This window comes from Ixodes scapularis, unplaced genomic scaffold (assembly GCF_016920785.2).
Source record: "Ixodes scapularis isolate PalLabHiFi unplaced genomic scaffold, ASM1692078v2 PGA_scaffold5__190_contigs__length_132052651, whole genome shotgun sequence".
NCBI lineage: Eukaryota > Metazoa > Arthropoda > Arachnida > Ixodida > Ixodidae > Ixodes > Ixodes scapularis.
This window is the reverse complement of record NW_024609880.1, coordinates 125,327,092-125,448,987: the sequence shown is the minus strand read 5'-3', so window position 1 is coordinate 125,448,987 and position 121,896 is coordinate 125,327,092. Positions and strand designations below refer to the sequence as shown.

The window sequence follows — 121,896 nt, the reverse complement described above, 5'->3', positions numbered from 1 at the left end:
GTTTTCTGGTTTAAGAAGTTTTAAGGAACCCAGGTTTAAGAGGTCGCAAGCAGTCGCAAGAGTGTGAACGGGCCTTTAGAACCAAGTGCCTTGAGACCTCTTAATATTTCTTACCACAAGAGGACACACTGGCGCCATCTTTTGGGTAGCAGTGTAAACTTGGCGGTCCAGCATATTTTCTATTTCTCTCGCGCATTATCCTTTCTTTCTTGGCTCGAGAAACTTTTGTCAACGTTATAAACAAGCCTTTCTCATAAGTATTATGCACATTTGATCTCGGAAATTCCGCAAAACCTTCGCTCTTGTGAAATGCAGTTCCAGGGTAACCACATAGATGGCACCAGTATGTTCTCTCATCCTAAGAAATTTTAAGAGGTTTGAACAAGTCTCGTCTCTCTCGGTGTCAAGTGTGTGAACGGGCCTTTAGCAACGTCCGCGACCAAGAGCGTAGCTGTGGTCGTAATTGGCGATTGCCCAAACCCCTCTCTTCTCTCTCTCTCGCAGCTAGCCCACTACCTTGCCTTTGGGGGTATTGCAACTCTGTGCAATGAAGGCAGCTTTGGCAACCAGCTCACAATTCCTTTCGTGTTGTTCAGAGTGTGTAGGTGCCTAGAAAACATGCCCTTCACTCGGCACTCTATACTTGGTTTCAATTTCAGAGCACAGTCAGAGGCTAGAAGGTATGCAACACATTCACACACGGACCCAGAAAGCACTTTTTATGTCTGGTTGGATTTGGAGCCTCGCAGAAAATGACGGTGACCTTGTGCTTTCAGCTGTATGATATATAGTAGCCGGTTTTGGTCAGCTGAAAAGACTCTGTTGCCACTCGCACTGCTCAGCTTTTCAAACAGCAGTTTAACATGACGGAACGGAGAAGCTGTAGCTCAGTCATTTTCTGCTCCAGGGAGAATATGACACTGCAGAAAACCACTTGTACTCTGGATTGCGTGCCAAATCTCTTGGCTGTGCTTTATTTTCTGCATGTACAGCGCCCTGGGAATGAGATGGGAGTTTGCTACTTTGAGTGGGTTTCTGAATCTCTCCCCAATCCCCCCCCCCCCCTCCCCTTCGAGATCACTCTCTTCATTGGCACGTCTCAAGCACGCTAAACTCCCCTGCGCAAAAGAACCTCCAACGAGACTGCCGTTGAATGCAAGTTTCCGCCCCTCATTGTAAGGGAACGTTTATTTTGTCGCTTTTTGCGTCATCTAGGTATGCTATATTTTCACATATCTTTTAATCATGGCGCTTGCTCGGTACTCTGCAGTGGCTTCATAAGTCATTGTTGGCATTCCCTTTTTAACAGGAAAAATCTGGTGCTAGTCAATAAATATAGCCTTTTTGTACAAACTGAACCTTAGAAATAAGTGACCATGCTTTCTTGTGGTTCTTAATACTCGCACTGGCCTCCAAAATTCTCAAACTGCCGTGGGAAAAAGTGCAACTCAAGATACTCGTTTCAAGTAGAAATGTCCTCCGCTCGAGTTGGGGCCACTGCATACTCTCCAAGTTGCTCTCCGGATCACGCTGCGATGCTTCCTTACAACACTGATATTAGATACCTCTCGGAAGAAAGCACGCACGGACCATGCTCGCACTTGTTTCCCACCACTAGCATGGTTGCCTCGCAGTCTCCAGAGTTTGGTAATTCAACCCGGCCATGCTAGAAAGCACGGCCCGGAGAATATGCAGTGACCTTGCCCATTTTTCAACCTTGAATTGTAAAATAAAAAGGAAGCTGACTCGAGGAGAAGTGCCCGTACACTGTCCAAAAGGCACAAAGTAAATGTAACGCAATTTCTGGGGTGGCACGATTTAAAAAGTAACTGCGGTGCCAGCCTCGTTCAAAGCAACAGCTACAAAGATAATTTACAACAAAGGTGCGAGTATTTTAGACAGAGATTTCGACGAGAAACGAAGACTTGGCGAATTCTAAAGAGGAAAAAAAGTCCACCGAGAATTGCCCATTTGTTTGGGGTTCGGAAAATTGTGCCCTCGACGGAGATAGTCTTGGCACGCCCCGCCACGCTGGTGGACAACAGCCACCTGGGCCATCGGATATGTCTGCATCGACGACGAAGGAAAGGCACCTTGGCTCCAGCTGCGCACAGCCGAAAGAGCGTATCACAAGGTTGGTTTAAACCCCAACAGCGACTCCCCTCGTGGTGTACGCAGTTTCAACCAGTGGCAGGAGGCATTCGATGCTCGAGAGAGCGTACGAGATTTTGCTTCGACGACAGTTGCCCTCGCCCAAAATGTCACTCCACAGTTTCAAAGAGCGTCGCACGTGGGCACAAAGAGTCCCGCACCATTCTTAATGGAGCGTCTGCACGACCGCGGCTGCAGTAGCCGTGGACGAACTGCCGTCTCTTGCCACGGGACCGCCGAGCTGGCCCGGTGTCTGGGTCGGTGGGGTGTCGCACCGGCCACCCCTGGGTGCGGCCCCCGGCAGCGTGGTCACGTTGTGTTGGAGTTGTCGCTGCCCGTGGCGGCTCCGCTGCCCGGGGCCGCGTCGCTGCCGCTGCTGTCGCCCACCCTTAGCTTCTTCATGTAGGTCTTGAAGGCCTGCCTCTTGTTGCAGAACCACACGCGCACCACCTCGCGGTCGTAGTTGAGCTCCTCCGCGAGCTCCGTCATCTCCGTGCCTGCGAGGAGAGAGCATCGAGACCCGGCCGTCTTGGGTCGAGCTCTACGCACCAACGTATGAGACCAAAAACTGCGTCCAAGTGGTGTCTGTCAACCAAAACATTCATGGAACTGTACTCGGCGTCAACTCTTCCGCGCGTTGTTGTCGAGGTGAGCGAGGTTCTGCACTCCTGCGCCGTCGAAGCTACTTGCGCGAGCGTGTGGCTTCGTTGGAAGTCTCCTTTGTGCACGTGAGTGAGGTGCAAGACAAAGCCACGTGTTCTCGTAGCAGAGTGGGCTGTAACGCCGTGGAAACTACGCTGGTCTTGACAACCTAGAGCAAAGAAGTTGACGCCGAGTACAAACGCATTGGAAACTAGGGTGCCCTAACTTGCTGCATTAATTGGTCGGTGCTCGACCGACTTTTTAGAATTTTATGGACTGTTACCCAATTTAACTTACCCGTAGGATGGTGCTCATTAGACATCTATCAAATGTGCCTGGTAAAGTAAACAGTAGCAAGCTTCCAATAGTCGGTGGATGCAAAGGTTGTATCTCGCAAGGGCAACGTCGTGCGCAAAGAGTACCCAGGAGTCGAATCCCTATTTTTCTCGACCGAGAACCAAGCAATGGCCTTGATGCAATAAAGCAGCTCAAAAGAATAATGAAGAGACCAGGGAGTGGCTCATAGTTACACATCAATGGGATCAATGGGTGGCTTAGAGAGTAGTCCTTAGGACTTTACTCGGGCAGGAACAGTTGAGAAAATCTGGGAACCCCAAGGTGCTCTGGGAAAACTGTGTTCCTAGGAATTCAGTTTTGAGAGCCCAAGGTTATCGGCACTCAATTCTGCTATTTTCTCCTAGGCCGGTGCTTGGTGGAAAGCTTGCACAACCGGCTATAGTTACGACGAGAAAATGCAGTGTCGTTTCTCTCCGTCGGGGACGCTTTTGTAGGACGGCAAAGCAATTTGAAACGAAGCTTGGAACAACTGGAGTAGGTGTTTACCCGAGGGGTGCCTGCTGGTCTCGAAGAAGCGGTTAAGCACCTCCAGGGCGGCCGGAGTGAAGGAGGTGCGCTGCTTGCGCTTCTTGCTTGGCTCGATGCCCACCAGGTCAGAGGCGCAGCGCTCGCCGTTGCGATAGCGCTCCTCGGCCTCCCGCATCCAGCGCTCCAGCACAGGCTTGATCTTCTGGGCGCTCTTGGGCGTGATGTCTAGCTTCTCGAACCTGCCAAAGAGGGCATTGTCTAAGGACCTCTAGCACACCAGACGTCGGGCGGGGGCCAGCACGACTTTTTTAGTTAGTGAAAACTGGCAGCATGCACGAACCACAGGGGGCATGAGGATGATGCGCGAGCTACAGGAAGTGCCCTGTAGCTCACGCTTCATCCTCATTGTTTGCGAAGTCACTGGTAGGACACACTGCGCAGGTCTTGGATCCCTTGGCTCGTCAGCTCGCTTCATGGACCGTTTGGGTAATGCACAGTAATGCCTGTTTCACACTTGTTCATTTGGTGAAGTAATATTTGTAGTAGGACATTTCACCAAAGCTTGAAAACGCGGCATGCATAGTCGTGCTAACAAACGCTTTTGGCACTGGTGTCGAAGCGCTAGGATGGTGGTGTGCTGTTCTCTACCCCAGTACAAAAAGCTGGATAATAGAAGAGGAATACCCAGCACTTTACCTCACTACAACATCTACCATGGCGAATAAGGCGTATATTTTATTATGACTCTGAGAAAGGAATATCTCATTAAACTGAAAAAAGGAAAGCGAAATTCGAGAACCTCACGCACGTGTAGTAACACTTCAGTGAAAGCGACTTTGTGTATCCTGTTGGTTCCAATGTGTTCTGCGAGTGCTGGTCTCTTATTAGTTCCAAGTTCATTCCAAAGAATCATGAATTTGTAAACAAATCTTGGTAAAAATTGGGTAGAACAAATGAATCAATTGCCTGTATTTTCCAGGCCATGGCTGACAATTTAAGAAGTTACGAAAATTTCTGCTTTTCTTTTGAGCAGAAGTTGCGATGTGACAGCCTTCTTTGCCACATATTCAAGGTGAAAGGAGCTAAGTGTCGCTTGTTGACGAGCATTTGTTCGTCAGCAACTGTAGAGTCATGCTTGGATAGAAGCGTCGGTATCGGCAAGCTCAATGTAACTAAAACAAGTATGTGGCGCTTTGCAACACCACTGTGCGTGCGTGCACAGTTAAGATGACAGCACGTCATATACTCTCATGAATGCAAAAACCTTTTTCTACAGGATCCCCCACAGATCAGGAAAAACGAAAATCAGAGAGACTGTGAATACCCCTGATGTGTGCTGCGCAAGCTGTAATGTGAAGCTCCTGGCTTGTCTTTGAACATACTGTATTAAAGTTTTTTAATGTTAAAAGCGAGCTGCTGTAATTTATTAGAAAGATCTCTCACAGGAACGTTTTACACATTCTTTAATAAATAAACCGCTTTTAATTGGCATAAATTCAAACTAACATAGCAACTCTGTGCTGCCACAGAGCACATCGTCTGTTCGCATCCTACCTGCTCCATCACAGGAGAGCGCCCGCAAGGTGGCGCCACAAAAAGAACTCGTCGCCAATAGGCGTACCATATCAATTTGAAACTTTATGAGAGCTACATTCTTGAAGTGAAATGCCTGAAGACAGGAGAAAGTAGGTGCTAACAGGACACGGCATACTTTCAACGGAATTTTTATTTTGAGAACACGAGTGAAACTGTCGCCTAACGCACGACTTGCTCATTGCGGATATACGGAAACTCCTTGTCGGAGTGACATCCTTGCCATGCAATTTGGTAATTTCATAAATTTCACAAGCGATTTTTGTTTTGAATTTGCTCACCACTTTAGTTCCTTTAAAAGCTGGTTTGCATTCACAGCGGCCACAGTGTATTGCCAAGTGACCAGATGGGGACTGTCTAGTAGCTGCAAAGTGCTCTCTTATTCTGTCATTGATGCACCTGTTTGTCCCAGTCTTTAAGCGTTTCACATAAAAAATGTACAACCAACTGCTCCAACTTGCCATCCTATACCGAGAGCTATGTTGCAAACCACTAAATCTGAACTGCAGACCGATTTTGTGCACATGCTTTATTTTTCTGGGTCCCGAAAAGGCACTCAACTTCAATGTGCTCACGCAATTTTTTGTTTTATATATCTGCATTTCTTTCTTGTTTTTGAAAAGCTACCATCTGCGCCTGTAGCAGAAGTGGTAACTTTAATGCACCACTGCACTTCCCATGAACTCCCGAGTTTTTCTAAAAGTGACCTATTTAGTAGTTTTTGACGATGCTCAGCAAGTTTGTAATTGGAACCAGGTGTTTATTTTCACTAATTTAAAAGTGACTTGAAAACTTCTAGTTAAATAACAGACTTATCCTGATGATTAGTCCCATATATTATGTAGCCCTGGCCGTGTAATTCTCCTGCATAAAACACGTGTAGCTTTTGCAACTTTTTTAGAAAAATCTGTAAAGCCTATAAAACAGCTTGTATATATCCATTGGTTGCTACGTTGCACGGTACTAGTATTATTCTCCACCTATAGGCAGAAAATTAATGACAGCCTCGTTTGGGAGCTCCGCTTTGAACTTGCGCATAGCCCCTCGACCGGTAAAAAGTTAATCTGCCCCAAAATAAGAGTTTCTCCACCCCAGGGGGGCCAGCCGGCCAGCTCTTTCAACAAGTGGCGGCGACCGGAAGGCGGCAAGTCGCAGCGTGTCGGGTGCTCACCGGCAGATGGCGCTCTGGCTGTAGGAGGGCCCTTCGCTGGAGCTGAGGGCCAGCCCCACCTGGGTCTGGGTGAGCCCCAGGGAAAGGCGGCGCAGCTTGAAGGCTTTGGCAAAGTTCTTGATCTCCTCCAGGTTGATGCCGTCCACTATGTTGGCATCCGTGTGGCTGATGGTCACTGCGTGCAGGCAGGGGCCCGCTCACAGCTGTGCCACGCACGCCTCGGCCATGCCACTTTGGCGCACTCGTCTAATTCTATGGCCTAACATAAAATACTGAGTGTGCACCCACGTCACAATCCAACCCACTACTCTTGAAACGCTTGAAAGTGTTAGCGAATGAGACATCAAGTGCCCACCCCAGACTTCCGAGCCCACCTAAGCTAACCGAGATGCTCTTCCGCGTGAGGCACCTCTCCGACAAGCGTGCTGGCAGTTGCACCGGTGCAAAGCAGCCAAGACTAGCCTATTGTGCGCCTCTTCTTTAATATTGCTTTCGGGCCTATTGAGCACCCATCCTCCAGATTTTCAAAATTATCTCCAAATTTTAGATGGGCACTTGCTCAGTGTTCAACGCTGGCTGCTTGGCAGCTACAAAATCACTTACAATAGATCAAGCTAAATTTCCAATTCATAATGTTTGCTTGATTTTGATCTTGATCAGAGTAACCCAGATTTCAAGATAGAAGTTCAGGTACGCTTCACATATCTGCAAAAATTTTAGTGACTCCAACTGTAAAATAAGCTAACGGAGCCACAAGAATTCCTGGCAAATTGATGTCACTACAGATGGATTTGCTGTCTTGCATGCAGAATTGTCCGAATCCCCGTGGGACCTTTGTGCTCCCGGGCGGGGGGGGGCCGCCTTACCGGGTGACGTGGGACCGCTCGTCTGCGCACCAGGCTCCGCCGCCATCACCAGATCTGCAAGAGGGCAGCAGCATTCTGCTCGTTACACAATGGCACAAACCGGCGCCTCCAAGAAGCTCCTCGCAAAGCACCCGCTCCTAGCTTCCCTCCGATGTTTTGCAACTGCCACCGAGAAATCGTGTCCCCATTCACTCCCCTGTCCACAGCAAAATGTAAAATATATATCACATTACAGACATGGCAAAGACTCCAAGCGTAAAGCTGGACGCACGCTCGAGTCGTCCCAATATCGAATCGAAAGTCAACACTGCCTTTGGCAGTAAAGGTGCGAGACGGAGACCGCACGAGCAGATTAACAGGGGACATCCTGCCAGAATGAGGGACCCCCGCAAGGAGATGTTGCTGCCTAGAGTTGCCCTCGCGCGATATCCACACTCTGCTCAAATGCACGCGTCAAGGTGCAAGGCATCCTGGAACCTGCGCTTGCCAACATGTTGCACCAGGTCGGGCTCTAGCTGCTTTCTCCCAAAAAGAGACTGGGAGACAAACCGACAATTCCTTCCCCTCTGCCTCTGATGCAATCCGAGCCCATTTGCCGAAGAAACTCCCGCAGATGGAACAAAAAGGAATGGGCAAAACGAATGGCCAAATACCAAAGTGCCAGTATTTCTTGAGAAATAAAATGCGTTTGCTGTTGGAGAAGGCACACGCTACTCGGCTCTATGAGTTCTGCCGTATCGCATCACACATTGCGGGTTCAGCCTCCCTGCATCTTGGGACTAACGTGGAACGATTGAGACGGGGAGACCACCTGTAGAGGGGGAGGGACTCGCTCTACCTAGTCAGCCTCTCCGGTGGCTGGATTGCCGCTCAGTCCGGCGGCCCGGCAAGGGGCCACGTGGGGCTGAATCCACCTAGAAGACCAGCAGATCCCGACCCACCCCGATCACCCTGAAGCTAGCAAGAATCAAAATGACACGTCCTTCTTGGCGTAGCACTCGTGAGACGCTGCAAAACACGCTGGCAGTGATGCTGACACGAGCCACGCAGCACTGTGGGGATCCACTAGTAAGGACTTTTGGGAGGGCCTCGTCTCGTAGGTGGCCAGACTGGCCGCGTGCTCACCTTTGGGAGGTCTGGGGGGAGAGGGCGCCAACAGCCCCCTGACCGCCAGCTGCCCCGTCTGGGTCGGGGCCGACACGGTGTCCACCTTGCACTGGGACAGCGACAGCTGCGCCACACGCGCGGCACGCTGTAGCACATGTTTACGTTCTCGAGTGATTTGTATCAAACGTACATAGTGCACTTGGGCTGTCTGTGTTCGGTGCCCAAATGTGGGTACAAGCCAAATATGTAAGGCGCGGAAATTATTTTATGCGCATTTCGTAGAGAGGGAGCGTCATTCCTGGAATACCTGATAAATGATTGCCTTAGCAGAATTGCAGACTTTGTGCCCTAGAACTGCAATTCCTGTTCAATCCCGAGGCAGACGCTTCAACCGCTCGTTGTCTTCCAGCTCTTCCAACAGGTCCAGGTCTAAAGTAGCAACAAAAAAAAAGCACGGTACTTTCCAATTTTAGAATGAAAATCAGTGCTGGAAGGTCTCATAATTATTAAAAAAATTTTGCTCTTTAAAGTATCCGTTGCCCACGGCACAGGTCCAGTGCAGAATGGCGCACCCTTGCATTCTGCCGCACTGGCACTAAGCACCGTCGGTCTTGCTCACATGAGTTGCCGTATCCTATGGGGCTGTGCTCTCTCTCACGATGCCACTTGCTCCGGCAATGCCGAGCAACCACTGCCTTTGCCCTCTGCCTTCACTTTTTTGTCCCGTCTCTAGCATTAAAAAAAAAAAAGGCTCTCGTTCGCTAGATGCATTGAAATTGAAGAACATGTAAAGATATATGGAAAGAATGCTTATCCGAAAACAGGGACTGTGAAAAGTTTGCAGGAGAGGTATCTGTAACAGACGACCCATGTGTAGCGAGAACGGAGCTCTCGCATACTTTTTGAGCGCCCTCGAGCACATCCAGATGCGACGGCATTCACTGCTTGCCAGCACAATTTCTGCTGCTCAAGTCACTGTTTGTTCGAGATTTCAAAACTGTTTTAAGCTTAAAAACTAATCGGCATGTTTTTATAAAGCATACCGTATTTTCCGCCGCACCCGGTGTATGGTCCGCAGGGGGAAATTTGGGGTCAAAAATAAAAGATTTTGCTTAGATAGCTTGCACCCGGTGCATAGCCCACACCCGGTGCATAGTCCGCACCTGGTGCTTAGTCGACACGAAAATCTTCTCATAGACGGCACACGTTTACAAATGTCTGCTTTTTAGCTCACAATAAAGCCTATAATGTGCATTAATCATCATTAACATACACTTTCGTGCACAAAATTCGCCACGTCTCGTCATAATAAACAATCTTGAAAAACAAAATTCCTGTATAGTCCGCACGCATAGATAGTCCGCACAGCCAGAAATTTCAACTTTTAAACATGTATAGTCCGCGGACTATAGCCCGGAAAATACGGTACATACAATGTTAAAAGCAGTTTTTATACCATACATTTCCCAGTAAGCAAGCTGGTTTTCTTCCATTCTCCATGGACTTGTGAATGGGGTTAAAACTGCAGTGGCATTTGTGACTAGCTACCAAGAGATAGTGCTCAGGTTAGAGCTACTGCAGCTGGCTACTGCTCTCTGTGAGAGCACATACAGTGGCTCTAATGACGTCGCTTTGACTCTGTCCTTTGGAGCAGACCACTACTGATGCACATATGCCTCGAGGATTGAAAAAAACAACCTTGTTTAAAAAAACATTGCAATTTTATTACACTCCCTATTGTGTAAAATGGAAGGAAATACTTTGCCACCCTAATGAACTACACCTGTCAAGAGTCCTCATTCCTTCGTAAAAATTGCACGCAATGAAACCCAAGCACAGCATATTTATCTCACACTTTGTCAAGTTTTGTGATAGCTGCACAACATTATGTTTCTCAAGTTTTACGTGTAATATCTTCCACAGCCTCTATGTGCCGAATAAATGAGGATGCAGTAAGTAAAATTGAATTGACACAACCGCCAAACCCATACAATTTACTGCGCATGATTTTCTCAATCAAAAATAGTCTTGGAGATTTTAGCGGTATACTTTGTTACGTTTCCCGGTCATACTCCAAACAAGTCATAGGCTTCGCTCCACTCTTTATTCTCCCAGCCCAAACAAACTCCTCCGTGCACGCCCTGCCATTCACACACTCTCCCACCCCGCTCTCCCTCTGGTGCTTGCCTTTCCCCCATTCCTTGTTTTCTCGGGGAACCTGGTATTCAGCGCACAGCTTTTGCAGCTGCGAGGGTTCGAAACATGGTTTTCAAACCTGACAAGAAAAGAAGCGGTAGCACTAGGAACACGTGCGGACATTCTATCACTTGGGAGAAGTGTGCTTCGGCGTCTCGCCACAGCGGGGTGCCCGTTACATGACTCTCCCTCATCTGTTGTCTGCCACCCTACCTTTTCACTTTCGGCGGCCGCATCTCATGGCGATCTGCCAGGCTATGGCACTGCCTATGTCCTGGCCGCCGAGAGACTGGCGGACGGTGGCTCTCGGGTAGGAGGGTGGAGTTACCTGTGCAGCCTGCAACTGGTGCAGGGGTTCCTTGCAGGCGATCGGCATGGCCATGAGGAAGTGGGGGGGCAGCTGCTCCTCTTCCTCGTCCAGGGGCTGCAGCTCTTCCGCACCCCCGAGGCCCAAGATGTTCGAGTCCTGCGAGCAATCGTTGTGGGTCAGACGCCTTCCCAAGCCTTCGGTGCCACGGCCACTAACAAGCTGAAAACTTCGAGCTTGGGTCCTCCCGCCTACAGCACCTTCGACGACGCTCCTCGAGCGCGTGCTGGAGGATGGGCGTTCTAAAGACCTCAGTGACTAGAATGCCTTCACTGCATCTGGTCAACCTTCGACGTGTCTGCGTCTTACGAGTGGCGTCAAATGTACCAATACACGAGGCCCGTGCCTCATGCAGCCGTCGGAAGCAAACGGTAGCACAGCACTCGCTCATGGCACGTGTTTCAAGTGACAATGGGCACGTTAAGTCCGTGCTCCGGAGCCCGAGAGTTTGGTGCTCCATTCACGAAACGGCCAGGAGCGCCACCAGAGACCGACATTTAAGTGCGCTCTTTGTGCACAGAGTTTTTCTCGGAGCGCAAGTGACGTTCACAACAAGATGGTTGAACTGAAAGAAACGTCGTCGAGACGAAGGGTTGGACCGCTACTCTCTTCCAGTTAAATAGTGCTTAATCCTGTGGGTAAAATCTATTTGATTTGAAAGCCAAGACAGCAATTAGCGTTCAGGACAAGGTTTGTTCGTGCATCTTGCACGGAAACCAATCAACGTGCTATCGACTGAATGGTGGTAAGCCAGTAGCATATTGCTGGATTCCGTCTCGCGCTGCAAGACGGAACCACGGAACACCTCTGACAAGTTTGAGTTTCCTGCGTCGAAAACCAAGTTCAAGAATGTTGTCTTTCCTTTAAATTGGAGTAGGATGCATGTTCAATAAACAGATTGGTCAAGCTAACTTTCCACATATCTGCTCGAAGCGAGTCTACCATACTCTTCGGGAATATAAAACATTCGAAGAAACTTCGTAACTTACCTTCGAAATAATTTTGGCTTCTGCCACCTGTATCTACGATATGCCGGGTTTGTATCATATTTGCATAGCTGTACGGTCAGAAGTGATTCTTGCGGTTCGTCGACGGTTTCGGTGTGTCGCGTTCCTGTACGCTATGCTCCGTTTAATTGCTGTACTCGGAGTATGAAACTCGCGAGCGTCGGAGTAGGAGTACAGGACTGCGATTTTAACGCGCTTTTAAGGAATGTAAAGCGTGGATTTTGTCGAGGCACTTTAGGTGAACCGCTCGACTCGGGGGCTGCGAGAGCCTACGACAACCGTCCGGGCACACCCGAGGGGCACATTGCCTGTCTGCCAGGCCACAAGATGCCGGGAGAGAGACGGGGCCTCACCTCATCCCTGGGTGACTGCACGGTGTAGGGGGGCAACGACCCTTCGTCCACGGCCTCTGGGGCATACTCTTCGTCCTCCTCTTGCCCCTCTTCCTCCTCCTCTTCTGCCTCCTTTGGAGCCTCCTCCTGCCCCTCCTCGTGTTGTTCCTGCTGCTCGTGTTGCTCCTGCTGCTCTTGCTCTTCTTGTTCGTCCTCGTGTTGTTCACGCTGCTGCTCTAGCTGCTGCTGTTGTTGCTGCTGTTGTTGCTGCTGCTGCTGTTGCTGCTGCTGGTGCTGCTGTTGCTGCTGCTGGTGCTGCTGCTGCTGCTGCTGCTGTTGCTGTTGTTGTTGTTGTTGCTGTTGTTGCTGCTGCTGCTGCTGTTGTTGTTGTTGTTGTTGTTGCTGGTGCTGCTGCTGTTGTCGCTGCAACTGCTGTTGAAGTTGCTGCTGCTGGAGCTGCTGCAGTTGTTGAAACTGCTGCAGTTGCTGCAGGTGTTGAAGGTGAGACTGAGTCTGTGGTTGGCTCAGCATGGAGACAGATGCCAAATTGGACTGCAGCTGCAATTGCTGCTGCTGTTGAACCTGGCTGTGTGGCTGCATCTGATGCTGGAGCTGAGGGTGCTGACTGTGATGCTGGACCACCTGGACCATACCTGCTGTTGGCTGGGCTCCTGCCTGTATCAGGGGTTGGGCTATGATCTGCATACAAGTCATCCACAACTTGGTTAGGGGCTTTAGTTAAACTAGTTGGTACATATTGGTGATGGGTCAGCTGAACTTACAAAAACAGACATAGAAAGAACGGGAAAAAACGACTGTTTTGTCTTTTCCTTTCTACATCTGTTTCTGCAAGTTCAAGCTGAACCCATCACATATCCACAACTTGTTTTTGTGCAGATATGATAACACTAAAGAGCCAACCCAAATTAAAGTCTGAATCATCCGGTGAAAGAGTAAAAAAAACTTGGGACACAGTAGCTTGTCATTGTTATTGGAAGAAGGTAGGAATTCAAGCTATTCAGGGCCGTAACCAGGGGGGGGGGGTTAGGGGGTTCTGACCCCCCCCGAAATTTTTTTCTGGGTACGGCCCTGGTCAGTGCACTTGCAGCCAGCCGATTTTAATCTCCACCTCTGCGCACGCGCAGTGGCACCGGTCGGCTACCGGGTACCAAACCGGGACCGGTTCTTCGGTTTGCTATAACTCTCCATTATATGCCACCGATGCACATGATTCATAGGCGAAAATAAGACAAAATGGCCGCCGTTGTCCTCGAAAACCCCCCCCCGAAATTTTTTTCTGGGTACGGCCCTGAAGCTATTATTGAGGTGCCAACCTTCCATGGTCGCCACGGTGGCCTGGCCAAAATTTATGCACTCTGTGCATTGTAATCTATGATCAGCAACACAAAAACTCGACTGGTGAGAAAAAAGTGAAAGCCGTTTACAACTCCCTGTAACGCCGAATTAGAGCGCAGCTCTTGAGGAGGAGGAGGGAAGGGTACTGGGGGGGTCAAGTGACCTTGGGTGGGTGTCACGTGACCCGAGTCACGTTACCTTGGGGTGACCTTGGAAAGTCTCGTGACCCTTGGGGTGACCTTGGGGGTCAAGTGACCTTAATTACGCCGACGCCGCTCAAGCCGGGAACGGGCCCCTAAGAGCTGCGCTCTAAAGCTCGCACAGATGTTTGTTCCCATTTGGGCTCAGCTGAGTAAATGGGTTTGGTTTTGAAATGAAACGCCCTCCCCTGAGATATCGCCTATCCCATTCTTTTGGCTAAATATTATGTAACATAAAAATTCTGAAACATCCCCTCCCCCCGATTCCCGTCGAACATCAAGCAATGTCCGACAGGAACCGCATGAACCGCGCTATCTGCAGTAGTACGCATGACAAGCGAGTTTGCAGTGGGTTCTTGCGTTTTTGTTTGCAATTTGTGCACACTATATCGGTTCCCGTGGCATCCGTTCCTGTGACCCGCGGGTTTGTAGTGGGTTCCGCATTTTTTGTCTGCAATTTGCATGCGCAATATGGCAATATATATGCAAATTTGTACTAGTTTCCCGCATGTTTATCGCACCGCGAATCTGCCGTGTCCCCAAGCTGCAGTATCCTTTCCCATGACACGGGAGTTCATAGCAAATTCCCGTTTATCGTGGCGTACCCGCAATCTGTGGTATCACTGCTCGTGGTTCGTAGCAGATGTCCCGGTGTTCATCAAAAGTTTTTTTATAAAGTTTTGCTGTCTCATTGCCAAAGATAGCCCACCTCACGTTTCTACGGTTTCTTAACAAAGCCAAATATTTTTTAGCTATATTACTGATAAAGCTCGACTGCGCGTAAACTTCACAACTGTCCTCTGGATCAGTTAGGCTACTCAATCGTCTAAGGTGGGGGTTCTTAAAATCTATCATCTCGGGGAACACAGCCATCAGTCTCAAGGACGGAGGAACCACTCTCCACCTCTTGACCTCGTTGCAGAGAAGCGATTGAGAACAAGCCTGCAGACTTTGTCCACAATAACGTGCACATTGTAGAACATATCTCGGCTGAAAGTAGCGCTTAAATTGGAAGCAGTATAAATGGGGAGAACTTGGGCATTCGAAGCATCGCCTTAGTGCGATGCTTCCAGGGCCTAAGGCGACACGACTACAATCGGTTAGCTAGGCTGGTACATAGAAACACCTTATTTTCGTCCAACTAGTGCTTGTAAAAATACTCATTACAGCGGATGGTGTGGATTGTGGATTAATTAATATAAGTGGATTAATCCACTTATAACGATAATGAGAAAACCCGAAAATTCAATCGTTATAACCGATTATCGGTGGATCTGGACTAGACTGAGCGTTTCTAGTCTAAAATGTCTCGTTATATGTGGTATCGTTATAAGTGGATTACACTGTAATGGGCATAACTGCTGGCATTCCGAAGACCGTGGCTCCAAAGAGAGGTAGCCGAGGCACTGGCCAACCGCGGACCCCGACACACCTGTGAGGACACAGCGACCAGCTGCCCGTTGATGTTGGCGTACAGCTGGGGCATGGACGCCAGCTGGTTGCCTGCCAGGGTGGCGTAGTTGCCCGCAAACAGCTGCTGCGCCGTCAGGGCCGTGCTCACTGCAACCCAGAGAATTCACCTTGGCAGACATTCTGCATTGCCAGCACGGTATAGCCAGTGGTCTGAATGGCTGAGGAATGTCCCGGTCTTGGCAGTGATGCACTAATGCAGTAAATGAGCCTACAACGATGTAAATGATAACGAGCATACTGAGGGAGCTTTTGTATCTGCTAAAATAGCGCTTTAGTAAAACACACCCTGCTTAGGAGCAGGGATGGCCAAGAAAATTTGGGAGCTTAAGAGGGGGATCCCTGTGTTTTTAAGAAGTTAGTCTGAGAATCTAGGACTTAGTAAAGAGGACAATGTCATGTATTTTTACTCCCATCACTTATTGCCTACACTGGGCCAAAACAGCCTCCTTGCTTCCTGAGGGCAAATTGTGCAGGGACAACGACCTGTTGTTGCGCTCATTACATCTTGGCACACCATTTGCTGCTGCAAGTTCGTTCTACAGTGCCGAGTGTAATGATACCGTTTATGTCCTCTACCATCAAACAGACGTCTTTTGCAAACCGGTTGCAAACCGGCCAAACACAATCTCCTCCAACCGGTCGTGACCGTCGACAGTCAATGCTCCCCGTGTAATTGCATGTGCACACAGAGATTTGGTGACGAGAACACAGGCTGTAAGCGGGCATCTGAAACAGCCCCTTACCGTGACCATTGTGTTGATGCTGCAGCTGCAACTGCGGCTGGAACTGGGCCTGTAGCAACTGCTGCTGCTGCTGCTGATGATGCTGTTGTTGCTGCTGCTGATGTTGGTGTTGCTGCTGATGTTGGTGTTGCTGTGGCTGATGTTGCTGTTGCTGTTGAGAGGCAGGAGCAAGTGCCGCGGCCAGAGAGAGCTGCTGCGAGAGTGCAGGCAAATTGGCCAGGGTGGTGGTGAGGATAGCGCCGTTGGCTGCCACCACCTGCACCACCTGGTTGGTGCTGCCCGCCGCCAGGGGAAGCCCTAACACCTGGCCACCACCACCTGCGATGCACCCCGTGCGGAACACAGGTCGGGTGAGCCAGAGCTTGTGGCATAGTTTATGACAAGGGCCGCTTGCCATTATGTAGAGCGGTAACACGAAGCCGCCCGCCAGCCATTGCTGCTCTTTGGGCACCTTGCTTAGCATCAAGGGCAGCCACAAACAATGCCCGAACATTCAACAACTGGCCCTCACTGAGGCACACACTGAATTCATAAATGAGCATTTGCTCCAAGCACAGAGGTACAGAATTTTAGAATTAAAAAAGGGGGCTAAAAGTCAGAGTGTCTGCACTAATTTGCCATGCCCTGTCACATGCTTTATGGAAGCCCAAAACAATAATGTTGACTGGCCCTGCCCAATAAATTTCTTGAATTCTGTGATAATGTTACGGTCTTTCAAAACATTGTTGAGATGACTGGCAAGAATGAGCTCAGTCAGCTTATACTGCTACGCGCGTCGGCGAGCAAGTGCATGCGTGCGTGGCCGAGTGGTTACCGTGCTTGACCTTTGCGCGGAAACCAGAGGTCGATTCCCGGGAGTTACGTGTCTTTTATTTATTCTTTCAGTTTAATGTTCTAAAATTCGAGAACCCTGTTGCTTGTTCGAGGTCCGAATGTTCTAGTCGCCGAACCTTCTACGCCGATTGTTTGAGAAGCCAACGCGTGTACATAAGGGGCTCCGCATGGCAAGCCACAGTCAGTCTTGCCTCAGCGTTCGATCCTGCTGTTACGCCGACTTAGACGCCCGCGACGCTCAGTTGTTATCGTCTGTTCACTTTTTGTTTTGGGCACAAGTTTGCTCCATTAAATGTTTCAATTTCCTTAGTTATTCTTTGTTTTGTCAGCTCGTCATTTGTGACAAAATGGGACAGATATGAGAGATATAGGAATGTAGTCTATAACACACAAACGATCGACAGCAGTACAATGGGTGCTGAAAGCCAATCTAAAGAAAGGAAGCTGGTAGAAAGTGAAGCTCAAAAGCTTCACTTTCTATAAACTTTGATAACTCTACATGACGCAGGAAGAGGACCTTTGGTATCTTATCATGACCACTAAATGACATTGGTTATAGGATGAGTATCATGATACTCAACCTAAACTTTCAAGGACATGAAATGAAATTCTTATCTAAACAAGAATTTGTGAAAACAGATTGTGGAGCTGAATGAAAATATTTGTCAAAATATTGTGCAGTAGACCCTTTTTGAAATTATGAAATGATGCATAGATTATGCGCAGCCGCCATTAGTTGGTCTCATCGCTTCTGGCATGAAGCCTGTGACTGGTTCAGAGTTTGCACCGCAACGCAGCACTCGTGTGGAATGCGTTCCGATCCAAGTACACTCTGAATGCTGACGAAGCGCTCGTGTTCAATACATGATCACAGTGCATGACCAACTAATGGTGGCCGCACATAATCTATGCATCATTTAGAAATGAGTCTATTCCACTACCATACACAATTATGAAACCATCCATTTAAAGGGCAACTCCGCTTCATTTTTGATATTTAGAAAACTATGTAGCCCTCTTCAGTATCATGTAGGAAGACCCCATGTCAAATATTACGATCTAATTCCGTTTATATATTTAATAAACTGGCCAGCAAACCTTCAAGCGAGCCAAGTCGCCGAAATCTGCCAACTCTATACTCTGTTTCATACTTAGTGTGCAACGCTGTGAAAGCTACTGGCGCGAGCGTGGTGCTTCATCTCGTGGATCATTTGCACGCGTCCTCGCGCAAACAAAACCATAGATGAAGCCACGCGCTCGCGCCAGTAGCTTTGACAGCGTTGCACACTAAGTATGAAACAGAGTATAGCGTGCGGCGCGAGGCGCAATCATCAGCGCAGTCAATGCCACGGAGTTGGAGCGGCCAACGTTGAGCCACTACGTCAGAGGCATGTCTACGTCATTCTCACGTTTTGTTTGTTTTTACTTCTCAGAGCGAAATTGAACGATGACGTCATGAGTTTCTCCTCCCGGTGTTGGCTGAACGGCGTCCACGTGATCACACACGGATGCGCTAGTTTGCGCTGCCCTGCGCGCTTATCGGTCTGTTTCTCCGCTCCCCTTCTCCTCTTTCGTCTTCTCCCCTTCTTCCTCTCCCCCGGGCCATCACCGTCCACGCCATGCAAAGCAACCTGCCCGGGTCCAAAAAAAGAAAAAAAAAAAAGACCTGCTTGCGTTGCGTGTCCTGTTTCTCGCTTCCTCCAGAACGTCACAAGAGCACGTGGTTCGACGTGACGTGGCCATGACTCTGACGACCCGAGACCAATGTTGCCTGATGCAACCGAAGTTTCGGTATCTGCCAATGTTTAAATTAGGATTACACAAATAATATTCCACATTTCGCGAATCCGAAGACATAGAGCTGTTTAGTAGTGCTTTGTGAATTTGAATCACATGGAAGCCTAAATTTTTCGGAATTGGGCGGAGTTGCCCTTTAACAGATCTTTTATGGTCAGCAAGATACTAAAGAAACTTAGAGGTTTGTTTCCTATACAGCTGGATAGTGTATTAGATAAGGTAAATTCCCTGCCTGCACACATCCAAGCTGTAAGCTCCTGCTATGCTTCTTTTAGACTGGCATCATCACAAGGCTACCTTCTCTTCAATCTATTGAGCCTGCATTGATCTGTCAGTTTACCCATGGATTTGGCCTTTCAGTGAGTATGATTGTCAGCAACAAATTAATTTGCGAAGTAATAAACAATATATTTAAACCTAATTCAAAGATCATTAACACCGGATTCTGCAAAATAGTCAAGCTGAACATCTAAGTAATCAAGGGTGCTTTCAACCTTGGTCACTTGCTTTGCGAATATCCCACTAAACCCACTCAGTGTCTTTCTAAAAACGAGCAGAGGGCTTTTGTACTAATTGGAGACTGAAATAGAAATTCCCACGAAAAATAAGTCTGACCGGTGGATGATGAAAACAACAGAGTACACTCAGCTTGCCCAAAGTGCCCTTTCTCGCTTTATCGTGCAACTTTTGCGCAGCTACATCTCGCGAAAACCGCCTTAGTCCCCATTACAATGGCACGGCAGTTCCGCTGCGACTAAACATGGACACTCATTAAACAAGTTTTTCTCCTCGCCACCAAGAATCACTAAGTTTCGGTCCACCTAGCCTGTCGATCAGACCAAACGAGTCAGATTGCCCGGGGACTGTAACCAAAGTTTGAAATGCTGCGGAAAGTTGCTCCAAGTACAGACGAGGCTGCCCGCTCGCTTACCTAGCAAGAGCAGAATGTCGCTCCCTGCTGTTCCTTGGAGCCAATAGACCATTGTTTTCCGACACCCATTAGTGCGACAGATTTCAAGTGGCGGAGGTACTCTTCTTCATTTCACCTTACGATGGACGGTAGCGGACACTACGAGCCATCCGAGCTAATCCAGTCCCGCGTGCGTGTTACGTGACCCTTAAGAGTGGCGTGTTGTTGCACAATGCTTTGGCAGCGCTGGATTGGCTGGGATGGCGTGCGGTGTCGGTTCGTCATAAAGTGAAATGGAGGTGCTAGGAGAAATGGGCACTCGGACTAAAGCGTGAGCCTCGCTCCCGAGACATACCAGTAGGCATAGGCACCTAAGCAGAAGTTCGCATTGCCGCATTTCTTGCGTCAGCAGACTGGGCAGAAGCACCAACGTTTGGCACCGTGTCCTCGCCGCTTCAACGCAAGTTTCATTCGAAAACCGACGCAGCTATCAACCTGTGCCCTACTCTGGCCCGTGGTTTTTAAGAGGAGATGGAGGTGAAAAGGGGGGCGGGGGGTGAGGCTGAAAAGGGGCTACCTGCGGCAGAGTTGAGGAGGATGGGTGTCCCCTGCTGCTGGGCCTGTCCCGAGGTGGCAAGGAAGATCTGCTGCGAGGCAGAGTTCACCTGGGCCGTGGCTCCCAGCCCATGGGGCGCGTTCACCAGCTGCTGCAGGATGACAAGGGGGCGGGTTTTCTTGCACCACTACTTTGCCACTATCCGAGCTCTTTGTTCGGGCCGGTCTGAGAGCTAGATATTCTGTAGGTGCCACAAATACAGTAAACTTTTGTGAATTCGACCTCGACGGGACCTTAAATTCGGTCGAATTATCCGAATGACTGAATTAAAAAAAGCACAGAAAAACGGTTAAAATTAAACTTCCTGTTATTGTCCAAAGTACTCACGGATGGTCTGCTGCCGTCTGCGCTTAAAACTCGTGCCCAAAAGCACGCTCTAGAGCAGCATAACTAAACGTCATGTCCCCGAAAATCGCGCAAGATAAACCGCACACAATGCTACAGAAAAGCGCTTTGAGAGCGCAGCACGCACCGCGCGCTGTCTCCGCGCAGCTCCACTTCAGATTGGTTGGACTGGCTCGAGTCATTTGCTACGGTCCATCTCAACGTCGTAGAGGAGCAGGCGCATATTTGCGCACGTTCGGCTTTGCAGCAAAGGGCCCGTATTTCGCCGTACATTGGTGGTTTTTCAGCCATTGTGCCGTGCAATGTGAGTCCGCACGCATTCGCTCGGGACGAATTATCTGATGAGGAGTCTTCCCGAGTTCGAACTATCAAACTTTTCCTCTCATAGAAATGTATGGGCACTCGCCGGGTCTTTTGAACACGAATCGAATTAAACGAAAAGTCGAATTAACCGAGGGCGGACTAATGAAAGTTTACTGTATAGAGTTTTTCAAGCTTTCTTAACTCTATCCCGGGAAAAGAAAAAGGGTTGTCCCGAGATGTGCCAATAGTGCCAGTGGTGTAGCAGGTAAGCTTTTTTAGAGCGCAGCTCTTAGGGGCCCGTTCCCAACTTGAGCGCCGTCGGCGTAACCAAGGTCATCCCAAGGTCACGTGGCCCCCCAAAGGTCATCTCAAGGTCACGTGACCCCCAGAGGTCACGTGACCCCTCCCCCAGGGTCACGTGACACCCAAAGTCACGTGACCCCCCTGAAGTCACGTGACCCCCCGAGGTCACGTGACCCCCCCCCCCCCGAAGTCACGTGACACCCCCAGGTCACGTGACCCCTGCCGAGGTCACGTGACCTCCCCGATGACGTCACCGGCATCGTCATCGTCATCATCACTGATGACGTCATCAGTGACGTCACTGATGACGTCATAAGTGATGATGACGATGACGATGCGGATGCCGGTGAGGTCATCAGTGACGTCACTGATGACGTCATCAGTGATAATGACGATGACGATGCGGATGCCGGTGACGTCATCAGTGATGATGGCGATGACGATGCGGATGCCGGTGAGGTCATCAGTGACGTCACTGATGACGTCATCAGTGATGATGACGATGACGATGCGGATGCCGGTGACGTCATCAGTGACGTTGACGTCATCGGGGAGGTCACGTGACCCTGAGGGTGGTCACGTGACCTGGGGGTGTCACGTGACTTCGGGGGGGGGCATCCGCATCGTCATCGGCATCATCACAGATGACGTCATCAGTGACGTCACTGATGACGTCACCGACATCCGCATCGTCATCATCGCTGATGACGTCATCGGAGTCCGCATCGTCATCGTCACTGATGACGTCATCAGTGATGTCACTGATGACATCATGGGCATCGTCACGTGACCCCCCAAGGTCACGCCACCCCCCCCCCCCCCCCAGGTCACTTCACCCCACCAGTACCCTTCCCTCCTCCTCCTCAAGAGCTGCGCTCTAATTCGGTGTTACAGGGAGTTGTAAACGGCTTTCACTTTTTTAAAGGGCAGCTCCGGCAAAATATCTATAATCATCATCATAAATTTCTTTTAGAGCGCAGCTCTTAGGCGCCCGTTTCCGGCTTGAGCGGCGTCGCCGTTGGCGTAACCGCGCGGTGCATTATGGGTAAATTTCCCCGCTAAATCTAGCGGAAAATTTTCCCGCTAAATCTAGCGGAAAATTTCCCCGCTAAATCTAGCAGAAAAATTTCCCCGCTAAATCTAGCGGAAAAATTTCCCCGCTAAATCTAGCGGAAAAAATTTCCCCGCTAAATCTAGCGGAAAAAATTTCTCCGCTAAATCTAGCGGAAAAATTTCCCCGCTAAATCTAGCGGAAAAAATTTCCCCGCTAAATCTAGCGGAAAAAATTTCCCCGCTAAATCTAGCGGAAAACTTTCCCCGCTAAATCTAGCAGAAAACATTTCCCCGCTAAATCTAGCGGAAAAAATTTCCCCGCTAAATCTAGCGGAAAAAATTTCTCCGCTAAATTATATTTTATTTTGGTCACGTGACCCGGGGGGTCACGTGACCTGGGGAGTCACGTGACACGCCGAGGTCACGTGACCCCCTCCCGAGGTCACGTGACCTCCGAGGGGGCACGTGTTTGCCCCCACGTGACCCCACCAAGGTCACGTGCCCTCAGGGGGGGGGGGGGGGGGGGGGTCACGTGACCCCCCCCCGAGAACACGTCGCCCTCAGTACCCTCCCCTCCTCCTCCTCAAGAGCTGCGCTCCAGTTCGGCGTTACAGGGAGTTGTAAACGGCTTTCACTTTTTTATAAAACTTTCATCCCTGGATATGTCTACAAAATATCTCATCAAAATATTCAGTTCCAAATCCACGGCTGCAGCTCTACCGGCAACACTGAGCAGCGGTGGCGTTGCGATAGATCATGACGTCAAATGTTGTATCCAAGAGCAGACACTCCCCCTCTACGGCGTTTTGCGCTCTAGTGAGCGTCTGGTTTTGCAGGTTTACTTTAAGCTATCAGTGGCTTGTGATGGTGGGTGGGCAGAACTGGTGCTGTGCTGTGGGGTGCAATAACACCACGAAGAGATGCAGACATCTCACTGGTTTCCGAACGAGATATCTCTGCAATGGAACTTGATTCGAGCAGTTCGACGCCAACACTGACAGCCTGCATTCGTGTCGTGCTAGCACACAAAATTACCCAAACAAAACTGCTTCTGAAGCGGCACCTGGATCCATAAGTCAGAAGATCGCAAATGTAGCCGTTACGGATGGTCCCCTAGATCGGAGGCGATGGCGGCGGATCAAATGCAAGCGGCAAACCCCCTGAAGCCTCTCACTGAAAATCTTCAAACTTGACCTGGTCATTGCTTGTTAAACAAGCTCAATGAATCATAGTCCATTTTTTTTCCCATGGACAATTGCGACGGCTTTCAGATGGTTCCCAACACTGGGCAAAACAGGCTGAAGCTGCCGATATGTTGATATGTATACATCTGACGTCATGGCAAGATGGCAGACTAGTAAAGCTGCGAGTTAGTTTCGAATTTGGTTCCAACATATTTCTGCACTTAAACATTATTTGAAGAGTTTAAGTGAAATTTATTTGCTGCTCTAGACTCAGTTTTTTGTTATCTTTTGGGAAATATGTTTATTTGAAAACATACAAATTGATGCTGGAGCTCCTCTGCGACTTGGGAACACGTAGGCGGGGGTTGATGCAAGGTCAGAAAGGTCGTAAGAAAAATGGCGGTGGCTTAGCTCGGCTATGCCAGGATATACGTAGCGTGAGCTTATACGCACAAAGTGAGAGGCGCTATCAAACGGCTCCGGTGCAGCATTAGACTTGGCTACTGTGCAACGGAGGCGCACAGCTGGGCATGCGGCGGCACCAGTGTGTCTGCCGCGGCTATGACGTCACTCCTCTGGAATGCGCAGACCGGCGAGGCGGGTGCGACGGCGGCAGAGCTTGCGGCTTCGCGTGGCTCTCATAATGAGCCGTGCTCATTATGCGGAAAGCGCAGCGCCGTGCTCATTATTCGAAGCTCCGCTGCCACGCGCTCCGCATAATGGACATGGCTCGCATAATGAGCACAGCTCATTATGAGGGCCACGCGAAACTGCTCAATCTCGGCCAGTGTAGCTAACGCTATAAAATCTGTTGCCCAATGCCACTACGTGTGACAGTCTGCATACCATTTATTCCCTCTTCTGCCTAGAGGTGCACCAATATAAATCTTGTTGCTGCAAATCGAATGTCGTAAATATTAAATTTAAGAAGAGACCCAAAACTGTCGCACCAATTGCCTCTTTACAGCGATAATCCCCACGAGTCACAGCGCAGTCTTACTGGTTTCAAGTTGCGAGTATGTTTTTACTACAGACTTTCAGATATGTGCTGGCATTTTAGCTTCGCACAGCAAGACTGCTTTGTCTGAGCTTGTACGCAAACGTCAGCCAATAAACGTGATTTATATTCGACCAGATCAACGACTTCCACTTCCTCTGATTCGTGGCTACGTAATTAAGTTACTCAATGTATGTGACACTTTGTCGTCGCATAAACATATTCGAAGGAAGTCTGCCCATGACCCCTATGCATATGAGGGGATTTGCATTCTGCGTTGGAGCAAGGATGGAGCACCGTGGGCGGTGAGCGACGATGACTCTCGCCACGGCGGTGCTGGGGCGTTCCGCTCACCGCGTGAGTTCCTCTGGAGGTGACCAGCAGTCCCAGGGGCCCCCCCTGGTTCTGGACAAAGGAGGGGCCCTGCCCGGCCTGCACCAGCTGCGTGCCCGGCCCCAACTGACCCAGCAAGTTGAGGGCTGCCATGGGCTGCAGCCCCGCAAAGCCCACCAAGCCGGCCTGCTGCAGGGGGCCCAGGGACTGGCCGGGGCTCACCAGGGTGGCCATGCCGCCGCCAGCCCCGGCCTTCATCAGCTGCACCCCGTTGGCCGCTGCTGCACGAGACACCCAGCCGTGAGCGAGCAGGGGACCGACGCACTGGGCGAGGACTGACCGGACGGCAGCCCAAGTATGCTGGAGACGCTGGCACTAAACTTCACCATTTACGTTAGTGCCCCGAAAGAGGACTTTCTGCCACACCGGCAGTTTTTATGGCAACCGTTGAATTCTAGGAAAAACGAAGGAAATTGCTCGTTCATGCTAATTGTGCCGCACTCTAGGCAGCCTCCCACTGGCAGAAAGACTACGCTTCCAAAGTGTCTCGTCCAAGGCCTGGCATATTTTGGCCCGGTGGAATCGGGACTATTTCGACCTTTGATCACCCAGCTCATACGCGAGCCTATTATTTGTATGGTGCGTCCGCCATCTTTTTATTTTATTCAGCAGTTGGCTAAAGGCTGTAGAAACCAGAAGAACTATCCAGAGACCTTGAGGACATAGTGCTAAGAGAACACTGCAGTTGTAATTTCATTGCTGGTTATGTCTGTGAGCATTTCGTTGCCGTTAAATACGTTCGGCACAGACTGGCGCCACCCAGACTGGCTAGTTCCCTTGCAGTGATGCAAACCTTGAATCTTGGCGCCTAGTAGAAACCTCTACAACGGCAATCTATTTCACACTTCTGCTTGACATGCCAGCGTGTACCGAGCGCGAGATCCATTTGCACCTGGACCAACTGGTCCGCAGCGTTTTATAAATAAGAAGTGGAAGACAACCTCCATCTATAGCCGGAGTTTTGAGAGAACGCAGCTTTCTACGAAAGCATCCACAGCCTTGCCACCACCTGATTCTGAGCCAAAATGAGGCCACTCGACACAACCGATGCGGTGGCAGCCGATTACGAATTGACAAAGGGTAATCGAAGAACACGGCAAGTCAAACGAGGAGCGTGGCTAGTCTGCTGCACGCCGGGGACTGTCACTGCTGGCCTAAAAGCGTAAGATGCGAGTGGTGCCAGACCACCAAGAGAGGGGCTACCTCAATTGTTCCCACTGTTGGAAGTATAACTATTAAAAGGCTTAACCCCAATGTTTTGCATGTTGGGTTAACTGTCAAAAATAAAAAAAAAACACCGGCTAGGTGGCGCAAGTTGCAGCCCAATCAAAAAGCTTCAGCCGAGCGCATTCATCCGCCTAGTCCGGATGCAGACCCACCAGTGCTGGCGGCAGCCTTGGCGTCGTCCTGCAGTGGGGGGGGCGCCGCCTGCACCGCCATGAGCACGTGGGGCGGTCCGGCGGCCATGCCGCTCACGGGGGCGGCAGCGGGGGCCGCCCGGGGCACCCCGCAGGGGGCGCCCGGCTGCTCCTCGGCCATGGGCACGCCCTCACGCCTGCCGCCCACGGGCACCCATGGCCAAGCATCCTGCACGCACGCCGCCACACTTGGTTATAGGTAGGATTCAGAGTTTTCGGAGTTTATTTTTCGCCAAAAATTCATAGTTTGTTGGAGATTATTTTTGTTTGATTCCCAATTCTCCAAAATTCTGAGTTTAATTTTGCAGTATTTCTTATTAAAAATAAATAAATAAATAATATCTGTGTCTAAACATATGCTAGGTAAAAAAATAAAATGCTTTTGTATCAATTAATATTTCTTCATCTGGATTTGGCATTGGTGCCATTGCCATATTGGCAATACTAATTTTTCCCAGGACAAAAGTTGCACACAAGTGTTTCTTCGATAAATGTTGATACCTTAAAATCAATAAACTCATAGTCGCTGGAAAGCTTGTATTCATCCCATCCTATTCCCTCAACATACCCCGCAGTGGAGTGGTAAACGATGTAATAGAAAAGTTACAACTGCCCCTCTTCCCCTTTTCATGCAATCTATATGGTCCATAGCTTTCACTGTTACAAAAACACAACCTCAATTTCATCTTAAAAAAACATCGAAAAAAATTTTTTTTTTTTTTGCAATGCAAAATTTTTTTTAGAGCAATATTGACGGCGCGAGACGCAATTTAGTTGGTAGTCACATCCCTTTCTACTTGTTTTCTTTCTCGGCATTTCGGGCACGTGAAGGAGAAGTGGATCGGCTTCGCCTTCACGTTGAGGTGGAGAGAGTGTATCAGCATCTTGTTGAGGTGGAAAGAGGTTATGACCATTATGGTGACGTCACGGACGTCGTGCACCAGAATTTCAAATAAATCTTGCGCCGTCAATGTTGCTCTAAAAAGATTTTTTTTTTTTTTTTTCGCGTAAGATTTTGATTTTTGATGCCCGTGTCCCAACCAGACTGTTTAAAAAAAACTTTGGTTGGGGCTAGTAGGTTTATATCGATTAAAAGGTGCAAACAAACAGGACGAAAAAAGAGACACGTACGACACGGACAGGCGCCTGTCCGTGTCGTACGTGTTTCTTTTTTCGTCCTGTTTGAACCTTTTAATCAATGTTTAAAAAAAAAATTTTTTTCAGTGTTTTTAATTAAAGCACAAATAGCATGGCCCAAACTGGAAACCAAAACAGTAGCTTTGGTCATGACCCAGGAGTGCAATGACCTGTTGTCCTGAATGAACCTTGACCAGATAAGCGGTAAGACCCCTTTTGATAATGCTCCAAGATTCGAACGATAAAGGGGTGTCCAAACAGGACACTACAAAACGCACGACTCCGACAAATCGCGAAAATTGAAGCGGACGTGAAAATTGAAGCAGATAGCGTCCGCTTCAATTTTCACGATTTGTCGGAGTCGTGCGTTTTGTAGTGTCCTGTTTGGACACCCCTTGACTGTGGTGGCATTTCCCCAGGACCATCGACCCTGTAAGCTGATCAAACTTAATTGAAAAATAGTTTTCTTCGTGTGTGTTTGTGCATGTGTGTGGTGGGGGGAGGGGGCATTAGCACACCACAATTCACAGAGTTTATCGCATAAATCCGAATTGACCAAAATTTTAGCGGCAGGTGATCTGTACGCAAACACGGAACCCTGGTTACAGGCGGAGCGGGGGGGGGGGCACCTCCCGTTTTCCAGGTGGATGGCCCCCCATTCCCCCAACTCCCGTCTTTCCTCCTCCACGCTGGCGTTCTTGTGCAACAAACCCCTCGCCAATTCTTGTTGCCAAGAATTTTACTGTTGGCAGGCGCGTTTGCGGTGCAGTGGTGTTAAGACACGGAGGAAGGGCCACCCTCCTGGAAATGGGAAGCCCATTCACACCAACAGCATGGTCATGCTGAAAGGCTCAATGTGAAGTGTCTCAGCACCAATGTGCACAACTTAGTGCTTGCACATTGATGCTCCAAGGAACACTGCAGAGAAGTTGTATCTGGGAAAAGGGGGAAACTGATGACTGAGGTAAAGCTAACTTTGGAGATGAACCTTACGAGCACCAATGAGCATGTAGCACTAAGGGCAATCATGGGCAGAGTGCTCATTAGTGCCCTTAGAAACATTGCAGAGAACCTGAAATTCCAGGAAAGGTGTCTCTTTTACTGCAGGTGAAGGCAATTTCGGCGAGATCTCAGACTTTGAAATGATGACACTTTGTACCAATAATGTGCAGATTGAGTGGACTTCCTGGAGATTTGGTGTAGATCACTTTAATCCTGATACAAAATTACCGAAGAATTTGGTTTAAACCTTTGATGCCCACTGTGTATGAAAGGGGAAGTTTTAAATGGGGTAAAATTATTTTTGTTAACGGTCAACACATGCCTCACTGACGGACGTGCGAAGTATGGGAGCCTTTTTTTTACGCAGCGTCCCCTTTTCGATAAATGTCATTTGTCTAAACTGAGGCTCCACTTTCTCTATACCGAGCTTTAATAAAATGGGCCTGTTCTCTAAAACATGTTTTAATGGAATTTACTACGGTAATCGAATGCCATTTCACCGAAACACGTTTTAGAACAAGCACTTTTTATATCAAAACTCGGTTTAGAGAAAAAAGAGCCTCAGTTTAGAGAAATGCCATTTATCGAAAAGGGGATGCTGTTTAAAAAAGGCTTTCCTACTTCGCGCGTGCATCACTGGGGCACATGTTAATCCACCCACCTACAGCCATGTTTACGCCGCTTCGCAGCGGCAGTATGTGGCAGCTGATTACAGAAATGTTAACCCACCGAACCCATCCATACATGCTGATTTTGCTAAAAGGAGGCTGATCACCATTTTCTCTAAACTGGGTTTCTCTATAAAGGGATACAATAAACTGGGGTCGGTAAGATGGCATTTGCTAAAGCGAGCTTCTCTTAAACCGCATGCCTTTGGTTTCTATGAAATGGTGTTCAACCAACCATAGTAAACCCATTGTGAATGGCACATATCGTTATATTGTGAAGCGATTTCTTGATGCTTAAGCTTAAACAGAAGTGGGGCGAGGCTCTTCATACAAGAACCACATGCCCAATGACACTGTCACGAGTGCCACTTGCATCGACATCACATCTCTGCCATTGTGCTGGCAGCGCTATTGAACGCATGCTCCCTTCTGAATGCGTTTTTCACCAGATTTTTAAAATTTTCTTGGCAGGAGCAAGCCATTGGCATGGTACGACCACATGAATTCAGCAAGAGCATCAGGTTTGGATAGGGACGCACCAGTGGTAGCATTCTGAAAAGGCTGGTGCCCATGCCCACAACACCAAATAAATTGACAAGTTGTAAAAACAATGCGAAACAATGAGGGTAAAGAAGGTTTGACGAGTTGTGGAAGCTCCTCTCAAACAAGTAAGAGGGCAAACCCTTGCCATTTTCGCTCTTCACGCGAGCAATGTGTGGAAGGTAGTGCAGTGGCTAGCGAAATGAGCAATGAGTCGTTCTAGCTCATATTACTAGCAACTGTAGGAACGTCGGGGGAACACCAACGGGCCTCGGCGTGTGGGCGTCCTATCGTACTGACTCGGAGCATCCGCTGTCATCCCAGTCAAATCGTTTCGATACCCGATGGAGTCATCGGAACGATCTACTAAAAATCTAGCTGTCACCCAGTTTTGACAGCGCTACTTTTCCCGACCCAGTTCCGGGTATTTGGAACAATGACGTCCGAGTCTCCGAGCGCGAAACGCACGGGGGTTCGGCCCAGTTTCGCGGCGAAACGTTTTAAGCGACACAAGTCCTCGGCCACCGCTGCAACCAACGGCAAGCGCAACAGGCCAGCAGCGGGCCAGCTCGCTCCCGCCAACAGAACAAAGCGCCTGCGGGCAGACCTCCCGCCCGGACGTCGGCAGAAGCGCCGCGGGCGATGCAAACCGCGCTCTCATTACGTGCCGTCGGGAGCCTCGGCGCCCACGATAAATTATGCAAATAGTGCACGCGACGACTGTTGACAGCGTCAACAGTGTCGCGTGTTCTCCGAGCGCGAGGAGCGTCTAGCGTCGGTCGCAGCGTCCCTCGCTTTCCGCTACGGGACGTTTTGGCCACGGAGGATCGACCACAGTGTGGGATCGACGGCGGCGGCGCCCGATAAATTATGATAACCGAGGCGGCACGCGCGCGCGGGCACTCGAGCCTCAGTTTTGAGGGGATCGTGGTCGCAATCGATGCAATCGGACTACTCACCTTGGATGTTAATTGCCGCTGATGAGGCGCCTGCCAAAACGAACGTTGCGCTAGCCGCCCAATTGAAAAGTAGTGCCTCGGTGGCGCATGCCAACCCCCGCCTTATAAATTATGATAATAAACGGATATCAACTATTCGGGCGCTTTTCTACGCGCCACCTTAGTGCGCGCGCGCACTGACGCGTTGCAGTTGACGCAACTGTCTCCACACACTCGGGATTTGCCGAAGAAGCGAACGTCTGGGTGCCGAGAGCCTCAGCCTGCCGCCGAACGCTACCTAAACTGCCCTGCTCGAGGAGCGACGAGGCCTGACACCGCCGAGTCCGCGGCCGCTTTCTGATAGGAGGGCGGAGGGCGGCGGAGCTGCGCGGGCTGCGCTGGTGCACCACAGGCCCCCTAACTTTTATTCGAAATGCACGCGGCGCAGGGAACCTGCGCAAACTTGACAGAGTGATGAGGGCAAGATGTAGTGTGCCCATGTATTAAAATTTCGCTCCTTCGCGCATTCCTTAACTTTGTAACGCCTATTAATAATATGCCCTAATTAGTATACGGCCCCCTTACGACAAATTCACGCGCCTGCGCAAGAAGAAAGAGTTCCGCGCATAAACAAATACATTTGGAATACCACAATGCCAGATGGTTATAAATTTATGGTGACACGCCGCCAAGCTAACGCTCGCAAAAATAACAGGGTTAATCCTGAAAAGGCAAAGTGCTGCTCGTTCTGTAGTTCTATAGTTTATTCGCCAGCGTGAACAATGGTGCCTGCCTTGGCTGTGTTGTTGTGATTATCATACCCATCATACCAGCTGCGGCTGAAAGCGTTGGCTGAAAGCAACCATGAGAACAACATGACACAAAAGTAGGATTTTGATGTGCACTAATCAAACAAATAAAAAATAATAATACCTGCATAAATAAACAAAAATGTAGGCGAATCAACAAAAATATAGGTGGGTTAAATTTATTTATCTATCTCGTGGCGCCTCGCGGGAAAGTTCTTAAAAGTTTGTTTTGTTTTCATGAGCAAAGCGGGGGCCAAAAATGAGATGTTTGCTTCTGCTCGACGATGGGTGTGTGTTTCGTGATAATGAGTCGCTGTCCCAGTTCCCCCGAAGGCCCGAAGTGCCAATGACTGGGCCGTTGAGCGATCGTGCCGCATTTTAGGAAGCATTGCCGACGGTTACGCGGTTTGTGAGCGCCGGAGGGACGATGGAGAGCGACGCCAACCTGAACGACGAGGTGAGGCGAGGGGAACCGAGTGCTGGCGTGCCCGCTCCCTTCGTCGCTCACGTCTTGGTTTCTTTTCGCAGGAGCTGTCCGAAGATGAAGAGGTGGGTAGCTTCTTCCCCCGGTTGTGGACACCGGCAGCTCGCACTTGAAATGCCTGGGAGCATGCCCTGTTGCGAGGAACAGCTTGCACGCTGACAGCTTTATGACGGAGAACCGAGACTGGAGGAACTAACGGACAACACACGAGCCTCGCACACTGCTTCATCGCAGTCTTCCCGTCACGGTTTTCCCCGCGCCGTCACATTGAGCTTCAGTATACGGTTATAACTCGGTACAAGAGAAAAGCCTGTTGCGCGACTAGTTGAACGACAAGGATCGCTCAATTCAGACAAAAGTATTTTTTGGCACTACGGCCGAAACATCCCAGCCACATTCAGGCGTGTCCAGACCGAAAGGGCAAAACGACATTCCTGTCACCGAGCTCACTCGTTCATATTGCATGCCTTTGAGGTTAAATCAGTTACTCTTTGTTTTCTCGAGAGACAGAATCTGTATGCGACTGTCAGAAAACTAGCACTGGAGTGCCTGCGAGCCAACCTTCTGTGGACACAGAAGTGTCACCAAAATCGCTGAAACTGACATGACCATAGGACACAGACACAAAAGATGACACAGAGACCAGAGATCGCAAAGACTGCAAGTTATTCTCCGACCACGGAGCTTGTCGCAGGCCGCTGGCAGAGGTGGCTGCATTTAGACGTTCACGGCATTCGTGTTTGGGGTGAAGATACTTTGTCCTGCGGCCCTTTCCTAAGGAGAGCGAGCTAAACTGCATTGCAAAACACAAAGGTTCTTTGCTTTTCATTCCTCGGCAGATTATTCGGTCCTCATGGGGTACCGAGAGAAATATTTGACAGGAACAGATGGGGTAAGCTAGCTGCATAGGAGTGTCGCACATTCAGAGTGCAAAGAGGAGAGCTTCTGGAGTGGGAATAGGGTGGACGCTTTGGGCAAGGCGAGCGGATGGGTGAAATTGACGGGTCTCGCCGACAAAGGTTAATCAGCTAGCTCGAGTCGGAGAGGGCAGTACGCCTGGGCTCGAAGGGAGATAATTTGTTCATATTTATGACTCCTTAGAGTTCGTTCTGGAGTGATAAACGAGACAAGAGGAGTATGGAATAGGGCATTTTTGCGACACTGGCAACGTTCCAAATCTTACCCGAGTAACCTGTCTCCTACGTCAACGGGTAATACCACGTGACATCGCGAGTAAACGATCCACCACTCGATTTCGGAATGGCTGGGATGATCACCTGGATACTACGCGGATTGACTTTCTCTTGAGCTGCGGCAAAAAGAAAGCACAGCAGCGATGGTGGAAAAGAGCAGACAGTCGCTTTTGATCATGTAGGAACTTTCTGAAGAGATAATAACATTACCCGCTGCAATGTTTTCCTTTGAAGTGACAATGCGGAGTTCACCTCCTTTTTAGGCTGAATATTGATATCAAAATAACTCACTCCTTTCAGTTACACATCAAAAGTGATTTTTGTTAATCAGTGCAATCGCTGTAAGTCTTGTCCAGGTGCCTTAAAGGTATACGCCTCCTGCATTGTGATTTGCACCGATTACGTTTTGCGGGAAATTATACTCTGCTTCCACACGGTGTAGCGGGTACTGCTCGGGGGGCTTTCTCAGCACTGATGTGTAACTAATTCCGTTCACCTTGATGCAAATATGATTGGGGTTGGGGTTGGCGACTGATCATATACATAAAATCTTAAGAAGCTTTCACTGCTTTACAAATTGTAATCTTCACATCATGCACACTTCAGGAAAAAAAAACAAAAAAAACTTTTACATCATCTATTGCATTTGAACATCTCAGTCTTGAATGTAAGAATAGGGAATGCACTCCAACGCCGAAGACAAGGATGTTTGAAAACTGCTGTCTACGCTCGCACTAATAATAACTGTTATACCTTCTTGTAGAAGGTGCACAGTCTGCATGAGATGCACAGTCAATTCGTGCCTTGAAAAGAGAAAATTGCAATAACCACACATCAACGGCTACACCTCATTCTCTACCATTTCGAACGTCTGCCACCAAAGCGAACGAAGCAGACGAGCTTCGACGGCTGTGAGAGCAGAAAGCAGACGACAAGCGCACGGTGAACAGATCGTATGACATCTTTACTCACTTTACCCATCCGATGGGAAGAGGGTAGCGTGAGTGAGTAAACAACCTGCTTCTGGAACGCCAGTTCCGTCGTCACTGAGTAAGCGCGGAAAAGTTCTGAAATGTCACGATATGAAACCTTTACTCCGGAGTCAGATCGAGCAAATTTTGGAACACAGCCTGTACGATGTCGCATTTCAACTCGACAGTGCCAGGTATGCAGTGAGCAATCCTAAAGGTTAGAGATGGTCAGCATGCGAGGAAATCAGTCCTTGTCTCGTTCGTTCCGAACCGAAAAACGGAGAACACAAAAGCATGTTTTTTTCTGACGGTGAAAGAGGGTAGCTTGTAGGTGCTTCGTTATTTGCACCAAATTGTCGAGAGTTTATCGTCGCACGGGGATTTACGCATCTCTACGTCGTAAACGGCGACGACCAAAGGTGGCAGTTCCCTGTGGGCACTTGCACCTCCCGTGCTGCGGGTGCCTTTTGGCTCCGGGCAGACGGCCGTGCGACGGACACACTCTCGTGCGCAGGAGATGGAGCCCAAGCTGCGCTACGAGCGCATCCTCAACGACATGCCGGAGATCTTGCGTACGGATGCGGCCAGCTGCATTGCCGTGCACCCCAAGGTGAGGGTCGGCTCCGCGCATCGACGCATCCCGGGCTCTCTTTATTTTTTTTTCTTTTCAGATTGCGTGCAATGAGTTGAGGGTTAAGCACAAGGCAGTTACCTTGTGGTGCCTGGACACGGCTCTGACTCAGCTCGGCGACTGCAACTTGCAGTCGGGAGTCGTTCTAGATCGACTGCAATTGAATCTGGGGCCAGACAAATTTTAGGGGACCACATCCTTAAAGGCTTATGCATCTGTCTTGGAGCAGATTGTGGCCACGATCTGCGGCCAGTGGTGGCAGTCGACGAAAGGATTTTGGTCGATAGCTGGTCGTAGAAGGTTGTTCTTTCTAAAAAATGAAAGACGTTTACAATCCTCTGCAATGCCGAATCAGAGCGCAGCTCTTGTGGAAGAGGAGGGGAGGGTATGCCCGTGTGACATCACGAGGTTGACTTCGCTCGTGACGTTACATAAAACGTCATTATGGGAAACATCCCATAATGCAACACGCGGTTACGCCGACGGCGACGCCGCTCAACCCGGAAACGGGCGCCTAAGAGCTGCGCTCTAAAGTGAAACCTAGTGTGCAGAGTGTCTTTGACAGTATGATGTGCCAGGAGTGATTTTGGAGCGAGTCGTGCTCGGTCGTAACCAGAGTGCATGTGCAGTTCCTGGCTCTGGGCATGCATTCTGGGGCCATCCACATCCTGGACCATCAGGGGAACGTGAGCAAGGAACTACGCCTGGTAAGCGGACTTGGGGTCGTCGTTTCCTCTATTTGTTGACTCTCAACGCTGCTAGAGGGGCCCCACGGTGCCCACCGGCTTTCGGGGTATTCTAGAAAGATATTGCTTCCATTATTTCCACGTAGCTGTTGAGAAGCAGACGCGATTGTCCACTGCTTGGCGGCATTTTAACGGCTCCGAATGAGGGACCTACTGTAATATCCAGAGAGATGTCCCACCCCTGAAAGATAACTCACCCCCTAATTCTGGTTAGATTTGCAATTTTTTTCTAAACATTAAAAGATAGCACACTCTTAATAATCCTAGTGTTTGAATCAATGATGGCTTTGATATTGTTCACAATTGTTCCCACAGTCTATGGTGTCAAGATCGGTGGGACAAAAGGGGTCACTCGTTGCGTCGGTCAGCAACAGCTCAATGCTCTTGCTTCGACTATTTCATTCGGATGCCGTCTGTTGATACAAAATGAAAAACTGTGTCCCGATGGGCGTTTCTAACGTACGGCACATGGAGCCAAAGGCACCGTTACGTAATATGGAGTGTAAAATGGGTGCATTATAAGTTGGATGCAGATACCACCAGCAGGTTTCAGGTGCAGTTTCGGATGGAGGCACATAGTCTGCGGATGTTTCGGTGCTTGCACTTGCGTTTAGCCAGTCCAGAGGTCGCCAGCTGTCGATTCTGGCAGTGGGACCCATGCGGAGTACCGCTGGGTTCGGAGGAAGGCGCTTCAGAAATACATTGGATTCTGGGCAAATCGTGGCTCTGTTAGTTCTGACGTGGCTCATGACTCTGAGGGTGTCCTTGAGGCACTGTTGAACTGTGGCAAATGACGTCTGCGTTTTCCTGCAGCACAGCCTGACGGTGCACCAGATCAGCATCGACGAGAAGGGGGACCACTTCGCCAGCTGTTCGAGCGACGGCAAGGTGGGCGGTCAACAGCCACTTTGAGTCTGACGAATTTCACGAATACTTGGGTGTTGGAGAGCACTGGGGCTCTTTGTTTGAAACTTTTCTTTGAGCTCATTTGTACGCTTCTCTCAAGAGTGGTGACAAATTTGCCGTTTAGTCGAACCTCAGTTCAATCAAATTTTCAGTTAACAATTTCTCGGGTATCTATTCTACTTCCATCAAAGATTACATCTTTTTTTTTTTTTTTTTGTGAGACTGCGAAATAGTTTTAAGTCACTCTTTAGCTTTAACAAAGTTTTCACCCATCACGCACGCTTCAATAAACAAAAAGGGAAAAGACTGCTCAAGCAGGTTCTAACAGGTTTGTCACCCTGTTGCAACTGGGATCCACCTGATCCCAGTTCAACTGGTTTATTTTCCACATTCCCAGTTGTAACTGGGATCCAACTGGTCCCCAGTTCAACTGGTTTATAATAAATACTTGTGCGATTTTTAACTGAGATTCAACTGGTCCCAGGTCAGCTGGTTTATGGAACACATTCCCAGTTGCGGCTGGGAATGTGTTCCATAGACCAGCTGAATTGGGACCAGTTGAATCCCAGTTAAAAATCACATAAGTATTTATTATTATAGCTTCTCATATTGTGGGTCTGCCCCTGGCCATGTTTTTTAATGCTTATATCGAAAAGCCTTTCAGAAGGAACTCTTTTCACCTTAAAATGCCATGCTAACGCTATAGATAAGTATGGAGCACAAATGGTTCTTCAAAAGCTGAAAATTTTGGGTTTTATATTTTTAGACAATTGGTGAGATAAAAATCCAGAGCTTTGTTCCAAGGGGGTAATTGAGGAGAAATAGAGTTTATCGAAAAATTACTCTGGATTCGGGTTTTTTGGGTTCTATTTAGTAAGACGTAAAAGTGTAATTAACAATAAATAGCATCAGTTATTTTAATTATATAATTTTTTTATTTTTCACAGGTTTTTGGGTTTTTCGATTTTTCATAACCATCGTTGCTTACAATATCTTCTGCATGGGCACCATATCTAAATTGAGAAAACATTCTCTCCACATCAAAGCTTATGCATACATTTTAATGCACAACAACAGAAACAGGATGTCAGCTTGTCTTTTCGAAATAAAGTTTTAAAGGTGTCGTTTCTCATCCTTCTTTTTTTGCAACATTTTGGGGCTCGATATTATTGCAGTTAACTCAAGCCAACAGAATCTAGCTTTGTTTTCAAGGTCTGGAGCTAGCGCACGTGCCTACCAATCTTTTGCTTGCTAGAAAAGGTTTTCGGAGCAGAGTAATTGTAAAAATGGTAGTACTCAATTTCCGAATTAGGAGAAAAATTGTGCTTCATTAATTTTCAAGAAACATGTTCGAGGTGTAAATATCTGCAAATATTGGGTTTTACTGGAAAACAACCCTACCTACAATTACGTTCTGGGTGTAACGGAGAGTGTGCGATGAGAGAAAGAATCGAGCTGTTAAAGGAGCGCTGACCCGGGCAATGCTGGAACTGGAACTGCTCGAACTCTCTTGGGGCTGGGCTGGAGGCCTTTGTTTTCATGTAGGGGGAAACAGAATGAAGGGCCTAGGAGCCCAGGGGTTAGTTGTGATCCCAGACGATCGAATGTTTGCTGTAGCAGAGTTTACACTACAACTGTCCTAGACTCTTTCGAGTGACTTCGTTGTGTCACAACTGAACCATCTTTTCAAAGTAGCGAATATATAAGAGCCAGCTAAAGTAGAGTTAAAAAAAAAACATAAACCTAAATTTTTTTTTTTTTTAATTTGAGGTTTTTGGTTTTAGAAACTAATTTACACCCTTACACTAAATTTGATAACCCTATGCCAAATAGTTACATTTATATAAAATATTTTCTACACATTGTGAGGCCGTAACAAAGTAAAGGAGATCAATGTTTGAATGCATTTTTTTTCAGTTCCACTTTTTGCTGAAAATTTCATGCGAAGGAATTTTTTGTTTGAAGGTAAAAGTTTTCTGATACAAAAATCAAGATGTTTCTGAACTGAAATTTTACTGGGAAATTGGGCTATCTACTTTATTTCGTTTTAAGTTGAGGTCCTCTTTGAGAAAAAACTATATTTTCAAAAATTGACATAAGAAGATATGTAGCTCATATTTTGAGGTAATAACTCTTTTTGAAATATTTACATTTGAGCGATAAAAACTAGATAGTTCGAAGTTTCATGTCCCCCACTTTATATTCAAGCAGTCAAAATGGTGCTTAATGATAGCTTCATTTGAATATCATAGCTTTCTTAACAAAGAGTGACACATCTTCTTATGCTGAAATGGTGCTTAATAGCTTTATTTGCATATCATAGCTTTCTTAACAAAGAGTGACACATCTTTTTATGCAGGTACGTAAAATAGTCCAAGAGAGGTGAAAATTACCACAATACACTTTCATCTAATGCTAAGTCTCCCCGGCAGATTTAGTTCTTATCACTTGAGTAGTTCAGAAGTGAAGACTCCTGCCAGTGTTCCCCCTTAAAGGGGCGGTGCAATGATTTTAACACTGAACGAATGTGCAGCTTGTGTTTTTTATATTGTTTACTTCAGCATAAGTAAGAGAAAAAGTGCCACCATACCCCAAAATACCTCTATTTCGCTGCGTAATCGTAAAATGAAAAACACTTTTTTTCCCAACCTGCGGCCACATGGTGGCCGCAAATGGAACCTGTGGTGTGACGTCATTCGGAGTGGTTTTTGTAAGTGATAGTGTTAGGCAATTGTAAGCTTGATTTAAGGTTAAGTTTAAAAAATCTTGTTGTTTAGGCATGCAGAAACGCTTCAAAAGCCTAATATTGCCGCTAAAAAGGTATGAATTATTTGTGGCGCCATCTACCGCAAGTCAACAAAACCTGCCGTCGCCGTCATCCGTCGACGCCCGAGGCGCCTACGGCGGCTACACGAGCAACCCGGACGTTTTGTCTTTCCCTCGCTCGACGGAGTGCGTTGGTCGTGGTCCGTAGTATTGTGGTATCGTTATTGTTCCTGGTGTCTCGACCTCGACTTCGACTTCGACTGCCCGCCGCGTCGCAAGCATCTTACGCTCGACGTCGCTCAGGCCGTCCGCCCATGACGCCATGTTGGTCGGGAATCGGCGGGAGGGCGGGAGAGCGGCGAGCCTGGCGAGCCGGCGAGCGCTGGGGAAACGGAAGCCAGAAGCACCCAACCGGAAACCAACGCCACTCCGAATGACGTCACAGGCGAAGCTGGTGCCGCTTCAATGTTGAGTTGAGGGGTGCCAGAGATACCAATTTCTTTTATTTTTTTAATGAAAACTAGGGCAAGCAGGAAAGAATAGTTTTCGGTCCTTCGTTTTATATGTGGCCGGGATCAATTCCCGCAATTAATTAGCCAAAGTCCGCAAATTGTTGCACCGCCCCTTTAACAATTCAGGTTGGGCGTATCACCATTTCAGAAATATGCACTGGTACCCCACCGTCTTCTCGGTACATTAGAGAAATTTTATGCATGCTACTTGAAAGAACTCCTCTCCTGCTTGCCTCCCATTTAGCGGAAATTTACCCATAGTGTAACGCGCGGTGACGTCGCGGTGACCCTCGTGACGTCATCATGGGAAACGTGCCATAATGCACTGCGCAGTTACGCTAACGGCGACGCCGACGCCGCTTAATCCGGAAATGGGCACCTAAGAGCTGCGCTCTAAAATATGTGTTCCGTCTATGCCTTTCAAGAAAGAAAAACAATTTTTCCTCGCAGTGTTTTTTAAAGGTGAAATGAAGTAAAGGGTGGACACTGTTGAAGCTTCCAGACCGGTAAACAGTTCATCTAGAGACTATGCCGTCGGCTGTCCTGCAGACGGGGAACTCGAGGGGCACTGCTCTAGACCCGACGGCCCGAACAGTCCCCCTCGGGATAGGAGGCCCCGCTCAGGGCGACCATTCCCTCGCAGGTGGTGCTGCACGGTCTGTACTCGCGCGACAACAACCAGCAGCTCACGTTCGACCGTGCTGTCGGAGCCGTGGCCATTGACCCCAACTTCTACCGGTCAGGCACCGGGCGCCGCTTCATCACCGGCAACGACAAGGTCTCTTCGCTCTCTAGATCTCTCCGTCGCGTGCCGCCCACCCCTCTCCGAGGACCGCCGCCGCAACGTGACGTTTCGGGTACTCGGGCAGAGATTGGAAGGCTGCTTTGCGCATTTGCGTTTGACCACGAGCAAGCGCGTCTCTCGCGATCGCTTACGACGAGAGAGGGGGTCGGTGGAACACACCGGCACCATCTGTCGGGCAGCCCTGGGAAGAACTAGATGGAAGGTTGCAAGACCATGTCCACGAAAAATGGTCGCTTATAACATTGTTCGAAAATAGTTCGAGCCCACGACGAAGGAATGATGCGCACAAAATTGGGGCAGAAACGCAGATGTGTTTCGGGGCTACCTGGTAGATTGCTCCGGCGTGTTGTCCCCTCGTAAGCAGTCACGAGAGATCACAACGTGCTCGGTCATGGCCAAATACAAATGTGTGGCTTTTAGATTCTCGGACGGGAGCGTGGGCGCCGTCCCTGCATGCTTGGAAGGAGTCGCGAAAAACGGTGGCGGGCTTCAGATTGTAGATGAAGGAGGGGCATTGTCGTCCGTCTTCCCCTTCTTTCCTTTGAGCTTCCGACGTGTTACAGAAGGCTACCGAGTAAATCTGCCAAGTGCTAAAAAATCCAAACTAAAACCGAGGTTAAAGCAAGAAAAAATGGGGCAAAAACCTTGGAGTTCTAGGAGGCGGTGATTACGAGTGCAATGCAATGATTCTGGTGCTGTTGCTCCAAATCTGGTTTGCCCAGTTTAAGCCTGCGCTTCTGGTTTTTTAAGCAACGGCGAAGTGGGACAAACATACTCAAAGTTGGGAGCGGTGTGTCTACAACAGTACATATGTTAGGTTCTGATTGGGTGTTTGCATCGATGAACTTGGGGCATATGAATGCCCACTCAGTTCAGTTCATTCACTTCCCAAAATGAGACGGGGGTTGCAAATGGGGGGCGAGAAAGCTGCCACAATATAATGTGTCAAACAGTTAACAGGCAATGGATAACTGAAAACAAAACATTGTGTGCAGTGCTGTCTTCTTGGAGGAAATAAAAATAATGGCAAGTACAGCGTCAAGGAAATTGGAGGTGCCTCTCTTTCATATAGCAATAACAGTACATCACCCTGAAATATGTCCCCGTAGACATGCTTTACTTTTTCAGTTTTATCGTAACATTTGTTGTTGTAACCATAGAAGAAGTTACTATAGCTAAATTGGTATTTTTTCTTGAGTACTTATTCTTTGACTAGTACTATTGTATTTATCCAATTCAAGGAATATACCAAGCCATTTAACGTGAAATACTGCCCCCTGCAAAAACGACGAAAAGAAACACCCACCTCATTTAGTGAGCTTGTCCTAAGCTTCCTGTATTCTCCAGGGCCTCTAGGATTCCACACGTGCGTCCACAGACCAAGAATGTATGGACTGCAAACTACAAATGAAGGGCAGCCCAACACTCATCTGGCTGTCGAAACACATTGGCATTGTGCCATTGTATCGGTTGTCATCGCTTTATATGCTTCATACTACGACACTTAAATAAAATGGTCGACAAAGACGAAATGCCGACGCGCAAAGATGAGTGCAGAAAATGTTGGCCGTGTGGGACGATGTCCTCTGAAAATGTTGACAGCGGGAAGCGGGGGGTCAGGGTGCGCAGCTGTGCGGAGGCTTACAGGGAAAGGCTAATTCTGCGTACTATGGGATTTTGGTACAACCGAACTGGTATTAAGGCGCCATGCTTTTTCGTACGAGCCATTCAACTTGTGACGTCCAAGACGTCGCAGGTTGCGCAGCTGCCATCATTCCGACAAAGTGAAAGTGCAAGTTGTACGAGGGTGAGAGTGCATTTTCTTCCCGGCAGGTGTCGCTGTACGAGAAGTCGTTCCTGTCTCGCTACAAGGTCACCATCCTGCACCAGGGGGAGGGTCTGACCCGAAACATCACCTGGAAGGGACGCTTTGCCGCCTGGGCCACAGACCTGGTACGCATTTCTTTGGCTGGCGTGCCTTTCACCTAACCGGTCCGTCCCGGCCCTTCGAGTCGGCTTACTCGGTCACATTCTTTTTGCAGACGATCATTGTGTACGACATGCACGTGCTGGACATCATCTCCATGATACGCAGAGACCACGACCCCCTGTGAGTGATGGCCTCCTGGGGCCCCTTTTTCCGGGTACCTCGGCGCTCTGCCACTGTTGTTCTCCGACTTCTCGAGGAACGCCCCTCGAACGACGGACGGGTAGTTTCCACCCCCTTGGGCATCGTTAGATCTGCACGCAGACCTGCGGGCTTCGTTGGGCGCGATGCGCATACCAGGGTGTTTGGCTCGTAGCTGCACATCATTGGGGGGCTCAGACTCGCAAAGACATTGCTTAAACTGAAAGAAACATTTACTCGGGGCAGGAATGATAGAGAGGGTTTGGGGGAATGCCCGTGTTCCTGGGAACCCGGCTTCTACCAGAACGTCAAGTACTAGTCCGCTGCCTAGCCCCAGCTTTCGGGGGGCCCGTCTCTAGTGCTGTTCAAGCTGCCGCGACTGGGTTTAAGGCAAGCGAGCCAGTTCATCCGAGTCGCTCGAAGGCTGCCCCGCCAATTGGAGCGACGGCCTTCTCCGGCAGGATGAAGAGTGAGCTGCACCGGTGCTGTCTGAGCTGGCAGGAGGAGCGCACGCTGCTGCTGGGCTGGGCAGATCGGGTCAAGGTGTGCCTCATTAAAGAGCGGGACCCCAAGCTGGTGCAGCAGGACCCCCGCCAGAGGGACCTGCCGGACAACTACGTCGAGATCGGTGAGGGGGCCCGCAATCCTCGTGGGTGGCTCTCCTCTTCCTTGTCTGTGGCATCCCGAGCTCCGTGGGCCATCCGTTGGCCGTGCGTCAGCGGTTTTTGCGTTGGCTACGGTGCTGCGTAGCCCCGTTCGTCTGTGCATCATTATACTCACCTTTGCTCGAGACACATTGTTCCCGCTTCGACACTTGTCTCAACCCCTTAACTGGGGAGTGCTTTTTTAGGTGCGCCGCTCTTCGGTTGGTCTTGGGGAGCGCATTTTTAAACGCTCATTTTATTGCGCGAGAGGAAGTGCCATTTATCCCCAAACATTGGAAAAATTTTGCTTTAGAAACCAGTTCAAAGATGGCAGTGCAAAAAAGTATTGGCAAAACTGGAACGAAAAAAAGTCAATTTTTCCATTATTTTTTGGTCACGGAAGTCCACAGGGGAAGCGTAAAGTGCGATCGCTTCAGCGCCGCTGAATGTCTGGACACGCCATGTTTTACCTCCACCGGGAGTAACATGGAGGCATTCGAGGAAGAGGTTTGGCTGGCACCGGCCTCCAATCGGCGAGCAGACGAGCGCTGCATCAGTTTTCGGCTGGCAGTTGGCCCGTCTACTATCGTCACTGGTTGGAAACCGGACATGGTTGGGTGGCAGCCATGTAACACAGCCTGTGTTCAAAACTTAGCTATTGCGCTTTTAAATCATACTCAAATAATATTGCGACCTCGTTTTATCCCAACACTGTCCCCGATGGCACGAACGGAACCCCTTTTAACGGAGAGCTCCCAGAGACTCGCGAGGGAGGGGAGAGGGCTGCCGAGCCTTGCGCGCAGGTCGCGTAGGCTTATGTAGGGATTTATATTTGTACGTCGAGCCCGCGACTAGATGAGATCGATCGATCGATTTTTTTCGTCGCAGTGTCCATGTTCAAGACGGACTTCTACGTGTGCGGCCTGGCCGCCCTCTGCTCGGGCAGCATCGTGGCGCTGACCGTGCTCAAGAGCAGCGAGGATGTCACGGTGAGTTGCTCTCTCCCGACTGGACACGTCGGGCTTGGGCACCATTCCAACTCTCCAGCTCTGGTGGCCATTGCATCATCGCGGGGCTTCCTGGCGGCTGGAGCCTCGCTCCCATTGGCCGGGCTGTAAGCGATGCGACCGTGGAAACAGCTAATGGCATTTGATCGGAACTCGCCGCAGCACATATACCGGTGCATAAACAATCACACTGAGATTTAACGACCCAACGACGTTGTAAATTGTTTTGGGCGTAATGATCACCTACTTTCATCTAGCAGTAATTGACTACAATTCATAGTTAAGCAATCATAGAAGCAATTTCTAAGATGACTAGTTCCTATTATTCTGGCTGTAAGCAAGCTCGGTAGCTGAGGGCTGCTACAAGCACTTTTGAGATCCCCAGATGCCTCCAAGAGCCACCATTGCCCAATGCAGTTGGAGTGAACTTGTCTCTTAAAAGCTTGGTATGCCGTGCGGTTTCCTAGAAGATGTGAAAGGCACTCATTTCCGGATGCGGGGTCTCACATTTTTTTAACGGTTATTTGGAAAAGATTTGAGGACATTATAAGCTGCTATTCCTAGTGCGTAGATGTAATCTTGAAAAGTCTGCAAAACCCTTTGGTCTAGTTATAGTGGGTTGGAGGGGTTTTACCCAATAGAGGGCGCCACGTGCCAGCAGTTGCGAGAGGCCTGCACCGCTCCCGCGAGCGGCTCTCCGCACTTCTCTTCTCGCAGGAAGGGAGCCGTCCCCAGTTCCGGCTGATAGAGCCCCACATGGATGACTACGTGGAGCAGTCCAGCGACATCCTCTCCATCCGGGGCTTCCGGGCATACCGCTGCAGCGACTACCGCCTGGGTGAGCCTGGCCACCCTTCGGGGTGGAGGGAGGTGGCATTTGGAAGTCTGCGTGTCAATTGATTCATAATTTTATTTGCATCTGTACAAGTGCCATTTGGCAAGCCACTCCTTTAGGAACAGCCTGCCGAACCATCCCGTGAACAAAAGAGTGTTTGCGAGGCGGAGAAGTTCTTCCGTCTGCCGCGATAGATAGGGTGGGTGCTGGGTATGGGCGAAACTGCGAAAACTAAAGCCACTGTGAAAGTGCCGAACGCGGTCAAAACCGAAATGTTTTTGCCGCTCCATGGCGTTTATCTGTACTCGTGCGAGTGGCCTAATTTCTTGGTCTTTTTATAAAGTCATTTTAACAATAGTTAGGTTTGAGTGAATTACGGGGCATGCTATGCCTAAAAATTGTAGCGTGCTGTGTTACAAATCAAGTATGGCTAGAGACACTGATCTTTACTACCACAAGCTGCTGTCCAAAGAAAATCTTTGGGCTGCCTGGTAGCGGCACATTTCGTGACAAGACGCCGACAAAGCGAGCCGGTTGCTGCCAACATCCAGGGCCATTGTGTGCTCACTGCCAATGACTCGGTAAACATTGACAACAAGGCAATTGCTTGATATGTTTTGCGAATGACAGCAACATCATTTTTTAGGATACAACATTTCTGAAATTCTAATGACGAGCAGTCTATTTCTAAAAACTCTTAATGTGTGCATGGGTTTGAATTCGTTAGTAAAAACTGTTTTGTTTAGGTCGAAGAGAATAAACTTTACAATAATTAAGCTTTTTCAATAGACTCGTGTTGTTTAGACATGGTAAAATGAAGCAGTTCAAATCGTGGATAGAAAGCTATTAAAAATTATGGGTATAATTTTCAAGCATAAGAATACATTACTCTTGTGTGCTATATTTACTTTTTGTTTGTACGGAGAAACATCACTGTTTCATATATTCAATTTTTTCATGTATCGCAGAAAAACATAATTTGTCTAATATGCAATCGGAGGCACTGCCGGCTGGCAAGAGTGTTTTCTCGTGGAAACTCAAGGTTCCTTGTGAAGGTTCTATCCCGGGAAGTGCCTGTGCCGTGCGTGTTGCTGGGGAAGCGCTGAGGTGTGCTTCTTACGTGCAGAGAGCCTCCCCGAGGAGGGTCTGTTCTTCGTGGTCAGCCCCAAGGACGTGATCCTGGCCAAGCCCCGGGACGAGGACGACCACCTGGCCTGGCTGCTGGACCACCGATGCTTCGAGGTGGGGCTCGCTCACTCCTTGGCTCCCCTCGGGGAACACGCTCGCAAATGCAAGCGCACATCCACAAGTTTGCGTTCGCCAGAAGCTCTTCGCGTCTTGCTAGCATCTGTCATTTTTCGGCGAGACCTTGCATCTTAAGCATAAGATGTGTGCACGTCCAAACTGTCTGATCCGACTAAACGATGCAGTAGAAAGATGGCTGCTCCGACTCGCCACGCACGCCATTTTGAAACACCTGCTTTGCCATGTGTCATTTTGTTCGGCTCAACCCAGTTCCGGTGTCGCTGCCCGGAGGCAGCCCCCTGCGTCTGCCTCAATTATTTTGACTGCCATGTCGTTATGTAACAAATATCTGGCTTGTGTAAGCACCGATCCGACATTTCGCAACAACCAAACCTTTTGGATCTGGCCATCATTCCGATGGCTCGTAAATCGGATCAGACGGTTTCGACGCACGACAGTGTTGATGCACGCTTTAGGCTACCTACCGAGTGGGAGGGTGCCATTGGTATAGTGCTTATGGGTACAATCAGCTCCACAGGCCCCGACCCCGTCGCTTTGACTTGCACGAGACGCACCACATGTTCCAAGGAGGGTGCAACGACTGGAGGCTTTGGTTGCAAAAGAGGCAAGCTTCGCAGGAACCCATTAAGAAAGAATAATGCGATATGGATGGACAAGGGCAGATCTTTGAAAGATGCTGCGTTTTAGGCCTTGTTCATTTCATGTTCTGCAAGTTGTGTGCAATGTTCTCTTTAATGCAGGAGGCCCTGACGGTGGCCATGTCCAGCAGGAATCTCAAGAGGCATACTCTGCTGGTGAGTCGAGCTTTCTGAGCTGCTCCCTGCTGTGGCAGATGTTCGTTGTTGACTCTCAGCATTCATGTTCTTTGCGTATGATGCGATGGCCTTTGCTCACAAACACGTTTATTCCCAACACCAAACTCTACCAGCCTGGGTTTGTGCAATGGGGTGAGGCTAGAGAAATGAAACTGTTTCATGCTTCTTAGAGGTTTTTTTTGCTGGTACAGTATAGACCACTTACAACGTAACCGCTTATAGTGCAGGACCGGGTATAACGCGGTTTTTTTAAACCACCGGTTTGCCTCCCATAGAACTCCATGTATTTACATACCGCTTAAAATGCAGGCGCGCGAAGGGAAATATCGGTTATGGTGCGGTTTTTGGCACAGCCCGCCGACCGCGCCGACGACCGGAGCAGCGAGCACGCTTCCCTGTGCGACACTAGATAACGGCGCTGACGGCGCGGGGCGAGGTTGTTGCTCGAAGAAGTGGGGAGAAGCGAAGAGAGAGGCTTCAGTAGGGACGCACGCACGTGTCGTTCACGTGCGTGCGTCCCTCCGCCCCTCCGCTGCGTGGAAACAAAGAAACAAACAACCGCACCGACAGACCAATCGCAGATCGAGGAGAAGTGTTCGCGCGCGTTGCATGCCGGTCGCGGGCCGGCTGCTTCTATCGCTTCTATCCACAAACATGGCGTCGGTTGTGATTGTCGTCGTAGACTGCGTTCATCTCATCGTTCTGCGTAAAAGCGCTATCCTTGACTGTGAATTTTCGTTGTGTGTCGCTATGATAACCCAGCACGTACTAAAAGGGAAGATCCACCTACTCGTGCGGCGATGTCGTGGCGGCGCTCTCAAGACTGCAGAAACGCCCGTGTCGTCGTGTTTGTTTACTTCGACTACAGCGGTGATTTCTAAGCATTTGTGTCCTCGAACATCGCCCGGATTTCTTATTTGGCGCATTTCATGCGTGTGCTCAAGTTCGAGGTATTACTGGCGCGTACCGTATGAAGGATGCGAATTTTCACGCGTTTTCATCTCCGGAGAAAAGTGATTAGGGTTAGCAATCCTGACCGCTCGCAACGTCCGTCCGCAACCCGCGACGCCGTTAAAAGGCTGCGCCAGGCAAAAGCCGCTCATTTCTTTCAAAACGTGTGACACACTTGAGACAGAACTGTACTAGTCTGGTGAAATAAAGACTTTCCTCAAACTAAGCTTTATTTTTCATCTAACATAAAATAAATTCTTTTACGAAGGTAAGTTGTCTCATGAAATGTATTTTGGGCTGAAAAATTGATGTTTTGGTTATAGCGCGGTACCGCTTATAGTGCGGATTTTCGCGACTCCCGCGACATACGTTATATGCGGTCTACACTGTAGTGTTTGGAACAGTTGATTTCGATTTCGAGATTGCTCGCACTCGCATCGACCTCGAAAGAATAGTGATAATTTTTCTCTTGATTGTACATGTATCGATGCGGCTCACAATTTAAACTAGCACAATTTTGGAAAAATGTGTGCTAGTTTAAATTAAATATTTATTGAAGCTGTACAGTTGAGTTAACATGAACTTATCTGCGCGCCATATTTTTCCTTTGTTTCACAAACCAGGTGACGTTTAACCTATATTTTAACATTCTTAAAACTTGTAGGCTGCTCCCAACGTGCGCCAAGATTTTTCTGCTCCCATCTTGCTCCAAACTGCAGTTTTCTTCTGCTCCCAAAATTGTTCCAAAGCTGCTTTGCCTAGTTTCATCCCTGCTATTAGAAAGCATGAGTGTGCACTACACCCTTGCCCGTGTCCGGCCTGACCCCATAACAACGTCTGCCACGCGGCCCGAATCCGGCTGCGCATTAGGAAAAGGTTTTCCGAATACAGTAAAACCTCGTTATAACAAAGTTGAAGGAGCGGTCATAATTATTTTGTTATAGCCATTAGTTTGTTATAGCCAATGTCCATTTCTTCCCACTATAGCAACAAGGGGAATTATGATTGCTTTGTTATATCCATTAGTTTGTTATATCCCATTTTGTTATAACGAGGTTTTACTGTACACGACTTGGCCCGTGGGTCCTTTCGGGTTGGCAGGTCTCGCGTTCTAGCCCAGGCGCCTCATAAAGGTGCCATTAACGGGACTCCACGAGTTGATGGTGCGTGTGGCGGGGTTGTCCCAGGGCGTCGGGCAGCGCTACCTAGAGCAGCTGGTGGAGGAGCAGCGCTACGCCCGGGCAGCCGAGGTGTGCCTGGCAGTGCTGGGCACGGAGCGGCAGCTGTGGGAGGCGGAGGTGTTCCGTTTCGCCCAGCTGCACCAGCTGCGAGCCCTGGCTCCCGTGCTGCCCCGGGGCCCGCACCGACTGGGCCCCACCGCCTACGAGATGGTGCTCAACGAGTTCCTTCAGCTGGACCCCCAGGTGCGCCCTTTGGCCACGCTGATCGCATTCGTCGGCGGTCCTAGGAAGCTCTCATCGAAAAACCTTGCAGAAGTGAATTGAGCGATACGGCACGTCGGACTCATTTTAAAGACCTTTCTTTAAGGAGAAGCCGCGACGAGGTGAAGGAGCGAAAGACGTTGCGAGTGCCGACGGAAGTCCCGGAAACGGGAGTCTGCCCTAAGAGGTGAGCGGTCGCAACTCTTCTCTCGCAGGGCTTTCTGTCGCTGGTGTCGGAGTGGGAGCCAGACCTGTATAGCGTGCCCACGGTAGTGAATGCCCTGCGGGACCGGCTGTCCCACGAGCCTACGAGTGAGCCCTTGCTACGCGCCCTGGCAAAGCTGTACACCCACGAGGCCAAGTACGACCTGGCCATCTCCATCTACCTCGAGTGAGTGCCCTCCCTCCCCTCCCTTGGTCGCCGCTGAAGCCTACTTGCCCCCCCCCCCCCCCCCCCCCCCCCTGCAGAATCGGGGCTTCGGACGAGGTCTTCTCCCTGGTGGGGCGGCACGGCCTGTACGGCGTGGTGCGAGAGAAGCTGCTCACCCTGATGCAGCTGGACCAGAGGCAGGCCACGGACCTGCTGGTGGCCAGCACGGCCCAGCTGCCCGTGGACGCAGTCGTGGAGAGGCTACGGGAGCGGCCGCAGCTCCTCTACCACGTGCGTGGCCGAACCGCCTCTTGGGCCTCCGCGAGCGGTGACAGATTTCAGACGGTCATCTGGGGACCATGAATCTCCTCCCTCAGCACTTTTAACCACGATCCTCGCGCGGGGTGGCCGGTTGCACTCTGGTTGGGTTAAGAACCTGTACCTTAAAGTGAAACTGTTAGTGAGGAACCAACTACAATGGTTGAAGAAGCCTCTTGAAATGTTGGCTGCCACTGTGAGGTTTTGAGAAGGTGCTTTCCCAAAGTCGCTCTTCTGTGGCGATTGATAAAAAAATCCAACATAGAGTGGCTTTGACTGCCCAAAGGGTTCTGTTGGCACTTGTCAAAATCTTACTGCATAATAGTACTTTCTTTCTAAGGCCGACCATTACAGAGTCGTTTCATTCCTGAGGATAAAATTGTGAGCGATCGCCTTCCCCGAACAGTCGCCTCACCGTTTTTCTGGATATCTAAACATTTGTGGACACTGCCGAAACATTGCCCATCAAAATTTCTCGAGTTGCCATATTAAGATTAGCGTTCTAGGTTTCCAAACTGGCTGTGCCTCCAATGTCATTGCACACTTCATTTAACTGCTACACAGTGCAGTAAAAAAAGTGGTAAACACGCATTAAACAAAACTGCAATAAGCGAGTTCTCGAGATTTATTTACCGACGCTAGTCTCATTTGTAATCAACCCAATCAAGGACTCTCAATTTTTTATATATTTATCAGAAAGACTTATGAGCAGAAACACCGCAAAATAAATGGCTAGACCATTGCAATTGGTCTAGCTATTGCAATTGCAATGGCTATCGCTAGACCATAGCAATTGCTGGCACGCATACGTACTGCTGACCTGAGCATTGACTGTCACATGGGCCACCCCGCCTGCATCTCAAGTTTTTCTTATATGCGTGGAAACTGACTTTCCGCTTGGATGAATAAACCTGCTCGCAATAGTACCTCGAAAGCGGGGAAAGGGCCGTGCAGAAGGAGAGCGTGGTGTGAGGGTGCCTGCCTGCTTGGGTGCAGTACCTGGACGCGCTGTTCGACAAGAGCCCCTCGCTGTGCCAGCAGCACCATCTAGACCTGGCGGAGCTGTACGCCGAGTTTGCACCCAAGAAGCTGCTGCCGCTGCTTAGGGCCTCCAACAGCTACCACCTGGAGAAGGCCCTGGCTCTGTGCCGCCGCAAAAACCTTGTGCCGGAGGTGGTCTTCCTGCTCAGTGAGTGGCACGTTGGCCGTCCGCCTCTGTACGTGCCTCCGGCGACCAAACTTGAGTCCCATCTGCACACGAGAGTAACGACATCTGTCGGAGGGCGCTGCTCGCCATGTCGGGATAATTGTTCGGCAGGCGAGTTGCGAGAGATTGCACGTTAAGACTTTTAAAAAATGTGCTTGGTTGAGGAGGAGGAGAACGAATGCAAAACGCTAGACGTACGGGAACAGTAAATTTTGAGTTTGAATTCGGAGCGAATATTAATTTTCGCCAGAATATTAATTTTCGCCAGATAGTATTTTCGAATTGAATACCAAATGGTTTTTCTGGGCCTCTCACCACTGGATTGTGCTTAAACAAAAATTCAGCTGAACTTGTGAAGGTTTTTCCCGAGCTTTCACTTGTCGATTTCTAAGCTAATTTTAATCTAAAGATATTTATGAACCGTGGCTGGAGAAAGTCCAATGCCTGCATTAGTCTTTTCATTTTACATAAAATTAAGCCTTATTTTATACGTAGTTGGGGGATGTATGAATCTTTTCTTAAATCTCAAATTTGGGAAAAGAAAAAGACAATCATGAATGATGAATGCAAGTTGCGAGGACATCTCTGCCTAACCAATATTTTCACATAATAGCCACAGTTTTAATTTTGAAGATGTTAGTGTATCATTGACATCAACATTCACAAAGTTTCCGTCTCTTTTTAAATACACCAGACACACATACGTACCATCTTGCTTTGAAAGTGTGTTTTCCTTCCAAGCTCGCGCCTGCAATATTTGTACTTGTTGAAGTGTCGATTGCGACGAGTCAGTCCCGTTAAGCGCACTTCTTACCGAGCACCGGTGCACTACATAGAAGCAGCAGCCGCAGAAGTGATTCCTGAGGATGTTGCTTCTCCACGGTGCACCGGTGCTCGGTAAGAACACGCTCAAAGAGGCTAGCTCTTTGTGATCAACGCTTAGAAAATATGCATATTGTGGTTTATCTGGAAACGATTATCAATAGTCTATTATTCGAAACTACAATTGGACAATTTAAATATTCGCACATCCCTACAAATTGCCTTCAAAGCAGAGGGGAGGCTACGAGCTGATGGCCCCAGGCAAGAAATGCCAGTAGCACGTCACGGCGCTCGGCATCTTTTTCGGATGTGTTCTTTGCATATTTTCACGTGCATTATCTGCCCCTGCACATATAACCTGCAGCCCCAACTTACTACTCAGAAAAAACAAGGAAATACCTTGCACTTGACCTAAGCACGCAAAGCAATGTCCAGATCTCGCGAGGAACCTTGAATACACTCATTGCTGCAATCACTGCAGCTATCTCAGGTGCTGCTTCGTAATCCATTCCGTCGAGGCAATTGCCGACGCAGCACTTTTTGAAACTGTTATGCACCATCTCGTCTGGAAAGGTTGCAGTCACGCCGGATCAGTGTGGATACGGCATGACTGCAACCTCTTCTCTTCTCAATGAACTTTGCAAGCACTTTTTCAAGCTCGGGGTAAGCACCAGTCTTTCGTCACGGCTTCCTGTTTGCATGCTCATATTCTCTTTCTATTCTCGCACGTACGACTCGTCAGTGTCTTACGGCCACGGTTCCATCCTGCCGCTTGGTCTCTGATCTCTTCGGCAACGAATCTGACAATAGTCAGATTGTTTCCTTCGACGGCAATGTGCATTCGACGCACCGCGCGTTGCTGTCATATCGACGGCTCGGCTCGGCTCGGCTGCTTAGCCCGCAAAAACAATGCAAAGATGGCTACCCAAAAAAAGGAAGAGAAGGTGGAGAGAAGTCTCTAGAAAAGACAGAAGAAGAACTTGGGGGAATCTGTTCCGACGACTTTGCGCGCATTGCGCGCATTCGAATATCTTTCTTTCGAACCAGCATGGATTTCGAAAATCCCTCTCCACTGTGACCCAGCTTACAGAAACATTGCATGACTTCACCACGTCTATGAACAACAGAGGGCAGATCGATGCCTTATGCCTAGACCTATCGAAAGCTTTCGACCGAGTACCCCATCCTGAACTTATAAATAAATTACTGAAACTGGGTATAAACCATAAAGTTATCCTGTCGATCAAGGCCTACCTTACAAATAGAAAACAATTTGTAGAAATAAGTAAAACAAACTCTTGTTATGTCCGCGTTCCCTCGGGCGTTCCGCAGGGATCCGTTTTGGGACCTGTTTTATTCTTGTGCTATATAAACGATATAGTGGAAAATATAGGACCCTCTATTGCGGTGCGCCTGTTTGCAGATGACTGCTTGTTGTATTCAGTTATCTCTTGCCACGATGATCAGGTCCGGCTTAATTCGGCACTGCAGACAGTAGAAAAATGGTGTAAGGAGTCAAAAATGAAAATTAACTTAACTAAAACTATACATTGTACTATAACTAACAAAAAACAAAATATTCTACCATTCGTATACAAGCTTGGAAACGAACCTTTAGTACAGGTGAACGAGTTTAAATATCTTGGCCTTACCATATCATCAAACTTAAGCTGGAAAACTCACGTTGACAATGTGTGCTCAGCTGCTAGGAAAAAACTCTGGTATCTCAAGCGCAATCTCAAGCTCGCTCCCCCTGAGACAAGACTAACTGCATATAAAGCACTAATACGGCCTACTCTAGAGTACGCTTCTATAATTTGGGATCCTTTTAGAGCCTATCAGATAAATAAACTAGAAAAAATACAAAGGATGGCAGCCAGATTTATATTGTCGAGATATCAGAGAACAGAATCAGTACAGGAAATGCTTAACTATCTCAACCTTCCAACGCTCTGTGACCGTAGAAAAATAGCACGCCTTAAATTCTTTTATATGCTACAAAATGGCCAATTTAATTTTAATACGGACCCTTACATAGTTGCTCGGCAGATCAGGCCTCTCAGAGGCAACCACTTAAACCACTACCAAATAGATACGGCAAATATTGATGCATATAAATACTCCTTTTTTCCAAGAACGATAACTGATTGGAACAGCCTACCACAAGAATTAACAACAGCAAATACACTAACCTTGTTTGAAAAAAGCATTCTGAACCTTTTTCAATGATATCTATCGAATCCTTAGTATTTCCTATTCACGTATAATCATGAGAAAATTGTGATGTTATTGTGTGATGTCTTTGCTTCGTCGCTGTTTGACGATTTATAAATTCAATGTCAAGCGCTATTTTTGTATGTTTGAATTGTTGTTGATACAGTGTCCTTGTTTCTTTTTGTATTTGGTCATATGTATTCTCGTGCCTTGTGCACCCCTGTAACAACCCTAACGGGTTAACAGTATACCTAAATAAAAAAAATAAAATAAAATAAAATAAAAATTGCCATGAAGCCGCACTGCCTGCCGAAATTCACGTATAATGTGCGCCCCCTAATTTGCTTTTGATTTTATATCAATTTTTATGCGGGTTGCACACGAGTCGGTATAGATTGGTGCGTCTCGGAAGGGCGTTGTTGGTGCACGCCTCGAGAGGGGTGCTTCGGAGCGCCCTGAGTGGACGGGTGCCCCTGCCCAGAGCACATGGGCAACAGCAAGGAGGCCCTGGAGCAGATCATGGGCCAGCTGGGGGACGTGCACGAGGCAATTGCCTTCTGCAAGGAGCAGGACGACCGGGGCCTCTGGCAGGACCTCATCGCACACTCTCTCGACAAGCCAGGTGGGGACCCTTCTACCACGCCAATGCCCTGTTGCGTTACCCACGCGCCAAGGGATTGGTGCGTGGGTAATGAACAGGAGATTCTTCGCCTATCGGATGCATTGATGTCAACAAACACACTGTCATCTGTGGTCTGCTTTTGGACAGTGTGAAATCGCCTAAGAATGGTCGCGTCGCTCTCCATGCTGAGTGAGCTTCGTAGGGCGCTTTTCCTTGGGCAAAAGGCACGCCAAAAGTGCCTGTAAAGGTTCGCAATTCATAAAGAATGGTTACTGTGGCGCGCCCACGACCAGCTGTGGGTGCGCGTCCATCAATGGAGACGTGCCACAGTACCTTGCTGTGGCACCTAATATGACATTTACACGAAGTGTGTAAATGCAAAAATTTTACCCCGCGTAATGAACGCACCCCTCAAACATGTGTCAATTTTTCAGGAAAATAAGTGTGTTTATTACGCGAGTAAATATGGCATTTTATTTTGTTTTAATTTGAAGTCCTCATTGAGAAGAAACTAAGTTTTCGAAAATTGTTGTAGGACAGATATGCATCTCATATTTTGAGGTATATCCCCCACTTTCCCCCACATCCCCCACTTTATATTCGCACAGTCAAAATGACGCTTAATAGCTTCGTTTGCATATCATAGATTTCTTAACGAAAAGTGACGCATCTTCTTATGCAGGTACATTAAATTGTCCTAGAAAGCTGAAAGTTTGCAGAATACACATACATCTGATGCTAAATCTCCCCTGCAAATTTCATTCCAATTACCTGAGTAGTTCAGAAGTTCTAGTCAGTGCCCCTTCAAGACGACTAAGGAAATTTGGGAACCTGGTTTGAGAACCCGTGCCACGAACAAAGTGCTTGAGCCTCTGGATTTGATCTCCCGTCGGGTGGTTGCAGCTTTCATCACGACCCTGCTGCACAAGATCGGCACGCACGTGGACCCGATCCTGCTCATCCATCGCATCCCCGAACAGCTGGCCATCCCCCAGCTGAGGGACTCCCTGGTCAAGATCATGAGGGACTACAAGCTGCAGGTGGGTCCCCCGGGGTGGCTTCTTTGCGTGCCCCGAGCGGGAGCACGACGGAGCAGTGTGTGTCATAACGGCGCATGACAAAACAGTACGCGGTCAAAACAGCACGCGACAAAATAGCACATTCCAAACCGCACGCGTCAAAACAGCATGCATCAAAATAGCTCACGACAAAACGGCTCTGCATCAAAATGGCACAGCGCCGAAACAGCCAGCAGGTATGTACTGTATGTTTTCTTAAGTATTCTGAGCTTGCATTTATGGCATGTCAAGAGAGCTTGTGTGATAATATTTCATATAGCCACCACTGTCTACGCACAAATAATTTGTAACCCCGTGAATATTTTAATTTTTACTGAGAGATGCGTTGGTACCTTCCAAGTTAATCATAATTACTTTCAGTGCCATTTTAAATGAACTATATTATGTAGGCCATTATTTTTTTATTAAGATACTACTTTGTGTCTTGAAATTTCCAAGCATCATAGAAGGCAACAATAAAGTGTTAAAGAGTATTGTTTATTTAATGTGGGCACTCTTTTCACATTGAGTTTGCATAGCGTAGGAAAAGCGGCAGCTCAACAGGTTGTCAATGAGGGGCTGTGTGTCAGACTTTGATGCTACATTTCGTAGCTTTTCAGATATCGCTGCATAGTGCTTTGAGCCTGACGCAACACTCCCTCTCTGACAGTCTATCTGCTTCTGTTGGGTGAGGCTTTGCTCTGTCTTCAGAGCCTCCACAAGACGGGATGAATGTTGAAACCCGAGGGAAGATTGAAAACTTACTTACGTCGAACCAGTTTACTCGAAACATAGCCTTCTCTGTTAGATTTGCATCTCTCATTGGCAGTATATCACTACACGTACTGTTATTGCGAGTCAAATATGCACAAGAAAAACAATTGGTATAAAACCAATACATATAATTTTAGTGAATGTGAGCGAATTCAATGGTTGCGAACATGATTGTACGGCCATACTATTAGGAAAAAATGAGAATCGCAAAAATAAAAAGTTTGACAGTATGAGGCCACCATTTACAACCATTGCTTATAATTGTCATTTGTAATTGCAGTATTTTGTTATCCCTATCAGCCTTCCTCTCTCCAGAGCCGGTAGGACTTGTGTATTTTTAATGCCACACAGCACGTTGTCGATGTGCTGTTTTCATGCCGTGCTGTTTTCATGCTGCGCTGTTTTGGCAGGCGCTCTTTTGTCAGTGTGTGGCATTTTGACGCACCACTTTTTTGTTGCAAGCTATTTTGACGTGCGCTGTTCCGTTGCTACGCTAATTAGAAGCTGTGCTGATGAGCGCGGTTTCGATGGTGCCGTTTTCTCGTGTGCTATTCTGCCGTGCGTCGTTTTGTCACGGCACCGCCCCGAGTGGCCGGCCCAGACGAGATTTTCGCGTTAGTATGGGTCGCGAAATGTGACACAATCTCCCTCGTTGCCCCAAGAATGCGGCCAGCATGCAAGTTGCTCCCGTTTGGCACTTGGAGCATCTAGGCTGTCTCAAAGCGCAGCCGGATTTGGCGGTCGGAGTGTTTGGTAGTGGTGGCGGGGAACTCCGATTGGTGCGTTTAGCGTCCATGGATGAAAAATAGTCCCCAAGTGGCAACATATTAGGCCACAGGAGCAGGTGAGTCGTGCCGTGCCATCGGATGTCGCAATCCCGGCGGTTCGTTGTACGACTAGGGGCGAACGCCAGTGTCACTGCCGTCCCGACTCCCAGCTGCCAAAGCTTGCGTCGACCGTCCGGCCGTGGAAGTCCGTTGCCGCCGTCGGGATTGTGGCAACCAATGGTGTTACGACGTCGGGTGGTGGAGGTGGAGGGAAGGGGACGTCGGAGACAGTCTTGGTCAGTAACTAGTTACTAGTAACGCGTTACCGGTAACTAGTTACTTTTTCTAGTAACTTTTACCTATAACGCATTACTCTTTAATACTGGTAACTTGTAACTGTAGCACTGCTACTTTTTTTATTGGGTAACTGTAACTGTATAGGCTGTTACAGCTACTTTTTTTTTCTACTATATAAATTAGAACCCACTGCCGCGGACATAGAGAAACTGCCATCTTGAAGTATTTTTTTTCCTAACTCCTCGCTGACAAAAAAAGAAGAAGAACAAGCATGGTTACGCATTAAAGAAATAAAAAATTGCCTGCTTTAGCCCACGACGGACAATGGATGACGGACAACCAGCACGAAACCGGGAGATAAAGGAAGCGGCGCCCGCGGTGGTTAGGGGCGCAAACAATGTCTGTTTTACCGACCATCTGTGGGTGTCGGTGGTAGTGCGATGTCTTTGAGTATTCCGTCTGGGCTAGCTGTGTCTGGGATATTTCCATGCTGCCGTTTGTACAACCAATTGTTCGCCGTTTCCTCATCCCTATTAGTTTTCAAGGAAGCCTTCCCCATATCGTGCAGAAAGCCGGTGGTTTTTCGGGTGAACACGACTTCCACAGGTGGCGTTTCGGACATAGACGCCGCGGTGGTTGTCATACACTAGTAAAGCACCAGAAGCTAATATTGTCCTTTTCCTCTTTATTTCTTGGAAGCTGCTTGATGCGCTATGTTTAGGCTTGCTTCCAAGAATATCCCATAAGGTCATTAAATGACCATCTCTGTCCTCATTTGTTTCGGAGTGAAAAATAAAGCAAAACGTTCATTGACGCGGGCCGATGACAATTTTGAAAAACGGTTGATTCTAAGTTATAACAATTATTGCAAATAAACTATGCACATCAAAATGCTGAAACGGCGGATGACGCAAAAAAGAAACACTCTTCGGGTTTAAATTTGTCTAATTTGTCAGTTTACCTTTCTTCTCACTATAGTGTAACAAACAAAATAGTATTATTTTGGTTTGTGATTCATTGTATCCAATTTTTGTACTGTAACAAGAAAGTAACGGCGTTACTGTTTTTGCAGTAACTGTAACTGTAACACACCACTTTTTGAAATTGGTAACTGTAACTGTAACAGAGTTAGTTTTCCCCCTGGTTAACTGTAACTGTAACACTGTTACTTTTTACTGGTAACGTGCCCACGACTGGTCAGAGATGAGCCGTCGTTTTGAGAAGTGCAGCCATGTCCCTCCCCCAGATCTCTCTGCGGGACGGCTGCAAGAAGATCCTGGTGTCGGACTGCATTGGCCTGCTGCACAAGCTTCACCGGCAGCAAAGCAGGGGCATCTCCCTCACCCGTGAGTGCCTTCCGCAACGCTCCCCATCATCCGGAACTGTGCCCGCCACTGTGCGGGATTGGATGTCGATTTCCCGTTCCTAGCATCGCCTCTCGTGTTTCTTAGCACTGTTTTCACACGTTAGTGTCATGTATGGTCACGCTTTACTGGAGCTTGGGAGTGAGTTTTAATGCGGAAAAAAGCCGAAACATTACGGCGCTCGGGCATACTTATGTTAACTGAAGATATGGTGTTGGAGCAATGGTACGTAAAGAAGAGAAACAACTCCATGCCGGCGTAAAAGCACGTACGAGCGCGCCAAAAAAATGCAAATATGCCAAGGTTGAATTTAGCATTTGCTCCACTTAGGTGTGAATATACCTGCGCATTTGCGGTAAAAAGGTCTTTGAGCTGGTTGGCACAGTACAATGTGGGCTGCCCTCTGAAGTGGATCTCATTCTCCTCTGCCATTTCTTACGCTTTCGAGAAAGTGGTTGCGACTAAAAGCGACGATGTTGCGCGCATAAAAAGCAACCGGCGAAGTTAGTATTGCAGCAGATTCCTGACAAAATTAATGCTAATAAAAGAGGGGTAAGTATAGTGCAAAGAAAGGGGAAGAAAGACAGTGAAGGACAAAAAGGGACGAGACGCTCTTCGAACTTGCAACAGATTGAGAGTGCATTAAACTTGCTGTGGGTGATGGTGCAACCAACGAGAAAGTGACATTCTAGTGACCGGCTTCTTCGTCCCGAAAACTCTGCTTAACTCCGCTTTCACTGTGGAAGGGCTTAAAGCAGGTTCCACAGTGAAAGGTCATACATTGTGAAATGCAGCTTTGTCCATGGTGCTTCAGTGGTGGTACCATTTATTGTATTATAGGTCAAAAGGTGTTCTATAGGACGCTGAGAAAGAACTGTCCTGTGGCCTCGTTTCAGACGACCAGCTGTGCCCGGCGTGTAACCGGAGGCTCCTCTTCAAAGGTGCGTCCCCAGAATGCAGGTGGCAGCCTGGCGACGGGGGCGTTGCAGTCCCGTCGCTGGAGGGCTTCTTTGCACAAAGCTTGCCCTCCAGTCGTGTTGCCAAAGGGCATTTGACTACGGTGAAGCGCAAGTTACAGCCACGCTTCACGGGGGAATTAGCTAGAGAGCCGTTGGCAATTTTTCTGCTTCTCTCTTACAATTGGAACGCCGAGATAAAAAGCACGAGTGCAATACCAGATTACACTTTTTTGCGCCTTCGACGTACTGTAATATCACGAGAGATAGCCCGCCTAAAATCGAGAGAAAATTGAGTGAAAATAAGGAGTGGGCTAACTTCTGCTTTACAACCGAGAAAAGTTTAAAAGAATGCTATTTTTAGGTTATGTTTTCCTGCCAAACTTGTTATTGCAGCGAGGGGCAACAAAGCAAAGATGGCTGTACTTCCAAGTCAGCAATGTTTGCTTATATCCCGCCATAGCTAACTAGACACATTTTCGCCGAGGTCATCATTGGTCCGAACACTATGATTAGCAGGAGTGGGCTATCTTTCGGTTTTTAAAAGAAAATAGCCAATCAAGCTAAAAATAGGGGGCAGTTTATCTTTCAAGGGTGGGGCATCTCTGGGCATATTACGGTAGGCGTTAGAGTTTGTAATTCTTCTATACTTCGTCCGGGCAAAGTACAAAAAGGCACCAACGTCACGTTTGCACCAAGGAGCAGTTGCCGGGTCCAATTTTCTTTTGTGGCCGGATGGCTGCAACAGTGACTACTGGCGTGGTAGAATTTGCTTGTGTGTAGCTACCATTGTGAGTGGCAGAATTTTGTGCCTGGTTGAGATGCTGCATCTGCGCTCAGCCGAGCAGTGTACGGCTGCGGACAATACGAGTGGGAACGGCCCACTGGGGTTTTGTGGCATACCTGCCAGAATCTGAAAAAGCTGCGGTCCATACTAAAGCGGGGCTGCAAAGCGTCTTTGAGGTCTACAAACGGAGGAGCTTACGAGGGCCGACGGAGCCATCCCTGTCGTGTTGTTCGGCTCCGTAAGGGTGGCACTATTTCAAGCGCAAATATTTTCCCAGAGTTCGGCCTGTGGCTGGATCATTTGTTAGCGCACGTGCACAGACACCTGGTACAATGCAGATGTGCGGTATGTGGAAGACGTGGTGGTGTTCTTCTGCAAGCACGCTTTCCACGGCACCTGCCTGCCCACCAGTGGACCTCCCGTAAGTCGCTTCTGCCAGTCTCGCTGCACGCCGGCAGCGTGAGGCCCAACGAGGAGGTGGCCCTTGGGTCAACCGGAACCTATGTTGCCCGGCACTTGTTCTGAGCTACCCACACTGCGAGGAAGCGGGCCATTCTGTGCATCGTGTTCATGTAGCATGTGTGTTAGCTACTAGGCTGGAGTACACTAGTACTTTGTATATGGCATCAAGTTGTATGGCCAGATGAACTTGGCTCGAAGTAAGTGCGGTGAAACAAGGGCATAAATGAGAGGAGGAACTTGACCTTATGCGCCTGGATAGGCAGTTTATAAAAGAGATTGATGTGCTGCATTGTTGAGCTGGAGGCCACACACACCCGACAGTCACATAACTTCAACCGCAGTCCTTAGATTACCTGTTCTGGAACCGTCACGCCAAGGGGAACGTTTTCCCTACTGACAAATTGAAGCACCAGAGGCGTGCTGCTTTTGTTAGAAGTAAACCAATCGGATCACTCGGGAAACCTAAAGGACGGGTTCGAATAAAGCCCCTTTGTACTGAAAGTAGCGCCACTGATTGATTCACCGACACGCTCTCACCCTCTAGAAAAATCCTCTTCAAAGTTTCCCTTTCCACTACTACTGGTTGGCCGAGCATTCGTCCGGTTTCGATTCGCCACTTCCGTCCGCCATTTGTGCCCTCCCTTATCGATGGAGCATATGTCGCGCGTTCTGCTTTTAGAAACGTCATTGAACTGCCGCTATGACATGGCGTTACTGAATCACGTGCGCGTGTTTACAAAACGCTCATTCGAGTTTTTTCATCTCCTCGGCACTTCGGCTTGTAAAGCCGGAAACAAAAAGGCATAAGTGACGATATTTGCTGTTGACCGTTTCGGAAACGAGTGCAAGATCACGGCTTCTCATTCCATAACAGAAACGTGCGCATGTTTATTGCCTTGGCTCCCCCCCATCTGCTGAAGAGGAAATGAGACTAGGACAATCTGTCTCACAGTTCAATTTTATTGTATGAAGCGGAAGATTGCATCCAATCTCGAACCGAATGACCCGAGCAGACATACAGCCGAAGCCTCAACAAAACTCGCATGCCTGCTCCAGACGTGAAGCAGTGGAAAGACATACGCAGTAGCAGACGTCAAGGACACCGGCAACTTGTATCCTTGCGAAAATACGAAAAGAAAGTTGAGTCGAAATTGTGCAGAAAACATGGAAAGCACCAAGATACTTTATCTAGCGAAGGTTTGCCAGCAGTCGCCCGTCGCGGCGCTCTACGGAAGAGCAGCCTAGGAGCTGCTAGCATCGAAATGAGAGTTAGGCTCGCGGAGAGGAGGAGAGATTCTCAAGCGAAAGAGGGCTTGGCACTACTTTCAGTAGAGAGGGGCATTAGGTCTGAACTTGGGAAAAGCCACTGCAGAGGAAGTTGCAAATGCATCTACTCCATGGACCAGTGGGGAGGGGGCACAATTGCAAACACTGTCTGTACTTGAGATATTATTTTGGAAGAACTGAAAGGTGCTAAGTCTACTTTAATAGGTAGCTGCAAAGAAAAAAAAAAAAATTTTTTTAACAGCCTTTTTAGGACAAGCATGAAACAAAACAAATCTTCCGCAAAAAAAAAAAAAAAATACACATTTTTTCTAGCAATATTTACGCCACTGGACGTAATTTAGTCGGGTGTCACAACTTTTCCACATTTAAAAATCCCGCTCTTCCAACGCGCACGGAGTGGCTGCTTTATGTCACTCCGTGACGTACGTAAAATACCAACTTTGTGGTGCGCGATTCAAAACGGACGGAATAGCAGCAAACTAAAATGAGTCTCTCGCAATAAATATTGCTGTAAAAAAATATCAATTTTTGGCAGAAATTTTGTTTTGTAACATGCTTGTCCCAATTAGGTTGTTTAAAAATACTTTTTTTTTCTTTGCAGTTACCCTTTAAGAGCATTGTCGAAGAAATCCTTTTAGGCTTTTTTTTTTACTGCTACCTGCATCAGCACAGTTTGTGGTGATAGAGTTTACTAGGGCAGAAAATATCAGTTTTTGAACCAATAAGTAGTTTATTTATGGGCTGTGGTGCAACATCAGTGGGAGTAAGGTGAGGCAGCTGCTAGACATTGAGTGTGTAGTCTCGACCACTGCTCCTGCATGCAGAGTTGCTGAATGGGATTTTCTTGCAGGCCTGCAGCCTCTGCAGCGTCAAGAAGCAAGTCCGTGGCTTTGGAACATGAAGCTGCCCAAACTTCTAGGTGTACCTTCGCTTTACTCGCAGCATCTTCATGATGTACAGAATATTCTAGGAACTGTGTGTACATATGTTTGGAAAAAATAAAAACAAAACCACTGCTCCCATCTTTTATTTCTTTTTTTTATCAAAAGCAGGTTGCAGCATGCGTTTGTTGCCAACACGACGGTGCCCCGCACCCTTCGGAATATGACGATGGAGTGATTACAAAACTCTGGTGTAAGCTATAACAGTGACTACGAGAGGCCGGCACCTGACGACTCCGGCCATGGCCCAGCCGGTTCCCTCAGTCGCTCCACTTGCCAAGGACGTCGCTGTCCCGGAAGATGTAGAATTCCTGCAGGATGGAGCATTCATTTTAAGAGCTGGGAGTGCATGCGGACATACAAAAAAGTCTACAAGCGAGCTGCCATGTCTGCAAGTAGGATGGACTGATGCTAATGGCTGTGCCCATTATAGCAGGCAATAGCTTGTGCCACCTAGCCTAGAAACCAAAAGTATGAATTTTCCTCTCTGCAAATTTCCTTCCCCTTAGTCTTTTTGTAACCATCACCAGGTGGTGTGGGATAGTGCCAAAATAACCTTTAGGCAGAATCGGGCAAAAAAAACATCACCCCCCCTTCCCCCAGAAGGCATCCAATTTTCCTCTGGCCAAACCTTGCTGTCACCACCCTAACACCGGGGCCACTGGGTTGAGCCTTTGGGCTGGAGCCACATGGGAGGTGGTCCCAATTTCCCTGTTCCCAGCTGTGCTAGTTATTCATAAGTCCTTCAATTCTCTTTAGATAATTTCTGCCAGTCTTTTAATATTCGTTATTGTAATGCCCTTTCCATCCATTACTCCATTCTCCTTTGCAAAGCGCAGCACTCCAGCCATATCAGTCATCCCGTGGTATACCATCCATCCATTTCTTCATACTTTACCCTAAATGTCCTGCTGTTCTAGCCTCAAACAACCATTTGTGAATTATCATACCCTTTCCTCATTGCGTCTCCTATACATGGTTAGTCTAATTTCCCTGCATTCTTTACTCCCACATTTTTGTCTCTGCCTCCTTCACTTCCTTTCCTACAGAGGTAGTCTGCTCTGCCCCAGCACTTTACTGTTGGTATTGAAATTTCAGCTTTCGGGTTTGGTTTGTCCATTTAGTGTTCTAACTCTTCATATATAAATGTTGATATGTGAATCGCAAGTTTGTCTGCTTCTTTTGCAGGGGCTGTGGTGGCATCAAAACGCCGAGCGCCGACTGAAGGTTAGTGGGTAGACCTCAAGGCAGCTTGCTTTGAGGTCTACCCACTATCCTTCAGTCGGATCTCGGCGTTCGGACGCCACCACAACCTCTGCAAAAGCATATGCGCTCCACTTGCGCTCCACATACCTTGCGCTCCACATACCTTTCTCACCCATCGTGCATTCTCCATTGTGTCTAGTCTGTTCAAAGTTCAATTTACTGATCACCTCCCTAACCTCTAAAGATATCCAGCCCATGCCTCGCTGCACTCCATGTGGTGTATTCACATGTGCTAGTCTGTCTACCTCGCCTAGCCTGGAGTGTAAGATGAATGTAACTAGCAAATAGTTCCCCTTTTGGTTACATTACCCAAGCACATGCATATGTGGAGACCTGAAAGTGTTGGGTCCCTGCAATAGCAACTTTTCTAAAGCAAAAACGAAATGGCACTCTACATATGCATTCGTCAATACCACAGCTTAGTAATTTATTTTGAATCTCGTAGATTAGTAAAGCGCGCATGGCATAATGTCTACCTCCGTTCCCAGGATTATTCTTGGCATTTGGGTAAGTTAGCACAAGGTCTACTGGACGTTACTCTTCGTACAGCGGGAGGCTGGCCCGCCATTTGAGAAACACCGGCTTGAAGGTAAGAATTCAGCCCGTGCAGCACGACTGCTGACCCCGGGGTCCCAAGGTACACGACCGTAGGCCGGTACCATGAACAAAAAACTGCATTTTGGTTGGTTAGGGGGAGTTAAGTAGCGAATTCATTCCGAAGGCCGGGGCAGTTCCCCCCGCGGATCACTGATTACCTTGTTGTCGATCTCGACCTTGGTTCCCCCGTACTCAGGCAGCAGCACCTTGTCCCCCGCTTTGACGGCCGGTGGAATGGTCTGCCCCGCCTGCGGGAAAGGACGGATTGAGGCTCCTCCGAGAGCACGTGCAGACGGCGGACCGAGCGGGCAGCTCACCTCCGTGCGCGCCCCGGTGCCGACGGCGATTACGGTGGCGCTCTGAACCTTGGCCTGGGCCTTCTCGGGGATCATAATGCCCCCCCTGGTCTTGGCCTCCGGCACGAACCTCTCGACCAGGATGCGGTCCAGCAGCGGCACTAGCCTCTTGCCCAGTCCAGCCTGCGCGATGGGGACCCCGTTAATTAATGACCGCGGTGGCGACGCCCGACTCGACGTGCGCCTCGCGCCTCGGAGATCGGGCTTGCCACGTGAAAACGCTCCCGTCTCAGAGCCTCGCCAGCCTCGCTCGTACGCAGGACGACCCCCGAGCACGCGGGCACGTTGGACCGGCGCGAGGGGCACCCACATTCCGGGCGCCGCATTTGTAGACCGAGACCGATGCCCGTGCACCGAGTGCCAAAAGCTGGGTGCCGGCTGGGAAGCTGCTTACCATGGATCCGTGAATTGAGGGCGAACGACCGCGGAGAAAGTTCGAGAAGCGACAAACGTAACGCTGGCTGGCGCCGGACTGATCACCTGCTGCCTCTTCGGCCTCTCTGCCTCTCCCCGCTGCTCAACATCGGGCACATGGTCCGAGGAGCGCCACTGGGCATGCGCAAGATAGCAGACTACACAATCACTTTTGAATAACTCGCATAAATCCACTATGTAAGAGTTTATTCGAATTATTTTTAGTAAATATCAATTTTTTATATAAATTTAGGTAAAACTTTTATATCTGAAATTACAAAAAGTACCCGCAGAAACTTCTAGAAAAGCTGGGCCCCAAAAGAGGATAATATGGCGCTTAGATCTTAAACATCTTAAATACAGCAAAGAAAAACAACCCTCGAACATTTAAAAGCTGATTCATGAGTATAGCGACATTTAAAGTGTATATAAATTAGCTTATTTAATTTATTAAATCGTAAATGCATCGGAACTCTTTTATGTACCCGTGACTGTGGTTGCGCAATGCTCTCTCAGGGGCCGCCCTTATTAGCTCGGTGGAGCTCTCGCAACTCTCGCTGTTGCGTCCAGTCCCGTTCATCGGTCGAGCACGCGAAAGACAGGCGAGGTGCGCTGAACTTCGGAGCGGTCGCCCCCCTCATCCAAGAGAGCCCCAATCAGAGTGCGCAAGTAAGTGGTCCCCGCGTGAACCGACGCCTCGCTGCTGTCGACGGAACGTCGTTTGGAAGCGGGCAGTTCCCGAGATTAGCCCTAAACCCACGTGTAGCGACGACCGGAGGGCGAGTGCAGACTTGCTCGTCCGGCGACCCGGCGCCGAAATCTCACGCGCGGCACGTGCCGCGACGGACCCCGCGCGAGAGCCTTCTCTCTGCTTTTCTTCGACGTGGGCCCGTAGCTTTTGGCTAGTCAAAGAGAACCGGTTTGTACAGTGCAAAGCCTGACCGCGCGCTCGTGTGAGAAACTTCTCGATCGCGACGAGTACTTCGGACTTGTAATCTCCAACTTGTCCTTCGCTGTCGTACGTAAAAAAGTAGTGACGACAACGGCCGCGTTTGCGCCCGCCGAAGCCAAACTGAATGCAAAAAGCACTCGCGGACCCTCGGTCCTCCGCCCAGTCTCTGCGCGAATTCCTCCGAGTAACCGAGCTTCGCTGGGTGCGTACGAACGCGAGGCCCGCCTGCCCTCGCGAAGGGCGCTGCACCGGCGAGGCCACGTGCGGGCGCTTTCCCCTCGGGCTCGCGCCTAGTCTAGCGTAGTGCGGTGTCCGCATGACCCCGATCGTGGATGGATACGTCGCTGGCGAAATCGTCCGCTGGATGTCCGGAAATGAGAGTCTGGAGTATGTGGAGAGGAAACTGATTTCACATGCTTCACCCTGCAGCTGGCGTGATGATCTGGCAAATGCACTGGGGTTCATGAACACTGATGGAAAAACGGACGTTGGGAGGCTGAGCTAACCCAGTAAAGGTTATCAGAATGGAGGGATAAGTTGAAGAAAGGATGAATATATTTTCCTTTTTCGTTCGGCTATCCCCATGGCCAAAAGCGCAAACTCGATTGCGTCACACAAATTGGAGCTAAGAAAAAAAAAAAAACATTAAATGGTTTGAACATCTGTATTAGCAGCTGAAATGAAAAAGACTGACCAGATTGAGCTGATGCAAATGACCTAGATCAAACCGATTCAAAGGGTTTAGCTCTATCATATACATTCATGCTACTGCCTGTGGGCTGATAAAGTTCCATGGACCACGCAAAAAGTAGTTGCCCACCGTTCTATAGTTTCACGTCTCTAAGGTACTTTACAGCTTTTCTGGGGGCTATTGTAATTTGTTGAGATAAAGCTGAAACAAGCATTTCTAACGTCCGCCCATGTACCTAATCCAACAGCTCGCACTTAGTAGTGGGCTTCGTGCTCGTGCCAATGGAGGGTGCTTGCCAGAGAGTCGGTCGTTGACTAATGCGAACCTCGCAGAGCAATGGAGGGGGTAACGAGGCAGCTAATGATTGCAACCGCAGCAGTGCTCATTTCGACTGGCCGAGTATGCAGATATGCAGCGTGCTTTTCTGGTTGGCAAGCCCTCCGAAGACGTCTTGGCAACCTTTTTTGTGGCTGAATCTGTTCATTATCATTTCCAAGAGACATTGTTGACCACGCTGCACTATTTTAAAGGGTCCACTCTGTTTTCTTGCATTAGTTTTCACATTCCCTGGCATGCAAGATAATGTTGCCATATTATAAAAAGTTAAAGCCTCTCATTTTGTTGCTTTCACCACATGTAATGAGTACCACCCTGCCTTTTTGGGAAGGGGGAGAGGAGGAGGAGAGGGGAGGGAAACAAACAGGTAGGGGATGGTGTCAAGCTGGGGGTAGGTTTCACCCTTGTCTGCTTTACCCGTGTCAAGTGGATCGGAAACTGCTTGGCTGCCGTGTGCTTGCAAGGCCCTTGAGCCGTGCAGTGACAGACTGCAATCGTTTATGCAGGTATGCATCGTCTTCCAAGTGCCCTGCGCAGTACAGCTGGCCGTAGCGTAAGCCACGCTTTACGGCGCCACTATGCCAAGGACATCAGGTTTGGGGCAGACGTCAGGGCCCTCATGCTGCAAGGGGTGGATGTGCTGGCCGACGCAGTGGCCGTCACCATGGGACCAAAGGTAGCATTTCCATCAGGTTGTGTCCTAAGGAACTGTTGGGGGCATATATCGTCTGCAATCAACTGCGCCAGATCGCAGGTCAGGGTGGAATATGCTGGAGCTCGTAGGTATGTCATAGAGTTCTCGAAACTGCGATGGAGAGGGTGGTTGCAGAGGCCGAGGCGGAATGTTGGACACTTGCTCAGCAATATTTTATTGCGCAGCTTGCGTCTCGAAAATACAGTCCATCGACACTATCTCTGTGCTTTCTTTGAGTCGTGTTTTGCAGACCTTTCCAGCTATTACTAATGTATGCGTAAGCTTCCAAGAAGGTACAATGGGCTACTTTACGTCGCCTGCAGGGCCGCAACGTGATCCTAGAGCAGTCGTGGGGCTCTCCCAAGATCACCAAGGACGGCGTGACAGTGGCCAAGGGCATAGAGCTCAAGGACAAGTTCCAAAATATTGGGGCCAAGTTGGTGCAGGACGTGGCCAACAACACCAACGAGGAGGCCGGCGACGGAACCACAACCGCCACCGTCCTGGCCAGGGCCATCGCCCGGGAGGGATTTGAGAAGATCTCCAAGGGTGCCAACCCTATCGAGATCCGCAAGGGGGTCATGATGGCTGTGGAGACTGTGGTGGAGCACCTCAAGAAGATCTCCAAGCCGGTCACCACACCGGAGGAGATTGCCCAAGTGGCCACTATTTCGGCCAACGGGGACACCAGCATTGGGGGCCTCATCTCGGACGCCATGAAGCGGGTGGGCCGGGACGGGGTTATCACGGTCAAGGACGGCAAGACCCTCAGCGACGAGCTGGAGGTTATCGAGGGCATGAAGTTCGACCGGGGCTACATCTCTCCCTACTTCATCAATACCAGCAAAGGGGCGAAGGTGGAGTTCCAGGATGCTCTGCTGCTTTTCAGCGAGAAGAAGATCTCCAACGTGCAGACACTAATTCCGGCCCTGGAGTTGGCCAACACCCAGCGCAGGCCGCTGGTGATCATCGCCGAGGACGTTGACGGGGAGGCCCTCAGCACGCTGGTGCTGAACCGGCTGAAGGTGGGGCTGCAGGTGGCAGCAGTCAAGGCGCCCGGCTTTGGGGACAACCGCAAGGCGACGCTGCAGGACATGGCCATTGCTTCCGGGGGCCTGGTCTTCGGGGACGAGGCAAACTTGGTGAAGCTGGAGGACGTCCAAATCGGGGACCTGGGCCAGGTGGGCGAGGTGGTCATCACCAAGGATGACACCCTGCTGCTCAAGGGCAAGGGGAACAAGGAGGACATTGATCGGAGGGTGGCCCAGATCCGAGACGAGATTGACCTAAGCAACTCGGAGTATGAGAAGGAGAAGCTTGGAGAGCGGCTGGCACGCCTGGCCAGCGGTGTGGCCCTGCTCAAGGTGGGCGGCTCGAGCGAGGTGGAGGTCAACGAGAAGAAGGATCGGGTCAACGACGCCCTCAACGCCACGCGGGCGGCCGTCGAGGAGGGCATTGTGCCCGGGGGTGGCACTGCTCTGCTGCGCTGCATCCCGGCTCTGGACGCCGTGTCTGGGGACAACGAGGACCAGAAGACCGGTGTGGCCATCGTCAAGAAGGCCCTCAAGATGCCCTGCATGCAGATTGCCATGAATGCTGGCGTGGATGCCGCTGTGGTGGTGCAGAAGGTGGTCGAAGGCAGCGACGACTTCGGCTACGACGCACTGCGCAACACCTACGTCAACATGATTTCGGCTGGCATCATCGACCCTACCAAGGTGAGGGCGTCTGCCGTGCCGCATCGATTTGTCCTGGTTTAAAATCGCAGGAGTATGGGGGCATGCTAAGATTTCCTCGGCGACATTGAATTTGCCAAACCTGCGCTCGGGTCCTAGCACTGGCTCGTTTCACACTTCGCGATTGGCTTGTGCCTCGTGTTGCAAGCTGTGTCGAGGCACTGTGGGTTAGTATGAAACGGGAATGGTGTCTCCCGTCTCTCCAATGTACAAGACATGTTGGGAAATGGGAGCGAGGACCCTTGCCGACTCTTTCGAAGGACAGGTTCTCTTTTGGGCATTTGAAAGTTTGTAACTTGGCTATTGCTGCATGTGTGACTAGCGTTTTCACAATGCCAAAGTGGGCAGCAACCTCGACCGAAACTTGGCACAGCGGTTCAAAGGAGGTTGGTTCTGCCTCGTTTCAGGTGGTGAAGACTGCGCTCCTAGATGCGTCCGGAGTGGCTTCCCTGCTGACGACTGCCGAGGCCGTGGTGGTGGAGCTTCCCAAGGAGGAGAAGGATGCCATGGGCGGCATGGGGGGGATGGGGGGGATGGGGGGTATGGGCGGCATGGGGGGCATGGGCATGTGAACACGCTCGGTGGGGGACCATCTTGTAGAAGACTGGAGGGCATCCCTGCACGGTCGGGACTGTGCGGGCTCCACCTCCCTGTGCATAGCCTCAGTCCGGCCCGGACCGTTACGCGTCTGGTGGCAGTGGTGCGGTGCGGGGCTGTTCATTTATCATATGTCCTATAGATTGAATAAAAATTATCATGTTCCTAAGAGTCGCTTTTGTGTTCATCAGGTCGTCCTTCCTTTTATGCAAACGATACTCTGGTTCTCTACTTACCGTATTTACTCGCATATTGGTCGATACGTCGTATAGGTCGACCCCCTAACTTCGGGACCCCCGAAAAAAAAAAGAAAAAGTTGAAAAATATAATACCGGGATTCGCGTATTGGTCGACCCCCCAGTTTTGATGAGGCGATTTTTGAAAAACAGGTCGACCTATACGCGAGTAAATACGGTAATGTGGTGGGGCAGTGCATTTTTTTTTAGTAAGCCTCAGTAACGTGTTCAGAAAAAGGTCTAAGAAAAGACACCATTCTAGTAGAACTACTCGGTGAGGGAGACCTAGCATCTTCGAGTGAAGTTCTCTTCAGTTGCCCGAGGGAAGACATGATAACACTTTTCCAACAGTGAATTCCTCCAGAGGAAATTATTTTGTCTCCTATATGTAGCCCCAATTTCCAACATGTACACGAGCGTCGTGTCATTTGCCAGGTGCAGCAATCTATCAAAATTAATAAGGGCTGCACATGTGGCAGTCTGCTCATAACGCTCTGCTAGCATTGTAGGTTGGTCGTAGCGTACTTGGATCCCCGTTTGTCTCGGGGCTCCACTGGCAACACTTTGGCACAGGCCCTCGGTGAAATATGAGCCTGCATGACACTTTGGCGAATAGCCGGACGCCGCGAAGTGGCGTTTCCGGGTGGGCCAAATGGGTTCACATTTTTGTAATGAGCTGCCGCAGACTTTTGCCGCGAAGCGGCGTAAAGCGCAGCGCGGCCGAATGGGTTGACGCGCGCCCCCGTTATTCGCTAAAACGTCGATTCGCTCAAATGTCGCTGTTCGCTAAAACGTCATTCGCTCATGTGATATCAACCCCGAGTTAAGCAGACAAATTGGGGCTTAATTCCCGTGGACTAGAATTTGCTCCAGAATACTGTATGTTACCGCATATAACTCTACCTTTCCAAAATCGGTATCTAAAAATCATTTTTAATGCGAAAGCATTAACTATCCCATGGAGTGGGCCGACGTTATCAGCCACGCCAAACGGCAGATAAGCTCCCAAAGCCGCAATCCGAGGCATCCCAGCTTTGAAACCACGTAGAGAGCCACGCAAAATGGCAGCGATTTGAAGCCGCCGCACGTCAGTTTCAATCAGTGCCACCCCAAGGCGGTGCGTGTCTGCGAGGCAGCGGCTCCACTGCTCCATGCCCAAGGTCGGCGTGGCGAAGAGGCACACTCAATTGTCGACTCAAGTACGCCGCAGACAAAATAAGGGATTGGAGGAATGGGATGCATGCTTTCGCATTCACAACTCGTAAGAAGGGCTTAGGTGTAGCTCAAACTTTTTTCAACGAAAAAATTTTTTTTTTATTCGTCAGTATTTGAGGGAGGGGCCTGGACTCGGAGTCGACCTTTGCACAGCAATATATGGTAGACTCTATGCACCCAGAGGGCAACTTACAAATGTCACGGGTACAGAATGTTTTGACCACTGCACTTGCTCGTGCAGTTTAACTATCGTTCACAAAAAACAGGAATGCTGCTTCCATGAGACCACGTAGAGCGGAGGGCAACGATTTCTGTCGATAGGAGACCAGCAAATTAGCAAATTCACGCGAGATTGTTTAAAATCAGAAACAAGATACAGAGTGGGATTCTGGACGTGCAAGTGCTGTACTCGATTGCTCTGGGTGTACATCTTTCTTTGGTGCTTCTTCCCTGCTTGGCAGTCGTGCAAAACTATCAATAGTCGTACGACTGATAGTAGACTATTCTAAAACTCATGAGAAACCTTGGAATCCATGTAAAAAATCTGTCGAAATGTGCAGAGATCAATAAAATGCGATTGAGACTGAACCAAAACACTCGCATAAATACTCTCAAGCATTCTTGCGACTAGATATTCGAGAACCAAACAAAGACATTATCGATAATAAACTCAAAAAATCAATGCGTGGACTACATGTATGTTAAATGTGTTCTCACACTGCCAACACTTAAAAAAAAAAAAATGGTTTTAAACAAGTATTTAGTCATTTCCTAAAAATGGAATGATGGAGTCTTTTGTGGGCCTCTTTTGTAAGCAGGTTCAGCCATTTTCAAGAGGCTGCATTAAACCCTCGAATCAAGAATAATGTTCACCACTTGGAAGCACAGCGGTCATTGCATGGTATGCAAATGGAACCTAGACGAGCCGCCTCTTCCACGGCACTTGTAAGAATGCACAAGTTAAGTTTTCAGCATCGCTCATTTGAAAGACCACACTGACATTAAAGTCTCTCCAGGCCAGTGAGCTTAGCTTGGCACGCACTGCATATCCTCACCCAGGATTGGCAATAACTTGCACTAATGCACTTGGGATTGAGCAGCAAACTTTACTGCCCAAGGTCACTCTTCAAATATGCACATGCTACATAACAGTAGCTTTTTAGTAGTTTTCTACTGCGAGAGCAATAAGCGAGTGCACGTTCAGACCGATTGCCCCCCACATTGAATCTTTGGGCAACTGCCACACAGAAAAGACCCAAAGCATGACCTTTTCAAGACCAAGTCTGTCGACATGAATGGCAGACTTGAGAGTAGCTTGTATCGCCTACGCACCGAATGTTCGACGAAGTCAGATCTAAGAGTGGCAGTGGCAATGTTTCACCAACTGAAACTGACCTGTTCAGGACTGCACTGCAAAGCTTTACATATGATCGACTTGCAAGATGTGGTTGTTTAACATATTTATTCTTTCTTCAATCCTGACCCACACCAACACATTTTTTTTCCATAAAGTTAATAGAGTGTCGGGTACTTTTGAAGTTCCAATGTTCACAAAAGACTAGAACCACCATGTCAAAAGGGCCAATGCTCACATACAATAGTTCTACATCACTGAGCTGGGACTAGAATTGACTAGGAGTGGTCTGCATCAACACATCTGGGCACTCACCCCGGTTTTCTGGAGCCCCACTGAAGATATGTATGGCCATTCGTAGCCAATATTACCAATCGTGGCTACAAAGCATTTGATACAACGGGTGGAGGAGCCACATTCTTTCTCCATTCAGTGGCTAAGTCACTTCATTGTGTAGAAGTAATAGAAAAAACTTGCATACTGTACACCAGACAACAAGTGTGAACAACTAAATGACTGAACAAAATGGCAGAATTGTTCCTTCCTGTGCTGCTCAGTCACACCATGTTTCAACTTTTACATTTCAGCATGCTCACTACGAATTGCACTCGCCGGCGACTAGTGCGAATGTCCCGCGCTTCTCGCTGCGGTCGACGGAAAAGCCACCCGCGGGTCGGGGGACTTTCCCGTTGTTCGAACAAACTTTTTGACTGCGGGTGTCGGGCGTATAGTGCACAGCCACGAACTGAGAAAACCAGAATGCACAATTCGCCTCTTTGCTGAACCAAGTCCTACGAGCACTTTGGAATGCGGAAGAGATCCCAAAAAGAACCCTCCAATCGACCATATCGCCTTTGGTTACAGTCGAGGGCCGGCGATACCACGCTGCCAAACATTTTTTTGTCCTGCGCAGTAATCCAAGCGCACCACCACGATAGCACAGGAGAGTGTTGAACTTTCGCCGAAACGCGTAGAAGAAGCAAACGATGCGGCCAACGTGTCAAGGTGAACTAGGACACGCAGCCTGGCACCGTCTGCAAACGATGCAGCCGCTCGGCAAGAGCTCGTCTCAGTGAGGGTGACTCCGGCAAGCCGTGGCCCCGCTTCTTTCAGGCCCAACTGGATGCTTGTCGACGAGCACGAGCGAGGACAGGAGGCGGGTCGCTGCGTGGCGCTTCCGGCGTGCGGGTCTCAAAGCGGCCAGATCAGCAGCTGGGCTGGGTCTCCTCGGGGGGCGAACCCGGGCGGCTGCTGCCCAGCTCCTTCATGGCCGCCGACAGCATGCGCCGCAGGTCAGCCGGGAGGTCCTCGTCCTCCGGCACGTCATTGGCCGACGGCTCGGGGCCATCCCGACACACCACGGTCCTCGGTGCTTCCGCCACTCCTGCATGGGGCACCCGGCGTGAGCATGCTGCACCCTTAACTCCACTTCTGCATGGGGTACCCGACGTGAGCATGCTGCACCCTTAACTCTTCGAGTGCTGCACTTTTTTCTCCCCACATACCAAACACAAATTTAGCTCTCTGTAACACTGTAGCATGCCCTGTAAAAAATATTTATTTATAAAACACGCATTATTTCATGGCCAAAAAGTTAATTGATATCTGTGTGCCTCCAACCTATCATGAATTTCTGATATTGTACTTTTCGAGCCACGATGCTATGCAGTGGTACCTTGACCTCACAACCTGAGGTCACTCTTTGGAGCGGTCTCATTCTGCCCTTGTTTATTTGGAACTGTAACTTCCTTGTTTTCACAATCGTGGAATACCGTGTTCGTTAGTAATTTCTAGATCTCAGTGTTCACCAGGAAGCGGGACATTGAACGACATAGGTTGAACGACGGAGCATACCAAAACGGGAGTCGCCTAAAGAAACAAAAATATGATGTGCCATCAGAGCAAAGCAGACTCCAAGAGTGGCAAACTAAACAGGCTAGAACAGAATAACAGGTTGAAGTTGAGCTAGTTGGTACATAATTTAAGTATATGGTCAGCTAGAACGAAAGGGACAAACACAGACAGAGAGAAACAGAGACATACACACCGCTGACTATCAACTAAGACTATATTTCTTCTTCATCACTCTGACCCACAGATTCACACTTAAAGTAATGCCAATAAATGACCCTAAATCCTTACAGTACACTACTAAATCAAAATACTGATTAAATAAAATTAAATTAAAACTGAAACTAATTAATTACATTAAATTACATTAAATATTAATTTTGGTCCATCCCACAGACCACCGCCGAAACATATCCCTCCTAGTCCCTGGCACGGCGCCGTGAAAGGGACTAGGAGGGATATGTTTCGGCGGTGGTCTGTGGGATGGACCAAAATTAATAATTAATAATTTAATGTAATTTAATGTAATTAATTAGTTTCAGTTTTAATTTAATTTTATTTAATCAGTATTTTGATTTAGTAGTGTACTGTAAGGATTTAGGGTCATTTATTGGCATTACTTTAAGTGTGAATCTGTGGGTCAGAGTGATGAAGAAGAAATATAGTCTTAGTTGATAGTCAGCGGTGTGTATGTCTCTGTTTCTCTCTGTCTGTGTTTGTCCCTTTCGTTCTAGATGACCATATACTTAAAAAATAAGGCTAGAACAGGTGCAAACTCTAAAATCTCGAGGACACCTAAGCCCTTCTTATGAGTTGTGAACGCAAAAACATGAATGTCGTTCTTCCGCTTTCTTAGTTCGTCAGCGGTGTACAGAAGTGGACGGCCACGTTTCGGTATTGCCGAGGTTGCGGCTGCCGACGATATAGATGCTTCAGGCGTTGCAATGTTCCTCAGCGCCGAAAGAAGAAGCAGAAGCAGCCACAGCCACAAGTTGGGGAAGGGGGATTTGGCTCAAGGGGAAGGGGGGGGCTCTGCAACAAACTGTAATGCCATAAATAAATACAAAAAAAAAACCAAAAAAACCTACCCCTTTAAAAAAAATATTTTTGCAAAAAAGTTGTTTGAAAAATGCCTTATTGCAATACAAAAAAAACCACCAAGATCTAGAGAGTATTCCCAGAAAGTTTTAATTCTTTATACTGCATTGTTTCTTTATACACTATCTTCGGTCGATCAATGTTAAAGAAAAGGTAGAGGTTTGAGCACTTTGAACGTGTTTTTGTCCATTCCACTTTTTGGCATAGATTTCACTTTAGGAAAACTACTGTTTGGTAACGGTCCAGGAAGAAAGGTTCACTCATTGTTTTTCGTTAACTGGAATTTAATGGCCAATGCAACTGTGGCATTGTCTTTTTACTTTATAAATGTTTTTTATAAAAGAGGTTAAAATTTTGTCGACGAGATAAACATAAAAAGATTTGTTTGATTTTCCAGCAAGGTGTTAGCATAATATAGATTACTTCTTTGGAAATTTTGTCTTCACAGTTGCACTTGCATCTAGTATAGAAAAATGTTGGGTATTACATTAGTTTTCCAACTATAGCTTTCCTAAACAATGTCAGTGTGTTCTTCATAAAAACAATTATATTTTCTTTCTCATTTTATGTACCCAGATAAAACTTTGCACTGCATTCTGCCTCACAACTGCGAGTATATACTGCAAATTCAATTAAAATTAAGCCAAAGGTTTAAAAGTTGACCCTTTTGTGTAGCGTACAGACGAAAGCAATTAAATTGCCAATTAATAAAAGATGATGACACATCTTTTTTGTAAAAAAATGAATATGTTTTTTCCCCCATACATTTATTTTTACCTTGGCAGCTATAGGGGAAACAGCTGCTGCCCTCCTTAGATAGGGTGCTATGTGCAACAGATATGACTGTCGACATTTTTTAGTCTAAAATACGTTCCCTCTTCTGCCAGTTTTGTATATATGTTGTTTCTACGTCAGTGCACAGGCTTTCACTGCATGCCAGCATACACCCACGCATCGAACGGCGTGCAGACGGGCATGTGCAGTACCTGAGCCAGCTGCGCCGTTGAGCGAAGGCAGCCTGCCGTTGGACAGCTGCTCTTCCCCGTTCAGGTGGCTTGAGTCCGACAGGGCTGCAACGACACGCGCCTTGCTGGAGCCACAAAAAAAGAGAGCGGCAAACTCGGCACTTCCGGCGGCGTGCTTCTTTGGAAAGCTCACAATGGCTACAGCAAAGTCTTCCATTCTTATGAGCCTCACAAATAGAAATAAAAAAAAGTGGAAGCAGAAATTTTGATTTTAAATATGATGTTTGGAAAAGCGACAACTGACGAGTATCCAGAGACATTTTTAAAAACTGTCCTTTCCATTTCTCATTTTCTAGGGAACTGTCTTTTTCAGAATTTTTGGCTGATAGCAGATAGCAACTCTTGTTGAAAGCATAAACAAAGAAAGAGGTGGAGAAGCTTGATTTGATGAGCCGCCTAACGTGAGGGGAGTGTCCCCGTCTTCTAGGGCCAAACGGGGTGCCACCATTGGCTCATTTTTTGTTCTTCTGCAGGCAAAGGAGTGTACGGATGACGGCTTGCTCGGCACTGTCTGCTATATGCTGAGTTACAAACGCTTAAGCAAGCTATGGAAATCACTCCAGAATGCCTCCGTGGTAATTCTCAAACATACCAAGACGGTGCTTCATTGCTGAACTGTTACAAAAAGGCAAAAGAAACATGTCAATAGTATTAAGGAACACAAAAACAAATGGGACAGCATACCTGCCTAGGATCGGCAAATGTCATTTTCTAGACAAAATGAAAAACGTGGTATTTTACGATAATCACGAGTGACATACACTTAGCTACTTTGAGCTCTAAAGTACCGAGTTATTTCTTAGAACATTCACCAAATGGCGAGTACCGTCAACTGCAGAGATCTGGCATTGCTATTTTTCATTCGGCACAAGGTCAGCTCGTCGGTGCAAAAGGCACTCGAGGCAATATGGTAACTGTCTTTATCTATGCCGAGCTCATTCGCACAATTCGGGCTCGTCTGATTTAACCGGAGGCTGCAGCCTCTGGCACGCTTTCGTGCCACGAGCCTCCCACACTTCTCCGAACTCGGTCGGCGCTCATTTGGAACTTCTGCTAAATTGAAAGAACCCGGCGTCTACCTTTCGCTTGCAGGGGCAACGGCCGGGGCAGGGCACTGACCTCTGGTCCTTTGGGGAGCTCTCCAGGCACCATTGCCAGCCTTGAGCCTGCTTTCTAGCTCCGTGATGCGCTTTCCCAGCACCCTGCAAGAGCGTGTCAATCATCTCGTGGATGTACAGACACATCTGCACGGCTCGGAAGGCCACCCTTCAAACAGCACGGTCGAAATCCACCTTTAAGGGGTTTGTGGTTCGTGGCCTCACAAACTATGCGATAGGCAACCCAGTGAGGGACCGAGCTCAGGTATAGACCGCATCTCGTTTGGCGCCATCAGTAGAAACTCCGACCGCCATCAGAGTCGAGCTCAAAAGGTCCCCACCCACCCGCGTAAAGATGCGGGCAAAGGTGACTAACTTGTTTGCCTTCCGCTGGTGGTTCAGGGCCAAGGTGCGGTCGTTGAGGGACTCCAGCAGAAGCGCCACCAGGCTCCGGACGTCCGCAGTGGCAGACGACACGTCCGTGGAGCACCCTTGCAGCAACTGCTGCACTGCGAGGACAACCGGGCACCCTCAGGGCACTCCCAAAAGCGCTCTTGGTCGAGGCGCGAGCAAAGCATGTTGCAATCTCCATGCACCACCTTGGCTATGCGAGCGAGCCCGACCCATATGGCATCATGCTACCCGCGACGGAAGCGGCAATGTGCCCCTGCTGGCCGTACGCCTTGCGTCCGCACGCTTCCTGAGCCGTCTTTGTGCGGGCCAGGGACGGTGAACGGCGCCTCTGACCTTATTTCTCGGGAATAAAACAGCAGCGTAACAAAATGCTCCACCAGAACCGGCCTTTGTCAGTCACCTCTTCAAATTTAGGACTTCTCGTTGCCGATTTTAATATTTTGGATAAGTTTTGTAAAATGCTACATTTTAGTTTGTGTTTGTCTAATAAATGCACACTATGTCCGTGAAAGTTATTTTTTTCGCATGTGATACTTTGAAGTTGCTGTAGTAGCCCGTGTTGCAAGTCTCTCGAAAGTAGATATACTAGTTATATCTCAAAATAAATAAATAACTCGATTGTGGGCAGAACACCGGTGTCTGCCGACCTGTATGTCTCTGGTTTCCCTCTTTTCGTTTTGCGCCTTTGCATTCACCGCTCATAATCTGCACGAGGCTTCACGAGGCTGTTTGCTCATTCTCGAAAGCATCTTGTGAAGTAGCGGAAGCTGCACCGACAGCTCGTGTCGGACGGAGGACGAAACGAGGCATAGCGTGTGCTATCGTCGACCCACTAGTTCCCGACGGACCTGCATGCGCAATGGAGCAGTTTGCTAGGAGTTGGACCTGCGATTCAGTGTCCTTCGCATAACAGGTTTCACGATCCAAAAAGAAGACCCGTGTTATTCGTCAAGTGCTTCCATTGGGCAGGCACACCTTGTGCAACCACTGCGGTAGTACTCCTTCGTCGCAATCGTTGTGCAGCAAAGCCAAGCTCGACTCGTGCCCCAGGCGGTTGAGCATCGTACCTGTTGCCCCGCAAAGTTCCTTTCAAACAACAAAGACTTCGGCTAAGCCAAACACTCCGACCGCTGGATCGAAAGTTTGTCGCGAGCAGGCTGCCGAGGTTCGAAAGGACACCTACTCTGCTTGTTTGAGATCCCAGTTGCGATGCCACCTGCCGCGCCACGGCCCCTGTTCTTCTCGGCCAGGCTCTGTGAAAGTGGTGCACGAGGACGGAATGTAGACCAGTGTCCCCAACCTACTCCCAACCATCGTCAAAGGCACCCTTCTTGCAACACCCCACAAGTCCCGCAAATTCCTCAACACTAAATGTACAAGCTTCCGACCACCAAGAATGGACCACTCTCAGTACACAATCTATCTGGTCGTGTGCTGCATGACTAAATATCCACGAAATGTACGGGCAGAGGGCCCTGCTGGGATTAGAGCTCGAAGCTCCAGTTACTTGTGTCTATGATAAGAAATAAATCGAGAACCCATGCCCAAAGTTGTGTAAAAGAAGAATTACGAAGTGGACACCGCCAAATGAGTGTCACCCGTCCAAAAGTTAGCCCACAACTGATGTACTACACAAGGCTCTTCCACCAGTGTGAGGTAGGTCAGCTAAAACTGGCTCACATAGTGCCAAGGCCTGCCTTAGACTGCATAGCCTACTGTCCAATGCACAACCCACCTGAAATAAGGCAAACAATCAAGACGAAAGGAGGGGGTAGGACGCTTGCAAGAGTTGGTATACGCTCCACATATGCTAGCCAATTTTAAGATGTGCCGAGACAACTCATTTTCATAAATAAGGGTGCATTTTTGCTACTTTGCCAGGTATCTTAGACAGACAAATATCACTGAAGATTGGAAGGCCAGAAAAATGTTATTTCAATTCTCAGCGGACTTCTACAGATAAAAGTATACGAGTTTTTCGAATATCCCAATATTATGAGTAACATTTTCAGATTTTTCGAGTTATTTGCATCAAGCTACTTCGCAATGCATGCTTGTCAAGCTTCACCACTTTGGGGAACGAGGATGCCAAGCTTGACTGCTACGTACCTGCACGCTAGGAAAAATGGCTGACGTTCAGAGCAACTCGATTAGCTGTATGGCCTAGGAAATTTTGCTCACTATGTAGTTTGGCCTTCTTCGGTTATAATTATAGTTCAACCCCCGAGTTTAAAGGAGAGTGCTGAAATAGAAAGCCTCAAACTATATTCAAACAAATAAGGTAGTTCTTGGTTTTCTTGTTACGCTATGCCATCTTTTTACTCATGGAGGTAGGAAACTTCTGGTGCAACATGACATCACCACAGGTGAAGCCGGGGAAACATCCAGTTTGGAGGGACACGCCCCCAACAATAACCAAAAACGAAAAAAAAAAAAAAAAATCAAAAGATGCCATTGGACGAAAAGGACATCCTTACGCACCCTTAGGGGCGTTCCCACCGGCCTCTACTTTCGGCTTCACGTGGGATCGTTGGGCTGGCTTGTACGTCGCCTCTTCTTCCTAACTCTATGATTTTATCCAAATCATTTTATCGGGGCCTTTTTCCTTTATATTATAAGTATGTCAAATGGTTCTCGCATAAGAGAGCCTTCTCATGATCATGATTTCTAGAAAATATTTCCAATCACATGCACATCAAAACTGGAAGGAGTCCAGCTGACACACCTTGTATTTGTTGAGGGATGTGAGCAGCAAGGACTTCTCTTCCTGAAGCAGCTGAATCCTCTCCTGCATATACCTGGAGCCACGAAACGTCAGTCGTGTTAATTGCACAGGTAAGCAACACTTCGGAGAGCTCTCTGCAGAGCACCGATGCTCGATAAGAAGCGCGCTTAATTAATGTGGCTAACCGCAATGATCAACTCTTTAAAAAGTATATAGAATATCACGGTCGCATGCTTAGGAGGAAAGAACTTTCAAAGCTTGGTGCTGCATGTGTGTGCCTGGTATATATTAAACAAAATGACCGTATCCCCATGTGGTGAATGATGTTGATTGGGGAGAAGCTCTGGTGGTGCCGATGATACTAATTTTATTGTTCATAGGCAGTGCTGAGTTTTTTTTATTGCTCATAGGTAGTAGTGCTGAGTTCCAGGATGTGTTTCGACTTCATTATTACCGCTTTATGGTCGGTGAAATGCAGAGCCAGAGGTTCTTCTAGCGGATCAGCTTAGATCCGCTAGAAGTTGTGGGAACGCATCTCCACCGCTGAAGCCAACGGTCTATGTCAGGAAGAGAATGTGTGGTATGGGACGTGGTTATATACGCATTTGAGCAGTTGACCGCAGTGCCCTCTCGTCTATAAACGTCGAGCCAATGCATGCAAAGTTTAACGCGATTATATACGCATTTGACCGCAGTGCCCTCTCCTGTATAGACGTTGAGCGGCTACATGCAACGTTTCATCCATGACATCCCCAGCTCTTGAGTTACTACCACATCTCAGAGCCCCCTACTCGTCCCGCAGTCTTGGCCGAGTGGTTAAGGCAATGGACTAGAACTCCATTGGGGTCTCCCCGCACAGGTTTGAATCCTGTCGACTGCGCAAACATTTTTTATTTTTTTAAGAAGACAGATGGGATGGCAATCGATGTGAGCACGGACGCCGGACGGACAAGGCAACACCCTAAGGAGCTTCGCCCTAAAAAAAAGCAAAAGCTTTGTGAATGTACTATTGGGTTTGAACGAAATGCGAACAGTGACGGAACTTCCAGTGCGCAACCGGAGCAGCGTCGAAGCTCGGGTAGTGCTGGGCGAGATTCGAACACATCAGAGTAGGACGCACACTCTCGCAGCACCCTACTCTCCACCCCGTAGTAGTATAAGCCTCCAGAAGGCCTCCAGAAGGTGTGTCGACGGCCACGTGTTGCAGCGTTCGCATTTAATTCGAACCTGACAGTACAATTACGTGTACAAAAAAGCTTTGCGAATGGACATCTACATTGCAGTAAAATATTCAATTTAAACTGTTGCTACGGTGATAGGTCTCGATGATATGAGCACCCTGCTATACATTAGACAGAAATGTTCAGGTACCAACCTTTTTCCCACGCAATTCTGCCTCATTAATACCTGCAGTTTGTACAATGAAGAGCTAGCTTCGGAATGAACTGGGTAAATACATGCGCTTTTGCCTCGTTATTGGGAACAAAAGCCTCTAAAAACGGTTCTCAGCCCTCTGCCCTGCTCAAAAGACAATTAAGGAGTAACAGTGTTTACACAGAACTTCACTACGTACTGTCTTGACCTTTCTGAGATAAACCTGAGCAACAGACAATGGTTAAATTTTGTGGGGGGAGACTTTCCAACCAAAACGGTCATGCTTTCCTGCCTACTGGTGTCACGGCCGCGGATGAGAAATCTGGAGAACATTCGGCACTTGATCTGTGTACTTGCGTGTTCTTGTGAGCTGTTCTGTTATCACGAAGCAACTCAGCCATGTGAAATTTGGAACATTTGTAAGTAATGACAGCAGGAAAGTAAGGGCGGGACACTTGACTGAGGAGGTGGTAAGACCAGGCATGAAACGGAAGCAGCAAGAGGCAAGTGTAAAACATAAGCCATTGCTCTTGTGGAGCAGGAGGAAAACTGAGTCTTTGACGTCTCAAAATACTATCTTGCACTATTGGGTATAATTAGGGCTCCGTGTTTCCGGATAAATCCGAAAAACTCCGAAAAACACCCGCCGGTAAAATTTTTGTCAATTCGGATTTATCCGATAAACTCTGAATTGTTATGTGCCCATGCCCCCCCCCCCCCCCCCTTTTTTCTACCAAAAAAAGAAAAATTTTTTTTACAATTTCAGCAGCGCAGGATCAATGGTCCCGGGAAAAAAAGACCATAATTATCTTTCAAGCCTCGGACCGTTGTTAAAAGGGGGTCTTACGGCTTGTCTCGTCAAGGTTGGTCCAGGGGAACAGGTCATCGTACCATTCGTGTCACGACAAAAGCCACTCTTTTGGTTTCCAGTTTGGGCCATGGGGTTTGGGATTTAGGGAAAGGAGTGGGTATGTGTCTGTAGATAACAGTGAAAGCCATGGACCATAGAGATTGTATTAAATAGAGAAAAGGGACAGTTGAAACTTCTTTATTACATCCTTAACCACTCCACCTCGCGCGGCCGCGGGATAGATTGATGGGATGACTACGAGCTTCCTTGCGGCTACCTCCGGCAGTTTATTGATTTTAAGGTATCGATGTTTATTGAAGCCACACTTGTGTGCAACTTTTTTCGTGGGACAAATTAGTATTGCCAATGACACCGACGCCAAATTCAACTGAAGAGATCTTAATTGATACTAGCGCGTTTTATTTTTTATCTGGCATACGTTTACATCCGGTTATTATTTTTTTAATAAGAAACTGCGAAATTAATCTCCGAATTTCGGAGAATTGGGGATTTACGAAAAATAAACTCCGATAAACACCGAATTTTCGCTAAAAAATAAACTCCGAAAAACACCCTCAGAATTTCACGAAAAATAAACTCCGAAAACACGGAGCCCTAGGTATAATGCAGGCACCAAAGCATCTGTGCATACAAAAACCTTAGCACTAAATAAATAGTGTTTTTTGTGGCCACACATACTGTTTATTTTTTGTGATTTTGACTGATGGACAACTATTATGGACAACTCACATTATAGACAAGTTATCTGGGAACGGAGACGTGCATATTAATCTGACATCGCTGTGTTATGCAAAAGTTAGACAGACATGCCTAAACAATGTCTACATTTATCATTCGTGATAGTCTTTTTTTTTTAATTCGAGGTTGAAGAAAGGATATCTGCATATAGCAAGATTTATAAATCACCTCGATTAGGTACAGCTGGGCATCCCTATAGGTTTAATTTTATGTCACATCTGTCATTTACTTTCCATCCCAAAGTAGACATTGGATTTTCTGAAGCCACAGTCTATAAATATACTTACTATACATTAAAATTAACTTAGAAACAAAAAATGTTCAATATTCGATTTGCAAATATTCGCCGACCAAAACAACTACTGTATTCGAATTCACATCACACTCAAAATAAATGCACATGCCGAGTCAGTTACACTTAAAATCACTAGAGTAACCCAGTTGGGAGACTGCCATAGAGCCTGCTATGAAAAAGTGGCTCCCCCAACCCGTACTCGAGAACCGAACTAAAGGCGATTGCAACGCCGCCATTTCTCCCACAGTGGCCACTTCTGGAACTGCATGGCCGCACGTATTGGTTCGGGTAGAGTCGTGCAAAGGAAGGTGGCACCATCTTGCGGTGCCATTTTGCAGTAGCTACATAAATCAACTTTCACGCTTTGACTCGTCACTAAAGGGGAGCGCTGCTATCATATTTTGTTTGGTCTCGGTAGACGCAAGCGGTTCGGGTTTCAAGGGTGAGTTTCCCAACTGAGTGTTTTAGTAACGTTGATTACACTCAACTAGCAGCAGTTTTGTTGCACCTAAAAGCACCGGGCATGGCAACAAGAATGTAAAACGCTTTTATAAAGCCCCATTGCTGCAATTCCAAAGACGATTAACGAATGAGCATCACTGAATAGTAATTCCATGTAGGGAACTAAACGTCCACTCAAGTTATTTTAGAATAAAATAATTTTCAGTGAGAAACTGACTGTATTGTTTGAGTCCTAGAGGATGAAATAAAAAGATTTTGTCGCTCACTCATCAACATCATCAATGGCATTTTGCACACAGACATTTTATGACACTTCAAAATTACTCAAGAAAGCAAGCATAAGTATGCTTTCTTCAATAAAAAAAAAAGTCAGCTTAGCTCCTTTCAGTCATTCACCGCTCAACTTGGTTTCATTTGAAATGACACTACTAATTACTATTTCACTACATCCTAGAAAAGTCCAAGACCTAAAGAAATACTAACAAGTAAACTTATCAATAGCAAAGAACCAAACAATATTGCATACTGAAACTTGACAAAAAAGGAAGCAAACAAGCAGTAGTACAAAATAAGAAGCATGCAGTGCAGAAGGCTGAACCTCCGTCCGACGGTAAGCTTCGAAGCAGTGATCAGATGGGAGAAGTTAACGCTAGTTTACACGCTCGTCCAGCGGAGCCACAGACACGAGGAGCACCCGCTACCGACATCATCTTTTCGCCGAAGTAATCCGCCCTTTCAACCCCTCTGCTGGTGTAAGTGAGGGTGTACTACCTGTTCTCCGTGATGAGGGCGTCAACGTCGACCGGAACGTGGCCTTCCCCCCGCAGCACCAGGTTCAGCTGCAGGTTCAGGCGGTCCACCTTGTGCCGGTAGGCATCCGACGAGCGCACCAGCTCCTCCTTCTCATCCAGCACCGCCTGCAGGTCTCGCTCCAGCAGCTGGCACTGAGGGGCAGTTGACACATCCCTGGCACACCTTCAATGCAACCAAAGCTCCCGGACCCTTGGATACAAAACGCATTAGATCGGTCTGGATAGAAAATCTTTATTTGGGCGGCTTAATAATGTTAACTGCGCATCTGTCGCTGAGGCACGGCTGTGCACCAGCTCTTCTCTCGAGCCAACAATCTCATCTGACCAAGATCTGTGTCCACTGACTTCAGCAGATGGTTCTCTCCGAGTAGAGCAATTAATTCTGGTGCAGCGCACGCGGACAGTTGTGGCACCGTGCAACTTGTTTTGCGTGTGACCAATTAGAAGGAAATCGCCCCGGAAAGGCCACATAATTTCCGCTGCCTCGCAAAATTGGTGCCAAATTACTTTTGAATGTTTGGGCTAGACTCACGGGTTAGAACCATGCATGTACTATCATCAGCGGTATGAAAGGAGACACAGAAGCACGTGGCAAATAGCCCTAAACACTACTTGTGGCGATACGCGGCGGTGGCTTTTGGACACGAGGTGCAGAAAGTGGCACGATCCCACGTGCTGCGGCACTCTTGCCACTGGCAGCTTCCTTCTCGTGCGTGACATTTAATCACTGGCTACTAACGACACTAACGGCTTGGATACCGCCGTGACTAAAAATGTGCTTGGCGATAGCGATACTAACTATTCAGATCATCTTTTCGCTCTATTTTTTCCTGCAAGCATCCGTCAAATGAGGCAAGTATCGCCGAGCATCGGACATATCTGTTTTTTTTGTTTTTCTTCAAACTCTGCCAGGCCGCAAGCCAGTGCATCATTATTAGGTGCCGCACAAAAAGCAAGCTGCCAGTGGCAGGGGTGCCGCAGCCCCCCCCAAATGGGACTGCGCCGCTCTCTCCAACTTGTTTCCAAAAGCCGTCACTGCCTGTCATACAAACAGGGTTCCAGGCTATTCGCCACCCGTGCTCCCTTTCATACTGCTCACGCATGTACAGTCCTGAACGAGACACAAACGACGAAGCCTCTCGCCCTCATCGTGCTATTCAACAGCCGCCAGCAGAAGATCTTGCGCAGTTGTGCACTTTGAGAGTATAGTATCAAATACCTTGAACACTAATAACGGAAACTCTAGAGTGAAATAGGAGAAGGAAGCAGAAAGCAATCCTGGCGTCAGGTAGCGCACAACTAACTATTTTCACCGGAAATGTGGCAAGTGGGTCTGACTCTGTAGAGAAATTGAAAATCTATGAAATATTAATTTTTTTAATGGAGCATAGGGAGCGTAAGCTCGTGATATTAGACGCCTCAGTCTTTTTATGCCAAAATGCACTGCGTGCTGTATAACAGACCTGTCAGGATTTGTATAGCAATTTTGTACAATCTAAATAATTAATTACCTATTCTGACCTTGTTGACTTTATTAGTTTTATTTCTATCGAGACATGTTTATTTCTATCAAGATGTCACTGGCTTTAATTGACCATAATTGGCAATAAGCATAAATGCTTTATGCGATCGACTTGGAATGGCTCAAAATGACTAGAAGTGATTGTTTTTTATCATTACCCAACTTTTTTGTTTGTTTACAGATATGAATGGCTTCAGGTAGCTTTCGTTGGCTATTAGCATCTTCTTTGACCACATTGACCTTAAATTATGGTACCTGGATCGCGTCTCTGACTGGTGTGTTTAGCGTCCTAGCCACCCATACATCAAAAGGGGTCCTGAAGTGGCAACAAATGACGTCAAAGAAGCCTGAGTGTCATGCTGTTGCATGTCACAATCCTGGCATATGGTCGTAGAAATGCTCGCAAAAAGCACGAGCAAATGCGAGTGTCACTGTCGTCATGGCGTCCCAACTTCTGGCTGCCGAAGCTTCCGTGGACTGCCACACTAAAGAGCGACGTGCAGCAGCACAAGCGTCTGGCACATACACCACAGCTGTTGGGATGCCGCCAGGATCGCGACCGGCGACAGCATGACACTTCAAGAACGTCATCAGGCGAAAATCGAGGGACCACTTTTTAGGACGCCGTAAACAGACCAGTCGGAGACACGCATTCCAGACACCACACGTAAAGGTGCGCTAAAGACGTTTCTGCGATCGTCTGTTCTTGGTGATAACTCATTCTATGGGGTCTTGGCACCCCAGAAATCGGAAAATTATGCCCGTGCGACGTCTATTTTCCTACTAAAAACATGATCGAAGTTTGCGCCACGCCCCTTTCTGAGCGGAAAAATCTGGAACACGGAATCCAGCGGAGGCGCCGGCGGCGTGACGACAGGCGCGCATCAGCCAAACGCAAGCCGCCTTTCCGAGAGAGGTGGACTTTGACTGGCTGAGTTTGACTGGCTGACAATCTCAGAAACATCTTTAGTGCACCTTGCTATTGATGAGAAAAATTGACAACTATCTCTTTCGAAGTTGGTGAATGAGTATCGCTTCAACTGGTTATTATTGGCTATCAGCCTCCAGTTTTATGTATGCTTGCCTGATATGGCTACAAATGGCTATTACCAATAACTACAGGGTGTCTCAAATAGTGACCAGGTTCTTAAAACCAACCGCAAAAATCAGTTTCTTAACCTATCGCACTAAGATTTTCTGTAGTGTTGTCCACAGGTGGTGCATTTCTTTTTATAAAATTTGCAAAAAGCGAATTTACGTTAGGAAAAAGTAAAAAAATAAAAAGGCTTAGCTCCTATGGAAATCCAACAAAGCCACCAGTTTCCAAATAAGAGGGTGCCGCAAGGGGTTGCGACACCAACTGCCGTTTACAGACAAGCATACGGCACCGAGAGCCGGCGTCAAGTAGCAGACAATATTTTCGACTCAAAAGCGGTGAGAGTTTTTCTTTTGCAATGTCAGTTGCCAATGCATGATTTGATCATCCTTACTAATAAAACAGATTGAATGGACATATAATCGATTAAAAAAATGGTTTGTCGGGTTATTTTGACTTATTTTTTTTAGGGTACTTATGTCGTCTGCTTTGCAGTTCCTTCTAGTTATCAAGCCTGCTATTGGTTCTTCAATTGTCGCCGCCAACTGTCGTCGAAACGATCGTCTGCTAATGACGCCGGCTCTCGGCGTCGTATGCTTGTTCATTGGCGGCAGTTGACGTCGCGATTGCTCGCGCCATCTCTTGTCTCCCATGCCAAACGGCACCCTATTGTTCGAAAACCAATGGCTTCGCTGCGTTTCCATAGGAGTTAAACCTTTTTCTTTTTTTACTTTTTTCTCACGTAAGTTTGCTCTTTGCAAGTTTTATAGAAAAATGCACCACCTGTGGGCAACGCTGCACTGAATCATAGCGCAATAGGTTAAAAAACTGATTTTTGCAACCGATTTAAAAAGCCTGGCCGCTATTTGAGACGCCCTGCATATATTTTTTAACGGTAGTGTAAGGGGGAAAATATACAACACGTGACTGATATCAATCTAATTTTCGGCACTGAGTTGACCACTCTTTGCCAAGAGATGGCACCACTTCTGTGCTTCTTGCCAACCCCATGCATTTTAACTCAGTTTCCTGTATTAGTCTGAACGGTATCCGGTAGTATAGTAATCCTCAATTCGTGACCATTTTTAAAATTTTTCACTTTATGTAGCAATAATCACCGTGCTTTTGCCAAGTTCACAATACAGCATACACAATTTGAATACCTGCGGTAACGCGCGGAAACAGTTTTTATCAATCCCCCCAGTACTGCATGAATCCTCGTATCACGGTAATATATCGATCTAAGGTCGCTCTTGTTTTCTTTCTAGGCGTCAATGTCAAGCATTTGAAATGCACGTGCTGCACCGTCAACTTGGCGATTAGCACCGAACATGGTGGAAGACTGAGACAAACCTCGGCGCATATCCCATTTACCGGTAGGGTCGGCGACTTAGCACCGCTGCTACTCTCGAAGCGCACCACAGGCTCCATCGTTGGCGTCAATCGAGACCGCACGGCATGTTTCCCCATGCACGCGTCTAGGAGTTGACAATCTTGGGGATGCGGGAAGGAGGCCGCACCTTTGAGCGCACGGCCTCCAGCTGTGTGACAAGGGCGATCCGGTCCCCAGGCCCCAGGCAGGGCTCCTCCTCCCCTGCGGCCAGGCTCTGCCGGTCCCGGAGTTGCTCGCGCAGCAGCTGCAGGCAAGAGAATTTTGAGGGTCAGGCCAGGAGACAAGCCCTATTCCAGCGTTGACCGTGGAAAAAGAATCTCGACACGGCCCCAAGCAACAATGCCTGGAATGTAGCAAGTGTGTTCGCCGACTTGCACTGTCCACACGTCAGAGTGACCACAAAATGGCAACAAATTATCTCGCGGATACTGCTAAGCAGCACTAAAAACGTTCCAGGCACCGACGTCAGACACCTCAAATCTTCGCCAGCTTGCACCAGTGTTTTACGTGGATCTTATGCCATGCTTCTATTTTTTTTTTTTCTAGAGCACAGCTCTTAGGCGCTTGTTTCTGCATATAGCGCCGTCGGCGTAACCACCCCGCTAAATTTAGTGGAAATTGATATTGGTGTCAAGGTCATGGGACGTCAATTTTCCCGCTAAATCTAGCAGAGAAACTGAATTTGTTCATGGATAATGTGATACAAAGTCATGTGACGTCATTCTGCTCGCTAAATTTAGCAGGGAAACTGCATTGGAGTTGAGGTGACGTGTCGTTTTTCCAGCTAAATTTAGAGGGGAATCTGTGGGAGAAGAGGAGGGTGTGGAGGAGGGGAGGGTATGAAGGAGGGGAGAAAAAGGGGAGAGGAGGAGGAGGGGAGACCTCTGTACCCTCCCTTCCTCCTCCTCAAAAGCTGCGCTCTAATTTCGCATTACAGAGATTTTTAAATGTGTTTCATTTTTTCTCAGAACCTGCATACTTTTTTTGGCTTGTATTATCTGGAAAGGGAGTTTGCGGGGCCTCTTCTGTGAATACGGATGTGTTTGAAAGTTTACAGCATTTTTCTGGAGATATGCACGTTCAACCTAAAACCATATGGTTTTTGCTTTGCTTTTCTTTCTGCGAGCACCGAGCAATCACTATAGTTGTAGCCAACTAACAAATGGTGGTACTTAGGGCAATGTCGTCACGGGGAGCGTGCAACCACCGTTACAAAGGATGACAACCAAACAACTACTGACTGAGCCTAAAATGTTCAGTAGTATGGTTTGTTAGCTGTTCCTTATTTGAAAAAAAATTTTTTGACATATTTAACACATATATTATTTGGTTTAGGCCACCAAATCATACCCATATCCAAATAAAAATCAACATTTTTTAAAAAGTATATACTTTGATATGGGAGATGTATAAATGTCAATGATATATGAGAGGGGTGGCCAAACTGTGGCTCCTCGCTTGTCCAAGTGCGGCTCGTGGTTAATACGCCTACTTCACCCCCTTCCCTCCTTCTTCAGCAAAATTCAGAATCCTTTTATGGTTGGTGCATTGAATGGTGGCTGTGTAACCACAGAAACTATTGTGCGAGATTTAGGAGCGTGCAAAGTCCTTCAACTCCAAGCAGACGAAGGGCTGAAATGATCTTGCAGTATGAAGAGTGTGGGATTCTGGCAGTAGGTGCCAGAAGCAAAGTAATCCCAAGTCAGGCTTATGGGTCAAACACCTCCGTCAATATTCGGACCAACGTATTGCTGGGTGTCTCTAATCTCAACAATGAAGGATTTAATATGAAAAGAGAATGCAACCCTGAAAACAAACACTTAACCGAGCTGCTCGTGACCGCATATCATTTTAGCCAAATTTCAAAATGCCCGTTTCACAAATGGAGATGCGCAATAAAAAAACAATCAGCAATTGCTTTATATATGTAGAAATCTCTGTAACCACCAAGTGATGTATAAATTAAAAAAAAGAACAAAAAGTCTGTTCATCACTTCTGATATACGAGTTTATTATTTTTTTAAAGTAAGTTGTTCACTTTCATTGCAAATAAATCATTGTTACAGGGGCCAAATTAGACTGAAAAGTATATTTTTAAATAAACAGCATGTACTTCTTAATATATCATATAACAACATCTTGAATGCAACAAATGCTACAAGTTGATTTTTCCTAGAGGAGGTTGTCAGGTCTGGGGATTTAGACATCAGTTCATTGCCCTGTCCAATGCCCTAATACAGCAGTCTGACTCCCAGATTGGAATGTTTCCTTCGTACCAACCACTAGCAAGAAGCAGAGCCATCCGTTAATGCACACAATATTCAGTATGATTCTGTAAAGTAAAACATGCCTAGTCCTCAAACTATAGTTCAGAAATAGTCGTATCAATTCGAAAAAATGTTTGCACGGTGTAAGTTGTTCGCCTTCTTCCAAGCTTCCCTTCCCCTTCTTTCAATGTAGAGCATTTTTTCAACATCCAACCAATTGAATCGGTCCAGTCTGCCGCTCTCGTCGGCCAAGCAGTAGCACCAAGAACCTGCTCTCGAAGTTGGCCCTCCGTCACCGCCTATATGCAGGCGCAGTCGTGCGGTTGCGTAGTGAGGGAAGGCCAACTTCCGGAACGGTCTGCTGGACTCCAAGGTTCGACCGATCCGAGAAACCGTATTTACGCGACTGCACCAGCATAGACCCACCTTGCCGTCTTCCCGCGCCTCCTGCAGCTTCTGCCTGACGTCTGTCAGCTCAGTCTGCAGGGCCCGGTTCTGCTCCTTCATCTCGCACAACAGCTGTGCCAGGCTCTGTTAACAAAGAGCAATTCCGTCAGAGGTTGGTGCTGTCAGGCAAAAATGAGCACTGGGTGCTCCCGGAAGGGAAGGCTCCGAATGCCAATGCCGCCCTGCTCCCAACCACGTCCCATCTGCAGCTGCTCGTGCCATTGGTCGCTAGAAGAGAGTACAATCTGGGCAGGTGCTTCCTAGATTTCCGCTCGTGAAATACAATGGGACTTCTGAGTCACTGAAAGCTGTCAGAATACTGTGTTTCACGGTACCTGCTCGAGCTTTTTTTAGTTTTTCAATGTTGACCATCTCAACCCCGGAGTAAATGGAGTTCTTTCAAGGTTTAATGAGGCTCCAAACAGTCAGAGAGTTAGGGCCAGTCAAAAAGTGGTTGGCACAAGTTTCCACTACTGATTTCTACCTTGTCCAAAAAAGAGGGATTTTCCACACACTGGCGAATGGAACACCTCCCTAATTATTGCGACTTGAATTTGAATTGATTTGAGCACAGCATGGTGGTTCTGAAACAAGGTCTGGGAGTTTCGGCGTTACTCTCCTTCCTCCTCGACCGAGTCGCAGCTCCTGCTTCCACGATAGCCCAAGGGCTAAGTTTGCAGTCTGGGAATGCACATCAAAGTTAAAACAATGCGAAAAGAAAGACTCACTTTCTCCGCTTGACCCTTGAGGTTCCTGACGTCGTAGACACCAGCTATGGTAGGGCCCTGCGTACAAAGAAACCCGTGAGTTACGGCAAGTTGTCGACCTCTGCCCGCCTCATGATAGTAGACACCGCCCTCCCAATCTAGGTGTTGGAAGGCTCAAACGGGAGACAACTTGGTGGAGAGTTGGTGGGCACACTCAAAGGCACCCAAGAGAGGTTGGGAGCATAGGCTTTGTCCTGACACGTGCAGTACGATGTAGAGAGACCCGAAGAGGCAGGAGGAGAATTTGGCAGCACTGCCGAGAAGCAACGACCCAAGAGCGCAGCTCGCGGACCTAGCTGTAGCGCTGGCCCAGCTGCTGTCTTCAGCCTTTGTCCTACAGCCACCGAGTCTGGTCTCGACAACCAAGTGTGGGCGCATCGCGAGCCCACATGCCGAAAGGAGCACGGAGCAAGGGACGAGACTATGGTCACAGCTACAATATTCGACTACCCAACATGGAACAATTCAGCAAAGTACTCTCATAGTTTTACAAGGCCAGAGTTCACCGATTACACGCTGTCCTCACCCCCTAACCATGTGCCCCATCGCTTGCAAGTTGGCCCTTTTCCCCGACTGGCCCATACGCAGCCAACGGGAGGTGGGTTCAAAGGGGTCATGCGCACTGAGTCTGGCCCTCAGATGGCGCCATTCTGCCACCAGTGCGGGTCCCGTCGCTTTATCCTGCATTCAGCGGGCAAATGGAAGTGTGGCTAAGTTTGCAAACACATACGAAGGAAATCATGCGCACTGGCAAACCAGACGACAAAACGACAGATAGAATATAGTGCTAAGACGAGACCGGCATCCACTGCTACGCAGGTGGTGCGGTGAACCTTGGCTAGCTCGCCTGCGTGTCGGTGCACGTTCAGGGAGCCACCAGCTACACACAAGGGCGATCCGGCGGCCTCGGAGGTGCCGACCGGGCTGCCCAAGCGACAGAAAATGGGTGTGGCCACCCACCCAGCCCTGGACGCGCCGCTTGAGCTCGGCGTGGCGCTCTCGTAGCTGGTCGGCCATAAGCTTGTACTGGTCTCGCTCGCTCTGGCATTGCTCCAGGTCCCGAGTGAGGATTAGCAAGGCTTCCCCCTTGCTCTCCAGGCGGCAGCGCAGCACCCCCATCTGGCAGGAGAGAGCAAGGGGAGCCTTCCTTGCACTCACGCAGCAGTCTTACCATGCGCAAGCTTCGAGACATCTCAAAAACACAAATTTAATATTTTCGCAAGAGACACAGAGATTTGAAAGAAGCTGAAGTTAGAGCGTACACCATGCAATCTCTCAGTTTGTCATAATGGTGGGTGGGCCAACAGTCAAAGACATAACTGGCGAAACTGCAATGAAGGAAGTGTGCGAAAGAGCACAGAAAGGCTGCAGCTGAAAGTACACCAATTTTTGGGTGCATGCACAAACCCTGGCCTTGCAGCACCTCAGGTGAAACTTGGATGGATTGTGTACGAGAACTGGAATAGAAAATGATGATGGGCAGCAGAAAGCACTGGGGAGGACCCTAAAACCAGGGCTGCTCACCTCGCCACAAGCCAAATCTAGTGGCATACGTGGTGAGCCGACCTGGTGACAAGATGAATTTGTGCATGTTTGTCGCAAGTCCTACAGGGAACTCTACAAGGGAGGGGGGAGGGGGGGGGGGGGGGGGGGGGGGACCCATCCGTCGCGCTGCGCTTTACGCCGCTTCGCGGCGACAGTCTGCGGCAACTCATTACAAAAATATGAACTCACTTGGCCCACCCGAAAACGCCGCTTCGCGGCGTCCGACTATTCGCTAAAGTGTCATTCGATGAAACATGGGCGTTCGCTAAAACGTCATTCGATCAAGTGAGTGCCTCCCTTCAGATAGGGAGACTCAAAATGATGTCTATGGGGCGATCAAGAGAACAAATCAATTTCAACCAATTATTTCCCTACCTTTTGATTTCGATTTAGTTTATTTTGAATAGGGAGTTTTAGTAGATCGTTTTCAAAGCCCGCTACCGCTACGGGAGCGCGCGCTTCAGAGCATGGATCAGTGGCATGCATCAAGTGGCAGCGCGAGCTCCTGCTACACAAATGGCGTGGCCGAAAACACACCTACTAAAACTCTCTAATATGTCGTTCTTTTACCCCGAAAATAGAGGAGAATTTCCATTACTAGTTTATGAACATCACCATGGTTCCACAAGCCCATGTGAAGTCCGATTTTATCGTTTTCAGCACGACGCGCGCACCTGCCGCGCGAACGCTCGCGCACCAACCAAACCCGGTGCAAAGCTTCAAGGGCCGAGAGAGATTTCTTTTCTGGTTTCCCCCTTTCGCTGAAAGCTTTGTCTCGTGGAAAAAACTGACAAGTGATTTGACGACAGAGAAGGTAGCGCCCAACGTTGGACAACGTATGGTTGCAACCAGTGGCACCTTCGGCCTTTCGGCCACAGACTGACGTCAACTAAACAGCTCTCATCCCACCGCAGACTTCGGCAGGGCGCAGGCAGTACAGGGGACGGAATTTCTCTGCCGCACCAACGACCCCAGTACCGTTCGGTCATAACTGGTCATAACCTTACCCTACAATCTGGTAAAGCGGTAAATGCCGACTGCTTGCAGCCCCCGCCGGGAACAGCCGCTGGCACCGACCCAAACGGTCGTCCACTTACCTCGCCCACGAGTCTCTGGTAGTCTTGATCGAGCTTGGCGTACTTCGACGACATTATAGACTGGCCGGAGAGACCGCCAGCACTACGACTGCTGACATCGAAGAACGCACAACAACCGCACTGAAGGCCGCTCCGTGTGCTCCTGCTCCAGCTCAGTCCAGCTGCTCTACGTCGGCCACCATCTTGGCCGCCGACCGACCGGAGTCGATGTCCGCAGTCCGCGCATGTGTGCCAACTCGGACAAACGACTCGGACGGCGCTCTCGTCGAGAATGGTTTCAACTAGAAATGTTTTCTGAAAGAGCGCAAGAATGTGAGCCTGCAACTGCAAGTAAAGTTCGCCAAAACTTTTCAAATAATTTTAATTATAGGAATACGATAAAACCGAAACCGAAACCGAAACCAACCCGCAACTGTGACGTCAGCAGCGCCTGTTTCGCCACGGATCACCTTGGTTCGAAATCGAAGAGTTCGAAATTTTCGACCTGAACTAAGGTTCGAAATCGAAAGATATCGATATTTTTGAAACGTATTAAAGTTCGAAATCGAAAAGTTCGCAATTTTCAAACACCGTCGACTTTCCAAATCGAAAAGTTCGAAGCTTTAAGGTTTCTAAAAGTTCTGGGTTTGAACATTTCGAATGACCGACTGTCCACCCCAGGAGAAGGAGGACCTTAAAGCCTGGTGCAAGGAGGCATCGGACTTCCTTCAGCAGTGATCTTCCATGGAAAAAAAACCTTGCATGCTTCATTGTCATATTTATTTATTTATTTGTTTCTTTTTCACAATATGTAGTAGTGCGGCACCACAGGCCTCAGGTATGGGCCAATGGCCTTTCTGTGGTGCCGCAACCCTCCAGGGTTGAATAAAAGATATTATATTATTATATTATATTACCTGAGGTTCAAGATATTTGAGGATTTCGAACTTTCCTAACTTGAAATTGAGATTCGGAAATTTTGAAGTTCACAAAGTATGAAATCCGGTTTTCATGTTCCTCTACCGTTTGTTTTGGATAACGTTTTCACATCTCACTCGAAATCAGGCTTAATAAAAGTTCAGGCACGATATTTACACTGCACAAAGTTGGTGAGGCAATTAAATGAGACGACGAGTGTCCCGGATGTGCTGCATTATTTGCCAGTGCAGAGTGGTGTGTGACCATTGACCAGTAATTGTGACCGCCAGCTCGCCAGGGACTGGCGGTCACAATTACAATTACGTGCATCATGCAGTAGTGGTCAAACGAACGCACTGTTTTACGATACTCATCCAGTTCGAAACGGCCAGGGGCGGGCAGGTGGTCGAGGCTCAGAAAAACACTGAAGCGATCTGGCAAACTACCTCCCCACCCCGTCGCACGATGGCAGTAATTTGATCGAACGCCGCCCGAGTGACACTGGCATATAGTAAGTTTAGTTTGTAATTGCTCTGGAGATTTATTTTTCGGGACGGAGGAAACGCCGAGCAAAAAGCTAAGAGAGGCCTACAGAACTCGAGGTCGAGGAGTGTTTTACCATACCTGTGGTATGGTAGAACCACAGGTATGATTTTACCGTACCACAGGTATCAATTTCCCCCACAGGCAGTGTGTATTGAACATTCCACCGGTCCTGCTGCTTCTGTCCATCGGGTGGGTCGATATAAAGCCCCTTGATGCATTTCTGTTCACAAGTGGCGTCATATCCGCCACTTCACGAGGCGCATACCTTGGCCCTTGGAAGCAAGGTAGCGATGCACCGAAATGAGCGGCCCTTTGGAAGCACAATGGAGCACTCGCTCGTGACACGCATCTTGCGCTTTCCTGCTACAATGGTCGGCGATATTTGTAAGAAACGCCAAGCGTGGATTTCATCGAGGTGTTAGGCAGATAGCGTGGTGAGCGCCACCAAGCGAATGCGCCACGAGATGGCACTAGGCATCTCGAGGCGCATCCGCGAGGCGCATCCCTAACAGACAAAAGCTGCGGTCGAAAGTAGGCAGAAGATAGCTTTCAGCATTTATTTTCGGCAAAGCCGCTTGGCATCACGCTTCCAACAACACTGTCTTAACTTACTTTCAGCATCATTCGCACGCAGACAATAATAGTATAATACATGGGGAGAAAGGAATGTGGATATAAAAGCACGCACTCCCGAACAGTTTCCGCCCACCCAGGAGTGCACAGGGACGCAGTGGCGTAGCAACGGGGAGAGTGGGGGCGGGGGTTTTCATGGGTGCAAAACATCCCAGTCACGTGGGGGAGGGGGGGATGACGGGGCATAGCTAGGCCATCCGGCACCGAGTTGCTTGTCTTTCCTAGTCCCCCCCCTCTTCGTTGGTTGGTTGCGATCTTGAAGAGGGGAAGGGGAGCTACGAAAGACATAAGCGACCCGAGTGCCGGATGGCCTAGCTACACCACTGCAGGGACAGCTTAATCCTGGTATCCGCATAAAGAAAGCCTAGAGAAAGAAGCTCGCGCTTGCCCCTGTCCAGGTACAGGCGCGACGGAAGCAAAATTAAAACCTTTCTAGACATTGCACATGGATGCGACGAGCGAGGTCTGAACCCGAGGAATACCGCTCTTTGGTTCGGTAGCATCATCCACGCATCACGGAACCCGTCCTGCACGTTAAGACGTGGCTCTTGCGTCTTTCCGTTGGATGCAGCGTCGAGTCCGTTGCAGACGCAGCCAGCTCTCCCCGAGCGTGATGTTGCAACTCGGGTTTTGTCGACGGCACTTTCATGTGCCCGAATGTGTCAATAAAACAGGTCGTCTAGAAATTTAGCCCCGGAACGGGCGCAATGTCTCGCAGTGGTCGCGGGAGAGACGCCTCGCACTCCCGACCGTCCACGACGTCTCGCCGCGCAGCAGGCTCGGAGGCACAGTCTCACGTGTGTCCTGACGGGCCTCCTCGCCGCAGTCATATTGTACAGTCTTCAAATGATATTAGCACCATCCAGTTAAAATTAAGAAGTTGCCCGGTGTGACACGACGGCCCCACCGGACGAGCCGCGGCACCCGTCGGTCGAACCGTTGAGGGCAGCTGGTCGTCCCTGAGCACGTGGCAGCCCCGAGAGCGGTCGAGGTCCGCTTCCCAGCAGCACGCACCAGAGGACGCCCCGGAGGACGGCCTGGTCGCTGGCGGTCACCCTCGCCTGGAAGCCGCCCTCGGAGGCCCTACACTCGCTCCGGAGTTCCGTTACAGCTGCACTGTTGTCTGTCTGGAAACGGGGATAAAGAAAGGATCAGAACGCACCAAATCGCAAGTGCCAACGTCAAAGGTTGCAAAAAAAAAAGAGAAAGAGAGCGACAGAAAAGTGGAAAAAGAAACGTAAGCCTTTCCACTCTCGTGAAGAAGGAAGACCAGCGGAGCTGTACTCGATACACTGCCGCAACAAGCACACGCCCGATTCTTCGTCGTCGTCTGTTTTTCGCGCTGTTTGCTACGATGAATTCCCACGAACGCGCCCAACTATTCATTCTTCTATTATAGCTGGAAAGGTTGCCGCCATCTAGGAGCATCGATGGAAACCATACTGCTTGTGTGCTTGCTGCCGTCACTTATAGATGGCGGTAGCTGTCCAGGTAGGTTTGTGTTGGCATACACAGACACGATCCTATGGAACCTATCCTTAACAGCTCCGCTGTAAAAGCGGACGAAGGTTATTCGTATTTGTCTTGCAGCAGCGAGTCGAAGTTGTTCGAGTGCTTGTCATATTTATTTTGAAATGAGTGATGCCAGTGTTTTTCTGCCATGTAAGCTAGAAAAAAATTAGGCACAGACCTTACGGGTGGTGATTGTTGCTGTTTTGTGAAGTTGACACCAGCGATAGGGGCCCATCGATGTGTGCCTCTATGTCCCGCCATTTCCTATTAACTCCATGGTGCAGACACCGGAGATTGTAGAGAAACAGCACCGTTATCTCGTAGGTAGGGTACAGTGTTTCCGGACAAATCCGAAAAAAATCCGAACAGCACTTGCCAGTGAATTTTCCGTCAATTTGGATTTATCGAAATAACTCAAAACTTTAAGTATGTCACAAAAAAAAAAAGGTGTTTGATGAATATATTTTACAAGAACACAGGGTTTGTGGTCCTGAATAGATGTCAATATAGTCTCCTTTTAAATATCGTAGCACTGACAAAAAGGGTTTGCCTTTTAGCTCATCAGGGTTCCCTCAGGACAACGGGTCATGGTGCGCGGAATTTATTTACCTAGTTGTTGAATGTTCTAAAATTGGGATTGCCCTAAGATAAATTCAGAACTTTGGAAAATTGTGGATCTAAAAAAAAAAAAAAAACTTCGATAAACCCCGAATTTTCAGCGAAAAAGTAAACTCCGAAAGCTTCCTCCGAATTTCACGAGATATAAACTCCAAAAACATGGAATCTTACTCGTAGGGAATGTCTTTCTTTCTCCCGCATTCTCCACTAATAATGTAATATTTTAATCCACCTGCGAGCGCTACATTTTGGTGGAGCGAGCCGCAGTGTGTGTGGCATGGTGGGAAAAACATGGTGTCTGTCAAATGCCCCATAATTATAGGTTACCGAGAGGTAACCCTGGTATAACGCTATTTTTATAGCTGCGTTAGGAGCGTGACTTCATTTAACGGTTATGCATGCTGGCTCCTGTGCTCCTGACCCTGGAAGTTTAGCGTTCAAATAGCATGAAGACAAAAGATTTTCAAAATGATTTTTAAAGTTTTTGAAGTGACCCAAACGGTGCAAATAGTGTCGATGCCTAGAAATGGCTGCACCGTTCACTCCGGGGGGGTAGTTCACAGAAAGGGACACTTCAAATCCACAAGGAAGAGCATACCTCGAAAAGGCGGATGCTCAATTTGGGAAATCAACCTGCAGAGTTGGAAAGAACAGCTCGAAAATCACGCAGCCTTCTAGAACGCAGTTGGGGTCACGAAAAGACATCCTTAGGAGTGGCTATCACTTCTGGGCCATTATCAAAATCTTTTTCGCGTTTGGGAGATTTTAATGCCGCTAGATGTCGAGATTTTGCGTTGCCCGTCACTTAACACGAGCCGAACTTGCCGACCTCCGGACGACTCGGCTAGACCCGCGGCCGAAGGCTCGAAAGGAGTGCGGGACGAGCGGTGACTGACCAGGGACCGGTGGTGGGGGGGAGGAGCGGGCGCCCCTCGTCCCCCTCCTGGGGAGACTCCGGGATGTGGGGCAGGTCCCCCGGCGGTCGCTGCTGCCACACCAGGCGCGACTGGGCCTCCTCCGGGCAGGCGGACCGCTTTAGCTGCCGCTGGTGCAGCTGAAACATGTCGGAGCAAGGCTCAGACCCCGTCGGACCGGGGCGGCAGGCTTACCTCGTGCATGTACAGGGTGCTGAAGCTCATGTGGGTTACGGTCGACTCCAGGGAGGCCTCCCCGTTGGACCCCGGGGCACCGCACGGGTCGTTCAGGGCGTGAAGGCTGCGAGTACCAGGACACCTTACAGCCACTGTATGTGGCAGCTGTCCGAATAGCGCTTTTCCCCGTGCCACCTCTCGCCACGATTGGTCTAGCGCAGTACCACAGCAACCGGCCTGGCTGGCTCAGTTACCACAGCAACCGACAAAGCCGAAAAGAAGGACAATTGCCCAAGAAGCGTTCGAATATTTCGGAGCGCCGCCCATGTACAGTCTAAGCTCATTACAACAGACCTGTTTACAACAGAGATTTGGATACACTAACATACCAATTTGTGAAGTTCGGTTGGTTTTCCTCAGCATAACATTGACTCAACCTCCATATCTGCATACTACATACTCTTTTTACAACAAATCGAAATCTTGGTCAAAATCAAGGTCTGTTATAACGAGCTTAGACTGTATTTGTTGCCTGCTTCTTTCGCTTCTTGAGTAGCACAAAGTTCAAATTGTCAGTGCGCATCTCTGCGCGAGTTGAACATACGGTGAGTGAGGCACTCGAAACTTACGTGCGGATAAAAACTTTGCAGTCGTCAGCTAATTGTCCCAGGTGCCTCTAGCGGCTTGGGTACCATGGTAATCTTCGGGCCCAAAAAAAAGAGATTGCTATTGGTGCTTGTAACGTTGATTTGTGCATCTAAGCCTTTTTTGTGTCGTGTCGCTGCCCTGACAGCTAAAGCTGCCATATACGGTGCCATAAGGAGAGCCTCCATGCCACGAGCCGACTGACGAACCCTTTGGTCTCGTGGCGCGAGAGGAAGCGGTCTCTTGCGTCCTCTGCTTCGGCTGCGCTTTCGAAACCGTTGAAGCGAACGTACGAGCGAGCGAGGAAAGTGACCTACAAGCGGTAGACTTTTTCCTTTGGGAGTGCAGCTATTTCGGGAATAATCGCTTCAAGACTGTCACCTCCAGCGTGTCCCCCCCCCTCCACCACTCGCTTGGCTCGAATCCTAGTCAAACTGCAGTCGAGGCCTGGCCTCGCATCCTCCATGCCACAGGGCGCGAGAGGCGGAAGGAATCAAACAGTTTAGAAACATACTTCGTGAATGCGGTACTTAAAAACGTAATACATCATCCGGAATGTCGCAAACATCTCGAGCGTGTGACAGGGATCATACCCCCAGTTTATAGAGAACAATGCATCCGGCTGCACCGAGCAACAAATAAAAATATCCCCGGACAAGTGAGAAAAAAATGCTCGGTGGCAGATAGAGTGAGTGTCCAGATGTCGTTTTCGAGCTGGTCAAGGAGCTGCATGCTCGAAGATGGCGTTCTACCGTTTAGAATTCTCAGCTGTGTTCCCTCGACAAGTGGCCGGAAAGGAAGGAGGCCCTCACCTGGCCAGCAGCCCCCCCTGGCTGGGCAGGACCCCCAGGGGCCCCTCAGTGTGCGAGAGGCCGCCCCGCACGGGCTCCGCAGCAAGACCCCCGGCCTGGCTGTGCGACAGAGCGTCTCCGGGCGGCCGCAGGATGCTCGCCGCCAGACTAGAGTACTGCGTGGGAAAGCGTCCAGTCAGGGCACCTGCACTCCACACTCCTTTCGAGCAATCCCAAAACGAGCTTGTCCTTTCGCACAGAGTCGGCAAACAGAAGCATTATAGTATAGTGCTATTGAGGTGAAAAAATGCGGGCTAGCTGGGGAACTAGCTTCGTAACTCTATTTCACACAGTGTGTGTGTGCTCGTCCGCTTTTCTGTCTATTCCCAGTCTCGGGTTTTTCACTATAGAATTATATAGAACCACATTGCGATGCTCAAAAGAGTCGCGCAGTTTAAATATACAGTTAAACTTGTTTATAACGAACAGCAGGAAACGCCACGATCAGTTCGATATGGCAAGTAATTCGATATAGCAAAAACTATTTATAATGAACTTCCACGATGCGTTCGTTGTTAAGGCGAGAACTTCTTTTTTCTTCCTCATCTTTTCGCTTCCCCCTTGTAACAACGCGCTAAAAAGATTTTTTCTTTTTTTTTTTTACGTGCAGAGTTTGTGTCTTTAGCTTATCTCCCCTTCTGAATCGCTTCTTTTTGTGGGTAATAGTTATGTGATGAAAAGCTTTTTTTTGTTGTGCGTGCGTGCAGAGTATTTTTTAGCTTTCTCCCCCTTCCGATTCCCTTCTCTTCGCTCAATTTTGTTCGCAACTTGAGCCTTTAGAATTTTCTTTCTTTCCTACTTTTTTTTGTGAAAGTGACAGGCTAGAAGACGAATATTTGCGCATTTTTGGAAGCCTTCCCGGGGGGGAAAAAGTTCAATATAGCCAATAGGTTGTTTGTTATACTAAGTACTCTTTACATGCATTTTTATTAAAATTTCTTTTGTGAGTTTGATATCGACAATAATTAGCGGTACGTGGGTTCGTTCTAAACGGGTTTCACTGTATTGCACAAAATATTTCTTTTTTCTGTGAAAACTTTAATTTTGTGGCCTATGTGTTCTATTAGGCGCTTGAATAAAAACTTTCATTTAGTTGAGTGTCTCTCTAAACTAATCCCAAGCGGGGAAAGTGCTTAATGTTGTGCGAGGGTGGGACTCCCCCAGGGTGCCAGGCACGGACATCAATGTTCCAATGCAACGAGTTCCATTGGGGGGAAGAAAGACGGTCAAAGACAAACTGGACGCATTAAAGGGATTGCCTCACCCCTACGCCGAGGGACGACAGGGAGTTGAGGGAGTAGTAGAGCGGGTTGTCCTCCCGGAAGGTGGGCAGCCGGGCAGCGTCCTTGTTCACTGCAGGGAAAGCAGCCCCTTGGCACTCCCAGCCGCCCAAGCAAGGCGCATCGCACCGATACCCGAGGTCCAGCCAAAAGCGCAAATCCACCCCACACGTTACTTTACCGCAGAGGGGCTCGAGTCGCTGTGAGCCACTTGGGGCAAAACGTCGAAGCCCCTACACCACCTGGGCTAGACGACGCAAACTCGGGTCGCATTCCGAGAAACTTATCAATCAAACTGTACAGTCCCCTTCGCGTAAAATTAAGCCTATTTTAAATCTTCCGTTAGACTCTCCTCACTGCGAGGGAAGTGCGCATGCTCGGGTTCTTGGCGCCAGCAGTCACGATTGCAATATGGTACGCTAAAACAAACCTATTTTTTACCTTCCCATACCTGCTGTAGCCAGCACGTGCGAGCCGCGGTACCCTTTCAATTTATCTCGGGTAGCCGATACGTCGTCTCCGGGGACGACTCGCAGAGGCGAGGGACTCACCCTGCTCCTTGAGCTGGCTGAGGAAGGCCGTAGACTCCCCGGGGGGCACCCAGTTAGGGTTGGTCAGCTGCAGGAGGCGCCACGGTCAGCACTCTGGCATCTTCCTGCCTCCCCTCTCCCACCACTCCACTCGTCACACGCACTCCGATCGAATTCGGTTCCACAAGGTACGGACGGCCGAGTTAAATTTTACGAACGCGCCAATATAAAATATTTCGTCACAAATCCAATACAAATATGGGTCTCTGAAATGCTGAGGCTCTATCTAAAATGGGCCGTACAAATTGGCACCTGCAAGTAGCAATCTAAACTTTTTGTCAAAGGTGTATTTCACAGGTTGGTTTCATGCCGTAAAAGTACGAAGCGTAGCTCCCTTTCTGTACAAGATAGGGCCAAAAATCTTGCCAGGTTCAATGACGGACGGCGATGCAGACGACCGCCACTCGACTCGGCCGTCTGCGTCGCCGTCTGCCGTTGACCCTGGCAAGTTTCTTGGCCCAAGTTCTTAGAGAAAGGGAGCTACGCCTGGTAATTTTACGAGGTAAAACCATCCCGTGAAATACACCTTTGATGAGAAGAGTAGATTGGTACGTGCAGGCGCCGACTTGTACTGCCCATACTAGATAGAGCCTCGGCATTTCAGACACCCTATATTTTCAAATGCAAGTATTGTGCTTGTAATGTCCATTGAGCATGCATACTTTTATAAATAACAGTTTGAACTTTATTCACATTAACATACACGTGACAAGAAACTGTTTTATTGCGCGAGAAACCTTTTGCATGTACTTGCGTTTAATAAAAAGAAAGTCTCTGATAAGACAATTTGGGTAAAACATATATAAAATGGCGAGCAAAGCAATGACCACCTTCCTCACGCAAATATAGGTGACAAACTTTTTCAAGCACTGTCATTCAAAATCGATGGTCGATCATAATCGAACCAAAGAGTATTGGTTGAACGAACCAAGGAGGATTGGTTGAATGAACCAAAGAACAAAGTTTGACGAGAAAAGTCAGGAAAGTCCGAAGGCATTATTCATAATTTTAGAATATTCAAAAAACTTCGATAGTTTGTACGGTAAAAGTGTGCTACGAATCGAATGGCATGCACAATCCACAAAGTAATCCAAGATAGGAATATTCGCAGGTCTCCATAAGCCCGAAATGCAAGTTGGGAAGGTTTCGTCTCAGCACGGGATACTCTGCACATTCGAATCGGAGAACCAGTGCCGAGAGGAAACGTCGACATTAAAGTATGGTGTACAGGGGCGATTCCCAGTGTCAGACGTCCGAGTGAAATTTCGACTGCACACCACCTCGACCACCTTGAAGAGTTTGTTCCCCCACCGAGGAAGAAAAGATTGCGGCTATTTGACGAGCCACTTTCGACGGAGCTCGTTAGAGAGAGGTGCGTTTGATCCTTTTCTGGAGCTCCTTTTCAGAAAAATACCCGCGAGAATTGCGAGTGAAGAGGAGATTAAAATGAGGATAGCAAACTAGCGCAAAAAGGGCAAAGGAGAAAACGCACGGTGAAGTGCATGAGTGACAGCTCCGTCTTGCCGTGCTGGGCCTGCTGCTGCGGGCTGGCGTCTCCGGCCTCCTGCACGGCGTCCGGGGCCGTCCACTGCAACCAGGGAAGCGGAGAGCCACGCCTCAGGCACCTGTTGCAGTTCCCACAAATAGCTCTGGCACTAGAGTGACGCAGTGAGCTTGGCACTTTGTCCTTTCCTGTTCAAAGCGGAACCGTGGGGTGAGCACATTTCTGCTCCAATCTCGCCAACGGCGTTGCGCAAGTAGCCATTTGCACGCCGTTTCGGGATAAGTCAGAAATAGGGAAATGCTTTCGTTGCACGAACGATGCAAACCAGTATCCCCAAGAATCGTACAGAGCGAGTTCTCAAATCTGGTTCCAGGAATCTAGATGGCCCCTAAAACCTGCAGTTCCAGTCGTCACTCCAGATCTTCCAATTCTGCAGACACCAAACAAAACAAAAAGGGTTTGCTGCGTTTCTCTTTTGCCACGTGAGGCTTCTCCACTACCTTCACCCAACAAACAAAAGCTAAGGGGGAAAAACGGGGCACCAACAAACAAAGCAGGTTGACTATTTACAATAGCTTTTTTGTCAGAGGCAACTTTTGGACTCGGGACACCATGCGGCGCAACTTTCGACAGGCACGCAGTGGGCCTCTCTTTTTCGAGTCAACGCTTCCTCGACGTTTAGCGGAACGTAAGTGTTGCACCCGCTTTCGTAACCGACCGTAGGTCGTCCTCGGGGGCAGAGGAACGAAGCGCACGTGGCCGGAATCCCACCTGCGGGCAGCCGTGCCTGCGGATGTCCATCTGGGCGAAGGAGCAGACGTCCCCGACCCCGACCACCTCCACGGTGAAGTTGCGCAGGAAGTCGACGATCTCGGGGGCGCGGTGGCGCAGCACGCAGCACAGCACCAAGGGGGTCACCAGGGGACTCAGCAGCTCCTCCAGCAGGTGCACCTGCACCAGCAAAAACCTCCTGTTGTGTCCGGTCCACCAAAAAAAGGGTGAGCAACCCTCTTCCTACCGGCCTTCGTAACGGTAGGGTGCCTGGAATGCGTCTCTGACCAGCACGTTTACGGCCCCATGCTGCCCACGCGTTCAAAGAGGTCCCAAAGTACCAAAAAAACTGCGTCACAATCCGGCTCTGTCATGTAAAAAGATGCACAGACGCAAGTGTCGTCGTCGTCGCAGCATCCCAAACCCAGCTGCCTAAGCTCTCCTAGACCGTCAAGCCAAAGAACGGCCAAACGGGCATTTGCCCCCTCCGAGCAGTGCCAGGGTCGCGGCGCGACCCTTCCACGATGTCGTCAGGCAAAAGTCGACTGGCTACAAATCAGGATGCAGTAAAGGTGCTCTTCAGGCACCACAGTAACGGTAGTTGTCGCACGTGGTCAAACATTCCTCAACCGAACCCTTGCTGGCCAGTTCCAAGAGGAGAGGAGGAGCGCCACATACCGCCTTGTACTGGAACAGGTGTGCAAACTCGTCCCTGACAGCGTAGGTGTGGCACTGGCCCTTCCAGTGGTCCGGCATGTAGTGCACTTGGGCCAGGATGTTGGTCATCAGGCGCTCGGGGCACCACACCAGGTGCTGCGAGAAGAAGGCACCAAAATCGGCAAACCGGTCGGCCGGCCGCTTCGGGAACTTTCTTTCCCCATGGAAATGAACCCAGAGTTCTCATGCTTTAGTTCAAATTTCAATCCGAATGTTCGTTCTCTCCTGGCTCCTCGGTCGAAGATGCAGCGAGCTACGAGGTCCCGTGGAGGGGTTCAGGTTGTTTGACCTGACACCTGGGACCGATTAGAGGCAGTATTTCTCAGCCCCTACAAGGCCCCGCAAAGGGGTCAGAGCACACATTGCAAAATCGGGCGCATGAGCAGCGGCACACACCACGAGTGGCGTCGCGGGATTTTCTCGTGGCAACCATAAGCCGCCACGAGGGGAAGTAAGATGGAAGTGACTAATTCCTAGACACAAAGACCGAGAGAGATGCCAAAGAAAAAAGACGGCCGAGCTGCTTCCGTCGCAGAGCTCGAGTTAGAAGGACCGAGAGGAGGGGAAGCAAACCTCGTCCGGGATGATGGCGCGGCACACGGCGACGATCATGCCCAGCACCGTGATGATGCTCAGCACGTGCTCGACGGTGAGTACATCCTCGTCGTACACCGTGAGCGCCAACAGCACCGCCAGGATGGAGCCCGCGAAGAATGCCGCGTTCCTGCAGAAGATGATGTGCGATAGGTGCACAATCTGAGAACCATGCAACATTCACCACTCTCCAAGGGGCCTGCGCAACAGACCGCACTACAAGCACCTCCGGCCACGTCCCAGAAGTACAGTAGGTAATCTCTCGTTATAACAAAATCACTTTTTTCGAATTATCACTTTTATCCAAGTTCAACATACTCACGACCGAAATGCATGCATTTTGAACAGAATTATCCAAAGTATATCGGCAGCCGACCACGCTTCTTACAAAGGCCGAGGTGTCGCCAAAGAATTCGACATTCCGGCATCGGCTGTTCGACACTGTCCACCATTTCACAGAACAAGCGAGGCATACTGGACGGGTTCGACAAGTTTCTCATGCAAGAAAAAGCGCGCTCTCGACCCGAAGGTGAAAGATCACCAACTGCTTTGCGCGTGTCAGATTTTCTCTTGTGAGCATGCTTGCCGAGCCAGCGCACGATTCTCAGAGCTGCAACGACCTCTACAGGAATGTGTGAAAACATGTTGGCAAAATCACCGAGGAAAACTTTGATTCATTCGCGCTTGTGGATGCGGACGTTTCCATTGTTGCTCCTGCCACGGATGCTGTGATCGTAGACCTTGTGTGCGGCCAGGGTAAACACGAAGCGACATCAGAAAGGCACTTCGGGAAACGCCGACAACAGCGGAGACACGAAACATCCTACGGAACAAAGTGGAGTGCAGCGGCGGTGACAGTGTTCTCGAGATCCCTGGAGCAGTTCGAGGAGAACTGATGCTCGGATGAAATTATCAGCACACACAACTTAATTAATTATTTTTTTACTCAGTAAAGCTGCCACTTGTTCATAACCATTGTTTGATTAAATATAAGGTCAGTGTTCCTCAGTGCTCCCGTCCACAACGAAGGCTGCTGGCACTGTTCTTTATGGCTCTATCACTTTTATAGAATTACCGATTAGTATATTGAATTTTTTTCCATCCCGTTGACTTCGTTGGCGATCTTTCATCTTCGGGTCACGGGCACGCTTTCTCTTGCATGAGAAACTTCTTAAACCCGTTATAACGAGGGTTTACTGTATAACTGGACAAATTAACGAATCTGGCCTCAGATAGTACCGCTCGTGACAAAGCCCCTGTTGTAGCGGACATATGTAAGGAACATAAAAAATTCTACCGAGACTCGCCACATGTGAATGCTAGTTTACGGGTGGCCAGCAATGGGTCTCAATTCCCGTGGTGCCACCCCTAGTTTTCAAACCCCTGCCGGCGGCGCTGCTGGCCAGAAAGACGTCTTTACTCACTTGGCAAGCACGTTCATCAGGTGGGAGGTGAAGATGCCCATGTACTGCGAGGCTGGCCTGTAGCCCCGGCACAACCTGCACACAAACCCCACGTTTCAGCCGTGCCTCAGAGTGGCAGCACATTTCTGTGTGGTGCCAGAAAGAGCTCGTCCGGCATGTCCTCGAGAGTCTTTGCCCTGACAGTGATGTTGGAATATACCGAGCAGCTCACTGAATGAATGGATGCACAGATATTAACGGCTGTACCATTTATATAGTCGCTTGCGCCACCTAGCCTAAAAATTAAAAAAAAACAAATTGTCTTAAAAGCTGATGCATTTCTGAAACTATCCCCCGGGCATTGGGGGTGATTGCCAGGATAAACTTTAGGGTACATGCACCATGTGCCTCTTCCCGCCGGTGAGGGAGTAACCAATTTTCCTAGAAGTGCACCTCAATCAGGTTGCCAGCAACCTAGATTTTGCCCGAATTGCCTCGAAGCCCAGCTACAAGGATGGCCAATGCAACTTCCAACGGAGCTCTAACTGGCCTCACGTTATGCGGAAAGTCGCTTGCCAATGGGGCAACAACTCATCAGCCGTGCTGGCGCTCTCGGGTACACCTGACCTCCGTCCCCGTATCGAGGTCAGCCACGGGGGTACAGGCCCAACATTGCAGACGTCTCTTTTTGCTTAGAACTGCTGGTTCTTCACATGGACTGTACGACACCGACGGGTGTCAAGTATAGTTTTGTCCGATCGGTGGAATAGTATGAAAAATTGACTGTTTGGCATTAATTTTTTGTAGAATGGCCTTCGTGTCGCGTTCAATTTTACATGGAGGGCAATGCTGCCTGAATGAGGTGCATTTTCCACGAGTGTGCTAGGGTGTCGAGGCCAAGATAGCGGATCCGGGACTGTACAGGCGCTCCCATACTCGACCAAAATAATGCGGGCATTAACGGGACTTTGTCGCGTAATCGAGGTCGGCCCGCCGGCATCTTTCTCGCACCTTGGACTTCATTATAAAATGAATACCGTCATGCCCAGTCTAAGCTGATATTTTAAGCTCCATTTTCATTGCTCTCTGTATCCCGAGTTTTGTAACAATTGTGCGTAACAAAACCTCGCCTGAGCGATGCAGGCAAACGCAAAGCAGCTTCTTGACAAAATGAGCGGGGAGGAAGGGAAGCGGCCCCTGCCTGGTGTTGAGCTCGTGGTCCAGCTCGTTGAAGTGTCGGAGGTAGAGGCGGCCGTAGAGGGACCACATGCGGGAGCCCAGGAAGCCCGGCTCTCGCTTGATGATGTCTGCGTAGCTGAAGAAGGAGTACAGCACCTGCCAGACCAGGATCACTGGCAGGAACACAAGGTTGGCCAGGCCCACCCAGAGGATGTGCTTGGAGAGCCTGCAAGGGGGGGCATCTACGTCACTTCGTCGCCCTCCGCAAAAAGGTCCCAAACCGAGGAACACTTCCCCAAAAGCTCAGGACAGCTTGTCGGCAGTCCCTTTAGCTGCATGCATCAACGTGTATTGGAGAGGAGATTGTGCCCTTAGTGGCTAACTTCCCAACTATTACACCCATGGAGACGACGACAGCACAGTATTTGACCGACTTAGTCAACTGCAACGTACGGCTGGGGCTCGCATTCTCCGTCGCCCGAGGGGGGCTCTTTCTCTTGCGGCCACTCCGTCCGCGTTAACTGTGCAGCATGCACCGTCCGGCACTACCTCGGCACAAACGCCGAGGTGGGTCAAGCTTGCATCCTCAGATGACTGCCTTCCAAATTATTGAAATGCGTCACATTGATTGTTCGTAGAACTCTGACGCTGCACGATTTCTTAAAATTTTCATCACGACCGCGCTCCCCAGATTTGCTACACAAGCACACGAAGGCGGAAGCATGAGCGGCACAATCCCTAAACCGCTTTCGGAAGGCAGAATGGTGGCAAAGATGCAAAAGATTCGGTTCACTGCGCCGTCTAAATAAGAATTAGAAGCAACTTCAATTTTTGATGACAACTGCGCAGGACTCGAGAGTACACAAATACCGACGGTGGTTGCTTTCACCGAGCGATGCACCCTCTCACGGATAATTTCAGGAAACTGCCGCCACCTCTGTGACTGGCTGAAGTCACGGGCCACCTCTCTCGCATCCTACCACTGCCGTCAGGGCTGCCGCGAGACGACACAGAATGGGTGCACCACAATAGGCAATACCGGGGTACTCACTCATTGGCCAGGGTCTCCCGGTGAGTGCCCCGCTTGTACTCCTCCTTCAGGTGCCAGTTGTTCTCGAAGGGAGCCCACGGTCCCCCTGAAACCAGACGAGGGAACGACAAACATCGGGTCGGGCGTCTGGGGATGCTGTCAAATTTCAGGCAAGCCCACACGAGATTCTCTCGCAACAAACCACTAGTCAGACCAACCCGCAAAGACTCCTTTGCAACCTTGGAGGGAGAGATAATGATGCAATTTTCTGAACCTATCCTATTCATAGATACACCCTGTCAGGAGCCACTGCCTCGTGTGTAGACTGTATCAAATCCATGCAATTTGATATGAGAAAACAATTCAGATGTGCGAGTTTCTACCTGCTCGAGTAAACAGTCAAGCACCTTCGCTTGCCTAAGATAGGCACCGACTGTTGCGGCACGCAGCCTGGCAGTTGGAAGGAAACATGCTGCCCCAAAAACATACGCAAAAAAACAGCTCTATCCAGAGTTGTCGAGGACCCAAAAGCACTAATATCTGAGCTCCCATGTACCCAAGTGCTCGAGAATAGCTCAAAATATGCGTGGGATCAAATCAAACTAATCCTGTCGGTCGATTGTCCCAGTTTAGCGAGAATAAAAGTGCTCGGGCTCTTGCCAGGTTCCCACGAATGAAGAATTTGCCTCCGTTGAGCTCTGGGATTAAATGAGACTCTAACGGAAATGCTGCCCTCTTTATTCGGCAGAAAAACAGTGTATTCTCTATGTGTGACGTTGAATCTGCTCGTGACATTGCGTCTCTTTTCAAAATCGCCCCCCAGTTAAAAAAAAGATTGATCCTCCATTAAAAGCAGTTCCCTCCGAAGAAAGGGACATAAAAACCTATGAACTTGCGAGGGGGTGCTACGACTTACAGAAAAGGATGACTTGCAGGTTGAACTTGAGGCCGTGCGTCAGGAAAATCCTACGAGAAGAGAGCAGACCGGTTCAGAGAGTTGGTCGGAAAAGAGCTAACTTAGGCTTCGTAGCGTCAACGCTCCAATGGAACGGCAAGAACCGAGACGTCTCAAGAGGAACACCCCCCCTCCCTTTCTTCCGAGGTGCAGAGGGGTCACTCACACTTCTCCCAGCAGGGGCAAGGTGAAGCGCAACGGCAGTACCTCCTTGTTCACCATGGCCACCATGTAGTTCTTGTAGCGCAGGATGCGATGGTATATGTCTGTGCACAACAAGAGACACCCTCAGTGATTTGTGGCAACATTCTTCCTATCTGGCACTTTCTCAGAACAAAACATCTCTCTTGGCACACGTCACTTGTGCAAGAGAAACCAACGAGAAGACTCGTGCCCACCACCTTATGGAGTCCTCGAGCAGTCCCAGTACAGCAATCCTCGGCTGTCTCTGGTTTGGGGAGTAACTCACCTTGTTTTTCTATAACTGTCATTCTTGGGGAAATATTGGAGCTGCTTTGACAGCCACTAGATGAATGTACTTTTAAAAAGTGCCTATTACTGGGTCTTGGAAAACGCCTAAAATACAAAGAAGACTGCAGCATTCTGCGTCAAAAGGACAAACGGCACTTGTGGGACCAAATCCAGCCCCGGGCTCCTGAAGGGCGGCTCGCCTCAGACCCCTCACCGAGTTCGGTGAGCTCCGTCTTGTGAATGCACATCTGCTGGTCCTTCTGCACGTCCAACAGTCGCCGCTGCACCTCGTGCCATGTCATGTTGTCCAGGTCGTTCTGGATGCAGGGAACCAGAAACCACTCTGATGCTTTCCCACGCGACACAAAACCCTCACCGCCGCTTTCCAACCCCCCCCCCCCCCCCAAAACGAGTTTTATTTGTTGTGACACGTAACTCGGCCAAAGTGCTTACTTCCCAAATGCTTCGTTTGCCTCCGGTGTTGGCCTGCAGTTTGTGGTAACATTAACGATGCACATTATGGGTCAGCAGAAATATCAACTCACTATGGCCGAAAATCTAGTTCCTAGCAAAACACAAAATGCCAAACACCCATTTCAATTCCCGATAGTTCTCGAACACGTGTTCACAGGATGGTCCAGTGAAGGCCGACAAACACTCGACGCTCTTCAGTTAGGCTGGCTTGCACCTCCCAAATCCTCTTCCCCTTTTTACAAATGCAAGCTCAAAATCTTTGCATTTTAATTTAAGTAAAGACTGCAACCCAGCCTTGATTTCAGTGGTCAGATCCATATGCTGAGATTCTATTTGTAAATATATTGATGCATTCACCAAATTTCCTGCACAGTTGAATGGACCACTAAAATTAACTCCTGCATTGCGTCATTGGAAGCGTGCAAGAAAACTTTTTTCCGCTTGTAAGAGGAAAAGTGGACATCACGAGCAAATGAACAGAGCGAAAGGGCACGGCGGGAACAGCGCTGCAGCCTTACAAAACCAGCCCGGTCCAGTTCAAGCCGAAGACGGCTGCGTGCATCGGGGCAATAAATGCTAACGCACCAAAAAATGTTTCCAAACAAGACTGGTTTTACGGCACAAGAATTGTCCATGGCAACCTATATCGGTACAAATTTGGGGAGAGCAAGAGATGGGAGCGTGCGGGGATGTCGGAACATGACTCGTGGGTAGATGCAAAGCTTGCTGCCTTTTGTTTTTGCTCACTGTTCAAACGCGCGCAAAGAGTGCATCTACCCACAAATCATTCCGACTGGAGTTCGGCGTTATGATGTCCATGCGTGCTCTCCCTCCATTTCTCGCCGTACGTGCACCCGACAAAGCCCGTGGCGCCGCGCGTTCAGTGCCCCCGGCCGAGCCACCTACCGAGGAGATGTGCAGGGCGTTGAGGTAGAAGGCCCGGATCTCGACGAACTGTAGCAGCTGGAAGGCCACCTTGACCGCACGCAGGGTCCAGAACACAAAGGCCACCACCAGGAAGAGGACCACCGAGGGACTTAGCCTGCAATACCAAGGGGCGTTGGGGTGCCGCATTTGGGGCTCTTGCGGGCCGTGGGAGAAGACCCTAGGGGCCGCGTTTCGCCGGCTCCCCAATAAACCATACTCGAAATAAAAGGGTACCTCCTATTGTCTCTTCGGCACACTACGGCAATCCAATGTACAGCGCATGAAGGAGCATGCATGTGTAGAAGGAGTGGCTCATGTATGTTTACCTTTTGCGATTTCAAAAAGCAAAGAAAGCGGGATGATAAGGAGACAGGATCCAGGGTACACGGAGCGTACAAACCGGCCCGTGTGTATGTTGGAACTTCCCCACAATTCCCTGCACAGTGCAATCTGGGATTGACGAAAGGCCTTGTGGTCTATAGACTGCCAAACACGGGACACAAACATGTTTCTAGAGCCCAGGAACAATGCAGTAGCCTTGTAGCGAGAACATCCGACTTGTTCCAAGGGTTGCTGCCGGGATCATTTTCAACACTCCGCGACGGCTGGGGCAATGCATGAGGGGCATCGCTACAGGAACGCATCTCCCACTGGTGTCTTTAGAGTAGTGGTGCAAAACTATCCATATTACTATACATAGTGGAAGCCAAATCTAACTATAGATTAAAAAAAAACAATTGATAGTAGACTATCGTAAAACTATCTATATTATACTAGCAGCGGTCGACTATTGTGAAACCATCAATAGTCGACTATTACGAAACTATTGGAACAATCTCTATTGGAACAAGGGAACAATCTCAAACCTACTAAAAAAAACAATTGTAAAATGGTAGAAATCCTTTTTAGAAACTATTGACAATAAACTACCAAAAAACTAATGATTGTATACTATCGAAAAACTATAAATAAAAGATATTGATACTGAAATATTAACTTTTTTCTTCATAGGTTGTTCAAGTTTTTTTTTGCCGTTCTAGATTGTTTGTGGGAGTTTGTTTTTTCTACGCAGAGCTCAATAAGCAATACAAAATCCCCTTCGTCATACCTGATAAGTGAACTATGCGTCGCAGAAACCTGAAACCCTGCTTGAATATCACGGTAGCGAGCAATGGTGATCCAATGCGAAAGCATGAAGACACGACTTTACCCGGATGAAAAGATAAGTGTGGCATCTTTTTCGAACAAAGAGGTTCTGAGAATTATTTGAGAATGCAACTTTACGTTTAGTTTCCTTCGATTTCATGTTTTTCCCAGAACCCCGCACTGTCTGCCTGTACATATCCGTCGTCATCTCCTTTCTGGGTCACACTTTCATTTTTGTAACACTCCAAAGTTTTCTTGAAAGTTGACGTTCAAAAGTATCAATATTGAACCGAGAGCCAACTGTTGATAATACTATCGATAGTCCACTATCAATAGTTTTCGAAACGATCGATAGTTTCGGAAAAACTATATGGATAGTATCGATAGTTTTGCACCACTAGTTTAGAGTCCTACTCCACCCATGCATCGAAGCTGGTCCCGAAAGGGCAAGAAATGAAGTCAACAGAGCCGAAGAGTTACACTGTCAGATCTCTGGGTCACTGAAGTTGTGACAAAAAGTATGAACAAACGCGAGTGTGGCCATCATAACAGTATCCCAACTCCTGGCAGCAGCAGGCACCCCCCCCCCCCCGACCGGCCCTCGAGGCGGCAGTCTAACGCGGAACCCCCTGAGCGGCGCACCTGGAAGTGCAGCGTCCCAGGGGCACGAGGACGTCCCCCAGGGTGACCTTGGTGGAGTTGTGGGCGGGCAGCCGGTCCTTGAAGAGCACGGGGTAGTCCACGCACTGCACCAGGTACGTCGTGAACAGCACCACAAACAGGAACTGCCTGCACAACGCCGCAAGGGTGGCTTTCACGTCTCCAAGCAATGGCGATCTAGGGGCACCGGTTGTAAAAACGCCTCGAAACTTGGCTAGTTCCAACTGGCCGGAGAATTTGCGAAATCTGGTTTCAGACTTGTTGGTGAGGGACAATCTCGCTAGAATCAGAAAGCATGTACGGTGGCGCGGCATGTACGGAAAGCTACGTAAAATAAATATTTTGTGGAACTAAATGAAAATCCTATCCTACACTGTAGATAACCAGTACACTTTGCATCGAGTGGTCTACGTTGTGGCCCTCCCTAACATTTGCTGGACGCAGGGAAGCATTACATTTGTTGGCGAAGTCATTGCCGACAAGTGCAGTGTTACCAGCTTTGCTGCCAGCATATCCTCCGCTAGACAGTGGAATTTTGCAACATGCAGATTACAGTAAACAGCATTATTTTCACTCACTCAATCTTTTGTGAAGTGTGGCTTTCGGGAATATCTTGGGGCTACCTGATTTTGGTGCTACGGAGCGATATGCTATGTATTCGTTACCATGGGTCATAACTTTTGCACACTATTTTTTCAGTCACGAAATTTTAAAAGTTAGGTCCTCGCCAAAATCAGGTAGTTTACATTATATAGACCAGTGTCTGCTCTGTTCCATGGGTGCCACCATGTTTGTCCATGCTGACGCCACGACACAGTAATGGGGCTGCGCTTTTTTGTGACTGTTTTTTTTAGAAACCTTCGCACATGTCGTAGTGCAAGAACGTCAGAAATGCATAGTTATGAAGCTCCAAGAACAACACCGGTGCCAAGAGTGCTGTAAAAAGCAAAAATCTTGTTTTATCCGCAGATCCTCTCTTCCCAAGAGCCTGGGACTGATTATTATTTACAATTTTTATCGCTGGGGCCTCAGATTTCTGAGTGTGATCGATTGCCTCCTGAACAGGGGCGGACACATATTTCCAGAGGGGGGGTAAGGCGTAGGTCAGCGTATCACATATTTAAGACCCCCCCCCCCCCCCACTTCCACACCCTAAATTTTTACACATGCAGAATTTGGGAGGGGGGTCAGGATATCCGGACCTCCCCTCTCAATACGCCACTGCTCGTGAATATACTCGATATGACAAGAATGTATACAATGCTAGGGATGCGTTACACATTGGTGAGGTTGGGCAACAAATATCGAGACCAGAAATTATACTTCATTGTACCATGAATGCTCATGCAAAACCTTCCTGGAGCTGACAAACCAAGAAGCGCTACAGATGTCAAATTTAAAGAAAAGATAACAGCTGCATTTTGTTACAACCAAGCTGGATTTATGGCCCGAGGAAAGGAAACTCGCAGCGTCGCCAAACGCTACCTGCCTCCAAGCTGACACAAACATGAATGCAAAGTTGCAGCAAAATGCTGGTGGGCAAGGCCATGTTTGGAATACGGGCAGAAGACACCACCGCAAGCAGAGTGTGCTTGACAGCAGCCTGACTGTAGCCAGATCAGTTTGTTTCCTTTCGTATCTTGGGCATAAAGGATGGTAGCAATGCCATCCTTCAGGTTCCAGTTTTTTGTCACCCGTCATGGGAATGCACCCTTTCAAAAAAGGAAACAGACCCCCCCCCCCCCCCAACTCCAACCTGTGACATGGCACACACTTTGTTTTTGCTTACTGCACTCAGTCTCGGCTCATGTACAGGATACAATGCCACGGGAAGACATTAGAAACCTGAAAGACGATAGTGCTTCTAGGCCTTTAAAACCTTAAACGGATACTACAACGAAATTTTGGCGCTCATTTTTTGGTCTATATGTGTTCAAAAAAGCACGATCAAATCGAACATACCAATATCTTGTTAAAAAAGTCACGAAAAGGAATTTTAAAACAAATTAAACGATTAGCAAAGAGCACCTGGTGGATGTCGCTAACGCCTCGCTTGTAATTCCCGTCTAGCAACCTTGGCAGCTAGTGACGGAGGTTGTCTCGCCTCCGGCCACGACGAGAGAAGAGGGGCAGGAGGAACTCCCCTCTTCCCGAGAATGCCTTTTGTGCATCGCAGAAGTCGCTATTGTCCCCCTACAAGATTATAGAAGATTATCCCGTCACTCAAAATTTGTACAAAAGCAGCCGCTTCGGTGGCTGGAACGACTAGGCCATCCTCTCGACGTCAGCCTCGCCGTAGCTTTGCTCGTCTTGAGACGACCTACGTCACGACTGCGTTGGATGTCACGTGGTCTCCGCTGGGCCTTCTCCGAGCGCTTGCCAGAGTGGGCTGTTCATAACTAAAAATACAGCCAACAGGCTCAAAATACAAACGTGCGATTGCCATTTACGGATATTGTGGATCATATTCAACGTATTTTTGAACACGACGGGAATATTTCAAATTTCGTTGAAGTATCCCTTTAATGGAAGGAACATCTAGATACAGCCTTTGAACCTCCCAGCATGACTCTCCTCCCTTCTGGTGACAGCCTCAAAGGCAGGTGAGGCCAATGCCCAGGGCAGCAAGCATTCCCAGGCGAGTGAGAACTTACAGCAGCTCCAGGACCTCGTACAGCACCATACAGGTGAGGCCATGCTTCTGGTGGTACTGGTAGACGTAAGGCCAGGGTTAAGGTCACACCACACGCTGCTCACACCAGTGGTCAAAGGTACAACCAGAACGGTGAAACTTCTTCCAGAAATGCTATCGTGATGCGACAGGATTTCACAAATACATTCTGTAATCATGTATTGCGATACAATTTTTCAATCACTATCTGTATTTCAATATCGAAATACATTTTCCAGCGTATTCCTGGCATTGCAGGGAGGCTTTGTCATCGAGCACTCCGAGGCTCGTTCAGAACGTTGAGTCCCCGACATCGGTGACCCTTTGTCCTATCTGCAAACATAACCTGTATGCCCTGCTGGATGCTTCGGGTAGCCGATTATGCTTGCAAATTCCCAATGTTGATACACCATTAGTACAACCTTTACAAGCATACATTGCCCTTTGTGTCCCATTTACTAGACAGGGGTAATGTTGCTGCGTCAAGATCATCAGATAAAAGAACACCAGTTTATGACAGAATGATGACGCAAAATCACGGCCGAAAGAAGCACCTGGATTCGACAAGTGGATATTGACGTACCAAGACAATTTGGGAGGGTGTGAAATAGATTTAGAGGTTCACGTCATTTTGCTTCAAAGTCGCGCAAGATGTCTGAAGGAAAACAGCGCTGACTGTGCTCCTTTCTGTATGAAAATATTTTTAGGGGCATGACAAGAATTATCTGAATCGAAGAGCGCCATATCACTCGTAGCCTTCAGAGTTCTTAAAAAGCCCACAAAATGCCAGCTCCCTTTGCAGTGTTGCAGCTACAAATGATGCTGCTCTATTCAATCTGAAACAGTATTCACACACCCCTAAAAAGTTTCCCAACCTATGGAACTTGATTTGTACAGCTCTACCCTAAAAACCAAATGCCAATTCTTAGGCTCCATGATCTGTCTGGACCTTCCCAAAACATAACCAAGTGCAGATGTTCAGTCATTTTTTTGTCTTGTATTGTTTGCATGTAAAAAAATATAACATACAGCATCCCATTTCTATTTCATTAATAGCTTGTCCCTAGTAATACATGAAGCCGTGACATGTTTTTGGCCCAGCAAGTTTCCGCAAGGTGTGCAGCGAGCCGTTGCGCTTGACCTTTGACCATCCCCGCTAAATCTAGCGGAAAGTAAATAGCACTGAAGTGGAGGTCACACAGGATGGCAGTGAAGTGAAACCAAACATAAATGCCTTCTAGGATTGACTGCCTTTAACCGGCACAGACAAAGAAGACAGTTTTTCTCAATCAACTAGAACAGTTTTATGTTGTTCCTTCGCTGGAAATAGTTTTTCGAGCGAAGGAGTTGCAAATGCCCTTTTGAGAACCTCCAGCATAGATAAAAAAAAACTGAAATGTGCACGAAAAAAACACCAGCAACACCGAAGACCGCTAAAAAGGATATTCTTGTGAAGAAGGAGTCCAGGTCTTCAACGTGGTTCCATCGTGCTGCAAAGAGAGAAGGAGCTCAACTTCATCGCAGTTCGCCACGCACAACTGTCGGTCATTGGGCTTTGTCCCATTTTTGTGCGCAGTAGTGTCAATGTACTGTACAATTCACGGGTACGGACACAGCCGTCTCCAACCCCCTGGGTGGCTGGACTAATTTGGTGGTCATTCAATATTTGTCTTTTTTTAATGAATAAAAGAAGAAAAAGAAGTCATGACTCTGGGGTAAGGGAATGGGGGGTTTAACCCCCCCCCCCCCCCCCCCCCCAAACAACCC

General features: G+C 48.6%; 6 protein-coding genes across 11 annotated transcripts in view; 2 read left to right on the top strand and 4 right to left on the bottom strand.

The window, feature by feature from the left end:
* Nucleotides 1-946: 946 nt before the first annotated feature.
* On the bottom strand, nucleotides 947-31,005 carry LOC8050436 (zinc finger protein 853). 4 transcript variants are annotated; one of them, XM_040498836.2, is made up of 13 exons: nucleotides 30,489-31,004; nucleotides 26,144-26,351; nucleotides 24,726-24,985; nucleotides 20,148-20,274; nucleotides 16,030-16,347; nucleotides 15,246-15,373; nucleotides 12,279-12,956; nucleotides 10,880-11,017; nucleotides 8,374-8,479; nucleotides 7,249-7,302; nucleotides 6,383-6,557; nucleotides 3,637-3,857; nucleotides 947-2,648 (listed from the first exon to the last, which is right to left on the bottom strand). In XM_040498836.2, the coding sequence occupies exons 2-13, from the start codon at nucleotides 26,301-26,303 to the stop codon at nucleotides 2,461-2,463; spliced, it is 2,553 nt and encodes an 850-aa protein (XP_040354770.2). In that variant the 5' UTR covers nucleotides 26,304-26,351; nucleotides 30,489-31,004; the 3' UTR covers nucleotides 947-2,460. The 4 variants fall into 4 exon arrangements, with proteins under 4 accessions (XP_040354770.2, XP_040354769.2, XP_040354768.2 ...); XM_040498835.2 differs by having other exon boundaries at nucleotides 20,148-20,277; nucleotides 24,726-24,982; XM_040498834.2 differs by having other exon boundaries at nucleotides 20,148-20,277; nucleotides 30,489-31,003.
* Nucleotides 31,006-31,303: 298 nt separating this feature from the next.
* LOC8050437 (vacuolar protein sorting-associated protein 41 homolog) lies at nucleotides 31,304-63,700 on the top strand. The gene is made up of 23 exons (XM_029978331.4): nucleotides 31,304-31,733; nucleotides 31,805-31,825; nucleotides 34,439-34,534; nucleotides 35,185-35,262; nucleotides 36,115-36,189; nucleotides 40,129-40,263; nucleotides 42,124-42,243; nucleotides 42,333-42,400; nucleotides 42,880-43,046; nucleotides 43,951-44,051; nucleotides 44,787-44,907; nucleotides 46,031-46,146; nucleotides 46,911-46,964; nucleotides 49,124-49,360; nucleotides 49,594-49,769; nucleotides 49,847-50,039; nucleotides 51,063-51,255; nucleotides 54,791-54,931; nucleotides 55,835-55,971; nucleotides 59,074-59,173; nucleotides 60,088-60,132; nucleotides 61,273-61,355; nucleotides 63,534-63,700. Exons 1-23 carry the CDS (start codon nucleotides 31,704-31,706, stop codon nucleotides 63,582-63,584), a joined length of 2,538 nt encoding a protein of 845 aa, XP_029834191.3. The 5' UTR covers nucleotides 31,304-31,703; the 3' UTR covers nucleotides 63,585-63,700.
* Nucleotides 63,695-66,400, bottom strand: LOC8050438 (10 kDa heat shock protein, mitochondrial). Of its 2 annotated transcripts, XM_002433676.4 has the most exons (4): nucleotides 66,238-66,400; nucleotides 65,805-65,966; nucleotides 65,646-65,735; nucleotides 63,695-63,935 (listed from the first exon to the last, which is right to left on the bottom strand). In XM_002433676.4, exons 1-4 carry the CDS (start codon nucleotides 66,238-66,240, stop codon nucleotides 63,885-63,887), a joined length of 306 nt encoding a protein of 101 aa, XP_002433721.2. In that variant the 5' UTR covers nucleotides 66,241-66,400; the 3' UTR covers nucleotides 63,695-63,884. The 2 variants fall into 2 exon arrangements, with proteins under 2 accessions (XP_002433721.2, XP_040354772.2); XM_040498838.2 differs by having other exon boundaries at nucleotides 65,646-65,966; nucleotides 66,238-66,390.
* Nucleotides 66,401-66,548: 148 nt separating this feature from the next.
* On the top strand, nucleotides 66,549-71,432 carry LOC8050439 (heat shock protein 60A). The gene is made up of 4 exons (XM_002433677.5): nucleotides 66,549-66,926; nucleotides 68,743-68,912; nucleotides 69,254-70,648; nucleotides 71,074-71,432. The coding sequence occupies exons 2-4, from the start codon at nucleotides 68,745-68,747 to the stop codon at nucleotides 71,236-71,238; spliced, it is 1,728 nt and encodes a 575-aa protein (XP_002433722.2). The 5' UTR covers nucleotides 66,549-66,926; nucleotides 68,743-68,744; the 3' UTR covers nucleotides 71,239-71,432.
* A 1,362-nt stretch (nucleotides 71,433-72,794) lies between these two features.
* On the bottom strand, nucleotides 72,795-97,203 carry LOC8050440 (coiled-coil domain-containing protein 149). The gene is made up of 12 exons (XM_040223420.3): nucleotides 96,965-97,203; nucleotides 95,283-95,441; nucleotides 94,284-94,340; nucleotides 93,535-93,639; nucleotides 90,969-91,085; nucleotides 86,790-86,962; nucleotides 82,279-82,351; nucleotides 80,737-80,806; nucleotides 79,516-79,648; nucleotides 79,162-79,244; nucleotides 78,004-78,087; nucleotides 72,795-75,452 (listed from the first exon to the last, which is right to left on the bottom strand). Exons 1-12 carry the CDS (start codon nucleotides 97,016-97,018, stop codon nucleotides 75,274-75,276), a joined length of 1,287 nt encoding a protein of 428 aa, XP_040079354.2. The 5' UTR covers nucleotides 97,019-97,203; the 3' UTR covers nucleotides 72,795-75,273.
* Nucleotides 97,204-98,939: 1,736 nt separating this feature from the next.
* LOC115332709 (autophagy-related protein 9A) overlaps nucleotides 98,940-121,896 on the bottom strand; it is a 26,824-nt gene continuing 3,867 nt past the window's right edge. For both annotated transcript variants that reach the window (XM_029995125.4, XM_029995126.4), the window contains exons 3-22: nucleotides 121,576-121,619; nucleotides 120,113-120,177; nucleotides 117,441-117,587; nucleotides 115,632-115,767; nucleotides 114,466-114,568; nucleotides 113,947-114,046; nucleotides 113,742-113,791; nucleotides 112,847-112,931; nucleotides 111,818-112,021; nucleotides 110,638-110,712; nucleotides 109,193-109,343; nucleotides 108,581-108,715; nucleotides 107,903-108,082; nucleotides 107,120-107,215; nucleotides 105,589-105,655; nucleotides 105,022-105,110; nucleotides 103,719-103,873; nucleotides 102,280-102,385; nucleotides 102,067-102,224; nucleotides 98,940-100,167 (exon numbers count right to left, since the gene is read on the bottom strand). In XM_029995125.4, the coding sequence (XP_029850985.2) occupies nucleotide 100,167; nucleotides 102,067-102,224; nucleotides 102,280-102,385; nucleotides 103,719-103,873; nucleotides 105,022-105,110; nucleotides 105,589-105,655; nucleotides 107,120-107,215; nucleotides 107,903-108,082; nucleotides 108,581-108,715; nucleotides 109,193-109,343; nucleotides 110,638-110,712; nucleotides 111,818-112,021; nucleotides 112,847-112,931; nucleotides 113,742-113,791; nucleotides 113,947-114,046; nucleotides 114,466-114,568; nucleotides 115,632-115,767; nucleotides 117,441-117,587; nucleotides 120,113-120,177; nucleotides 121,576-121,619 (2,147 nt within the window). In that variant the 3' untranslated portion in view covers nucleotides 98,940-100,166. The remainder of the gene's footprint in view (nucleotides 100,168-102,066; nucleotides 102,225-102,279; nucleotides 102,386-103,718; nucleotides 103,874-105,021; nucleotides 105,111-105,588; nucleotides 105,656-107,119; nucleotides 107,216-107,902; nucleotides 108,083-108,580; nucleotides 108,716-109,192; nucleotides 109,344-110,637; nucleotides 110,713-111,817; nucleotides 112,022-112,846; nucleotides 112,932-113,741; nucleotides 113,792-113,946; nucleotides 114,047-114,465; nucleotides 114,569-115,631; nucleotides 115,768-117,440; nucleotides 117,588-120,112; nucleotides 120,178-121,575; nucleotides 121,620-121,896) is intronic.

Excerpts from the sequence above, each read along its gene's own strand:
- LOC8050438 (XM_040498838.2), bottom strand. Across the intron at positions 63,936-65,645 it reads AGGTCGAGATCGACAACAAG|GAATTCTACATCTTCCGGGA; the intron begins GTAATCAGTGAT and ends TCCATCCTGCAG.
- LOC8050439 (XM_002433677.5), top strand. The coding sequence starts at position 68,745 with ATGCATCGTCTTCCAAGTGCCCTGCGCAGTACAGCTGGCCGTAGCGTA. Across the intron at positions 68,913-69,253 it reads CCGTCACCATGGGACCAAAG|GGCCGCAACGTGATCCTAGA; the intron begins GTAGCATTTCCA and ends CGTCGCCTGCAG. Across the intron at positions 70,649-71,073 it reads GCATCATCGACCCTACCAAG|GTGGTGAAGACTGCGCTCCT; the intron begins GTGAGGGCGTCT and ends GCCTCGTTTCAG.
- LOC8050436 (XM_040498834.2), bottom strand. The coding sequence starts at position 26,303 with ATGGCCGAGGAGCAGCCGGGCGCCCCCTGCGGGGTGCCCCGGGCGGCC. Across the intron at positions 15,374-16,029 it reads GCATCAACACAATGGTCACG|TGAGCACGGCCCTGACGGCG; the intron begins GTAAGGGGCTGT and ends TCTGGGTTGCAG. Across the intron at positions 12,957-15,245 it reads TGGTCGCTGTGTCCTCACAG|ATCATAGCCCAACCCCTGAT; the intron begins GTGTGTCGGGGT and ends ACTTGTATGCAG.
- LOC8050437 (XM_029978331.4), top strand. The coding sequence starts at position 31,704 with ATGGAGAGCGACGCCAACCTGAACGACGAG. Across the intron at positions 42,244-42,332 it reads CCGCCTGGGCCACAGACCTG|ACGATCATTGTGTACGACAT; the intron begins GTACGCATTTCT and ends TTCTTTTTGCAG. Across the intron at positions 61,356-63,533 it reads TGCCCACCAGTGGACCTCCC|GCCTGCAGCCTCTGCAGCGT; the intron begins GTAAGTCGCTTC and ends ATTTTCTTGCAG.
- LOC8050440 (XM_040223420.3), bottom strand. The coding sequence starts at position 97,018 with ATGTCGTCGAAGTACGCCAAGCTCGATCAAGACTACCAGAGACTCGTG. Across the intron at positions 93,640-94,283 it reads TCAAGGGTCAAGCGGAGAAA|AGCCTGGCACAGCTGTTGTG; the intron begins GTGAGTCTTTCT and ends CTTTGTTAACAG. Across the intron at positions 91,086-93,534 it reads AGGCGCGGGAAGACGGCAAG|CTGCTGCGCGAGCAACTCCG; the intron begins GTGGGTCTATGC and ends TCTTGCCTGCAG.